At 52.2% G+C, this 142,976-nt stretch overlaps 1 protein-coding gene across 2 annotated transcripts; it reads right to left on the reverse strand.

Annotated features, from left to right (window-relative positions):
• Nucleotides 1-24,863: 24,863 nt before the first annotated feature.
• Nucleotides 24,864-110,470, reverse strand: EPHB2 (EPH receptor B2). Of its 2 annotated transcripts, none has more exons than XM_041399113.1 (15): nt 110,384-110,470; nt 105,486-106,170; nt 67,634-67,789; nt 66,955-67,290; nt 47,499-47,623; nt 40,623-40,785; nt 39,937-40,045; nt 39,725-39,792; nt 37,522-37,644; nt 36,912-37,159; nt 36,105-36,320; nt 33,250-33,399; nt 29,084-29,277; nt 28,132-28,287; nt 24,864-25,174 (listed from the first exon to the last, which is right to left on the reverse strand). In XM_041399113.1, exons 1-15 carry the CDS (start codon nt 110,438-110,440, stop codon nt 25,066-25,068), a joined length of 2,895 nt encoding a protein of 964 aa, XP_041255047.1. In that variant the 5' UTR covers nt 110,441-110,470; the 3' UTR covers nt 24,864-25,065. The 2 variants fall into 2 exon arrangements, with proteins under 2 accessions (XP_041255047.1, XP_041255046.1); XM_041399112.1 differs by having other exon boundaries at nt 39,725-39,789; nt 110,384-110,444.
• Between the last annotated feature and the right edge of the window lie 32,506 nt (nt 110,471-142,976).

Consider the following 142,976-nt stretch of genomic DNA (forward strand, 5'->3'; position numbering starts at 1 on the left):
TGTGCCATGATCATGAGCCCAGGCAGGGGTGCACCACGTCCTCACCAGAGATTTAGTGCAGCAAGCCTCAGATCCTCCTAAGCAAAACCCAAAATGGAAATATTTACAGCTTAGTAGAGGATTTTTTGCTAACGAGACTTCATTTAATTAGCAAATCTGTGAGCAGGGCTGATCAGCTATGAGAAAATCCTGTTTGGCTCTCACTGTGCTGATGTTTGCTGTCGGGTAGGAACACCAGGGAAGTGAAGCAAGCCCACAGCCAAGCTGCAGTAATCACTGAAAACTGTCTGAAAAACTGTCTTTGCCTGAGAAAAAGATGGGGAAATGAAATTCAGCTGTCTCCCACGCCAGTTTTCAAGTGAGGGCTGAGAAACGTTTCACTGTTTGATCTTCCACAAACCAGCACCTTCAACATTTCTTTCACTGCGCAGCTAAAGGCGACCTTGCTGCATCAGATTGCACCAAACAATTGTGGAACAGAGAGGAGCAGACAGATGCTAAAATGAAAATAATTCAGCAACAGCAAAGCCATTCCCATTGCCATGAGCTCGTCGTGAACCACTGGGAGTTTGTGCCAGCAGCTCAGGTCTGCACAGTCCCAACCACAGCAGAGTGAGTCTCTAAAGCCATTCAAGGAGAAATACTTTATGCTGATAAAGGGCAGATTAAGATGGGATATTGGGAAGGAATTCTTCCCTGGGAGGGTGGGCAGGGTGCCCAGAGCAGCTGTGGCTGCCCCTGGATCCCTGGGAGTGGCCAGTGCTAGGCTGGACAGGGCTTGGAGGAGCCTGGAATAGTGGAAGATGTCCCTGTCCATGGCAGGGGGTTGGAAGGAGATGAGCTTTAAGGTCCCCTCCAACCCAAATCATTCTGTGATTCTGTGATTCTAAGAGATGTTAGTGCTACACCATGCTCACAAATGGCATCATGGAACAGGGTAAGAGATTAATCACTGCTGTGTCTCACAGATCAACTCCCACTGATTTGTCCTGGTTTGTTTTTTTGTTTTTTTTTTTTTTTTTTTCTGAGTGAGCTTTGCATTCTCCAGAAAGATCCATGCAGATATTTTATGACCAAATCCACTGTCTCTTGTTTCAGCTGTTGTTTGAAAGAGGCAAATTGGCTTTAACAGGCTCATTATCACAGCTGAGGAGAGGAAAGAAAGTCCAGCTGCTGATGGTGGAGCAAGACAACATATCTCCTCTTGACCTTCAGCCCCCTTCACCCCTCCACCCTCTGTCCCTAGAAAAATCCCCACCCCATCATGCCATGGTGTGAATCAGCACCTTTCGCTGGAGCTCTCCAATTAAGATTCAGCAACGCTGGGAGAGCAGCAGTCGGCCCACACTGGACTAATTAATTTTTCCTGCCTGAGTAATTACAGTCCAGAGGTGACCATGAAAGCCAAGCAAATCAATTTGTGTTTTACTGAGATCCTCATCAGTCATGGAGCACTAACCAAGAAGAAAAAAATAACCAGGGACAGAGCTGGCCCCTGAACAACAACCAAAAAAGGTTGTTCTGAACCTGCTAAACTTCAGTGCTGGCAAATGCAGTCTTCAAAATATTTTTGTTTTGTTTTGGTTTGGTTTTGTTTGGTTTTGTTTTGTTTTGTTTTGTTTTGTTTTGTTTTGTTTTGATTTGATTTGGGTTTTTTTGGCCCAATCACTCTGCTGCTCAAAATTTTAAACTCCATCTCCCTCACTGGCACTGACATTCCCTGCAACTGGCTCATTCCAGCCAAAAATCCTTCAAAGCTCAGTTTATGAAGATGAGCACAATCGTTTTGCAAATGTCTCAGCAAGTGCTGGGAGTGAGTTTCCCACTTTCCAAACAGAGGCAATCTGCTGCTCTGCTGAGCCAGTGCGGTACCGCCAGCAGCTGAACCTATCTCCCAGGAAAAGCTTTCCCAAATGTGCCAGGGATGCAAACAGACAGCTGTCTCCACACACCACTTGTTGATACCCTGTGAAATGTCTTGCTCAGCCACAACAGAGAACTTCCCAGAGAAATTTTGTCTTCTGAAGCCAAAGATTCCCATCTAAATTTTTCTGCGGAGTTCACGCAGTCCTAGATGAGTGGTTTGACTGGTGGTATGGTGGAGAAGAACAAGTTTTTCCTACACTGCAAAGAACTGGGACACAGAGCTCTCCCAGGGGGTGTGAGGATTTGTGGATAGGAGCTGTTTCACCTGGAATGGTGCAGGTGGAGTGGAAGTGCCAGCTAAGAATGAACTTTAAGGTCCCTTCCAACTCAAACCATTTCATGATTCTGTGATAGGATTGTGGGATTCTTCTGCCCAAGCCAAAGCAGGTGGAGGAGTCCAATGGGGTGCACGTGTCCCAGAGTCACTCCTGAACATCCACTCAATCTGTGTTTTCGTGGCCAGATGTGGCAAGGACAGTCCTGCTAACAGGGTGTGTTTGGGCTGTCCTGAAGGCTGTGCAGGATGCCTCATTCCTGGAAGGAGTCAAGGAAGGAGTCACACCAGCTTATGTAGGCAGAGCCACTGTGGAAGTCAATGTTCCAGCTCTTCTCCAAGAGAATCAGCACCAGCAAACACAGAAGCAGCAACCAGTGTCCTTTTTCCTGAAACACTCGGATACCAGCAGATACCTGCAGACCCTCCAGTGAACATTGTTGCAAAAAGATTCATATCAAGGGAGATGTGAAGGCCCCTGAGGAGCCACACGATCCTGTGCTGGAGCCTCTGACCTGTGCCAGATCCAAGTGCAACCCACTGAGCTCAGAGAGGGCTGGGAGGGCTCTCTGAGACACATGGCAAAGAGAACAAACACAGAGAAGGGAGCAGGAGCTACCCTTTGTCCTGGGGAAGATTTGGGTCTGCCTGGCTGCAGAGATGTTCTTGGTGATCTGACAGGAGCTGAGGTGTTGCCCAAACAACATCTCTTTTACTGTTGGTGTCCCTGTTGCTGCCACTGAAGGAGGGTTTATTTGCAGGTATTATGACCTGGAAGTAGAACTTTAGGACTTTAGGAATGTGTTATCCCTAAGGAGCAGCACAGTCTCTTCCTGCGCAGTCAAGAGCACTCACATGGAAAATGATTTAGATGAACACAGGGAAGCTGCTGAGCTCCCAGTCAGAACTCTGTGACGTGGATGATACTGCAAAAAGCCCAGCAGAAATCCCTGTTCCAATACAGTGGTCAGGACACATCCACCTGGGTCCAGAGGATACTGCTGGTGTGCTAAAGAAGATCTGATTGAAGAATAGGCCACAGACTGCAGAGATAGCCAAGTCAGAGATACGAGGTCTGGGTAATTGCATAGGATTGCACTGGGGACATCAAAAAGAGAAGTACAAAACAGAAGATTGGATGAAATGGTAAATTTGGCACAAATGTGGCATTCTGGAGTTTTCAGGGAGAAAGAGGGGATCAGAATGGGAGTCAAAGTGTTGGAAGGTAGTGGTAAGAAAAAGCTTTGTCACACCAGATCTAGGAGTAGCCAAAGGAAGATTTTGATGACCAAAGTCTTCTCCTGTCATGGGGGCGAGCACTGCAGTGCAGTGGAGTGGGCTGCTACTGGTGTCCAAACAGAACTACCTCACCGGCAATGTTTGGCCACTGCCCCTTTCTGTGTTGTTTAAATCACTGAGAATTGGGCTCCATCCTCTTTGCAATGGCCTTGGGGTTGCTGCAGCTGCTCCTTGGAGTCCCCCTGGTTAACCCAACCCAACTCTGTGTCTGCCTGCAGGCCTGGAAGCTGGGTCTGACCCTTTTCATCACCCTCTGGCCTCTCTTTTTTCTCCATGTCCCTCTGGAAGCTTGGGACAGTTCCTAAAACTGGCCACAGTAAGTCCTATTTGTCTTCCCCAGCACTGATCAGAGAGGAAGTTACTTTCCCTTAGTCATCTGGGCACAACCCTCTAATGTTGCCCAGGCCATGGTTTGCCTCATCTTCAATGGGATCAAGCTCCTGGCAGGCATCCCACACGAAGTGCACAGCTCCCTGATCAGGACCTGTGATCTTCCAGCAAGGCTGAGAGAATCCAGCGCTGTCAGAACAGGGAGCTGGCCTGATTCACCTCTGCCATGCTACAGTGCATGGACAGACCTGAGCAAGTGCACAAGGCTGCTCAAGGGCACCTGGCTTACACTCCCCTTTAAAATAAATGTGTGTGCCTGCAAACACGTCTGTGTGGTGTGAGATGAGCCTCACTCCCAGCCCCTCATGCAAGGGCAGATGGTTGTCTCTGCCAGTTACTTCAAGGTTTTGAGAGTGCTCAGATGTGGCATCAGCTGCATGTTTTATTTGGGCTGGAAGCAGAACGTCTTTGGAGCTGTTGTGCACACAGGACAATTGCTGCCAAAGGCTTTCCAGGATGCTCCTGTCTCAAACAATCCAGCTTCAGCCATTTCCATCAGGACTCATCAAAGGTCAGTGGCAGGGGTCTCAAAGCCAGGGCCAGTCAGGAAGAGAATGGGATGGAGTGGGAAGAACACTTCTGCCCCAATACTGATCTCCACATTCCCTTGTCCAACAGGTATTGGGCAGTGGGGCAATATTGCCCTGACAGATATCACTGGTCAAAACCACCCTGCTACACCTTGAACATGAACTGGTTCATGGAGAAAATGTCATTGGCCGGGGAGGAGCTGGGGTTTGTTGCTGAGGTCCCATAATGGGGCTAGATGATTATCAATTGACCATCAAGGGTTCTCTGCCCAGATTTGCACAGTGAGATGGGGATTGCTTCATCCCTGGAAGTGTCTAAGACCAGGCTGGACAGAGCTTGGAGGAACCTGGGATAGTGACAGGTGTCCCTGCCCATGACAGGGAGCGGAACAAGATGGGCTTTAAAATCCCTTTCTAACTTAAACTGATCTGTGATTCTGCGATTCTCTTTAAGTCCATGGCCCACCATCCAGATAAGCCACCTTCTATAAAAAGCTGATCCTATTAACTACACTGTAATTGGCATTTGGGTTTTTTGTTGGTTTTTTTTTTTCTCCCCATGCACAGAAGCTCCTTGGCGTTTTATTTGGCCACCCAAAATGATGGCTTTTTTCCAGAATGGACTTTTCCTGCCAACACATTTATTTTTAGACATAATTGCTCTTCAGTTCCTTCTGATGAGTGTGCTCTGAGGAAACGCTGCCTTCGGAAAGGCCCAAGCCCCGAGTTCAGCAAGAATTTGCAGAGAGGGACGGAATTGTTGGGATTTTTCGCTATGCTCCTTCTCCATGCTTCCTTCCCATCATGCCCGCTGCTGTCAAGGCAAAGACCTTGTTGTTTTGAGTCTCCCAACCTCAGCAGAGCGCAGACTGAGGGACCCCGAGGCGCTCTTACCGCAATGAATGGCGCACCAAGAGCTCTTTGTCCTTCAACGCGAGCGACTCTGAGCATGGCAAACCCAGCCCGTGGGTCATGGAGGATGATAAAAAAATGACAAATAATTCATCAACATAGTCATGTGAAAGCCAATTGGTGGTGACAATTACCAAACTTGCACCCCAGAATAATTATCTCTCACTGTAAGACAAAAATCTCCCCAAAATTCGCCCGCCCCTCACGCAATGGCGCCAAGAAGATGATTTCTCTTGACGCGCTGAACTTTTGAACCCGATGAAAAAATCTTTTTTTTTTTACAAGAGAGTCATCGAAAGTTCATTGCCCTTTCTCACATTTGCACCACCAAAGGGACATAAGGAAAAACATCAAGTGTAATATCCGTCAATGTTAGCGAGGCATTCAGAATATATCACCGATGCATAAATAACCCCCATGAAACTCCAGTGGCAGGGGGAGGTTCTGGAAGAACGGAGATACACAACAATATTTAATTATAAACTGCATCAAAACGATTGTCTTTACTCATCAAAGGGCATCTCACAAGCATTCCTTTGGTTCGAATGTGAGCCTGAAATCCTAGATGCCCCCATGAAAAAGCTAGGGATTTTTCTTGGTTGACTGGCTACTTTTTCCTGCCAAAGCTCATAAAAATCCAGACACCAATTTACTTAACACGAGGGGTGTGAAATCCCCACTTAGGGAAGGTGAATTTAATTGGAAAAGAAAAAAAAATCATAAATCCAGGCCACTGAGCAGTTTGAATTGGCGAACTCTCTTGTGACCTCGATTTGTTGTAGTTTTATTTTCCTGAAATGTTTTTCCCAACACATGTTGGGTGGAAAAACCCACTGGAATCACCAAACATTGGATTTTCCTACATTTTATACAGAGCAGCGGGTGTGTACTCTTTGTCCAAGGCAAAGGCTGATGGAAAAAGCTTCCTGGTAGGAGCAGCAAGAGGAAGTGGGTGGAAGGAATCCCAACCCTCTCTAGAGATTAAAGAGTTGGAAGCCTTTTGTTCTCTTCAAAGTAACATCTCCCACTGTCTTTTCTTGACTTGAGGCTGTCAGGGTCATCTGATCCTTAGTGCAAGATCAGTCCATGGTCAACATCCTCCTGTGCTCCCTTCAGCCTCCCCGGAGCTGTCTGTGTCTGGAATTTCTGCCCCACTGGGGTCTCTGCGGTGTGGAATCACAGAGTGGTTTGGGGGACCTTAGGGATCATCATTCCCATTCCGTCCATGGCTCTGTGGGCCACATCCCTTCAGCAGTTTTGTCTGAGAGTCTCCAAAGTCTCCCACCACAGACCATGTTGGCACCCAGGGTGTTGAGCAGCTGCTGCCAATACCTGTGCAAAGAAAATTCTCTGGAGCACTTCCACTGCTGCCCCAGGAGTTCCATCAGGGATGACCCACAACACGTGCAAGGAAGAAATTCAAGCTCTCAGGCTCAGTGCTGTCTGTGGTGAGAGACTCTAGAGACTCTCAGACAAAACTGCTGCCCACAAGGCTGTGGATGGAATGGGAAGGATGATCTTTAAGGTCCTTTCCAACTCAAACCCCTCTAATCCTACACCACAGACACCCCAGCAGGGCAGAGATTCCAGTCACAGACAGCTCTAGGGAGGCTGAAGGAAGCCCTGGAGGATGTTGACCATGGTCTTGCACTAAGGATGAGATCACTCTGACAGCCTCAAGTCTGAAACAGAATGTGGAAGATTTGTTAATTTGAGGAAAGCTAAAGGCTTCCTAGTCTTCAATCCCTAGAGAGACTCTTCTATTCCTTTCAAACACACACACGTTAAACAATGTGGGTAAAGCACCCACGCGGAACTTGGAGGAAGCTGAAATTACTGCACCCCCCCATTTTCTGCTTGGACTGTTTGGGGAGAGACCCCTTCACTTCTTCCATGTCCTCACTGTCAGCAGCAGCTCCTACTCTTGCTGCTGAAAGTGCACATTTGCTCTTTGCACAACAACTTCCCTCCCCTGAACCGTGTGGGAATACAGGGGGAGAGGGAAAGGAGGAAAGAAACTGTCCCAGCTGGAGAGAGCCCCACCTTGCTGCCTTGTTGCCAGACCCAGCTCCCAAGTCTTGCCAAAATATACCTGGATGGGGAAGATAAAAGTCAACGGAAATCTTACCCACAAGGTGTCAATATTCCACTCTCTGGGATTCAGCCACCACCTCCATGGCTTTCAGAGGGAGAGTGTCTGTAAAGGGGCAGGAACAGCTCCAGGCAATGTTTGCTGTGGGAGTATCCATGTGCTGGCCTGAGGCTGTGCTCAGAAATCGTGTGGGGTCATTAAAACCCCCCTTATCCCGAGCTTTGTGTCAGCCCAGACCAGGCAGCTCTGACAAGGAGCTGCGGGGCCACGGGCACATGGACAGCATCAGCCTGGGACACCCAGCTGGCATTCCCAGCCCCACAGCGGAGACAGGCAGGGGGAAAAAGGGAAATAGGACACAAATGCAGCAGAAAGAAAGCTGAGGCACAGTGTGGAACACTAAATTATTAGAGAATTATCTGGCAGATATGCAACAAGCAAAGTACTGAAATGGAGATGCTGTGCTTGGATAGGGATTTACAGCAGAAGGCACAGGAAATGTAACACAGAGCTTTGAATAAACTTAATATTTTGATATAAAGAGCAAGATACCTTAAGTTATTATATCTGTTTGAGAGTGGCAAAACAACTGAGCAGATTTCCAAGAGGGAAAACCAGCTTCTTTCTAAGTGATACAGAATGTAACACCTTTTTTTGTGTTTTGAAAAGTTGCAGAATTTAAGTTAGGGAGGAAATAAAGTCAGAGCAGCATCTCCAGACATGAAAGCAGTAGGAAAAAAAACCCAGAAATGTACACAAGTAATTATTTCCTATCTCCAGGTATTTTAGACATATTTTGTTTACTAAAAATCAAGTGCAAATTCAAACTTTCTTTCCATGTACCAGTGAAAAAATGAATTAGGTTTACATCTTTCCAGTGAAAGAAATTAGTTATTATTTAATCTTCCTCTTCTTTGCCCCATCCCCAATATATAGCTATAAAAAGGACATTTTAATCTGAACAAAAGGGTTTCCCATATTTAGTCCCTCCTGCCATTTTCACTCCACCAGGCTGTGCTGTCCGTGTGGATTTATTGTCACGCCACAGCTCACTGAGACTCGCTGGCTGTTACCAGGGTTCGGAGCATGTTCTCTTTGTAATAATCCACTGCCATTTTCTACACCATCCCTGGATTTATGACATTATTTATCCTCTATAAATTCCCATTGCTTTTTTTTCTAATGGCAATTTCACCCTTTGTTTCTCCCCAGCAGTCGCCCAGAACCGCAGGCTGGGGGTGGAGGACTGGGGGCTTGTTGCGCTCAGTAAATGAAATTATTGACATGCCCCCAGCACACACACATCCATATGTGTCCAGATTTGCTGCTAAAAATGCATATGCAAAGGAAAAAGGAAAAGCTCAGGAAGGATGGAGATCAGTAAAAAATTGCATTGTGTGGTGAATCCTTTCAACCAGAAAAAACAGAATTTTTTTGAAGTCCAACCAATCCTCCTCTAACCATTGCACAGAGAATCATCTGCCTGACCAGCCAGACCAGTGACCAGTGATATTTTCACATGAAATGATCTTATCTTTGACTCAGAAAAACATCTGTAAGATATTTACATTTGGAAAACAAGAAGAAGAAATCAGATTTGGAATTTTTATTTTATTCTACTCTTTCTCGTGGGATACATGAATTTGTGGAACCAAAAAGGGTCCTTTTCAGCCTCAATAAATTCCTCAGGAATGGTGTGCATTTTTTTTTTATTTTATTTAAAAAACCAACAAAACCCAGCTAAAAAAAAAAGATTTCATTTTGATTTGAGCATCCTGCCCTCTCCCCTTGGTTTGGAAAATGAACAATTGATTATTCCCTTTCTGCTGCACGACCACTGACACGGCATTTATTTCCCTCTCTGCAAATCTTCCCATTGAGAGCATTCCCAGCTCCATAAATTCTCATGAATAATGTACTAACCAGCATAAATGTGACACTTTCATATATGTGGCCTGATCTGATTAATTGAGAACCACAACATCCTATTATCTATGTTATCTCATCCTGGCAGTTTATATATATTAGATTGACCTGAAATACACTTTTAATTGATTTTTATCAACAAATCCAAAGAGCTGTGGTTTGATTTTACTGTGCTTGTAGTGAGCCTGGATCTTCACTTAAGTTGAGCTGCATTTCATACTTTGATGGATTTTCCATTAAGATCACAAGAAAGAATCTTATTTAGACATTAAAATGTTAAACAAAACATGGCATAAAGGCCTAAGAGAGAAGAATGCAAACCGATACAGTCAAAATTCTTACAAAAATAAATATATGATGACTAAAAGAAGATGGTGTAAGAGAAAATAAAATTAATAATAATCAGAACTGTGAAACAGCTTGGCTAGGGATTTTAAAAAATCCAAGGAAAAAAAGTTGAAATTCAGTGCTGATATTCAGTGAAAGTGTGGAAGGAAGAGGTTTGATAGAACGCTACAATTCTTTGAGTCCCTCTGAAGAAAAATATGTATCTCTATTTATGTGAAGGCTGGTGGCCAAGAAATGAAGCCTCAGAATCTCTGGTTGGAGATGGGAAAGGGTCATTTCTGAGAGGGGGATGTCCCCATTTGGGCTGCCAGACTCACTGCACAAAGCCATGACTGCCCCAGTCCCACAGCCCTGGGATGCCTGGGAACTTGTGGGAATTCATATTCACCATAAGGAAGTTGCAGATTCCCTTGCAAATGTGCCTGGGAAGACCTGAGGAGTCAAAGCCTTCATCATGTTTTGCCACCAGAAGTGCATTGGAAAGTAGTTACAGCTCCTAAGGCTGCTGGGGGCTGTAGGAAATTCACGTGCTCTTGGTCTGTCTCTGAGCAAAAACTCCACGGACAGGGTGAGCTCGTGGTAGAAACGGCCCAGCAATGAGCCAAGATGCTCCTGGTATTTAGTTTGGCTACTGAGTGCCCTGAAACCAAAGACTGAAGGACAGAAAAGCCTTGATGAGAATAACCAAGGCCCCGATGAGAAGAACCGAGGCTCTCAGTGACTTCTCCTGGTGGCAGGGGGATGATGGAGGCTGGTGAGCACAAGATAAAGGGGGGCAGACCCAGAGGGAGCTGAAGAAAACATGTAGATATTGGATGTTAGGAATTCCTATTCCTGTGGGGGTGCTGAGGCCCTGGCACAGGGTGCCCAGAGCAGCTGTGGCTGCCCCTGGATCCCTGGCAGTGCCCATGGTCAGGCTGGATGGGGCTGGGAGCAGCCTGGGACAGTGGAAGGTGTCCCTGCCATGGTGGGGGTGGCACTGGATAGCAAAAAAAGTGTCAAAACTGTGAGAAGAAAATAAGAAAATATACAAGAGGGGAGATAAATATGCAAAGAAGGAGCACTGCAGACAATGGATAAACTGCCTTAAGAAAAATGCCTTGTATCTAATAATCGTTGGAAAATCAACTATTACACAGGAGTCTGCAGACCAGAAAAAGCCAAGGAAAGAAAGCACAATAGAAGCAGTGCCTCAAAATATCAGATTTTATACATTTATGACACCAGCACATTCCAAAAAGGCAGGCATTTTTTTTTACAGCTCTGACTAGCACCAGATAAGGAAAAACCCTGGCAGAGGAGCACAAACAAGCAGGAAATTGCATGGGAAGTCAACATCAATGCTCTGTGAACGAGCAGAGCTACAAAGGCTTCACTGCATTGTGCTGAGGGAGAAAGCAAACCCAGAGCTAAGCAAAGAGAAATTAAAATTTTATGCAGGGTCTAAGGCAGTGTAAGACACAAACACACCAGAAAGGATATTTATCGGCCAAACAACACAGGAATCGTTACTTTCAGCAGTAAATTAAAGGAATGCTGACATGAAATCAGAGAGAAATGTTCCATACAAACCCACAGGAGTGAAATGGGTAAGCAAACATAAAATATTCAGTCAGGATGATGCATCTGCAGCAAGAGAGAAATCGTTTCTGCTACCCAGAACTGCAGATACTGGTGTAACTTCAGAGGCAGGGATTCCAAAAGGGAACTGATCTCCCACACTTCCTTTGGCACTGAGAGGACCCTGACTGAGGCTGTGAAAATCTTGACCTGGCAGGAATTGATGTCACAGAGCATCAGCCACAGCAGCTGGGGCACAGGGGGCCTGGGAAACCCACAAGGAGCATGGGTGGGATCTTTTCAGGGAACTATGGAGCTGGGAAAGCACTGAGAGAGGTGCCCAGAGCAGCTGTGGCTGCCCCAATCCTGGAAGTGTCCAAGGCCAGGTTGGACAGGGCTTGGAGCAACCTGGGAGAGTGGAAGGTGTCCCTGCCCATGGCAGGGGGTGGAACTGGATGGGCTTTAAGGTCTCTTCCAACCCAAACCATTCTGGCACTCTCTGATCCCATGGTTATTGCTGATTCCACGTCTCAGCACAAATAGCAGCACTCGAGGGTTCACTGCTGGAGTGGCAGGTGAGAGCAAACTCATCCCAGTGAAGGGAGAGTACAGTCAGGAGTACAGGAAAACCACTCCAAGCTGCAGGCTGACCCTCAGGGTGGGCTTGGTTATGAAAGGTGAAACTGACCCCAGCAGTGGCTTTGTACTGGCTGGAGCTGAAGTCTGGCAAGTCAAGGCTCTCCTGGGGCAGAAATCCAGCTGCTTAAACTGCACCATTTTGGGGATCATGACTTAACCCCTTGGGGCCTGAGCTCACAGGTGGGTCTCAAGCAGGGATTGCTGAGACCTAAAGCTTGATCCCATTCAAAGTCACTCTTTAGGTCTCTATAACTTCTGGAAATTGCAGCCCTACACTCCCAGGATAGATTCTGATTACACAGCAGTTTCCTCTCAGTGTTTTTCCACCGATTCCCACTGAGTTCTGCCTGACTTGCATGAGTGTGATGGGAGGGAATTCTCAACTACTCAGCACTCACTGCTGTGTGTTCCTGGGGTGTAGCAGAGAAGCTCGGGGTGGGGGGGGGGGATTTGGGGCTGCTGTTGGCACTCTTTTCAAAGCAGATCAGTTACTGGGGAATGGATGGTAGGGGCCAGAACAGCCCTGTGCTGTCACCTTCCCTTCCTGGAACAGGAAAGGAAAAGCTTACAGCCTGGGAAGTTTGAGTTTTTACACCAGACCCATCCAGCCGAGATTCCTTTCTTAATGGTTTGCTCTGAGAGCAAGGAAGCAGTCTGGAAACAACCCAGGCAAGACCAGTTTCACATTTGGACAGCAGCAAATCCCTTCCCCAGTGTCACAGAACCACAGAATCATGGAATCTCCAGAGCTGGGATGGACCCACAAGGACCAGGGAGCCCAGCTCCCGATCCTGCACGAGACAACCCAATGATCCCACCCTGTGCCCAAGAGCTTTGCCCAAACGCTCCTTGATCTCTGTGCCAGATATTTTGCCTGTAGCTACATGAAGGATCCATTGCTCTGCTTTTATTACCAGCTTCGAGTACAAGTGTTCCACCTCCCAGAATATCCTGCCAAGTGTCAGCTCTCTCAGGCCTGCCCAGGTTCTGGGCTCGGGAGCCTCCCTGAGTTGTTTGCAGGTTCTTTCCCCACTCGCTGCAGCTGGAGGCAGGCGTGCAGGGCCTCGAGCACTGGCATCACAAGGGCACCCGGGAGAAGGAGCGACTGGGTGCTCGTGTAGGGCTGGGAGGAGAAATGGAGCTGAGAGGGCTCCTGGTCCAACAGGAGAGCCAGGAGGAACTGCCTGCCCCAGGCCAGGCTGGCACCACTATTGCTGGATGTTTGGCTTCCTTGGGAAGCGTTTCAGGTGTGTCCAGAGAAGTCCTTGGGAGCTGATCCTGACCCCATCATCTGTTCAATAGGTTTCCAACAGAGATCAGTCTTACTCCAGATGAAGACAACACTGTTCCCTCATAAACTGAAGTGGCCAGCAGGGTGGGAGGTGAGCTTTAATTTAATTTCAGGCAATGGATGCCTTTACTGCCTTCCTAGACCCTCCTCTGTGCTTGTTCTGCCTGCAGGCCCGGGGTCAGTGCCAGGGTGGGTGAACACCAGATGCACCCACTTCCCTCCAGGTCAGAACAACCCGGTCCCCAGGGATCCCTTTTCCCCAGCCCTCCTGCTCCTGTCACTTGTACCCCTTGCTGCTCACCAAGGGCTCGCTCTTGGGAAGAGCTGTCCCTGCAGGAAATAAGGCTCCCTCCCTCCCCAGACACCTTTAGGGCCTTTCCAGGACCCCATAAAAAAGGAAAAACATATGTCCTGCTCAGCTGCACGCAGGACTGGGGCTGGTTCACAACCAAATAAAAGCCTTGCTGGGCTCACTGGTTTCAGTCCAAGGCTTCCCATCCTGCTGCCATTTCAGGGCTGTGTAGGCTGATCTGGGCAGAGATCAGAGCTGGCAGGTCCAGGCCCTGACCCAAAGATCCAGGAGGACCCCCAGCTCCAGCTGTACAGAAGTGCCTTAGGACTGCAGAAATATTTGCCTCAATTGCAAAATCAAACCCAAGCTTCTCCTGACAAATCCATGCATAAATTTCTTTTTTCCTTTGGAAAATAAGTAGGAGGGTGACAGAACCAGACACACGGATCTGTGACAATAAACTAAATTATTGATGTTCTCTTCTTATGAGTCAAATTCTTTATTGCAGCTGAATGTTGGATTATGACAGCCAATGGTCTGTGCAGACTGTTCACTGCATTATTTATATCAATCATCTGAGCTACACCTTGTTCTCTTGATGGGGGCTCTTTCAGGGTTGAAAGATCACTGCAGAGAAGAATTTGTGGATAGTAATTAAAATAAAATAAAATTAATTTCCACAGGACTTGTCCTTTCACTGATTTACAATAATCCCTTATATATGTGATTTTCCTTTAAATTTTTTTTGTTTTCGTTTTTACACACAGAATTGTCAAGGGATCAAGACTCCCATGAAAACAGCTGTGATTTACTCCCAACACAGAGTTCAAGCTGGGAGTTGTTTGCTTAGACACTGAAATTGCTTGAATTTCCTTCTCCTCTTTACAATTGCTTGTCAATCCATTGGGCAATGATACCTCCATGAATAATGAAGAAAAAGAAAATTACCACTGAAGTTCTAAGCTAAAATACTCAAACACGTGCACATATAAATTTTCAGCATATTTTAACTAAAGAACAAGTTAGTGACAGAGTGGATAATTTATTGCTACACTTGAGGGTTAATTATTCAGATTAAATGGTTTAAGCAAGGTAACAATGGTATCTGTTTATCTTGCAGCCATTTACCAGGCACTAAACAAGTTCTGGGCATGTTTTCTCCCTTTTAAGTAATCACTATCTCTCTTGTTTCTTTACCTTCATATTTACACTCAAGCAGGATTATTGGGAAGGGGAAAAGTTGGATAAAGCATCTAGAAAGGAAAGCCACAAGCAAATGCTTCAAACTTTACAATTCACATTTATTTTGAAAAAATGTTTTGTTAAAAATACTCCTACAAAGGCATTGGAGCAGCAGGTTTCTGTTTCCTTTATAAATACATCTGATTTATTTATTTATTTATTTTTTCTCAGTAACATCGAAAGACATCTGACAAAGCCAGGGAAGCCCTGGGCTGAATGGAAGACACATCCCTGTGTAACAAGGACCTGCACATGATCTCCCCATTCACAATTTAAAAAAATACAAATACTGTCATGAAAAGTATCTGTTGTCCTCAGGGTCACGGCCAACACACAGCAAGAGAAGGAAGCCAGGGCTGGGGACACCCTGGAGCCCAGCTGATGGATCCTGGGGCTGGTGGCAGGGGAGGACAGGACACAGTGTTGACACCCTTGTCTTTGGGTGGCTGAAGGACTCACCCCATTTCCCCATCCCACTCTGCAATTCCTTCCAGAGCCACGACCACAAGGTCAGGGCCTGGCAAAGCCTCCTCTCCCTGCAAACCTTCCCTGTGCCACTGGCAGCTCCTCCACAAATCTTCCAGGGAAGGACATTTTCCAACATCATGTCCTGTGGGAGGACCCCATGAGCAGATCACAGGAGCCAATGCCCTGATGGACAAGAGAATTCCCTGCCACATCTCCCCCCTTCCCTCACTGCCACCCGCCACCTCACTGTCACCCCTCCCTTCCCTCTGGGACCTTCTTGGGATTGGTATCTCAGCTAGGAAAAGATCTTCCCTGCAAGGAGTTTTTTGGAACAGGAGCACAGACAGCTACCTTGGCTCTTCAGTTCCTCAGAAGCCCATGGGTAGATGTCAGCACAGGAAGGAGGTTTGGATACCTGTGCCCAGCTCATCCTGAGAGAAGATCTCTGAGCTCCCAAACTCCTGTTTCCTGCTCCCCAGTGCTCTCAGACCACGGCTTGGGGAAGTGAGAAGGGTCATGCCTTTATTTGGAAGCACCAGGCTCATTTATCCAGCAAGGACTGGGACACCTCAGCTCTGGCTTCAGGGGCTGGAACACCCCCAGGCTCCCCAGTCTTAAACCAGGGTCAGCAAAGCCCTTCCAAAGCAAACCTGGACGTACAAATCATGCTCTGACACTGAAGGATGTGCTCCTTCCCCTGTGGCAAAAGGCAGGGTTGGAGCCTTTTCCACGAACTGTCCCAGGGAACACTGGCCAGGGATCCTGACACACCAGACCTGCTTTCATACAACTTTCTACTGCTTTACCCAGGAAGATCTGTGATGTGAGGTGGATGTTTCCAGAAAGAAAGGGATGCAAAGGGGGGATTTTTTAATGGGAAGAGATGTAGCTAAGCAGAGATTCTCTGCAGAGATGTGCTGAGCAAGCTCCAAGGAAGAGAATCCCTGGACTTGGCCAAACCTGAACAAACCATCCAGCCCTTCCATACTGGGGAGGGGACAGAGGGCAAAGAAGCAGCAGAGAGAAAGAGAGCTGTAGGTGGAGGACAGGCAATGACAAAGAAAAGGGTGCAAGAGTCACAGGATGAAAAGTGAATGGAAAAGTCCCTGGAGGAGGGCACCCAACAGAAATCTCCAATGCAGGGGCTGCAGATCCACAAAAGAAGCAGATGCAAGCCCCCATCTCTGATCCTTGATTTCTCCCCCTCCATCTCCAGCAGGACGGCAGGGGATGTGCTGTGATGTGGGGTCTTGGAGGACCATCCTGAAGAGGGGAGAAGCAAAGGCAGGACCCAGGCAGGAGAAGCTGGGTGATCCAGGAGGACACCCACAGCCTGGCACCAGGGATTGCCCTCCTTGCCAGGGCAGCCACAGACTGTAGCTCTTGCTTAGAGTCTCCAACTCTTGCACCCTCCAAGGAGGCTTTCCTTCCTCCCCTGCTCAAAGCAGGCTTTTCACTGCTCAGATCCCACTGTTGGATGGGACAGGAATGACCACACTTGTCTGTCTCCCTGCCCATGGCTGGTCCCGGGCAGGGGGAACTGGGCTGTTTCACTTGCCTCCACTGTTGAACAGCTTGAAAGAAAACTCTGGAGCTTGAGGGACGGATTGCCAGTGGTTCTACAGACCTGAGGGACCCAGCCACACCTGACAGCCTCACTCTGAGCAAGTTCTCACTCCAGAACCCTGGAGGATTTTGGGAACTCCTGCAATATGAACTTTATTTCTCTGTTCTTCAGAGAATGGCCAACATGAAACCCACAGCTCTGAACCTTGGCCACCTCACATGAGGGCTGGACTGTTCTTCACTAAAATCTGGGATTTTCCTAGGATCCCGATACTCCTGGGATCCTAGACACAGAAGCTGGGATTTTTAGAGGAAAAAAGAACCATCAGAGAGCTCATAAACCCATCTGTTCCTCCTGGAGACCAGACCCCCGGTCAGGCCAAGCAAGAAGCACTGATGCACCAAACCTGTCCCTTTCCTGCTCCCCTACAGCTCACAAGGGTCTGCAAGAGCCAGGAATGAGTCAGGGACCCTTCAGCTCCAGCCTGGGCCTTCTCCCACATTCCTGGGCTGCTCTGCAGAGGGACAAAAATCCCTGCTTGTGCCAAAGACTTTTCACTTGTGCCATCAAGGCAGACCAAGCAATGAAGGGTTCTAATGTCTGGATCTAAGCTGTCCACAGGACATAAAGAACAAATTCATCTTCAGAGCTGGGCCAGCACTCAAAACCAAACATTTCTCTTAATCCCTGCCTGGGTCTTGTCCTGGAGCCCTCAACACTCAGTGCCTGCTCTGGGGCCCCTCTGGAATTTCCCTGCACTCCTCCAGCCCAGCCCTGAGTTGCTCCATTGCACCAAGAGCTTTTTGCCCATTTTAGAAGCTTGTCCCAGTCTCCTTTCTTGCATTTTAACCCTTGAGGAAGATCTAACACGTCCATTTGGACTCCTGGTCAGATTCCCAAACAACCAGCAGCTCACAAGGCTGGGTCAGCCAATGCAGAGAGACAAATGTCACTGTCAGAAACCTCTCTAGAGCAGAGGAAGGGAAGGATGGGGATCTCCCATACCCAGCACTCCTAAGGTTCTCTGGGTCATGAAAGAAGGTTTGAGGTAAGAATGTTTCCACAGAGAGCTTCCACATCCAACACATGATGGAACACCCAGTCAGTCTCTCTTTTTGTGCTTTTCCAGTTGTTTGAGGCACTGATGTTCCACTGCACCTCTGAGCCCCAGGGATGCCTTGGGATACACAAGAAATTGGGAGGAGGAAGTAAGTGGTTTCCTCTGATATGGGAAACCCTCTGGCTCCACACAGAAATCCTTCCCCAGAAAGAGTGAAAATGGAAAATCAATGACGCTTGATGGAGTGTTTGGGCTTTTAAGAGATGTAGAATGTGTCAATCCCAAGAATACGATCAAATAAAAGAATTTCTGCAGGAATCCTGCTATACACCCTGTGCCCCCAGGCATCCGTGATACAGAGAACCTGGAAGAGGCATTTTTTTGTCAAGATTAGTCTTTTGAAAGTTTGTCCAGTCACCTATTGAATCCCAGAATGTTTTGGGTTGGAAAGGACATTAAAGCTCATCCAGTCCCACGGGCAGGGAACTTTCACTGCTCCAAGCCCCACCCAACCCGGCCTTGGACATGCCAGGGATCCAGGGGCAGCCACAGCTTCTCAGGGCAATCTCTGCCAGGGCCTCACCTCTCTCACAGGGAAGAATTTCTTCCTAAAATCCAATCTAAACTTATCTTCCTTTAGCTTAAAGTCATCTGTCCTTTTCCTGTTAATCCATCTAGTGCTGGCTATCCAGGTTCCAGCCATGAGTTCCACTCTCCAACCACTGTGCTCTGTGCCAAGGAATATTCTGCTTCCCCTGCCTTCGAGCTGTTACTGTCAGAAACAGTGACAGCTGCTTTCTCACCTTTCTCACATCTTTCCTGATTTAAGGACATGAAATTTTCATCATTGTGGTTTATCTCTGCCAGAACCAAAAATCAAAATCTATTTATCTTTTATACCTCCCACAGACTTCTGGCTGTTACAGAAGCCCTGATCTGGCTGCACCTATCTGTGTATTTATTTCTTCATTTCTGTGTATCCCTTTTGAGTGGAGGAGAACAAAAGCATCTCCAGCATTTGCAGAGCCAGCACATCAAAAATTCACTGGCTCGTGACCTTGTGTGAAGGCTCCTGAATGCCAATATTTGATAGCAATCAGAGATTTCACATTTATTCTCCACCAGCAAAGGCCAAGCCAGACTGTGGGTTTGCCACACCATCTGTCCCAGACTGGTGATTTTATCAGCCTCCATCTCCCAAGCCAGCCCACTCAGCCTGGGGTCAGTGAGCTGGAAGTGCAGACCAAAGGCAATTTGGGGAAAAGGGGGGTCTGACTGCCAGCTGCATCCTCAGGTAAAGCAACACACTTCCCCCAGTACTCATGGAGTCCTGGGATGCTTTGGGTTGGAAAGGACCTTAAAGATCATCTTGTTCCAACTCCTGCCATGGGCAGGACTCCTCCTTGAACCCCTTCCATTAGTTTTTCATAACACAGCTGTTTGGCTCTTAAAGACAAAATTTATTCCTTCCCTCCCAGACTTAGTTGGAATAACCAAAGGATATGGCACAACACCTGTGCCAGAGCTCCAGCCCGACCCCAGAGGTAGAAGCTGAAGTTACAGTTGAGGCAAGTGAAAAATTCCTGAAGTTTACTGGAACAAAAGAGCTGGAAATGGATGAACCAAGTGTTTGTTGTTCTTTTTTTCATGAAGGCAAAATGGAGTTCCTGATAAAAAATGAGGCACGCAAGGCTGAGTTGTGGTTTGTTTGCAGGGGTGGCAATGGGGCACTGGGATGTCCCCTGGAATCAGACAGGGAGACAGAGTGGCACTGCTGCTGCATTCCTGCAGAGCTCACAGAGGAACTTCTTGCAGAATTTAAAAAGGAGAAAAAAAGGGAGAGATATGCTGAATAAGTTTTAAGACAGCAGGAATGCAGATTCAGGAAGAGATTTGTGGGGAGAGAGGACTTCTTGCTTCCAGTCCCAAACTTCTGCAAATAACATTTGTCAGTGGAGTTGGCAGGAGTTTACACAGGGACAGCAAGGAGGTAAATTCCAGGAAATATTTGGAGAGTGCAGGGAGTTTTCTAGGAGAGCAGTGGAAGATTGGAACACATATGGAAGCAAACACAGGCCAGGTTGTGTCCTGGGAAGGGCAAAGAATTACAAGAAGCAAAGACGTCCTGAACAAGTTTAAATAAAAAAGGCCAAAACGTGACTGTAGATAAAAAAAAGTTGAATCCTGTATGTGAAGAACTTGCAAATATGGAACATTTTTGAGGATGGAAAAAGACCTACATTAAATTAGCCTCGAGTTAGACATGCAGGAAAGAAGATGATTTACATTAAAACAATAAACTCCACTAAACCAAACCAGACAGCAGTGACACTTCCAGCACTCTGTTGTACATCCAAGGCAGTCCCAGATTTATTGCATCATCAGAGGATACAACTGTTAACGATGCAGCAGAGTTCAAGCCCTGACTCCAGGATTCATATAAATCAGCCTGGCAAATATAACAAGAAGTTTCCTCAGCTGCTCAAACCCTCCAAGAGGTTCTCTCTACAGGCCACTGCTAATCCACAGCCTGGGTGAGGATTCCTGGGAAAGAACCTTTCCTTTAACCCAAATTCCAAGAACAGCTTCAGGGAGTGTGGGAAAAGCCCTGTAGTCCAGCCAGCAGCTGATGTTGATGAAGGTCCCTCAGCTCAGCTCAGCTCAGCTCAGCTCAGCTCAGCTCAGGCCAGGAGGGAGATGCTCTGGGTAGTGCTCATTAGCCAGTGGAGAGAGCAGGATCCTGCTTTGGGGAAAGGGCTATCAGGAGCCAGCAGTCCCTGTGTGGCTGCTCTTGCAAGGCAGAGCTCACAAGGATGAAGTTCTGCCATGGCCCCAGGTCCTCCAGGCCCTGCCCTGCGCGTGGCTCTCCCTCACCATGAGCTGACCCTGCTGTACAACTGCAGTGAAGCCATGGGGTGGATCCCAGTCCACCCTGGCATTACAGCACTAAAGGAGCCCTGCAGCAGTGGAAACCCTGGGACAGCCACGTTTATCTGGGCCACATGGAAGCCCCAACACGGACTGCTGCCTTTGGGAGCTGCTGCTCGGCACTGAGGCTGTTATGGAGAGGAGAAGCTCCTCAGCTGAAAAGCACAAATCCCCACTAATTCATGAAAAGCAGTTCTGAGGGCTTACTGGGGAGGAGAGCAGATCCTTTAGGGAGGGGATGTGCAGCTCACAGTGCCCTGTTTTGAGAACCCACAGCCACTAGGACAAGTGATTCCTTATGGCAGTGCTGTGTCTTACAGGGCTGTTTTTCCTTTCTCTTTCACACCCTTGGGCTGTAATTCCACAAAACATATTTTAACTTTTTACTGTCCACATATACTTTGCTTCCTCTGCTCTGCCCTGTGATGCTCTGCAAGATTTGAACTTATCACTGAGAACTTCCAACCTGCTCAGCATTCCCACTGAATGCCCTCCACAGGCTGATCCTCAGCAGGAGATGGGAAGGAGAGAAGGGAAGGGCTGGGAGGTAGATTGCAAGGTAGAGGGGAAATGTGAAAATTGCAACAAAATTGCAACTGCCTGAAAATCTCCATGTGATGATTTTTGTTACGTACCCACACATGCACACATGCACATGCACAACAGCATTTCACAGTGTCAATGTTAGCAAGGGCCTTTTCCCCTTGGAACACGCTGAGTTTTCCATTAGACTCCCATTTCATAGCAATACATTGGAGACCCATGAAATAAATGTGTTATTGTCACTCCAGTGCCTCTGCCCTCTCCCTGCAGCACGTGCCAGAGGCGTTTACTACCTAAGCACTTGACAGGAACTCGGTTCCTTGTGCTCCCAGGAGAGCTGAAGGATGCAGAAAACTGCAGTGTTTTCTGGACCATGCCTATTTTAGTCCAGCTCTCCATTAGTCCTACACAGCAAAACACAGATGTCATAGCCATGTCTGGGGTAAACAGATGGGAAGGTGTTACTTTCAGTACCACCACCACCATGTGATTTTTGGTCAGAAGAAGAGACAAGGATGTGCTTTCTCTGTCCTGCAGATGGCTGCCACAGCTCTGGGGGCTGTGGCACTGGGACCTGTCCTTCACAGTGAGCTGGGTCTGGCAGGTAGATGTGTCTGAAGCAGCCAGCGAGGAGATTCAGTGCATTGAGACAAAATGTCTCCAAATGAAGAAGACCTCCAGTGCCCTTCTAAGGCCTGGGTGCCTCTGTAGGATGCTGCCTGGACATTGCTCCTCCTTAGTGTCTGCAGCAATGTAGGGGGTGGCAGAGAACAGTCAGGAATTGTCTGGGGAGGACAAGTGAGGGGCATCACGTGCTCCTTCCACATGACTGCCCCACAGGAATCTGCTGGTGAGTTTTGTAGGCAGAGCTCTCCTGGCAGAGCTCTGGGGCACGAGGTCATTCCTGGCTGTGGCTGGGCATTGGCACAGCACCATCCTGTCCTCACCCTGCACTGCCATCAGAGAGCTTCACACGCCTTTGGGGCACAGTGACAACTGCTCCTTGTCAAAGCACAGCAGCGACAATGTGGGACAGACCCCCCAGGGGAGGCTCCCACACCACACTGGGACTGGGCACACCTGGGAGCTCCTGCTTTCCCCGTGTGCCCTCTGCAAACACTTCCTGTGGTTTAGTCAACTTCAGTGATTTTTTATGTCCTTTCAAAGCTGAGCCCATCACCTGACCAGGAGCAAGTGCTTTTTGGATGCAAAGGCATTCCAAGTATCCCTTTGGATACAAAGGCTAAACCAGGCTGGATTTAGGGCAGAGCTGCCCATCCAGGTCCCACCTGCACACCCCATGCCTACAGCCCACTGCCCCTTGCTCCACGCCACTCTGGGGCTGTCCCTGTGGGCACTGAGCTCAGGACAGGACCCTGGCACCCAGCACACACCTCCTGCCGGGTTCCCATCACTACAGACAAGCCCAGAGCTGCAAACCCAGGGCTGGGCTGGATGCAAACATAAACACAACACTGCACTAGAGATTTTGGATTAACAGGGGCTGGAGGGACAATTGAAAAGCCCCTGCTGCTGGAGCACCAAACCTGGGACAGGACAAGGGCTCAGGAGAGAAGTCTCACTTGTAGGGACTGCTCTGGTGCCACTCGCAAGGGCTTTGTTGTTGGATCTGGTCTGGCAGTAGGAAATGCTAGAAATATTTAATAAAGGGCCTCATATTTTACAAGCAGTCTGGGGAGATGATGTCTGGCCACAGAGGTCTAGACAGCTTGGGATTTTCATTCACAGCAGACACACTTCCTCTTGGATTCAGTTCCTGGAAAATACAGCCAGGCAGCTCCCAGTGAACTTCAACTCCTCGATGCCAAAAACAAGAGGAGGAGCCCAGGAATGACATGGCAGTGGCAGACAAGGGCTTGTAAACACCAGTCCTGAGGCCGTGACCAGGAGATGGGTGGGAAAATGCCACGTGTGGAATGCTTCAAAGGATGCAAGGCGGTGTTGGGCACGGAGAACAACCTGATTCTCATCTGCATCTCCCTGCGCTCAGCTGGTGGCATTCACACGTCCCAAAGACCTGGTCAGTAACTAAAGAATTTTTTTTTTTTCAGTTATTTGCAAACCCATTGATTGATCATTCAGCTTCACCCACAGCACTTTGCCTCTGGAGAGCTGGGATTGGAGTTTTTGCTGTCCCAGGCTCTCTTTGATGTGAGGGGCTGAGCCTGAAGCTGCATCACCCAACGAAGGGACAGGGTCCCCAAGGCACAGAGCCCACCTGCACAGCCTGGCACCTGCAGGGACCCATCCTCACCTGGAGATAACACAATCCCCACTCCAAAATGCTGTGCCATGAGCTCCTCTGAGAGGACTGGGCTTGCCCTGCCTTTCCCATGCACCAATCCAGCACCTTCCTCAGCAGCCAGACACTTCCAAAGGGCTCTGAAGCCAGCTGTGGAGTCATCATTCCCTCACAACCCCTCCATCCTCCCACATTTCCTTCCCAACCCCCCTGTGATGCTGCTCACCCGAGTTGAGCTGGTGGCCATTTCGCTTTGGCAAACACCTGGAACCCCAACAGCCACAAACATCTGTTGTGCCACGACCAATTGGAAAGAACAAATAAGCAAACAGGAGGAAATGTGCATATAAAAAAACCTTTTTCTCCTGGCATATGGTCAATAAGCTGCAATTTTTTCTTCCACAGGGAAGGGATTTAAATTCTTGGATGATATGATGCTTGGAGATGTCATTTCTTTTTCATTAAAAAAAAAACCAAACCCCCAACCAACCGAAAATTTCCAACCCCAAACTCACAAACTGATGTTAACAAAACAATGTAAAAGGACAAATCTCCCAACAATGACAACCAAAAAATAAAGGTACACGTCAGCATTTGTAATCAAAAACTACTACATACTGTACTTGGGAAGTCTTCTGGGAAAAGATCATTGGCATCTAGAAAGGATATCACTAAAAGTCTTGAGCAATGATATGTATGAGACACGATGCCATTGGAGGGTGGATGGACGGACCCTTAGGAAACTGTCACTCACAAAACTGTTCCATGACAAGAGAAAATAAGAGATGTAAAAAGGATTGGTTTTCCCCATCCCCACCCCCCCAGGCGTTACAGATTCCTTCTCATTTGTCGGAAACAGCCTCCTCTAGTCTTAGTTTATTTGTTGTGTTTTTGTTTTGTTTTTTTTTTAAAAAAAAAAAGTCTTCAGCTTTTGAAGGAGTCCATCAGTTTCTGAGATGCACTTGGTTTCACAGCACCAAAGAGCTTCAGCTCTCCCTGTCTGATCTGCTCGCAGGGGCTCTGGGGAAGGGCCTGGCTCTTGGCATTCCCAGAGCCCACGGGAGGAAGAGATGTGCTTCTCGTGGCCTTTCCTTGCATTCCTCTTCCTGGAGAAGTCCCACTGCTCCAGAGGTGCCTGGGTCCAGCTGCAGCAGCCTTGTGCAAGAGGAAACATGAAGCTGCTCTTTTCTCTTCCTTTGGAGACTCCCATTGGTCTTGGAGCCCTTTTCAAGAATGCAATTGCTTTTTTATTATTTAAAAATATTTTGTAGTTTGTTATTTTTTTTTTCAAAATAGTTGTCTTTTTTTTTTTGTTCCCTTTTTCCATTGCTTAAATTCTAGAAGGTCTTGGCAACTTCTCATTGTTGAGGACAGGGTGTTCCCTCCTGCTGCCGTGATCCTCAGAGCAGCTGCCTGTCTCTGGTCCATGCAGAACACTCAGGAACTGGAGCTAGGACATACAGGGGCAAAGGGGAGCAGGGCCTCGAGGAGGAGGAGTGGGAGGACAGGCAGCTATCAAACCTCCACAGACTGGATTTGGTTCATCTGTGCTCTCATCACCTGGATACTGTTCAGAATTTTCTTCTGGTGTCCTGCTAAAGTGACCCCGACTCGCAGAATGTCCCTTTGGGAGGAAAGGAAACAAACACAAATATCAGGAGGTATTTTCTCACAGCAGAACAAGATCATAGATGGTATTTAAAATTATCTTTAAGGTCCCTTTCAACCCAAACCATTCCGTGATTCTGTGATTCTATGATTCCTTGATTCTATGAGTCCATAGAACAGTATTTAGAGGGCTGAAGTATCCACAGATTTCTTCATGAATGCAACAAACAAGATGCAAACCTTGTGAAACCTCTCCTCTTTCACTTTTTCCTGCTTACTGTCCATTCTTTGCGCTTTCTACTTACCTGCAGCACCCTCAGAGTCCTGAACCTCAACAGAGAGTGTGAAACAAAATGCCACAGGCTCTGCTCTCTGCTTGTGAGTCAATTTGTCTTATATTTTTTACCCATGTACTCTTTTGGATTTTCTTTCATTTTGTGACACACTAACCCATTTTTTCTACCCCTGGAGACATAGGACAGGGATGTGCTGCCCCTCCTAACTGCAGATCTGACCCTCATATGCAGATGATGCTGTTTTTTATGCTTTTCCTTTGAGCTGATAAGACCATGAAGTGATCAATTTTTGCACTTATCCTTTTGTTAAATCATGGCAATCTCATTTTTGGACAGCTTCTATTTTTTATAGATTTAGACATCTGAGAGAAATCAAAGTCCTGCCGAGAGCATGAGTGTGGCTCTAAATTGGTCCTATCTGTGTTTCCAGCTGAGTTTCTCTCATCTCCCCCTTGGCGAATAAACCTCAGTCATGAAATCTTCAGATCTTCGTCTTCTTCTTCTTCTTCCCATCAGGAGATGGGAGGCCACATGACCCAAACCTGACTTGGAGGAATTTCAGGTGCTTTTTGTCCTTGAGTGTTAAGAACAGACACTTAAGGGGAAGAGTGGCAAAATCTTTGACATGTTTAGAGTGGAGGTTATTGGGCACAGAAGGGTAAAGAGGAGCTCCAAAGGGTGCAAAAAATTCTTCACTTGTGTCTGTAAACCAGAATAAGACTGTGGCTCTGCACAACCCTGTGATTCCAAGCCTTCTGCCCTGGACATTAAATATTTCATTGGATATTGGGAAGGAAGTCTTTGCTCAGAGGGTGGTGAGGCCCTGGCTCAGGCTGCCCAGAGAAGCTGTGGCTGGCCCTTCCCTGGAAGTGTCCAAGACCAGGCTGGATGGGGCTTGGAGCAAGCTGGGACAGTGGAAAGAGTCTTAAAGCCCACGGCTTTAAGATGAGCTTTAAGGTCCCTTCCAACTCAAATGGTTCCGTGACTCTTGAAAGATAATTCGGTGTCCCAAGTGTCCAGACAAACCAGTGAAAATCTTTTCCAGTAGGTCAGTGTTGAGACCATGTGAATTTGGGGAAGTGAGTCAGTTTTCAGGAAACATTCACACTTTGCTGGCTTTCCAAATCTGGATGAATCAGCACCTCCACTGACATTCCTATCAGCTTCTGCAAAGGCTAGTGAACATCAGCAGGTGGTGTCAAGTCCTGTTACACCACAATTTTCCAAGGAAAAAGGACTTGGACTGTCATCTCTATTGTACATTCAGCCAAGCAGGTGAGGAATGTGGAAGTTTGCCAAAACTAGTGGGACATGAGCTGAGGATGCCCTTGGAATTGTGGTGAAGGCTCTTGGAGAGGACTTGAGGGACACGGTAAGGAACTGGGAGAATTGGCATTTAAGGGACACAGGATGTCTGTGAAAGAACAGCCAGCATTAGCTGGATTGTCTGCATCCTGCCTGCTGCCAGATATTGCAAACAGCAGAACCCAGGTGGGGGTGGGTTGTGGTCTGATACCTCCCTTTGGTCAAAGTTCCTCCCTACCCTTCAGAAGATCTCCTTCAGTGGACTCTCTCTCTTTCTGTTGTATAAACCCAGACATTACTGTGCCAAAATTGTCCCCAGGGCCTTGGAATTGCACTACAGATGTCCCAAAATAGCCAGAACTGCCATGGGAAAGCGAAAGAAAGTCACAGTGGCTGTTTGAGAGAATGGATTCTGACTCACTGATAGATTTCAGATCTGTATTTAAGCACAAATCCAACAACCTCCCTGGCCACCAGGCTCAGAGACACTGCAGCCCTTACAGATGGCTCTAATGCTTGGCCCTTTCTGAAGGTTTCTACAGACACCTGCAGCCAGCCACAAATCTTTCAGCAGAGACATCAAAGTCCCAGCCAGCCCCAAAGGATTTCAAAACCCTCCAGAAGTGGGATTTCAGCTGCCTGATTTCTCTAAAGAACTTGCTAAGAATCAGATGCTGATTGTCACTTGTCAATTGACACTGCAGGATAATTTTTGTAGATGCAGGACATTTTTAGTGGATGCAGCACAAACTTGAAACCACCCCTCAGAAGGGGATCTTATCGAGGTGTGTGAGGGGACATGGCAGAGGCTGGAGCCAGGCTCTGCTACGTGTGGCAGAGCAACAGGATGAGAGGCAATGGGAAGAAATCAATGCCCTGAAAGGGTGTGAAATCTCTTTCCACAGACATAATCCTGAGTGAGGAGCTCTAGAAGCTGAGCAGGAAGGTTGGACTGGATGACCTCCAGTGGTCCCTTTCAACTGTAACCACTCTGTTATTCCACCTTTCTTAGGCAGATCTTTGCACCATGCTTGTGTCCGTCAACACATCAGCCATCCAAGAGGACTGCAGAGTTCAGAAGTGCTCTGGAGAATTGTCTGATTCCAGCCTGAAATCTCAGTTTGTCCTGTGGAGAGTTTGGACACCCTTGGCAGGGGTGTTCATTTTCACAGAGTGGTAATGGGGAGAGGAATTCTGCAGAGTGAGAGACACATGGTCTAGAGAATGACTAGATTAGAAGTGGCTCCATAAAGCAACAATTCTATAAAAGTAAAACTACATCACATGAAAATAAAATTTAATTCAATACCAATTGTTGCAAAACTGCTGGGACTTTTCCTTGTGCTTTGGGACTCAAAGCTTGGGCACTTACTCTACAGTCATCTGAGATACTACATCAAAGGTGGTGAAACCAGCACTGGCAAAGCTCTCCTTGTACTGGCTCATCTTGATGGCATCCAGCCATTCATCCACAGTGTTGAAGCTGGTGTAATCCGGGATTGTGCGGTCAAGGAGGGGGAGGTTCATCCTGAAACACAGAAATGGGCAGTGACAGACCAAGAGCTGCAAGGATGACTGTTCCTGCACCCTCCAGCAGCTGGAGGCACATCATTCACAGTGCATATAGTGCCATGTAGTGTGGAATTCCACCCACAAATCACTGTTCTGCCAAGGGAAGGACTGTGCAGAGTATCAGGGAAGCCCTTCTGGATCAGTTCCTGCAGGAGAGGCAGGAGCCATCAGAGATGATGGGATGCTGCTTTAAATCCTGGCTGCCCATGGGGAGAAAGCTCATTCTCATATAGGAGCAGTGCTTCCCACAAGCTAGTGCAACCCACCCAGACCAGGAAAACTCCACACTGCCTCACGAGGCTTTATCTGCTTCCAGTGCAGTGGGACTGGATTACCAGAACAATCCCACCACCCCAGCATCCCCATGCACATGAAACCAAGGTGATCCTCTATGTGCAGAGTGCACTGTCCAAGAGCTGCCTGTGCTCACTAGAGCTGCCCAATAAGAGGGACCTTGACACCTGTATCCCTGCTCTGTGGATGCCCCAAGCCTGGAAGTGTCCAAGGCCAGGCTGGATGGGGCTTGCAGCAACCTGGGATAGTGGAAGCTGTCCCTGCCCATGGCAAGGGTTGAACGAGATGGGCTTTAAGGTCTCTTCCACCCCGAGTTGTAATTCTGTGATCTTTTAATGCTCTCCCTATAAAGGATCAAACACAGGCCAAGCTCTAAAGTAGTTCTGAGAGGTGCAGGGATGGTCCAGCAGGACTCAGACGATACCAGACATGTTCAGAGGAGCCAAAGAGACACATACCCAGAGGACAGAGGTGCCATGGCTTTCAGGCTGTTTGGATTTCGGATCATTTTATCCAAGGTGTTGACAATTTGCCCAAACTTGGGCCTGTGGTTCCGATCTTTCTGCCAACAGTCAAGCATCAGCTGGTGAAGGGCATTTGGGCAGTCCATGGGTGGTGGCAGCCGATAGTCCTGCTCAATGGCATTTATCACCTGCAGAAACAGAAAGAGGCATCAGTGCAGCTGTGATAAAACCTATTTCATTCATAATGTGCCTTTTCTGGGATCCTGAGGGTGACTGACATGACTGATCCTGCAACCTGTACTCACTGCTGTCTTCCCATCTTGTCCCCACCTCACACTGCAATGTCCAGACCCCAGCAGGTCAGGTGAGCTGTGAGGTGTCCTGGGAGGTGCCACCAGCTTTGCTCAGCCATCCGGCCTGGGTGGCTGATTGTCAGGAGCAGCCTCCTGATCTGGGGAAAGGAGCACCCCTATTGCCCTGACAGGATGTGTGATCCCACAGCTGCAGGCAGGGGAGTCAGAGAGAAGGGATCATGCTTCCCTTGCACACAGCACAACAGCTTGCTGAGAAAACATCACCATCCAGAGAAGGGGAGTGAGCTACAGACAGGGAGCCTGTCCCTGTGTTTGCATCCCGCAGTGGTGCTTTGTGCTCCTGACACAAACCAGCTCGTCCAGGTGACAGGGTCGTGCCATGGCGTGGGTGGCTCAGTCAGCAGAAACAAATGGATCTTTCTGCAGGCCTGTGCAAATGCAAAACACCATGGGGAGGACTCAGACCCCAGTCAGCAGAGCCCAGGAAAACCTGGTTGCAGTGTGCACAGAAGAGCTGCAGCACACCTTGCCAAAGTCACATTGCACCTCCAGGCTCATCCAAAAAGGCTTTGGTCTCTCCTTATTGCTCCACACACTCTGGGAAAATGTCTGGTCTTGCAATGTCCACAAGGGCTGGAGCAAGGACTGGAGGATCTTCTGGAATGTAACAAGGGCTGGAGGATCTTCTGGAATGGAACAAGGGCTGGAGGATCTTCTTCAAGGGAAACTCCACCTCCCTGCCACTCTGCACCTGCAGCCCTCAATCCTCTCTTGGGTGACAAATGAGGGTGAAGCGGCTCCACTTCTTCCAGGAACATCTGTTCCTCTGACAGAGGCATGTACAGGCAGGATTCTCTTGCCTCCTTGACCATGCACAGCAAAGGCACTGAAGGATGAGCAGAAGGAGCCTTGAACACCAGAGATGAGCTCGTGCGTAGCAACAAAAACCCAGAAGTAAGGACAAAAACCAGAACTGAGGATACTGCAGAAATCAGGAGCAGATCTCGAAATGTTGAATTCTCCATAGGAATGATGGACAAGGGAAGGAAGAGTGCCACAACCTCCCTCAGGGATCCTGAAGAAGAACCTCCATGTCTCTGGCTATTCTCACCATGGGATCAAGGCTGCCATGGCTTTGTCCAGCCATGTCTTGCACAATTCCAAAGACAGAGATCTTCCTGGTGGGATTCCCTACAGCTGTGTCCCCATCCTGCGGAAGTCCAGACATACTTATGGTGGTAGACATATTGTTGAGTAGGGAGACTACACAGAGAAAATTAAAGACACTGGAATGGGAATGGGAGTGCGAATGGGAATGGGTATGGGAATGGGAGAGAAGCAGGGAAGAGCTGGTGGCTGATCCATGCCAAACAATTCAGAGTGTGAGATGGGGCATCTGGCAGGGTTTGAGATGGTCTGTGGCTCTAGGCAGAGAATGGATTAGGAGTGCTGGAGGCACTGTTGTGTGTGGCCAAGGTGCTGGGAAGGCTGACCTGAGACATGGGGCTGGCACTGCTGCCGCCAAAATTTGCCAGATGGAAGAACCCAGTTCTGCTGCCCTGGCTGGACATGGTGGTGACCGCATTGGGCCTGTGAAGGTCTGACCTGAGGTAACTCCTCTACAAATCACTGACAGGAGAGTGGAGCCGGGGAGTGTTGGTCTCTTCTCCCAGGTAACAAGTGCCAGGACTAGAGTAAATGGCCTCAAGTTGTACCAGGGAACGTTTGGATTGGATGGTAGGGAAAGAATTGTCAAGCACTGAAACAAGGTGTGCAGGGAAGAGGTGGAGTCACCATCCTTTAAGGCTTCAAAAGGTGTGTGGATGTGGCATTTGGGGACATGTTTAGGGTGAACACAGCAGTGCTACGCTGATGGCTGGACTCAACGATCTCAGAGCCTTTTCCAGCCTCAAGGATTCCATAGCTACTGATGTGCTTTATGCAGCTCAGGTAACCTCCCAAGGGGTGCTGAGCCCCAGCCCAGCTCCCTGGGTTCAGGTCTGCCCAGGCCAGTGCCAGGGGAGGCACAGGGTGGCACCAGCTCCACGCAAGCAGCAAGCACTCCTCTCTGTTCCCAGGGAGTCCCGCTGCCATCATCCACATCCCAGAGGCAGCCCCAGCTCTCTCCATGTCCTCTCCCAGCCGCCGCCCCAGGCGCTCACACCCCAGGGTCAGGAGGGTAATCTGCCCTCAATATCCGCCACGCTCCTCCACAGCAGGACCAGCTGTGCTTAAGTGGTGACAGCTTCTGGAGCACCGTGTCCTGCGGCATGGAAGGGGAGCCGGGGCTGGGGACAGCGACGCGCAGCGGGAGGTGCCAGGGACCGGCACAGCTCTGCCATCCCCAGCACAGCGATCGGTGCTGCCGCAGCCGCGCAGCCATGGCAGGAGAAACCATCTAGGGAAGAGCTCCAGGAGAAGGACAAGGCACAGGGAAGGCACAGGAATATATGGTGCAGGACATGCTTGAAACTGAGGTGACAACAATGGCTTAGCAGGAAGGGAATTGTCCTTGCTGAGAAAGGCAGACCCCAAAGTCCCATCCCTCTGCTTCCAAGATCTGATGGAAACATTTTCCTGGTGTAGCAGAGGCTGTGAACAGCCAAAGGGTCTAAGGCATCATCCCCCTGCTTCTGGCTTAAGAATTCATATTAATAAATTTCCCACCAGGCATTAGGGAGGAAACAGTCCCACTCTGGAGAAACCTGATGTGGCACAGATGGAGATCTATTGAGATGGAAAAGGTCTGATCTGCCATAGGGACAGGAGGAGGGACAGGAGGGACAGGGAGCTTGGCCCTCACTCTCTGCTTGTAAGGCAAGGCCTTTGGAGCCCACAGAATGGTGGAGATGAAGTGCATGTCTGCAGGCTTCCAAGGGACTCCCCACAGATTGCTCTGAGACACACTGGAAGCCAGCAGATACTGCAAGAGCCAGGACGAGCTTTCTGCATCCTCTAGGTCCACCCAGGACCTTGGTGTTACATCCTGAGCATTCATGATGTGAGGAAGGGCAGCTGTTCTGAGAGACAGAGTTAAAAGAGGCCTTCTGACACACACATGCAGATGAAGCATCCTCACAGCACTCACTGCCACTGGCCAGATGGGCTTTCAGCCCCAGGTACCACACCAAGAGGACCGGGGAGAATGGAAATGGCATTGCTGTGCTGAGGGCAGGGAGTGCAGCCAGGGGCCATCCTTGCAGGAAACACACCCAGAGCAAGGAGTGCATGTAACTGTTTGACCTGAATTAGAGCAGAGGAATGAAATATGTAAAATTGAGCAAGGTAGGAAGTACCTTGTGGTTTTGTTTTCTAGCTGTGTCTAAGTTACTTGGCTTCTTACAGACCACAGCCCAAGCTTCCCACAGGAGATTTAATGACCTTCTAGCAGATGTCCTTGACCATGGCAGGGGGTTGGAAGGAGATGATCTTTAAAGGTCTCTTCTGACCCAAGCCATTGTGTGGCTTTGTAACAGACCTTCCTGGAGTATCTGTGATCCCAGCAGATGAAGCTCTGCTCCAGAGGCTCTCAACTCAGGGACATCTCCTTTTCTACCCACCTGCTCCTTCCCTTTCTCGGCACCTGCCAACACCCCTGGGGTGCTCCCGTTAACCCTGTGCAGTGGGTGCTGTGCCATCCCCAATCTGTGCCACAGCAGCACCATGGGGCCAGAATAAATGCCCAGATTATTCCCATTACTGCTTCCAAATGTGTTGACCTTGGACACATCTGCCATAACAGAGAAGGCTCTGGACATGCCAGAGGCTGGGACAGGCTGTGGACATGCTTTGTCCTTGCAATGCTCCCCGTTGCAGTGTTTCTGCCCCTGGTTTCCCAGAACTCACATCCTGGTTGGTCATGTCCCAGTAGGGCCGCTCCCCGTAGGACATCACCTCCCACATGACTATTCCATAGCTCCACACGTCGCTGGCCGAGGTGAACTTTCGGTACTGAATGGCCTCAGGTGCCGTCCATCGGATCGGGATCTTCCCACCCTGCAGGAAAAAAATGGGATGGTAACAGAGAGAGCAGGAGCAACTGAAAAACAGAAGTGTCCACAATATTTGCCTGTGATATTCTACTAAAATCCCAGAAAGAAGGAAGCACAGGACTGTCTGTCCCTCAGGGTGGATGCGAATTGTCCAGTTCTGCTGGAAGCCTTCAATGATGATGATGGTTCTTCTCATTTTGTGACCTGTCCCAACACCCTCCTGAGGAAAGAGCTTTTTCTGTTGCTCACCTTGAACCTCCCCAGCCACGTTTTTGTCTACGACCCCTTTATTTTATCATCTGGTGCCACTGCAAAGAGTTTGACTCTGTCTCTTCATTACTGCCCTGAAGGTCACCCAGAGGTGTCCCCTCAGTCTCCTTGTCACCATCTTAACCAAGGCCAGCTCCTTCCCCCTACCTCCTGCTCCTGGCATGGCAAAATGCCCAGGGTGCTAACAGGGTCTTTGGTAGAAAGTGAATGCCCAGGAATGTAACAAACCCAAACTGATCTCCCTCCATCCTTTTGCTATCACCTGGCTACCTGCAGAGCAGAATGAAGGGAATTAGATCACCTTCCTCTTCAGCCTTCTACAGCTTCCTTTCTTTGAAGTCAGCAGTAGACCATTTCTGGCCTGAGTCCTGGTGTCCCAGTCTGTCTGTGGATCTACAGCTGATCCACCATGTTCTGATCCTTCAGTATGGGATGGGGGGGTCACTGGTGGGAAATGGGACAAGACTGGGTGGGCACTGCTGTCTCTGTCATCCAGAGATGATGACTATCCACAGGGATGACGACTACCCACAGGAATGACAGGACCTTGCAAGGGAAGCTCTGGAGCAATCAGGGTTCTCCACTCCCACTGAGGAGTTAAGCACAGGAGTGGCACACACAAATGGGGACACAGGGATTGAAGGCTCTGCTTAAGCCCTTCCTGCCTCCTGATTTTCTACCAGGGGTTTTGGACTTGAGCCAGTCACCCAAGGGATCTTCTGAAGGGAAAATCTTCCCCTGTGCTGAAAAAATAAGCAGAAGTGTCTGTGTTTTGTGGCTGTGAGAAGATTAAAAAACATTATACTTTGTCAATGAACAACTGCCATGTCTTATTAAGGGTCTCCCAGGATTTCCTAGTACTCAGCCTCAGTACATGCCAGAATAATGAAAAAAGATAATGTTTCTTAATCTTTTTGCAGCCACAAACCTCAGACAAAATATTGTTTTCCACAAAAGGGGAAGACGAAGCAATCCATACCAAATAGGATGTCCTCTCCATCAGGCAGACTCCTGACAGAACTCCTGGCAAGCAGTGGATTTTAAAAATGGCTAAAAAGAAGTCCTAAAGAAGAATTTAGACTTTGGAGGATTCTGAGTGGGAACTCACTTCAGTGAGACCTCCTATCTCTGTGGGGTCTGACCTGGAGCTTCACCACTCCAAAGACTTTCCAAAGGTCCAGCACGAACCTCCCAGACCAGAACTTGTGGCTCTGCTCACCCATGGACACAAGGTCACTGGGAGAATGATGATAAAAACTATTTGCAGAGGAAGGTACTTATTATACAGTAGGTGCATATAATCTGTCATTATGGATAATAAATATCCTGCTACAGTGCCCACAGTTCAAGGAGAATAAATTAGGGATGACGAATTTATTACTAGAGAGAAAAGCTACAGGCATAAAACCAGGGACAGAGAACAGCAGTAAACACCATGTATTTAGTTAACAAAGGGAAATTTAATTGGCTATAAGGGATATATGAAAAATAAATGTTATTAGTGTTTGTTAAAACCATTGATGGCTGTGTGAGATGGATGAGCTGATGTTTGAAGCTACACAGATGTGAATAAACCCACACATTTTTAGGTGTTTGTTAGGTATTTAGCTACTGATAAAATTTACTAAGAGCTGTGCCAGGCAACTCATCACTGCCAGCTCCAAAAGACCCAGGAGAGGTGGTTTCCTACAGGTCATGCCCCAGCTCTATCAACACTGATTTCCAAGGATTCCTGATGTGGACATTGATCCTGATGCACTGTGCAGAGCATTTCTGTGTGGTGTTAATGAGAACTCCTGGCTGAGCTCTCACTGAGCAAAACCAAATAATCCTCTGGTCCTGGGGCACCTCCTGAAGCCTGACATGAGCCACAAGTTCTTGGTGGCACTTGCATCTATGACACCAAGGTTTTCCTGGGAAGTTGTTACATGAAGTCATTTTTAGGAGTGTTTTTCTGTTTAAATTGGATATGCTCTGAAAGATCAGTATCTAGTATCTGGCGCCCACCCACACTTCCTACACTTTCAGTCTGTCCTTCTTGGGGCTGAGCCAGTGAGATGACATGAGGAAGGACAGCAGGGCAGCACGACTGGACAGTGATGGTAAGAAACCCAGACTTGCTGCCCTGGGAACAAGTCTGTCAGGGCAGCGTCACATCTCAAAGGATCCCAGGTGAATCATACGGGGAGGGTGCAGAGCATGATCCCAACCAAGGGCTTTTCAGGGACATGTGTGTGTTTGCAGACATGTATGGAGGAAGGCTCAGCTATCCACAGGGAAAATGTTCTTCAGTTTATTTCATTGCCCTTTCTCATCTGGGATCTTTCCACTGCTGCCACCCTGAAAAAGTGCTCCCTGATGTCAAGGAGGAGGTCCCTCCTTCCCTCTCCCACTCCTTCCTTCAGCCCTGCCCCTCCCTTGGCTGAAGAGCAGCATTACCAGAGCACTGGTGTAGGTGGGGTCGGAGGTGTCGTCCTCCAGGAAGCGGGAGAGGCCGAAGTCGGACACCTTGCACACCAGGTTGCTGTTGACCAGGATGTTGCGGGCGGCCAGGTCCCGGTGCACGTAGTTCATGTCTGCCAGGTACTTCATGCCCGCGGCGATGCCCCGCAGCATTCCCACCAGCTGGATCACCGTGAACTGCCCGTCGTTTTGCTGAGGGACACAGGGACACAGGTGACAGGAGCAGATTCACAGTCCAGGCAAAAGCCAGGACCTTCTTTCCACACCCATGGCAGGATATTCCCTCCCAGGAAGGGAGGGGAGTGCACAGCTCACAGGGGTTGGGAGTCACCTCACACAGCCCAAGGGCACCACTACGGCAGCTGCTGTCACCCCAAAATGCACCCACCCTGCACAGGAGAGCTCAAAAGGGACAATTTATTCCCATTGACCAGGTTACTTCCTTTCAAACCCAGAACCAGAAATATTTAGAAGAGCAGCTGGAGGTGGGGTCCTGCTGGGTTAAAGCTGTGTCAGACTGTCCCTCCAGGGATGTCCATGGATGTGTACCTGTGGGCAGGCAGGCTCAGCCTCTTGCTGGGATGAGTGGACAGACACAATAGAAATGACAGCCCTGGTGCTGTCACCTCCAGCTCTGTTCCCAAAACACAGACCTCTGGCTATGCAGTGGCTGCCCCAGTGACAGGGAATGCCAGGCAGGGAAGGCCTGGAAAGGCAACCTTCCCCCCAAATCCCCTCTGTGCTAGCACAGCCTCTAAAGCTGTGCACTCCCAGATTTCATACCCGCAGGAAGGAGTCCAGTGAGCCATTCTCCATGAACTCAGTGATGATCATGACTGGAGAGCTCTTGGTGACCACCCCCTCCAGGTGGATGACGTTGGGGTGGTCGAACTGCCCCATGATGCTGGCCTCGCTCAGGAAGTCCCGCCTCTGCTTCTCCGTGTAGCCAGACTTGAGGGTCTTGATGGCCACAAAGATCTCTCTTTTGCCTGGAAGCTTGAGATGCCCACTGCACACCTCACCAAACTCCCCTGTGAACACAAGGTATGGCCTATGAGCCTTCCCCACCTCTGCTGTGCCCCCCAGGGGACCCGTGGCCCCAGCTGTGCCCGCCCTGCCTGTCCCTGAGCTGAGCACCCACACCCTGACCCGTGTTCCCTCCCACTCCAACCCCCCAGCTGAGGAGCACTGCAAGTGGGATTATATGCACATAGGAACTGATGGTCTTGCTTCTCCTGCATTGGACTCCCCCGCTCCTTCTAGTCCAGCCTGGGGATAATTAAGATCTTAGAGGCATCAGTCCTAGTGGCATCAGGCTAAATCCTCCCAAATCCTGGCACTGTGAAGGAGCCTGTGCTGCTGAGGGCTAGTCAGCCACTCCCAGGTCACCTACCTGCCCCAATCACCTGCTCAATTTTGACACAAGAGATATCGATTTCTTTCGCAAATTCCCTGACAGCCTCATTGGGATCTTCGTAGGTGAAAGGATCGATATAAATCTTCATCCCTGGAGTCACTGTGCAAAGGTGAGGGAGAGAGTCAGACAGATGGATGCAACTGGAATGGTTGGCATCAAGCAAAAGAGAAAACGTTTTGAGTGATGGTCTTTTTACCTCAGCAAGTTGCATAATCAGTGCTCAAAGCAGACAGAGAGAAACAGTTTGAGAAAGAACATGCAGAGCCATGTTCCACAAGACTGTTAAAACTGATTTTAATGAACACTGGCCCACAGGTCATTGTTAGGGCAGTAGGGAGCTACATTGTGAGCCTGGACTAGAAACTGCAGACTCCTCCATGGGGGATCTCTGACCCTTCCAGGAGCTGTGCAAGCAAGAATGACAGTCCAGTCTGCCCTGCTCTCCTGACTGGCACTCCTGCCCAAGGCTGGGTTCCCTCTTGGGACCCCAAGAGAAGTAGTGGGCACATTAGGAAAAATCACAAAAGACAGGTTCCTCTTGCTAGGCCGAGCAGGGGACAGTGACATGTCATGGGAAAGGCAGTGGCCAAGGGACCTGGTGAGCCTGGACTGCTGATGCCACATCCCAGCGACCTGCACTGTGGGACAACCCTCACCTGTGCTTCTCCCACTTCTGTACTTTTCTGGCCCCTGGCTCACTCCAAAATGGGCTATTTGGAGAGCAGAGCTCACAGCTCTGTACATAAGGAGCCCCACACAACACCAGACTGACTCCCAGCTCCAGGATGCTGGTTGTATTCAGGGGGGTCTGCAGGGCTCACAGGCTCCCTGGGCCTTGGCAATTTGCTGCAGTGTCTGCACAGCAACCACTGCTGGGGACTGAGCAGGGACTGAGCCCTGGCCAGGTGTGTTGGGTGAGGAAGGGGCTAAAAGGCACCCAGGCTGTATCAGCTCAGCTGCATCCTGTGGCACCAGGCCTGTTCCAAGTGGTGCAAGCACAGTGATTAAACCCATCCCAGCCTGGAGCTGTCACATCCCACACCAGGCCCCGGGAGAACGTGTGAATGTGTGTTTGCAGCCCAGACTGACAAACAACTGAGAGCTGCATTTACATAATGTCTCCTGAAAAGTGTCATTTTTCCTGGTAAGTGATAGCAAGGCAGCCAGCACAGGCTGCTGGGGCACAGGGCTGCAGCTCTGCCTTTTCGGACATTTTTCCCAGGTAAAGCAGGAGCAACAGTGAGTCCTGAGTGGAAACACTACTGGTGTTTTCCATGCTCTGAGCAAGGCCTGGATTTGTACAGGAATAAGGTATTAAAAGGGCAGAAATCCTGAAGCTGCAAGTAGAACATGAGGAAAATCACAACTGAGACTGGAATAAAGCAAGATTAGAACAACAGGTCTCTAGTGAAGGGGGAGAAAGGAATTTGAGGGATATGAAGAAGGTTAATCAAAGAATCATGGTATGACTTGGGTTGAAAAGAATCTTAAATGACCTCATCTCATTCCATCCCCTGCCATGGGCAGAGACACCTGCCATTATCCCAGGTTGCTCCAAGCCCTTTGCAACCTGGCCCTGGACATTTTCAGGAATGGGGGAAGAATGATGCACTGGGGTGAGGCAGGGCATGCAGTGAGGCTGAGCAGGAATGCTGGATGTAGGAGTGCCTTGCACAGGGATGTTGAAAGAGGGAGGCTACAAGAGAGGGTGTGCTAGGTATTGTATTATATACCTATATATAGATATATCTCATATCTGCTGGGAATCTGGGAGCACTGGGATGGGCTCTGGCAAAGGTCTGTGGGTGCCTGCAGGGGACAACACTCTGCAGGACAGGGACAGGTCAGGGAAGGAGTCTCACTGCTGTCCAGCAGATGGGCAAAGCTCAGGAGCTGGAGGAGCAAGACATGGTGTGGTGGCAGACGCTGCAGCACAGAAGATGGTGATGCTTCAGGGGGTGTTGGTTGTCACAGAAGTCTGGAGGACATGCTCAGGCACCTGACAGCACGCAGGGCTGAGAGCAGGGCAGGGATCAAGGGCAGGAGGGATCTGGAACTGCCCTGCCCACACACACATGCACACCCTGCCCAGAGCCCTCCCTGCAAGCCCCGAGTGAACAGGAGCACGAACCGAGCAGCGAGCGGCCCCCCAGGGCTGGGGGGGGCCCCCGGTACGTACTGTGGCCACTGGTGTAGTGCTGCAGCTTGTCCGTGTACTCCGAGTCAGCCCGCTCGAAGCCCCGTCTTCTGGAAGGGAAGGGAGACCTGAGCACAGCATGGGCCCCTCAGGGCCGGGGCTGCGCCGTGAGGGCACCTGTGTCCCCTCCGTGCCATCCCCTGTCCCCAGTGCCCGCGCCCTGCCCAGCCCTGGGCCGTCTAAGCCTGCCCTACCTGTTGCACACGATGCCGATGACCACCACGGCGATGAGGAACACCAGCCCTGCCGCCGAGGAGCCGATGATGAGCGGCAGCTTCTCCTGCACGCTGGTCTGGTACTCGGCTGGGACACGGGGAAAAGGGAACAGGTTACTGTGGCAGGGGCTGCACCGTCCCTCACGAGGTCATTGAAGTCAGAGGACAGCCCTGAGCATGGGCCATGTTTGATCCCTGGCATGGCTTTGGTCTTGGACAGTCAGGACTTCCCTCTGGCTGGGGGATGTGTCCCAGAAGGAAGGTTGGATAGAGCTATTCCTTTTGGGAGGAAGATTTAGTTTTGTGGATGTGTGCTGTGCCTTGTCCTTGGCCACAGGGCCAGAAAACTGGTCTGTTTTATTTAGCAGCACAAATTTAGAAAAGTAAGACATGGCTCTGTGCTTGTCATCATCAACTGTGCAGGTAGCAAACACAAATTTTGCGTCTTTTACATCCAGCTGAGCAGACACATCCCCACAACAGAAAAGCTGGGCAGAAACTGGGGTCTTCCCTGCATGGAACAAGCACCCAGGCCTCTCTCCGGGTCTTGAATGTGATTTCTCAACACACCCTTGAAGGGACTGATAGCAAGGGGACCAGCTGCTTGTTTTTCTCCACATCTCTCAAGACCCTGAGTCACCCTTACAGAGCAGCTGCAGACTCACCTTCAGTCATGGTCTGGAAATACATCTTCCCACTGTAGCGGCCGTAGCCGGCCACGGTGCGTGCCCGCACCTGGAACACGTAGATGGTGCCAGCCTTGAGGTTCTGCACTGCCACAGTGTTGGTGGGGCTCTTCACTGTGGTCGAGTTCAACTCACTCAGATCCTGCCAAGAAAAAACAAATCTGCCATCAGAAAAAAACAGTCCAGAATCAGGCACTGTACTTCTGGAAGGAGGAAGGGCAGGAGACCAGGGTGGACATACCACCGAGGTCTGAACAAAGAGTCTGAACAAAGTCTCCTGGCAGGGAGACACAGACTCAGGGATGTGAGTATGGATATCCCTGGGCTATTCACCACCTCTCAGGAAAGGCTCTAAAGAAGGCAGTAGCTACAAAACTCATGTTGCTTCTCTAAGCCGTGAGGTCAATGGAGATGGGAATTTCTTCCCTCTTCTGTGCCTTTTTCTTAGCACTTTCCTCCTCCCCCATCCCCTCCAGCTGTGCCTTAGCCAGCCTCAGCACAGTCCATTTGCTCTTCCCCAACTCCCATCTCCCTTTTCCAGGAGGTAAAGCCCACCTGAACACTGGGTTTTGGACCTCAGAAATTCTGCTTCCACCCCATTGCCCAGAGCCTGCTTCTCCAGGGGCCAAGGCCAAGTTTCTAAGGCTGGGGACCCCAAGAGCATATTTCAAAGTGACAGTGAGACTATTTCCAGACTTTTGTTCTGCCCCTTGTCTGCAGTTTTGTAGCTGAGGACTGGAGCATTCACACAGTGGTGCAGATGGCTTTACAATTGTGTAGGTGATGGTTCCATCTATGCCCTTAGGAACTGTGCCCTTCATCCAGAAGCACTGGTGGATGGGCAGGATTTCCATATACAAAAGAACAGGTAGTCCCTGTCTCCCAGGGACATGGAGTCAACAGAGGACAATGACAGAGGGTCCTGAATGTCACCAGAGAAAGGTGGCCAGGAGCCTGGCTGCCATGAAGTCCCAAAAGTTAGAGCAAAATAGCAATGCCAAGAGCACAATGTTTCTGGAAAACAAAGAGCTGTTAGGAAAGCCCAGCTGTGAGCAAGCACCTGAAAAAAGGAGGTGCAGGCACAGATTTTGGAATCAGTGACACTGAAGATGCTCATCCATCCTGGCTGTACCTTGGGTCTGCCAGGTCAGGCTGCCCTGGCAGATCACCAGATGGAAGAGAGGAGCAGTTGCTCAAAATCTGAGCTGGCAAGTCCCCAGTGAGTCCCTGACTTCAAGTCACTGCACAGGATGGCCCCTGCACCCTCAGTGAGGAGGGATCACCTCATGACACTCTGGCAGGGACCAGTAGAAAATGAGACATGAGGTTTGGGGAACTCTGTAAGCGTGCCTGAGGATGTGACCAAGGGACTGACCTCTGCCCCAGCTCTAAAATGACATGGAGATGGATGCATGGAGACATTTCTGCTTTTCCCATGGGAACAAGAGGTCAGAGTGAAACTCCCAGGAAAAAGAAAGCACCTCTTTACCAACTTCTACAGTAGAATGCTGATGGACAATTAAGGTCAGAAAATTCCTTCAAAATCATCAAGTCCAACCTTTGACTGATCCCCACCTGTCACCAGCCCAGAGCACTGAGTGCCATGTCCAGTATTTCCTGAACACCTCTGGGGTGGGGACTCCACCACCTCTTTGGGCAGCCCCTTCTAATGTCTGAGCACCCTTTCCATGAAGAAATTCTTCCAGCTGTCCAACCTGAACCTGCCCTGGCACAGCTTGAGACTATGCCCTCTTGTCCTATTGCTTTTTCCCTGGAAGAAGAGACTGACTGACACCCCCACCCACCTGGCTGTACCTTCCTGTCAGGGATCTCGTGGTCATAGAATCATGGAACAGTTTCAGTTGGAAGGGGACCTTAAAGCTCATCCAGTTCCACCCCCTGCCACAGGCAGGACCACCTTCCACTAGACCAAGTGTTCAGTCTGGCCTTGGACGCTTCCAGGGATGAGGCAGCCGCAGCTTCTCTGTGCAGCCTGTGCCAGGGCCTCTGCACACCATCCAACCTGGCCTTGAATGGAGTTAATTTTGTGTCTCAAGCTCTGGTGTGGTTGGTGGTAAGAGAGGGGCCTGGCAGGAATGTGTTTCTTCAAGTACGTGGCCAAACCCAAGGAGTGGAGACACTGATGGCACATCCCTCTGCAGGGAGTGCAGGGGAGCTCTGTGTTACATGTAGGAGCATGGAGGAATATGACAAGGGAGAATGGCTTTAGACTGAAAGAGAGCAGGGCTAGATGAGATATAGGGGAGAAATTTCTCTGTGATGAGGCCCTGGCACAGGGTGCCCAGAGAAGCTGTGGCTGCCCCTGGGTCCCTGTCAGTGTCCAAGGCCAGGCTGGATGGGGTTTGGAGCACCCTGGGCTATGGAAGGTGTCCCTGCCCATGGCAGGGGATGGAATGGGATGAGCTTTAAGGTCACTTCCAACCCAAACCATCCTATGATTCTGTGGAAGACCTGGGAGACCTCCACTATTAACACTGTTCAGGAACACTTTTCCCTTCTAAAAACTACAATATCTGTTTTATGCATCTGGACTTGGTGCTGAAGGTTCCTGATTGTCACTGGGGTCTCCGGTAATTAGACTGATGACAGTGAAAAGCTCCAGTACAGATACACACACACCACGGAAAGATGAGCACACAGAAAACTCATGGCCTCATTTGTCTGATCAGGCCTCAGCATTCCCTTGGACCTTTCCCAGGCAGGCAAGGAGAGAAATAGGTCAGAAAATGTTTACAGTTTTAGAGCTCAAGGGCTTGGATGAATCCTCCCAGGCCCTTGGAGGGCACTAACAACACAGCTGTCTTAAAATAATTTGTCCAACTCTTTTGGAGAACCTCATCCCTGCTCCTGGAGGACTTTAAATGGAATGTAATGGCCAAGCCTGCAAGGTGGTTGATAGCCTGGGAAACTGATGTCTGCCTGGCTGAGGAAGGTGTGCTTGTGATGTGCTCTTCTCTAAACCCAAACCACAAGGTAAACCATTTACACCTCTCCACCCTCCCTTATCAAACCTATTCCTTCTCCTTGGCATCACCTCTCCAGAACCTGCACGTTCACCTCAAACACTTCTCCCCTTGCACCTCTGGGCTTCTCCAGCAGGCCAAGTGCATCCCAGGTGGTTTAAAGCCCAAGTCCAAGTAGAGGTTTGTGGTATTTGGGTTATTTTTCCCTGATGATTTTCTTTTGAGTTTGGAAATCCTAATTCAAAATAACACACTGGTTAGATTTTGAGTCCTCGTCTGGTTCCCCCTCCCAAGAGTAAAACTGAAGCTGAAACCAAAGTCTGATCAACAAAGAAAGAGTCTCTTGAAACATGGGTAGGCTGCGAGACACCCAAAGGATTTACAAAAATTGCTTCTAAAAAGTCGCATTCAAAAAAAAGAAAATTGAAAGTGAAAAATAAAAAAAAAAAAAAAGTCAAGTGACTACATTTGGCAGAGTTCCTATGAGCCTGCACAGTGACATCTGCCATGGCCCTGGGGGCAAACACAGCAGGACACAGCCACGCCAGGGCCGGGCGCCAAACCATCACACAGCTGCATTTCGGGATGCCCATGTGTGGGAGCAGGGTCCTGCCAGCCACACTGGGGCTGCATCCGTGGCATCCACAGCACCTGGACTCTCATAGGGATCCACCACTTGTGGGGACAGACCAAGAAGATTTGTGCCTCAGCCAGGTATCCCATCAAGTGGGACAAGGAGAAATGGCTTCAAATTGATCTTGGAGGACTTCTCCAACTTTAACCATTCTCTGAGTGTTTGAATGCCTCTCCCAAACCCACTGAGTCCTGGACAGTGCCCAGTCCCAGTGTGGCCCTGGGCAGGGACTGGGACTGCAGGTAGGCTATCCCAGGGCTCTCTGGCAGGGTTTCCTCTCCAGGTCCTTGAACTGCCAGTTTTCTTGGGACAGAGACCCCTCCAAGGATTTGGGCAGCACTGGGTGAAGGGGCAGCCCCACCTCACGACAGATGAGAAACACCAGGCAGCAGCTTTGGCTCCAGGCTCAGGGATTCTGAGGACACTGCAGGAGAGACTCCAAAAAGTCAGAGAATCATGGAACCCCACAATGGTTTTGGTTGGGAGAGACCTTTAAGACCATCTCTTTCCAACCCCCTGACATGGGCAGGGATGTCCCCTGAGTTAGCCTGGGAGCAGCACCTCCAGTGTCCTTGGTCCAAGCCCTGGGGATGCCCTGGGCTCTGGCCAGAAGCTCCTGGGCACCAGGAGAGCTCTCCTTCTACCTCCACTTCCATATCCACCTTCACAGGTCCTCTCCCCGAGCCTTCATCCCCCAGCCAGCCCATGTCCCTACTCCAGCAATGGCTGGAGACATCAAAGGGCTCTTTTGCCTCCTAAAATCTTGCACTGGTAACCAAACTGGGCTGACTGTCTTCAAACAATTACAAAATGGGTGACTTTGAGCATCATCAAACCCAATCATTTTGCATAATGAGGAGGGCTAATTACTCTGCTGTGTCTGACACTGCAGTGGATCTCCATTTCCCACACTCCAGGAGGAGTTTGGCAACTTTAGATAAAAACTGCTACGCCCTTTCTAAATTAAGACAACACAGACTTTTTTAATAAGACAAACACTGGCAGGTACCTCTTGGAAGTGGAAAAAAAGAAAACACATTAAGGCGAGGGCCAGAGAGAGCAGCCACATCAGGCAGTGTTTGTGCAACAATCTGCGTGGATTTGCTCCAACTCCACGTGAAAGAAACTCATAATGTTGCCTTTGTACAGGCATTTTTAATGGCATCTAAGAATAGCAGTGTTATAAATAATCTGTGAAAGGGAAACAAAAATACACCTTGGTTTCAGGTATTGTGAACAGTGCTTTTCTGTCAACACTAAAGTAAATTCTTCTATTTTTTTATTTAATGTCTGTATATAGAAGAGAATCTATTAAAAATGAAGAGTCAAGGTGCTTTTTATACACAATGTGTATGGTGCTATTCTTCATTTGAGCTGTTTTTGTGAAAATAAAATATAATTTTCTACTGAGGGGAAAAAAATTCCACCAGAAAAAAACTTAACCACGTGACCAAATCCAGAGATCTTTGCTGAGCACTCACAAGCACATGGGACAGTTTGTAATGAAGTATTTGGAAGGAAATCACCTCTGCACAGACTGGCAGTGGAGTGAGAACACACCTGGGATGTGTCACACACCATGTCCAACTGCTGGATTGATGGGAAGCAGGGGAAGAGCATGGCAGAGCCAAAGCCCTGGCACAGGGTGCCCAGAGAAGCTGTGGCTGCCCCTGGATCCCTGTCAGTGTCCAAGGCCAGGCTGGAGGGGCTTTTAGCAACCTGGACTAGCGGAAGGTGTCCCTGCCCATCGCAAAGGGTGGCACTGGATGATCTTTAATGTCCCTTCCAATTCAAACCATTTTGGGATGCTTCCATGGTTCTCTGAAATACCAGGACAGGGACAATCTCAGCCCAGCTCTGCCCTCTGTGCCGGGCTTAGTGTGCCCCATGAACAGCACTGCCTGAGAGTGGGGCCACCTGTCCCCATCATCAGGAACATGCTGTGCCCTAACTCAGACAATGGGACAGGCGAAGGCTGGCCGCCCACAGGAGCACCGTATTTTAGACAAAAATTCCCTTTATTTACAGCCTCCCTCAGAAAACAGAAGAGAGGGAAGAAAGAAAGAGGGTGAGAGACTAAGATAAAGTAAGAGGAGGAGAATATACTCCCTGAGATCTTCTGCCTCTACATTGAGGGTCCCCAGGGAAAGGACCCCTCTTGCTTCCCAGATCTGTCTTGTTATCTACTCAGCCATCTTGCCATCCATTCTGGGATAATTTCCAAGGGTCAAAATAAATGGCTGTGATTTATGCAATATAGGTCAGGACCTATTTAACAGCTTACAAAGGAGCCCCCCCTCCTCCCCATTCTCCCTCTGGCTCTTGGTGATGAGAAAATAGGTCACAGGCAGGCAGTGGGGGGGGATTAATCATTTCTTCCGGCAACTGCTGGGAAAAATATTTTCAGTTCCATTTAATCATAAAGCTTTTTAATTAGTTAGTTTGCAATTTATAATGTATAGTTTATAAGCTCTTGTGCAAGGGAGCAGATTCCTGGAAGGAGAAGTCTCCTGCTCCCCATCTCCCCTCGGCTGCACAGATGAAGTTCAGCCTGGCAGGTCCTGGGACCAACCTCCACGTGGTCCTCAACTCTGTGAGCAGACACTGGTGGGATGGACACCCTGGCACAGTCCAGATGAAATCTCTCTGTCTGTCTGGACAGGGAGGTTATGGAAGGAGCAGGTTCTTCAGGGATGAAAGAGCCAGAGATGAAGGACCCCTTCACACTGACTCCATAGTGCAGCATGGACTCTCCATGGGAGCATGAGACATCTCCCTGTACAACATCTGGGTGTTGGATGGGATGCTGAAGAGATGCCAAACTCACCTTTGGTGTAGATGCACACATGGGAAGCACTCCAGAAAATCTCCAGGACTGGACATGCACTGAGTGTGCTCCAGCTGGGGACTGGATGTTCCCTGTCATTCCACTTCCTGCTGATGCCACAGTACACAAAAAGGAAAAATAGACCCTGGACCTTGGCTACACTGCTCTCCCTGCAATGGGTCCACCAGTTCTGTGGAGGTGACAGGAGAAGCTTCTGAATGACCAGTGGATTTTCTACACTTAGGCCACTGGAACCATCACTGGACCCCAAGGATTGATGGCCACTGTCATCCACATGACCAAATGCAGCAAGTCTCCTACTGAACAATCACTGTACACCCTTAAGTGAAGCTCTGCACCCCTCCTGTCCCCAGAAGCTGTGGGTGACCCCCGTGAAGGTCCCTCAGTACCTTCTCGTAGTACTGCAGCTCATAGTCCAGGATGACTCCATTGGGCTGGTCGGGCTGGGACCAGGAGAGGGTGATGCTGTCCACGGTGCGGCTCACCTGGTGCATGATGGACACGGCAGAAGGGGCTGGAAGAGAGAGGGGGGGGGACAGACAGTCAGACACCTGCACAGGCAGGACCCTCACCCTGGCAGGAGGTGGGCAGGAGGGTTATTGTTGTTCGGAGCTTTGGAATTCACCTCCTGCACTGGGAGAGCTGTGCAGAGGTCAGGAGATCCTGATTTTTGCTGTTTGTATAGAGCAGTGAGGGGAGAAAAAAAATGGTTCTGCTGAATAGGTAGTTAGAAAACATGTAGGACAATGCCTCAAGCAGGAAACTGGCAAAAGGAGCCCACAGTTGGAACAAGGACAGCACTGTTCCACCACAAAAAGCCCCACCAGCCCCACACCATGCACTCCTCCCTGCCCACCATGGGGAAATGGGTGGTTTTTACTTTTCCATTTGCATAGAGCAGCTTCCCGAGGCTCAGGCAGGCTGGGGCTGCAAGCTGCACATGCCAATCACGGGAGGCGCATCCAGCAGCCTGAGCAGGCAACACAAAGCTGACCTGACACGCTGACAATGGAGAGCCGCCCGCGCCGGCCCCCGCTCCTCGCAGCGAGCACAGACAGCCGGGCCACTGCCACGGCCACGGCCACGGCCACGGCCACGGTCAGAGCCACGGCCACGGCTTCAGCTACGGCCACGGCCACGGTCAGAGCCACGGCCACGGCCACGGCCACGGCCGGACTCCTGGCCAGGCGGGCACCGCGCGGGCCCGGCCGGGCCGCGCCCCGGGAAGGCTGCCCAGGGAGCTGTGCTGACAAGCCCACGGGGCAGGGACCAGAGCTGGAGCTGCCGCCTCGCCGGGAAACCCTGAGCGGCTCTGGCCCGGCGTGCTGGGGAGTGGGGCAGGGGAGCCAAGAGCCCGGGCCGCTCCCAGTCCTGCGCGTCAGGGAACTCATCGGAGCCTGCGGCTTCTCCTGAGGGGAGCTCCCGTCTCTGCTCTGTAAGCAGGGACAGCACCCACGGAACGGCTGGAGCTCTGTCAGGGAGGGTTAGGCTGGATATCAGGGAATGGTTCTTCCCCCAGAGGGTGCATTCCCCAGGGAATGGTCCTAACCCCGACGCTGCCAGAGCTCCAGGAGCGTTTGGACACCACTCCCAGGGATGCCCAGGGTGGGATTGTTGGGGTGTCTGTGCAGGGCCAGGAGTGGGACACGATGATCCCTGTGGGTCCATTCCAAGTAGGGATATTCTCTGATTCTAGGTGCTGACAGCAGAGCAGATGACACCTCCACCCGTCCTGCAGGGCGGACACCCACGGCTGCCTGCGCTGCCTAATCTCCTGCATCCCAGAGTGGTGAGATGAGCTCTCCCCGTGCCCAGCCTGCTGCTGGTACTGCCAGCACATCCACCTCAGTGCAGGGCTGCCCCAGACCGCCCCTAGTGCCAGCCCAGCCCTCGAGAGCTCGAGCTGCAGCGAGCGTTCGTCCTGGCACAGCTGCCAGCACAGGCTCACCACTGCAGCAGCTTCAGGGCACAGGGGAAGCCTCAGGGGTGGGAGAGGACTGCAGAGTGGTAGCATGAAAGCTTTCCCATCACTTGCATGCCAGGCCAAATGGATGCAGAGAGGTTTGCACTCAGATGGGCTTTTCCCAAGTCCAACCCTTAAAATATTTCATGGAAGAACTCATTTGGCAACTCTGAGAAACAGCCTGGAGAAGCAGCACCCGGAGGGAAGGCACCTCTCACCCAGCTCCAGCCTGGCTCCCCTTGGCATCAGGGGCAGTGACAGGAGCTGTGCCAGCTGGGGCTGCAGTGGCAGGACCACGGTGCTTGGACAAGCATGGCCCCAGCATGTTCCTGCGCATCACAATAAATTACCACTGAGCAACTCCTCTCCAACACACCAACAAAAGACATTTTTCTGGTCCACCGTCTACCTCTTCACTGCTGCTTTTCTGACTCAGAGCACCGCAGTTCCCAGGATGCTCAATGTCTGGGTGCCAAGGGGCTCGGTTTGGGTAACACAAGACCTGCCACCACACTGCTGCACCATTTTCCTTCCCCTGCCTGGGTTTCCCCACTCCTGAAGGAAGGTGTGATGTGGATTAGCCTCAGCAGTGTGTTGAGCTCCAGTTTTGTCCAGGAGAACAAAACTAGAAGGACAGCCGAGACCTTCCATCCCTGAAGTGTCCCAGGCAAGGATGGATGGGGCTTGGAGCAACCTGGTCTGGTGGAAGGTGTCCCTGCTCATGGCAGGGATGGGACGAGATAATCTTTAAAGGCCCTTCCAAGCCAAACCATGCCATGATTCCAAAAGATCCTGAGGCCAATCCTTCCACCCATTTCTGCTTAAGGAAAGCCACATTACCCAACAGTCTGAAACCCTCTGTGTCACCTCAGCCCTCCCCTCACTCCATGGCACGGGTCCCCTCCCACTCTGACATCCCCATCTCACTCCTTCAGGCCACATCTTTCCAATCTCCTGGGCAGAGTTTCTCACGCTAGCGTGAAGATAAAACACAGGTAATGTTTCTGGAGCCTGTCAGCTCTTGCCAGAGCTCACTGCTTCCTTGTTGAAACAGATTCTGTAGGACATCTGCAATTTTCAAGACAAACATCTCTGTCTCTGGAGACCAGGCTTAGAAGGAAGATGTGGCCGTGCTGCGGATGCCCTGTGGCAGGGATGGCACTGGACTGAGGGAAGCACGCAGCCCGTGGTGTCTCTGCCACCTGCTCTGGGAACTGATCCCACATTTACACGCTGGGCTTTTCCAGGACAGGGGCCACGTACAGCCAGAGCTGTCCCACCACAACACCGGGATGTGGCAGCATCCCATGACTCAGGCACAGGTTCAGTGGCCTTGCAGATGGAGAAGCTCCTCAGCTCCAGGTTCCTCCTGGTAGGAGTGAGGTCTCTGGGATGTTCTTCCAGTTCCATGCACTGCAGCTCAGCCTGGGAGTACAGGACTTCTCCAAGGCATCTCCTGCCTCTCCTGAGGGACATGTACAAGACAACAGGTACAGCAGGACATGTGTGACTCATGTGCTGCTGGCACCTGGTGAACCTGCTCTTGTTTGGCTCAGCAGAAGACTCAAATGGACAAGGTGGGGCTCATCTAAGGAGCTTAATGAGGCAAATGTGCTGCATGGTGGGAGGAGGCAGGTGAGATGAATGACTACAGCAACCTCAGCGCCTTTCCTGTACCTGGGGCAAGGGAGTGGCTCCAGAGGAGCAGGAACCTCCCCACTGCATGTCCTCAGTAACTGCTGCTCTTATCACAGACACCAGGGGAGTGCACAGCAATGAAATCACAGGAAGGCCTGGGTCAGAAGTGACCTCTGGATGTTTCTGGTCCCACGGGCTGGCAGAGTAATTTCAAAATCAGATCATTTTGCTCAGGCCTATGTCCAGATGAGACCTAGTGAATCTGATCCCCATGGATGGGGCTCCCACAGGCTCTCTGAGCAGCAGCCCCCAGCTGCCTTGCTCTTTGGGGCAGAAACTTTCCCTCACACTCCACTGGGATTTTGCTGGTTGTACCTTGTGGATGTTGCCACCCTTCTCCCCCTTGATGCCCCTCAACCCTCCTCCTCTCTGGGCTGACCAGACCCAGCTCTCAGCTGCCCTCATCTCTCATGCTCTAGCCCCAGCCTCAGGCTAACCTCACTGTCCTGCTGGACCTGCTCCAGTTTGTCCATGAGGGGGATACTGGGAGCCCCAGAGGATGCAGGAGCCCAGGTGTGGCCCTGAGACTGCTGAGCAGATGGAAACAATTCCTCTCCTGGACTTTTGGCTAACAGAGCACAGCACTCTGCAGTGCCACAAAACACAGTCCTTTGTCACACCATTTATGCCAGGTGAGGGCCTGGAGTGCACAGAGAGGCTTCCAGTCCTGTGAATCAGGGATGGGCTGGCACTGGATGTATGAGCTTGAAACCACTTTAGAGGAGCCAGCCAGACTCAGAGTGACTTTCCCAGGTTCAGTCAGCATGAACAGCTTCAGCTGGATTCTGACACGATGCCCAGGCAGCTGACTGTGCCCTGTGACACACAGAGGAGATCAGATATGGAGAGTCCCCACTCTCACCCTGTGATGTCACCATGAAGGTGTGAACAGAGGTGGATTTATCCCGATGGGGTCTCCAGGGGTAGGTGTGTCCCGAAAGTGCAAAAAACAAACAGACCTTCCTTCATTCCACAGCTGATGGAAACACTGCTCCTGACTGAATCCCTTAAGCCTCAATGTCATTTGATTGCACAGATTTCACAGAAAATTCTGAGTTGGAAAGGATCCACAAAGATCACTGAATCCATCTCTGAAGTGAACAGTCCATATGAGGATTGAACCCACACCCTTGGCATTAACAGCACAGGGCACTGAGGCAACCACTGCAGTCCTTGAAAGGCACTTTCTGCATCCTTTTGATCAGAGATGGCCTCAGATTCCTCAGATTCCTCAGAGTAGAGCCCTGTGGCTTCCCCGAATTCCTGGAGAAATAAACCACACCAAAACCACCACTGGAGTGTAAAACAAGCTTAATGAAAATCCACTAATGTACAAAGCCAACATGTCCCACACAGTGACCCCTCTGGGGCAGGGGCACAGGAGGGATGCCAGTGACACTTCCGTGGTCACCACGCCGAGCCCCCGCATGGCCACACAGCATTGGTCACAGCCAGACCCCTGCCCAGGCTGGGCTGGTGTTTTGGCAGTTTATCTTAATCCAGGGAGCTGAGCAGACTTCTGTGGCTGTGGCAGCTCTGCAGGATCAGTGTCAGGGTGCTGACAGCTCTGCAGCACACACAGGGCGTTGCCTGAGCTCAGGAACTAGAAACACTTGGGAAGGATGGGGTTCAGGAGATCCCCTCATCCTCAGATCTTGCCAGCAGAGCTGCATGGCCATCACCTCCCTGAAGGGATCACCCCTGAGCTTTGCCAGGGCTGGAATGGCAGAAAAGCATCTGTGTCCTGGGCTGATCCCACAGTGTGGGCAGCAGGTCCAGGGAGGGGATTCTGCTCCTCTGCTTGGCTCTGGAGAGACTCCCTTGCAATTCTTCCTCCAGCCCTGGGGTCCCAGCACAGAAAGGACATGAAGGAGCAAGTCCAGAGGAGGCTATGGAGATGCTCCAAGGGCTGGAGCCCCTCTACTCTGCAGCCAAGGCTGGGAGAGCTGGGGTGTTTTTAGCCTGGAGAAGAAAAGGCTCCAGGAAGACCACAGAGCCCCAACCAGTGCCTAAAGGGGCTCCAGGAGAGCTGGAGAGCGACTTGGGACAAGGGATGGAGGGAGAGGACACAGGGAATGGCTTCCACTGCCAGAGGGCAGGGATGGATGGGATATTGGGAAGGGATTCTTGGCTGTGAGGGTGGGGAAGCCCTGGCACAGGTGCCCAGAGCAGCTGTGGCTGCCCCTGGATCCCTGGAAGTGTCCAAGGCCAGGTTGGACAGGGCTTGGAGCACCCTGGGCTATGGAAGGTGTCCCTGCCTGTGGCAGGGGATGCAATGGGATAGGCTTTAAGGTCCCTTCCAACTCAAATCATTCTGGGATTCGAAGACACCTCAAGACATTGTCCTTTCAAGCTAGGCTGGCTCAATATCACAAGGTGGACATAGGTAGGCAGGTCTGAAATCCTCAAATTAAGGCATCCTTATGGAAAAACTGGGACCTTAAGTCAGTGCTTGACTGACTGTCTCCCAGGAAGGCTCAAATACCCATTGGGGAGGAAATGTGTGGTCCCAGTAGGGTTTGGCAAGGGAAGCACCAAAGCCACCAGGCTAGGTTTGACCTCCCCAAAATTAGTGTAGCAGCTTCAGCCTCACAGAGGCCAATGTTTCTGGTACCACGAGGTGGGTCTAGCCCTGTCAGGTGGGGCTGACATATCCTCATGCTCTAATCTAATGAAAGGGTAACAGCCAAGGAAATGCATCCTGTGCTCTTGGCTTGGTCCCAGAGCTGTGGTGTGGAGTCAGTACCAGCAGGACAGACACAGCCCAGGCTGTGCTGCTCTGGCCTCTCCCACGTTCATTATCCATGTCTAGGTGAAGCAGCTGGACTAGATGATCATTGTAGGTCTTTCCAACTGAAATATTCTATATGTCATTCCTTTCCACAAACTATGCTGAGGAAAGGGATGACCCAAGAGGCCTAGGTGCCTCCACACAGAACAGAGAAGAGTTGTGAAAGCTGACAGGACTGAGCCCTCCTCTCCCACTGCCCCCTTCAGGTCCCTAGAGCACCAAATCCCAGGAATGCTGCTGGGATGGGACTCCCAGAGCTTCTGGTCCAACACCACATCAAAGAAGGGAAGCTGTATTAGGTGGCTTTAAACCTCCAAGGATGGGGCTTCCCTCAGTAGCCCCTCTGTATCAGCACCTCTTAGCCTTTCCGATTAGCTCTAGACACAATCCCAATTTCTGGTCATAAAACACATTCCTTCTCTGCCACATCCCTGTAAACGAGCCCCACCACGTCCTGCCTCCCAGGCACTGCAGCTGAGGCACATCCAGAATTTAAAATATGTCTTCTAAAGGGGAAAAAAAAAAAAAGAAAACACAAGTGATGGTCTGGGCCCTGATTATGAAGCTGAAGCCACTTTTATGAAAGAACTTTTTATATTTTTTGAAGGAGCTTTTGCTAAAGATCCTGTCCAGGCACATCTCTCTTTACCTCTTTACATCTTTGACTGAAAGCATGTCCAGGCTTCCCTGTGACAGAGCTGCTCCCTGAGGATGCTGTGACATGAGGATAATACCTCCCTGGGCACAGAACCAGGGAGCTCATGGCTCCAGAGTAGTACCTCAAGGCTACTTCAGCAGCCTGTGCTAAGGGAAATCAAACCCCAGGTGGCACAGATCCATCACACAAATGCAGCTTAACCTGCACTGATCCTCCGCAAGAGGCTTTGGGTTCTGTAAGTAAGGATTTGCCTGATCTCCTGCAGGGACAAAGGGGGGTGTTGGTTGCAACACAAAGCCTCAGGCTTGGCATAGCCAGAATTTGACTTTCATACAAATAGTTGCCTCTTTGGGACTTGCTGGAAATGATGAAAAGTATGAAGGGAAAGAAGGAAATGGAAGAAAACAGGAAGGAACAAAATGTGAGTTTTCCAGGAGAAACAATCACTTTTTAATCATAGGAAAACCTGAAGAAGGTCACACCAAACCGCGGGCAGTGCAATGAGACAGCACAAGAGCACAGCAATTTAGCAGAGAATTGGGAAAAGCTCCATAACACCCAGGTCTGAACATCTGCACAAACCCAGGCAGAGCTAAAAATAGGTGAAACACTTGTGTTTGACCCCCTGAGTATGCTGCAGACACACCCCCTGCTTCATTTGAGGACTTCAGATGATGCTGAACCCACCATGCCTCCGGGGAGCTTTCCCTCAAACTCTCTTTGAAAATGCACCGTTTATTTTCAGGTTAAAGTTTATGGACTTCAGTTTCCAACTGCAGGAACTTTTCTGGCTTTTGCAACTAAATGGAGGAGGAGTCTAGAAAAAGAATATTGTCATCATGGATGAGCGAGCTGAAAGTGAAAATATTTCCTTTTTGTCCATGCAGTGTTGGAACTGGAAGATCTTTAAGGTCCCTTGCAACACAAACCAGCCAATGATTCTCTGATTCCTTGCTGTTTTCCAAGTAGTTTCCTGAGCACTTCACACGTTTATCAGCCTGATGACTTCCTCCTCTACCTTTTCTAATTTTTTGTTAATCTCCTTTTCAAACATAAACCTCAAAACTGACTTCAGTACCCAGGATCCATGTCTCCAGAGATAGCACCCACCTCCTTGCTGAGGTTTGATATTCCTCTGTGTGTGTCCAAGGTGACATTTCCCTGCTTCAGCTCAGCCCTGCAGAGCTGCTCTTCCCTCTCCCCTGGGCACTTCCACTGGGTATTTTTGGCTGTGCCCCCCAGCTCAGGGAAGGGAGGAGGCTGTTCTGCATTTCCTATCATCCCAGTTCTGCTGGGAGTGGGGTGAGAGATCCTCAATTCATCCAAAGTTCATGTAATTGGTAAAACTCTCTCTAAAGCTCAGGGAAATTCATTAGGAGAAAGCTGACAAAAAGCAGCAGGAGGGCATCACACAATGAAGAATTGTTTTGGGGCAATGAGAAAGAAACAGGTCCATTTTCCTCCTTGCTTCTGTGTCTCTGAGTTGATTTGAGGGTTCTTAGGCAGCTCACGTGTTTGTCTCTCTAACCCATCCCCACAACACCACAACTCTGAGCAGTTCCAGGAGCCCCAGGACATCTCCTAGGACATCTTCCTCTTTTATTCCACAAGAGCTTCCATTTGGGAGCGGTTCCTTTCTCCCAGGCCTGCTTTTTCAACATCCTGAGCTCACCTCCCTCCTATCCCACCTCTGTCTGCTTCATCCCTGGAAGAGTCTAAGGCCAGGTTGGACAGGGCTTGTATCAGCCTGGGATAGTGGAAGATGTCCCTGGCCAGGGGAGGGGGTGGAATAAAATGATCTTCAAGGCCCCTTTCAACCCAACCCAGTCTGGGATTCTGTGATTTTATGATTCAGTGTATTCTGGTTCATCCCATCCCAAAGGACCCATCAGGGCATCCTTGTCTAATAGGCTTTGGTAGCAGAGGCCAATTTTCTGTGTCAGGTCCTGACTCTTGGGCCACCACCACTGCCAGTGATTTTTAGCAAGTCTGGCTCCTAATAAACCACACATCCAGCTACACACTGGACAAATGTCCATGGCACTCAAGGGCCACTTTGCAGCCTCGGTGCCGCTGTGACCTGTGGAAGGTCACAGTGTGCAGGCTGGGAAGCTGTATCACTGCTGTAAAGGGAATAAAATGGGAAAAGACACTGCCACCAGCCAGGGCAGCTCTGCAGGGAGCAGCCCAGAGACTCAGACTCTGCTGGCAGCATCTTCTGGGAGTATCTGGTGGGACTGCGTGGCTCCAGCCTGCAGAGGGGACACGAAGATCTTTCCACATCTTCTCTTTCATCATCTTTAGGCCCATTTGAAAGGCTGCCATGCAATCTTCCTCCCAGTCTGCCGCCAGTCCCCCCTCACCTGCCAGTCCCAAGGCTGAGCCCCTACTCCTTACTAGTGGGGCAACGCTGTCGAGATCCTGGTAAAATCAAAGCATACGTTCCTCTGCTGGCTTAGCTGGGAGAATCAGGTTACAGGCAGCAAACCCCCTATCTCTGATCACTTTAATTCCACTAACCCATGTCATGTCAGACAGAGTCAACATTTGCTCTGGAAAACACTCACGACTCAGAGAGAGCAAAGCCGGCCCAGCCCGTGGCCTCTCCCTGGCAACACTTTGAAATCACCCAGGGGAAAAAGCGAGGTGAACAGCTGGGAGCTTTCCAGCATCTCCTCAGAGCCCTCCTGACAGATCTCGGTCCCTGGAGTGTCAGGTTACTGGACGGGGGGGAACTGCTTTTATTATAGGAAGGTCAGCAGGGAATTCTGGCATTTTCAATTACCCCGTGCAGCAGCGGCTGTGATCGGGGTCAGGATTAACTGCCTGACCCGCGGCTGAAGACAGAGTGGCAGGGAAATGCACCATGATGCTGCAAGGCACCAGCCAGTCCAGAGGCCACGGGACAGGGCAAGGAACGGGGAGATGTGGGGGAGAAGGTTCTGTCAGAGCAGAATTTCTGTCAGAGCATCTGGCAGAGGATGCCTGTGACTGTCCTGCCACTGTGGCGAAGGGGGAGACTTGGAAAACCTTGGGGGAAGGGGCCAAGCTTCCCTCTCACTGCCTTCACTCACTGATGGGTAACCCAGGTAGCTCCAACATGTGGGGAGCAGGATTCCCTGTGGGTCCAGAGCAGGGCATTCCCCAGGACAGCGTTCCCACACCCAATGCAGTGAGGCTGGAGGTGATGCTGTGCAGCAGCCAGGATGGTGCTGCGATCAGTCACAGAGCAAGGGCCGTCCTGACCTTCAGTCCACAGGGCTTGGAGACTCTAGGCTGGGGATCTGTTACTACAGGGATCCAGGCTCCAGCAGTCTGGAAGACTGTGTTTGAAGTGGCAGGAGCACACGGGCCTCTGTGCAAGGCTTCAGGCAGGTGGAGGAGGCACAGGGCTGGGGGTGAGCTCTGTTTCTCCAGCATGGGCAGAGGGGACAGACAGGACAACTGACCCCTACATTCCCAGAGACCGGGATGTCTCTCACCAGTCTCACTCACAGGACACCTAATCCAAACCAGCCCTCCCTTCTTGCCCCATGGCACCCCAATCCCACACAGTCCCCAGCAGGTGGGACAGTACACACTGTCACTGTACAATGGTCCAACTGTCCCCACTCCAGGTGCCACCACTGCCCCCAAGGCCCCTGTTTTTTGTGCTCCTGCTCAGCTCAGAGTCCAAATGCATCTAGGTATTGAACTGAAAATCAGTTTCTCTGGTTAAAACCTCCCTCATTTTTTGCTTTTCTGGGTAAAACTCCCTCTAGCCATTTAAGCATCCCAGGCTTTCACACCATGGGCCCTCCTGGAGAATGCATTTGAACTCAGATGCCTTCCTCCAACACGAGCACTGAATGCACCACAGTGAGGAATACCTGGATGAGGAAGGAAAGAAGGGAGGATTCTCCCAACCTGCCCTCCATGGTGACCCTGGTGACCCTGCTTTGCATGGGAGGTTAGGCTGGAGGCCTCCAGAAGCCCCTCCTCCAGCATTTGTGTGTCTGTGACATTCGTGCTAAAAGGGTTCACTATTCCTTGGACTATTACATTTGTCCCCCCAGTTCCTTTCCCAGTTCTGCCCCAGTGATGCCACGTTCAGGAGCCACACACTTTTGGAACCAATTCTCTCCAGCAGAAGCTGAGGAAAGCACGGAATGGCAGCACTAGGGCTCTTTAATAAGCAACATTTGCCCTTAAAGGAGTAAAAATTCTCAGGTCTGGGATATTCCTGGACTTGCTGGAGCTCTGGAAAATTGGTGTTTCACAGTGTGTGAGGTTTTTGTTCTGAGGTTCTTGGCGAGGTGGCCCCATCAGACTGGTACCCACACTGTGTCAAGTGTCTGGAAAACTTCCCAGTGGGCCCAGCCTGCAGCTCCTTGAGTCTGCAACTACAAACGCTGGAAAATCTTAAAAACATGGCAAAGCAGCCCAAAGCTGGTCCTGGCTGCATCCCCACTTAAATCAAGGCAGGCTTTGGTGTAGATTACAACCTTTAAAGCAGTTGCTAATGCCACAAGCCCAGCGACTTGGCCCAGGCAGCCGAGGGTTTGGCTGTGTTTGAACTCTTTGTTCAGTGGGGTTTGCAGTCCCATTTGCATGTGTCACCCGGCCTGCAGGGCTTTGTTCCCACACAGAGGAGCTGCTCCAGAGGGTCCTGGCACCCCCCACACCGCTGCAAGAGCAGCTTTGGGGTCACAAGACGCCAAGGGTGTCCCCACCTCCTGGACCCCTCTGCACATGTAAAACTCATCTGCTCCAGATCATGGCATGTGCCCAGCAGAAGGCTGTTGGGAAGCAGGAACACCGAGGGAGCCAGACCCCCCCACCTCCAACCTGCCCCCCAGATTTTCCATAAAACAATACTTCCCCAAAAAATGTCAATTAATTGCTGTCATTAATTGCAATGATAACTGTCCTTAGGAACAACCTGAATTCAAAATTTCAAACATAGAAAGCTTGGAGCTATAGTCCTTGAAAGAGTGATGTCTGCTGCAGAGCATCCATGGAATCACAGAATGGTTCAGTTTGGAAGGAACCTTTCCACCCCCTGTCATGAACAGGGACAGCTCCCACTGTCCCAGGCTGCTCCAAGCCCTGTCCAACCTGGCCTTGGACACTTCCAGGGATCCAGGGACAGCCACAGCTGCTCTGGGCACCCAGTGCCAGGGCTTCCCCACCCTCACAGCCAAGAATCCCTTCCCAATATCCCATCCATTCCTGCCCTCTGGCAGTGGAAGCCATTCCCTGTGTCCTCTCCCTCCATCCCTTGTCCCCCAGTCCCTCTCCAGCTCTCCTGGAGCCCCTTTAGGCACTGGAAGGGTCTCTGAGGTCTCCCTGGAGCCTTTTCTTCTCCAGGCTAAACACACCCCAGCTCTCCCAGCCTGGCTCTGGAGGAGTGCTCCAGCCCTTGAAGCATCTCCATAGCCTCGCTAATTTGTGACTGAACCTTTTCCCTTGCCCTCTTGCATGGCAAACTCCACCAGGTTCCCTGTGTGTAGGGGAGTTTTGGAAATACCAGTTTCTCATTTCCTGCCCAGCCCCAGTGATGCAGCTGCCTCCTGCACCCCTGCCAGAGCAGGGATGGCCAGAGACCAGCCTGTGGAGAGCCAGGCACTGTGAGCATCTTCCTGCTTGCACAGGGGCACACAGAGACTCATCCCTTCCCACAGGGACCCCACTAACCTCCAGGGACACCAAGAAGGGCTGAAGGACACCCAGCCAGGAGGCTGCAGTAACCCCTTTGCTACAACAGCCTCCTCACCTGCCCCAGGGCTGTGTTTGTCAAGGGCAGCAGGAGACATAAATCTGCCATCTGGAACACAGGAGGAAAAGGAGAGCCCTGGAGTCTTCTCATCAGCTCCCAGCAGAGCACAGAGCAGGGATGGTGGCACAATGGGGAGCCCCTGGTTCAGCAGAAGGGACTTTCCACCCCATCCATCATGGACAGATTGTTGTTTTCTGACCAAAGTCAGCTCCAGATGCACTGGAACAGGTTTCTGAAGCCCCAGGCAGGTGTGGGAAAAATGATCCTCAAACTCATGGTGTAATTTATGCAACAGAGAAGCCTGGGAGTCAGCAGGAGGAGAAGCCCACAGAGATGGTGGTGGGCAGGGAAGGGCATCTGCTCGGGAAGCTCCAGCAGTGCAGCCCATCCCCTGCTCTGCCAACATCCCCCCAACTGCCCATCACAGGAGCGGGAAGAGGCTCCTGAAGAGCCAGCAGCTGACAAAGCTCCTGCCATCTGCTGCAGGACGGTCTCCAGCGGCAGAGAAGGGATTTGGGCATAGCAGGATCCCTCCTGGGCACTTGCTGCCAGCTGCTGCAGGCTTGGGGGATGCAGTGAAGGCAACAGGTTGGGGCAACAAGAGAGGGGAGGAGGGCAGCAAAAGCAAAGCCACATCATGTTGTGGTGGCCATCAGGGTGAAGATGGGAGCTGTGGGTGAATGGAAGAGGGAGAGAAAATAGATGATGGAACCAGGATGGTGACACGGGTCCATGGAAGGCAAGGTCTGGATCTTAGCTGGGGTAAGAGAAGCAGCCATGAGGATGTCAAGGTTTCAGAAGGTTTGGAGCATGGGAGCAGGCTGAATTGTCACAGAAACACATCCAGGGAAATCTCCAAAAGATGAAACCTGGAATTTAAGTGACCTCAGGACAGCAGCCCAGCAGACCCTCCAGCTTGCTCTGTCACACAGAGAAACAGGCTTTGTCCTAGCTCCTCCATGTGTGCAATGGCTCCAAAGCTCAGAAAATTTCTGCTTTTCCCCCTTTTCTGACAGTTTTCTGCACAAGAAGTACCCTACCAGGTCTTGAAACATCAAGAAGTATGAAAGTACTTCTCATGGACCTCAGTCACCTCAGCTCAGCTGAGGCTTCCCCACTTGGGTCATTGTGGTCTCCCATTTATGCAATTCCTGGACAGACTTCACACAACCACTTCCAGCTTGCAGTTTCCCAAATCAAATGTTTTACTGGTGTCCTGACAGACAGAGTCTCCTGTATTTCCTTTGAAAGTCAGTGATTTCAGTGGGAAAAAGGCAGCGATCTACACAGGCTCATGTGCAAGGACCTGGTGGGCTGCCTGTCTCTTGATGGCTCAAGACTAATTATCTTCCTGAAGGGTGTTTTAGCTAAAGCCAGGACTCAATTGGAGGAAAATTCCCATCCCTAGAAGTGTCCCAGGCCAGGATGGACAGGGCTTGGAGCAGCCTGGTCTAGTGGAAGATGTCCCTGCCCATGACAGGGGGTAGAATGAGCTGAGCTTTAAGGTCCCTCCAGCACAAACCAGATTCTGGGATTCTGGGATTTGAACTGGTATTCAGGCTGATCTAAAACATCTCTGGGCTAGAACCATTGAAACTTAATTGAATGAAGAGCAATGGCCATAAGTCATAGCTTGGGAGGGTCAGGTTGGCCATCAGAAGAAGTTCCCTCCCCAAGAGGGTGGTGCAGATCTGGGACAAGTCAGGAGGACATGGGGAGAGTTCTGCCTTTGGAGATAACCAACAACTGTCTACCCAAAGCCATGACTTTGCTTATGTACTGCTGGCAGCAGCCCTACTGCAAGTGGGAAGTTGGATGAGGATTCTGAGATACTCAAATGTTACAACCTCCTGCCTTTTATTCTGGAAGAAACAGGAAAGTAGAGTGTCAAAATCTTGTTAAAGTTCAAGGCCAGGTTGGATGGGGCTTGGAGCAACCTGTGCTAGGGGAAGGGGGCCCTGCCCATGGCAGGGGGTGGAACTGGGTAATCTTTAAAGTCCCTTCCAACACAAACCATTCTGGGATTCTATTATAAACAAATACTCAGAGCTTTGAAGCTCTGGAAAGCTCATTCCAGCCCTTTGAGGTAATTTCTGCACTTTCCTAGGTTCTGGTTTCACTCAATAACTCTCGGCTGCAGCAGGGCCCAGCTGAGCAGCATGAAAGAGAACAGGAGGAGCCACCACTCCTGCTCGTGTCCAGAGCAGCACGGGCTCTCCTGTGCCTCCCTCACAAGAAGGGAGCCAGACACTTCCTCTGACGCACAGTGAAAGTGAGAAGATAAAAGCAAGACTCCCTGTGCCCCAGGCAGTACAACTCTCCTGTCCCTGTCTAGCCAGCAGCATCACTAATGTGACAAGCAAACAGCAGGCTGGGATGGCTGGTGAAAGGTCTGGTCCTACCCACCTCATCCCTTCACCTCGCCTGCTCCCCGACCTCTCCGTGCCCCCTGCTGCCCTTGCCAGCAGAGCTCCGGGACCGTGGCTGCAAGGGATTGTTTTGATTGAAGGTGAGGGGATAAAATGCTCCTTTCTGGTGCTCTGCACAACCTGGGATCTGTCTCATCTGTGCTCATGGATGAATTCCTCAAGGTCTGTAACAGGATCAGGCTGGGCTCAGTCCAGTGCTAGGAGATCCCCAGCAGAGCAGGGCCATGGCCCATGTCCTCGCTTTGGACCGTGGTCACCTGTCCTTGAGCTCATGGGCTCCCCCAAGTCCTGTCAGGACAGCCCTCCCCAAAAGACCCTTCATGGCTGGGTCACAACCTGGGCTGTGCCAGCCACTGAAATTCAAACCCTACTGATGCCTGGCATGCACCTGGGACAGAGCTAGGAGCTACACATTTTCCTGGCCAAGAGACCTAGAGAATCATGGAAGGTTGGAAAAGACCTCCAAGATCATCAAATCCAGCCTTTGACTGAATGCCACTTTGTCCACTAACCCGTATCACCATGCTGTGACATACTGCTGTAAAACACCACTCAGAATAATGATGCAAATAATATAACAACTTTTCTGGATCTATAGAGGGGGAGAAATCATCCTGGTTTATTGGGACAGTGGATCAGTTTCCTTCACCACACACTCCTGGCATTCCCTCTGTAAGGGCCCTTCATGTCTCTGTGTGGCTCTGTTTGCAGCCAAGAGCCTCTGACATCAGCACTAATCCTCCCTCCTTATCCCCTGTGACAAGAGTTGCTCACAAAAGGGACACATTCCCAAGAGCCTGGATGCTTTCTTACCCCCACCACTGGGAGGTCCTGAATTTGTCTCTGGATACTCCAGAGCCCAAGGATTCTTCCTCCTTCCTCAGGTCACAGAAGACAGTTAGCAAGAAGTGCCCTTCCCACTGCTATTAACTCATCCCTGACCATGGAGCCCTTTCCTTCAGCTTTCCAGGGCACTTAGCCTGCCCACGGTGGACGGAGGCTGCAAATCCTCACAGCACCAAGACTCTCCCCACTCCCCACCCCTCCCCAAAGAAAGGCCACAAATTAGTAGTCAGGGGCTGCCAGCAAGCGCTGGTGCCTGGCAAGGCTCTCAATTAGTCAAGTGTTGTTATCCAGAGCCCTGGGCCAGGCTCAGCTCCTTGACCCCTTGGGATGCTGGCACAGCTCTCAGCCACCCTCTTGGCACAGATCATTTGTTGAGGAATGGCTGGGAAAAGACTTTTGGTGGCACCCAGACTCTGTTACAGTCCCTGCAGACAAGACTGTGGCACATGTAGAGTGCTGAATTTTACCCCTGAAGGGATGCTGAGCTTTGGGGGATGAGGTACTGCTCAGCTGCAGGGTGTGAGAAGCAGCAGTGCAGGTGAGCTGGAGATGCACAGTGTGGAGCTGGAGGTCAAGGAGAGCCTGCTGAGAAGAGCAGAGAGAAAACTCAGCCTGGGCTCAGAGGTGACAGAAGGTATTGCCCAGGAAGGCAGGTGGGTCATGTTTATGGGGACTCAGTTTGCTGGGAGGGGTCAAGGCCATGGGATGATGGTCACCAAACCATGTGCCACTCACCTGGCCACACTCAGGACCTTCCTTCCCTCTGGCTGCTCTAGAGGGGTTGTTCTCTTACTCTCATAGGAGACAGAAGGGGTCAAGGCCTTTGGTGACCATCAATGGGATGATGGTCACCAAACCATGTGCCACTCACCTGGCCACACTCAGGACCTTCTTTCCCTCTGGCTGCTCTAGAGGGGTTGTTCTCTTACTCTCATAGGAGATTTTTCCTGGGATCCCAGAACGGTTTGGATTGCAAGGGATATAAAACCTCATCATGCCTTGCCATGGACTGGGAAAGCTTCTACTATCCCAGGGTGCTCCAAGCCACATCCAACCTGGTTTTGGGCACTTCCAGGGATGGGGTAGCCACAGCTTCTCTGGGTAACCTGTGCCAGGGCCTCCTCATCCTCCCAGGGAAGAATTCCCACCCAGTATTCCATCTAACCCTGCCCTCTGGCAATGGAGAGCCATCCCCCCTTGTCCTGGCACTCCACGCCCTTATAAAATGTGGGTGCTGAAGAACTGGTGACACCTGAAGGTTTTGGATGCTGCTGGTGATGGCTCATCTCTCAGTCCTGCAGCACAGAGGGTCCACAGCACTCACCCTGTGCTCCTTGGGGAACCAGGAGGATTTTCCCTGCTTCCTGCAGGGCTGCAGGACCCCGAAGGGTGGTGGGCACTTTGCTTTGTCCAGCTGTGGCAGGAGCACAACCCCTTCACACATTCAACAGTGGAGCCCCAGCTGGCTCCTCCATCCAGAGCCAAGGCAGAGGAAGGCTCTTCCTCCCTCTGCTCCCTCTCCTCTCCCCCAACACCCCCCATTCTCCTGTCCCAGCTCTGCCTTTGTGTCTGCAGCTTCTGTTACCAACTGCTAATGATCTACATCAAGGCTGCCAGGCGGTGCTGGTGCGAGTGCAAGCAGAAGAATCCAGAGCCTCTAATTACAGAGGAATTAGCAAGCAGACAGTTAGTGTTTAGTGCTAATGAATAGATACATTAAGAGAGACATCACACAGGCTGAGAAGTGTGATCCCCGATAATAAAGGAGTGTCAAACCAGGAAAACACAAGGAGGAGGATGCAGGGGACTGAAAAGGATTTGCCTTCGACTCAGCTCGCTGGTTTTGCTCAGGTGGGAGCAGCCATGGGTGATATATGAAGGTTCAAGCACAGCAGAGAAATGCAAGTATGAAATATGAGCATCAAATGATTAATCCATAGTACAGAACCATGGTGGGAGGGTGCAGAGCCCCGTCCCAGCTCCAGGCAGCATTACAGCCACCCCATCTCCATCAGGTAAAGGAAGCTGGTCATTCAGATCCATTCCTCTCTCCTCCTTGGGGCAGACCTGTCCCTGCTTGGAGCCAAACCATGGCTCAGCCTGTGTCAGACCTGTCTTCAGGGCTCCAAAAACACCCTGGCCCCTCTCCCTAGCTAACTCCAGATCAAAGGGCGCCATAATAATTCCCCCAGGCATTTCTGCAGGTTCCCTCTGTCCTCATGCTCTGGAAGTGATGTCCAAGTGATGCCCACCTGCCCTACTGCTCTTTTACCACACCCACCATCCCTGGCAGCTAGGACACACCATGGCCACCAGGTGATTCACCCACAGCTGCCAAATTTAGCCCTGGGGGTCAGGTAGTGACCAGGGCAGCTTCAGAGGGACCAGAATCTCTCCTGCTCCCAAGCAGAGCTGTTCTTCACTGGCATCCTTCCACCTCAATCCCATTAAGCCAAGGCCCAGCCCCGGCCTGTGCCCAGCTCCAGATGGCTTCCAGGTGGGCTGGGAAGGCAGCCCCTGCCAGCAGCTCAGTGGGGCTCCTGCCACCAGCACAGCTGCCAAGGGGCTGCTGGGGACCCTCCTGGGAGCAGCACTACCAACCACTCTGACCATCCCTCCCCCCAGCAAAGCCACCCTGCACAGAGCTGGAGACCCCGACTGAAACCCTTCCAGCTCTGTGCTTCAGCTGCTTCACCAAGTGACTCTGCAATGGCACAGCAACGGGAGCAGATTCCCAGACCGTTAGCCCAAATACTCATCTCCCAGCCCCTCTCCTGTGCAGCTCTCCTTTCCTTTCTCAGTCTGTCCTGGCTCTCTCTACAATCCAAGCAGGTACTGCAGCTCCCATCAAAATGCTGGAGCCACCTCACCTTCCCTCCCCAGGAACCAGGAGTGTGCCTGCAAAACTCTGACGGTGCCTGCAATGATGCTTCGAGGCAACAGCCTCAGGCCCACCACACCCAGTGCAGGAGAGTGATGCTGTGACACGGGGGACAGTGCCACCAGCTGTTCTGCTGCCATGATGGGGAGGCAGCTCTGCCTTGGGGCACGCTCCAGCTTTTCAGGGATATTTTGACACTCAGGTTTTGGTATTCACTCAGAAATTGCCAGGCACTCCTCACAACCAACATTACGGAATAAGCAACACCTCACCCCACCTCTTGTCCCCTTCCAGCCCACAGGGGCTCAGCACTGCCCGGAGATGCTGCCCACCCCTGATAAGCCTCAGGTTTAGCTTTTCTATTTTTCAGATTCTATTCTGCTTTAGTGTGTAAGTCTAGGCTTCATATCAGGGGATGGTGAGCTCTCTTCACAGAATAGGTAGATAAAACAATTCCTTGTCTAGCTGGGGGCCCAAGGACAGCTGATCCAGATCCCAGGTCCAAAAGCATAATCAACATGGACTAATAAGAGAAAACAAGAAGGATGGGACTTCATGGGCTAAAGCTGTAATTGGACAATTAACTCCAATATACAAATGGACCAAAACTTATAAAAGCATGAGAACTCGTGACCTGTCATCCATTTTTGTGGCCATTTTGGATTGTGCTGCCCAAGGTGGATCTAACTGAGGCCTCTTAATAAATCCCTACTTTATTCTTTAGCTCTGTCTAGTCTCTGCTCTAGGTCAGCCCTCACCGGGCACCACCGCACCCACGGCAGCCCGGTGTGGGGGCTCTGAGGGAGGGTGTTGGGCCTTACCGGCCTGGTTGGTGGTGATGTTCACGGAGGCGAACTGCGGGGAGAAGGGGCTCTGGTCGGTGACGCCGTTGACAGCCTGGATCTCGAAGGTGTACTGGGTGTGTGCCAGCAGGTCGCTGATGTAGATGCGGGGCTCGGTGAGGCCCAGCTGGCGCGGGGCGAACTGCACGTTGTCCCCGCAGCGCGTGCAGGCCCCGCGGCCCGCCCCGCAGCTCTTGCAGATGATGTTGTACACCAGGTCCTCGCGGCCCCCCGAGTCCCGCGGAGGGCTCCATTCCAGCATCAGCGACGTCTCGTTCACGCTGGAGATCACGGCCTGGGGGGCGGATGGAATGGCTGGAAAGGGAACAGACAGGAAGGTGTGAGACAGCTGCACCCCTCCTCCTCCCCATCCCCAGGCAGGACTCTGCATGAGCCGAGCTGGGTGCTTCTCTTGCTGTCAGGATGTGTGCAGCAACCTGGACATCCAAAGCAAAGAGTGGGAATGAAACCAGTCCTCTTACCCCAGGTTAATTTGACTGTGTGACAGTCCTGGCAAAATTTACCAATTAGTTTGTGTAGTGTCCCCCAAAACCCCACTGGGACAGACTCCTTTGTCAAGCATCCCTGGGTGCTTTGACTGAGGATCATCTCCTTTCCCCACCACGTGGTCCCCTCCCAGCTGCCCAGACCCACGTACTGGTGCATGGCATGTCCACGGGGTCGGCGTCTGCCCGGTAATATCCATTTCGGCACACACAATTTGTGGCCCCTTCCGAGGTTGTCCGGCTGTTGATGGGGCAGTGGACACACCCTTCATCCCCTTGGCTGGCCTTGAATGTTCCTGAGGGACAGCCTGGAAGAGAAGAGAGCAGTGGTGAGCAGTGAGAAGGAGGCTGGGGGGATGCCTGGAGCCCAGCACTGCTGCCCAAACCATCCTTGGGCTCTGCAGTGTCCAAAGGAAATCCTGAAAACTGAACGTGAACACCATAGAAAAGGAGCAGCTGGTTGGAAGGCCCTGAGGAGGCACCTGCAGAGATGGGTCCCTGTGTAGACACCTCTGTCCCTGTTCCCCAACCACGAGTGCAGAACAGGGACTGTAGGAGTGCAGAGAGAATTTTTAGCCACTGCCACATAAGATGTCAGTGGCTGTACCTGGTCAGACCATGGACACAACAATCTTTCCCCCAGCAGCTACTGTCATGGGGGCTTTAGGCTGGATATCAGGGAAAGGTTCTTCCCCCAGAGGGTTCTGGCACTGCCCAGGCTCCCCAGGGAATAGGCACAGCCCTGAGGCTGCCAGAGCTCCAGGAGCATTTAGACACCACTCCAAGGACACACAGGGGGGGATTGTTGCAGGGTCAAGGGTTGGATTTGATCCCTATGGGCCTCTTCCAAGTCAGGATATTCCATGATTCCACGACCACTCAAGTAGCAGGGTGTGAACCAGGTGCACGTGTTGCCCACAACACTTCCCCACGCTCTTCTGAGATGCAGCTCCTTGCACTCAATGCCCCACGTGGGTGTTTCTCCCACTCTGTTGCCCACTCAGTTTGTTATTCCCTGCAAATGTCCTGCACCTGTTTTACCCATAAAGAGCCCTGTGCTGTAACCACACACTGCAGAAGAAACTGCTGCTCTCTGCTTCGAAGCCAAGCTGACATTCTTGATGCCACCCCACATTTCCATTGCCAGTGGACACTCAACCACCATCTGCCTTGTCCATGACCTCTAGAGTTGTCCAAATCTGTCATGCTCCACACTGCATCACAATATTCACTTTTTCATTCTCTTCTTTTTTCAGCAATGCCCACATGATTTTTTAACCACTGACTGTGAAAGCCTCAAGATCTGAGTTGTGAGGGACATCAGTCCAGCTCCTAGCTCATCTCTGTGCAGGTCTGTGTGATCTACTGGAAGATGCCCTTGCCCATGGCAGACGGTCTTTAAGGCACCTCCAAACCCAAACCATTCTGTGATTCCACCATTCCATGAACCTGGGGTGGTTTTCTCCCATTTGTATCACCTCAAGTCTTGTGAATTCCAATTGCCTTCTCATTCCCTGGTCACACTGTCTCATAGGGTGCTTTTGCAACTCTCCACAGAGTTTTGTCTTCATGACTTTGTAGATGTGGCACCTGGGGACATGGCAGTGCTGGGTTGATGATTCTAGGGGACATTCCCAACCTTAATGATTTTATGACTCAATATCACAAATCAATTGTTGGTTCTGCTGAGCAGTAACAGTGGGCTGGGCTCTTCCTCCAGGCTCTGAGCCCCTCACAGGTGAAGAAGATGCTCCGTAAGCAGCAGCCACTCAACCCCACGTGTGTCCAGCCCCACAGGGCGGGTGAGGGGCACACAGGGGAGTGTGGTGCCTACAGCAGACAGTGGTGAAGACTGGACCACACTGTAATGCAGCACTAACAGGTTTAGCACTCACGGATAAAAACTTTCAACACCAGAAAGTCCCTTCCAAGCCCAGGGATCACCAGTGCCCAAGGAAAAGCTCAGCTCACACCGTTCCTCTGTGGTTACTCCTGTTGTGACTTTCTGTTGCTGTTAATTCTTACACAGCCTGAAGAGCCTGGGGGGAGGCAGGTGGTTCCTGTGCTGAAACAAGTTTAACAGACTTCTCCTTCAGTCGCCTGCCAAGGCTCCCAGGAATGAGGCAGATCAGAAAATAGCCTGGGAAAAACATTCACTGGGGTTGCTGTGAGCAATTGCTAAGAAGTAGCTATTTCTTATTTGGGAAAAAAGGGAAAAAATAAGGTTGTTTTTTTTTTCTTCAGTTTTCATCTCCTTTCCTCCAGAATTAGCCTGAGTTTCTAATGAAAAAAGCTCTACAGGGAAATCCCATCAGTCTTCCTGCTTGCACCATCCCTCCTTCCTCTTATGGTCAAAGGAGCTGTTGAAAACCAGGATCCTCCTCATGTCCCTGGATCTTTCCATCGATCCCTCACCTGTTTGATTCTGTTCCTGACCCACTTCCCTCAGGACCAGCCCATCTCAGAGGGTGTTAAGCTGTTGGGAGAGGTGATGGCTGGGCAGTTCTGCATTCCCCAGAAGCAATGGGGACATGATAACAGGCTTCCTGCACTAATACCAATATTTGAGACACACAAAAGACCAAGAGATAAAATTGCTCTCATCTGACAGCCCAGGCAAAATGCAGAGTCATTCCAGCAAGGATGGTTTCAGACAGGGGCCTCTTTCACCTTCCTGAGGTTTATTTTAAAAATAGATACTTTCCTGTAATGCTTCTGCATCAAGAGAGCGAGACATCCAAAAAGTGCCCAGGCTGTGGAGTGTATTGACTACTCCAAGGGATAAAAACATTCCCCACATTGGCCCTGGCACAGGTTAATGGCTGGAGAGGGATAAAAACTGAGGCTCAGTGGTTGTTCCTCAAAAATACCAAGCTGGGACAGTGAAACTCTTTGCATGAGCCACCAAAACACAGCCAGGAGTTTTGGCAAGTCCCTTCCTCCCCAGCAGGTTCTGCATGGGATAAAATAATCCTGGAAAAATCAGAACTTCTCCAAAGTTAAATGTTCTGAAATCATGTGGAAAGACAGGAAAGTCACTGAAATTTGATGCAAAGTCCTTTTTTCTATTGATTTATTTTTCTCCAGTAATGACAACCTCCAGAAGTAAAATTGTCTACAAAACTGTTTACATTGTCTTCAAAACTGTTCTGCTCCCTCCAGGTCTTCCCCTGGGTGAGAAAACAGATTTTCTTTAGGAATTCGCCCAATTTCTTCTTTCCAGAATAAACAGTAAATCAAAAGTGAAATCTTCAGGGGCTAAAACCCCTCCTGCCTGAACAATGGGAATGTTCTCACCATGTGCTGGAAGCATCACAAAATCGTGGAATATCCTGAGCTGGAAGGGATCCAGAAGGATAATGCACAGACACCCCAACAATCTCACCCTGGGCATCCCTGGAGCACTGTCCAAATGCTCCTGGAGCTCTGGCAGCCTCAGGGCTGTGCCCATTCATTGGGGAGCCTGGGCAGTGCCCAGCACCCTCTGGGGGAAGAACCTTTCCCTGATATCCAGCCTGACACAGACATGAGGACACCCAGTTTTCTGCCCTGGGAGGTGACAGCAGCTTTGGGGCATTGCTGTTTTTCCTAAGGCTTGCAGGAATGACATCCCTAGAAATTCCTGCTTGCAAAGATGGAAGTTAAACAGTGAAAGCACAGAAATGTCTACTTTATCCAAGCATTCCTCATCCCTGGAGGGCGATTTCGGTGCCAGTGGCTCTGGCCCCATCACTGCAGCAGTTTCCCCCACACCCAGCACCGACGGGATGCTCACAGGGGCTCACAGGGACAGAGGGACCTTTAACTGCCTGGCTGCTGCACAGAGCCATGGATGGCTGCCTCACTGGGGTACAGCTCTGAAGGCAGCCTGCAGCTCTGGCTGTGGCTCTCTCCAGCACGGCTGAGAATGCTGAGCAGCACAGGGGGTCCTTGTTTCCCACTCACTCACTCACTCACTCCTGGGACATGGAAAGGTGCTCGTGCCTGGGAAGGCATGTGTTCTGGGAATGACAGAATAAACTGAGCTGGAGGAGACCCACAAGGATCATGGTGTCCACATCCTGAAAGGAATGGAATGCCATGGACCCATGGAGCACCCTGCCCTCCCTGCAGAGTATCACACCAGGATGTGGGAGGCAAGGCCACCTCTGCTGCTGGCACCAAGCTTCCAGCCCTCCTGTCCCAGGGCAGCTCAGCAGGGAAAGGCATCCCATGGCTCAGGGAAAGCCTTTGGCCAAATGTGCAGGAGGGGCCGCTCAGGGGCTCCCTGTTCTTTTGTGTCTCACTGCCTCTCTCTAACCAAATGTTTAATTAATCCAGTGCGAGCTGGGCAGGCTCCAACCAGGCTCCCCTGCATCCCAAACTGCCCTGGCCTTCAGAGTCCGCCCCAGGCTCCTCCTGGAAACAGCTCTGAGCAAGCAGCTCCCTCCTACAATAAAAGTTCCTAAAATGGCACCTTCAGCCCATGCTGAGGGCTCTGAGGAAGGAAGGATTCTTCTCACCCCCTCTGCCTGGCCCTGTTTCTGCTGGCAGCAAGGATCCCTGAACTCCAGTGAGGCATTTTTAAAGGCTGATGGAAGCCAGGCAGCCCTGGCTGTCAGGATCTGCCAGGAGCCTTAAATCCCCAGCCTTATCTCCCACTGGCTCCTTTCTCCCTGCGGGGCCAGGGCTGGGGGCTGGCTCTGCAGCTTCCCTGCTGCTGCAGCACCCAGGGCTGGCCCCCTTGTCCACATCCTGCCTCCTGCCCCCCTCTGTGGGTTTGGGGGTCCCTCTCCATGCTTTTGGGATTCCTCCTCCATGCTCTTGGGGTCCCAGCCCCACAGCCCTCCCTGCTCCCACTGGCACCCTCATCACCCCACACCACAGTGCTGCTCCCACTCTGACCCCACATAAAGATGAGTCCTACAGACATGTTCTTATGAAGAATAAGGAAAACAATGTCGTGGGCCAAGCCAGGAGGAGCATGGCCAGGACACTGGAGGAGGTGCTTTCCTTTCCCTTGCCAGGCACTGGGGATGCTGCCATGGTTAGGCTAGGGTTGCCCAATTCAGGGGTGTTATGGAGAAGCAGAAGAGTCCAGTGGAGAGTCACTAAGATGGTCATGCCTGGGGCACAGGACACAGGAGAGGTGGGGAGAGCTGGATGGGGTAACTGGGGATACTGGGGAAGGCAGGATCTAACTGCACCTGCTGAAGATAGGCTCAAACACTTCTCAGGGTGCCAGACTGCCACACAGGACAAGGAACACAAGTTCAGACAGGACATTATGAAAAGCTACTTCTCCAAAAGATGGTGCTGACCTGGGAGAGGGGTGGTAGGTTCCATCTTTAGGGTAGATCAAGCAGAATTCCATGGCTGGCTGCCTTGAGCTCATGCTGGTGGCACCCCCAGTGCAAATGGACACTGGACATGAGACATCAGACCCTCCCTGACCAGCACTTCTGGCTCTCTGCTGTCCGTGGTGTGTGAGGTATTTCATGGAATCATGGAATGGCAGGAGGGTTTTGGTTCTAAGGGACCTCAAAACTCACCTCAGGTTCAGTTATCTTCCACTATCCCAGGCTGCTCCAAGCCCTGTCTTGGCCTTGGACACTGACAGGGATGAGGCAGCCACAGCTCCTATGGGCACCCTGTACCAGAGCCTCCCCACCCTCACAGGGAAGAATTCCTTCCCAATATCCCATCTAAATCTACTCTGTCCCAGTTTAAAGCCATTTATGATGTTCTGTGCAGAACTATTATGTCTAACCAGCTCTGAATTTCCCCCCTTTTCCTTTCATCAACCATACCCTGCTTGGAAGATGAGGCAGGTGCTGAAATGACATTGTCACTTTTCCCATATTCTGCTCCATTCTGTCCCTTGCACCTTGACCCTTGTTTTCAATTCTGCATCCAAACAGGTATCACTTTGTCTCACTTGCAAATTTGTCCCTCCTCTGCTTGTTCCTGTCCCTGTCCCTCACCCAGTGGGGTTTGTCCTCTTAGTGAAAGGGTGGCCTTTGGACAACCCAAAGCAGCAACACTGCCTTTGGATCCACTTCCAACTCCCCGCTGGTGTCCCCAGCTGGAGAGGGCTGCAGGGAAGAGGAGTCAGTCGGGTTTCGAGGAGGCAGGTGGTAACACCCGAGCCCTTTGGCTCCTGGAGCTGGCTGCTAGCTGGGAAAGTGAGGAGCTGGGACCTGTGGGTGCAGCTCTCTGCCCTCTCCCTTCCCGGGGCCACATAGGTCTCCTGTTTCCTTAGGGATAAATTTAATTAGCAGCCTGCACTGTTACCTCATCCTCAGATAAGCAATTAATGCCATTGCCAGGTGCTGTCACTGCCAACAGCTCTGACAGCATTTGGAGAGCAGGGGAGGGAAACACAGGAGGGAAAACAGGGTTAAATGAGATTAACTGGAGGGGAACCTCCATGATGTGGATTACAGAATTACCAATAAAGGGAATGGTCCCAATGCAAATGTTCCTGTTTAACCTCATCATTCTCCATGGGATGGGAATGGAAGCAAGACAGCACAGGCTGCAAAAGCATCCTCCTGGCTTATAGACACGTCCCCACTGATTGGGCCAACACCCTTTACCTCACCAGCAGCCCCAGGAGATCACCTGTCCCATCACCTGCCCACAGGCACTGCTGCTCTGGCCTCACAGCTGGAGGTGCCAGTACTCCAAACCCCACACTCCTGCAATGGTGCTCCCCACCAGCCACCTCGGCTGCTCCCAGCTCCATCCCAGGCTCCCTCAGACACAACTCCCTCAAAAGTGCCCTGCCAAGGACTTCCACGTGTGCCCTGCCTGTCCAAAGCTCACGGTGGTTTAGGAGCTCACATCTTGTTCTCAGCATCATCTCCTGTGTGCCTTGGTCCCTAGGTAGAGGGGCAGTGCTGGGGCAGCGTGGGGCTGTGACAGGACCTTAGTGCTGGGGTGTCACAGACCTTTGGAGAGGACAGGGCAGGGCAGAATGATGCCCTGCTCTGGGAGCTCCCCAAAACTGGCCACATTGGAAGGTCTTGCAAGGGGCAAATACACCCCGACCTCTGGCCAGGCCGTCCTCGGCCCAAAGCTCCACAGACCCATGATCAAAGATCCAGCCTTTGGACACCACAGGACAAACCAATAGTGCTCATGACACACCAAATCCAGGCAGGTACAGTTCCCTGCTCTCCTGAGAGCATCCCCAGCCTTGGGCAGGACCAGCCTCATCCCAGCTCTCTCCCAGTGCTGTGCTCCAGCAGCAGAGCTGAGCTCTCACGTGGGAGAGGCTTTGTACCAGGGGCTTCCCAGCAAATTTCCCCTGCAGGTTCCCAGGGTTCACAAGGTCACCTCCCTTCCAGCATTGCTCCCAAGTTCAGGCATCTGGTGAGCCCAGCACACCTGTGGGCAGCACACCTGCGAGTCCCCCGTCCTGCTGGGAGGGCACATCCATCAGAGCTGATGGGATTCGCTGTCAGAGAGAAACGCCTGGAATTTCTTACCTGCCTCCCCAGCCTGTCACAGTTCTTAAAGAGAAATGTAATGTAAATTTTTCTGTCCCTGCCTGAGCATGTGGGACTGGGATGTCGCCAGCATCCTCAGAGTACAGACGGAGAAGACCATAATCCAGCATTTATCCTGTCAGGGCCATCCACACACAAGGGGAGAGGACTTCCAGGTCTCTGTTTGGGGTCAGTCTCCTCTCCCAGGAAACAAGCAAAAGAACAAGAGGAAACAGCTTCAAATTGTGCCAGAGGATGTTTAGATTGAATATTAAAGAAAATTTTGTCATGGAAAGTATGGTCAGGTATTGGCACAGGCTGCCCAACGCAGTGGTGGAGTCACCATCCTTGGAAGTGCTCAAACAACACATGAGTGTGGCAGCTGGGGACACGGGTTAGTGGTGGGTTAACGGCTGGATTCAATCCTAGACAGCTTTTCCAGCCTTAATGATTTCCTGATTCTCTGGTTCTATCCCAAGGAGGCATGGATCTGTGTGTCCATCATGCTGCTGTAGACCAGGGGTGGCTGCAGCCCAGAAGCTCAGCTCACTGCACACTTCCAGAAGCCTCTGTGGGAAGCTGAAACCAGGGAGTGAGTTCAGAGCCCAGGAGCATGGTGCTGGTGGCAGCAGATGCCTTCAAACTCCTGGCTTGTGCAGACACCTGAAGAGCAGCCCAGGATGCAGCTGCTCTGAGGCCAAGCTCAGCAGCTCAGTGCTCTCCTGAAGCAGGACATTCCCCACCCCAGGTGATGCTGGCCCAGGAGCAGTCCCAGTGCCAGGCATGGGGGGAGCAGGACACTGCCAGGGCCTGCACAGTGTCAGCCTCCAAACCTTGTCTGGGTAGCTTGGCACACACAGAAGGAACCAGAGCTCCAGGGGCTGGACAGCAGCATGGCCTGGGAGCCCTGGGGTGACTTGCATGGAGCAGGGGAGCTCTGGAGCACTGCTTTCACCTCTGGGGTCCCAGCACAGGAAGGACATGCAGCTGCTGGGGTGAGTCCAGAGAAAGCCAAAGAGAAGCTCTGAGAGCTGGAGCCCCTGCAGAGGCAGGCTGGGAGAGCTGGGGGTTCACCTGGAAAACAGAAGGCTCCAGGGAGAGCTCAGAGCCCCTTCCTAAAGGGGCTAAAGTGCCTAAAGGGGCTCCAGGGGAGCTGGAGAGGGACTTGGGACAAGGGATGGAGGAACAGTACACAGGGAATGGCTTCCACTGCCAGATAGCAGGGTTAGATGGGATACTGGGGAGGAATTGTTCCCTGTGAGGGTCCTGAGGCTCTGGCACAGGGTGCCCAGAGCAGCTGTGGCTGCTCCTGGATCCCTGGAAGCATCCAAGGCCAGGTTGGATGGGGCTCTGAGCAGCCTGGGACAGTGGAAAGTGTCCCTGCCCATGGTAGAGGTGGAATGGGATGGGCTTTAAGGTCCCTTCCAACCCAAACCATTCTGGGAGTCTACAATTTTATATTCTTATTTTAAACATGCTGCTCAGGCCAGCAGCACATCCCTTTTCTCTTGATGTAAACACTGAAGCACTGCAGACTCACACAGTGACTATTCTGAGCCAGCTTTCTCCAAGAGGTCCCCTGAAGAATTTAGGACCTTCATATTTTTTTACTTTGTTTGGTCTTGTTTAATTGTTTCCCAAAGCTTCTGCCTGGGAGAGCTGTGCCTCGGGAGGGAGGCGATGTTAACCAAGGAACAATTCCCAAGGACTGAAAGCAGGGAAAGGAACAAACCAAGCAGGCAAGTGGTGACATCAAAGTTGCACTGATGGAAAACCCCTAATCCTATAAACCCTTCCTGCTTTAATTGGTGTTAAAACAAAGATAATCTTATCTCAGCCCTATAAAAGAAGGGAGAGGATGTTCTTTCTAAAAGCCTCTCTAAAAGCCCTCATAAACTTGACAAACATTCCATGGTTCCAGCCCAAGGAGAACAACTTTAATCCTAAAGGAAACAGGAAAGCAAAAAGGGAGCTTTTCCTGGACAAGAGCCCTTCAAGTGTCCCCAGGCCTCTTGGTCCTGGTGCCAATCTGGAGTCACACCCCCAGCACTGTGGGGCTGCTGGGGACAGGCACAGAGCCCCAGGACCAGAGCCAGAGTGGGGGCACCAGGGCAGGCACGGAGCAGGCAGTGTCTGCACTCTCCCACATGTGAGCAGAGCCAGGGTCAGACCTGGCACAGATTTGTGCCCCCCCTGTCTCATCTCCACTCCCTTGTCTCAGATGTTGGAGGAGCAGTTTCAGAGCCTGAGATGGGGTTTCTGAAGGAATCCCCACCTGACCCAGCAGCCCCAGTCCAGGGTGCAGCCAAGGGCACTATTCCCAAACTGCTCTGCCTTGGCTTCCCCCAGAATCAGCAGCCCTCACACCCCACACTCCCCATCTGCAGCAGTGCCCTGCAGACCCCCTCTAGGTGCCCTTCCCAGGGCACAATAGCTTTTCCAGGTGGAGCTGGGGATGGCCAGGAACCCTTGGAATGGAAGTGGGTATGTTTAATCATCACATTTTAATGCTCCTTAGCACCCAGTTGGGACAAGTTCAAAGTGCCAGTTGGTTTGATGCCAGCAGCCACTTTCCAGATGACAACACTGCTCTGTGTCAGCCCTCAGTGCTGAGTGGAACTGGCAGAAGAGTGATTAAAAATGGGCATTATGGTGGGTTAAGACAGTGGGGGAGCTCACAGAACCTTTCCTTCCTGGCCTGCAGTGAGTAAAAAAGCTGTGGGGACGAGGCACGGCCTGGGAAGGGCACACACTGTCCACCTGTGCTTCCCAAAAGGCCCCAAAGGAGACCTTTGAAAGGCAAAATCCAAAGAGAACCAACCTTCCTCCAAAAAAAGCTCCCAAGTGCACTGGCAATGAACAGCTGTTCCAGTTTGGGCTCCCCAGAACAAGAAAGGACTCCAGGGAAGGCCACCAGGCTGCTGGAGCACATGGTGGGCAAGGAGAGGCTAAGGACAGATGTGAGCCTGGAAAAGAGAAGGCAAAGGACAGACCTTGCTGCTGCCTGCAGGGTGTAAGGAAGGTGGGCAGGACTCTAGCTGGCACGTGGAAAATTCCAGCTTAACACAAGAATGTTTTTCACCAGGAGGGAGGTCAAGTACTGGAAGGAGGCACCAGAAGCACAGGGATCTGCATCCTCAGAGATGGTCACAGCCACTCCTTGGGAACTGAGCTGCTTTTCTGGCACTCCAGCTGCCTACAACCAACTGAGCTTCCACTTCTCAAGGTCCAGGAATTGTTTGTAGGAGAAGACTGGGAAAAAATTCACTTTTCCCTTTGCTAAAGCAATCCCAGTTGAAGAGAGGTCCCTTCCCCACAGCAGAGCCCCCCGGTGCTGTCACCACCATGGCTCAGGGACTGCAGTGCCAGCCTGCAACTCCAGCTCTGCTCCACAACTCCATCTGGCCCTGCCACCTCGGATTCCCTCACGTCCCAACAGCCACACTTGTGGTGCTCAGACGTTTTCAGGGCTTCCCCAGCAAACCTGAGCTGCAGCAGCTCCACCCGGCAGTGAGCTGAAATTGGAACACTGTGTTTGTTCTTGCAAAGCAAACTGCAATGATTACCCAAAATCGCTGTGTCTGCAGGCACCTGATCTACCAAAAAAGCTGGAGCTCCACTGAAGCAGGCCCCTCATGGCTGGGATCATTAAGGCTGGAAAAGCCTTCCGAGATCCTCGAGTCCAAGTGTCAACCCAGCCCTGCCAGGGCCACCACCAAGTGCCACATCCACAGATTCACTGAACAATTCCAGGGATTGGTGATTCCACCACTACCCTGGGTAGCCTGTGCCAATGTCTGATCACCCCTTCTGACAAGAAATTTTCCCTAATATCCAATGTCAACCTCCCCTGGCACAGCTTGGTGCCATTTCCCCTTGTTCTGTCCCTTGTTCCTGGGAGCAGAGCCTGACCCCCACCTGGCTGTCCCCTCCTGTCAGGAGCTGTGCAGAGTGACAAGGTCCCCCCTGAGCCTCCTCTTCTCCAGGTCGAGCCATGCCAGCTCCCTCAGCCTCTCCTCATGAGACTTGTGCTCCAACCCCTTGACCAAGGAAGTCCATGGAGGGAAGACAAATTGCTGTAATCAGCACATGAATTTTTGGCAGAAAACAGGAAATCCGATGTGGGGCTGTGCAATGAAGTCTGAGAAAACCACTGTCACCTGCAACTCTTCCCAAAGAGCAGCTTGAGCCTCCTGCACACGAGAACCACCACGTCAAGATCACCCTGTGCCAGGGACATGCATGTAAGGAAAGCCAAAGCAGGGATTTTAGACATTATTTCCTAGGAAATCTTTTATAAAGCCTCCCTGTGTTGCATGAGTGTAATGACTGCCACAATTCATGGCTGAACAAACACCCAGGAGCAATTCCCACTGTCTACATTCCCTGTGCACTCCATGTGTCATTGGGCTGGAGTGCTCGTGCAGCATTGAGGGCTGTGAGGGATCAACATCAGAAGGAGGAGGCTGAGCCCTCGGTCCCCAGGCCCCCATTCCACTGATAACTTTCTCTAAAAGGATGCTCTGATGAGGGAAAAACATCAGCAAATAATTATCTCTCTAAATCCATCAGGAGCAGTGCTTAATGGAGGGATCTGAGAGCCAAGCATGCCAGAAAACAGATGGGAAGAGGCAATTTTCAACAGCTCATAATTCCCATTATTTGGGTGGGTTTTGCCTGCATCCATCAAAATGCACCTTCCACATCTGAAAGCTTTCTTCCACCAGATCTTATACTTCCAAACTCCCAGACTTTCCTACTCCCATTGAAAGGCAGTGCAAGGAACTTGAGCTGGAGAAGATGTGAGGTCACTCAAAGAAAGGCTGGGAAATGTGGCTGGTGTCAGCCATGTGAAGGTTGAACCCAGCCCCTGCCTCTGTGCATTTAGAAGTAACTCTGTAAATCAGGGTCTTCCCTGCTTCCCAGATTTCCAGAGCTCTCCCACTGCACTCGAGGGCTGGCTGCCAGCCCCAGCACGAGCACGGAACAGGTTCCCAGAGATGCCAACAAGGCCATCAAGGACAGAGAGTACAAATGAACCACTGTGAATAATAACCAAAATAGCCTCAAATAAAGTTGCTGCTGCCCCCAGGTAAAAGGCAATTCATATTTTTACAATAAAAATGAATTCTGAACCAAAAATGACAGTGAAGGAATAAAAATGCATCTTAAAAAGTCATGAACTGGTAGCAGTGGCTTTAAGTTAGTCAGCAGAAAATACAGCAGCTGGTAAAAGCAGTGGAAAGAACAGGGCCCTTAAGATTAACAGCAACAAGATGGAAATCAAGAACACAAGAAAAATGAAATGAATTTTGGGCCTGTCCCCAAAATAAGGGAAAATCATCCACTGTGTCACAGAAGAAAAAGGGATATTAAATCACATGGTGTGTGCATAGAGAGGGATTCTTTCATAACCAACACTTCCCTAAAATTTTCCATTCCTCCTGAAGTAGGAGGAAAATCAGCTATGGGCTCCCAGAGCAGGATTAGATAACTGGGACCCAAGAGCTTTAAGGCTCAACCAAGGAAACTCTGTGATGCAGCCGCTGCTGTGGATGAAATCCGGCGCTGTGAGGCCACCTGGGGAAGCAGACACAGGGATCACACCATGCCAAAGGATCTCCCAGGCAGGAGGTGTCAGCTCTCCTGGCCAAGGTGACGGCACCGCTGCCAGGGGTGAAAAGTAGAACAAGTGACTTGAAGTAAAGTCCCCTGATACATTTTCTTGGTGTTGTTTGGCTCTGCAGAGTGGACTCAGACACTCAGAGCACCCTCCCAGTCACGTTCTACACAACGTGGTGTTGGCATTGTGTGCCACAGAGAAAGCAGCATGGGAAACAGGGAGGGGGCTGCAGAGACCAGGCTGAGTGTGAGAGCCCAGCATGGAGCTGCAGCAATGGATCTCAGAGAGGAGAGGACCCTCTACTCTGACCTGGTGAGACCCCCACTAAATGCTGCCTCTGGCCTGGAGTCCTCAGCACAGGAAGGATGTGGAGCTTCTGGAGTAAGTCCAAAGACTGGAGCTCCTCTGCTCTGGAGCCAGGCTGGGAGAGCTGGGGGGTTCACCTGGAGAAGAGAAGGCTCCAGGGAGACCTCAGAGACCCTTTCAGGGCCTAAAAGAGCTCCAGGAGAGCTGGAGAGGGACTGGGGACAAGGGATGGAGGAACAGTACACAGGGAATGGCTTCCCACTGCCAGAGGGCAGGGATGGATGGGATATTGGGAAGGGATTCTTGGCTGTGAGGGTGGGCAGGCCCTGGCACAGGTGCCCAGAGCAGCTGTGGCTGCCCCTGGATCCCTGAAGTGTCCAAGGCCAGGTTGGACGGGGCTTTGAGCAGCCTGGGACAGCAGAAGGTGTCCCTGCCCATGGCAGGGGATGGAATGAGATAAGCGTTAAGGTCCTTTCCTACCCAAACCATTTTGGGATCCTTTGAAGGCAGAGAGTGCCCACCACCTTGGGTCAGGCCTGGATGTGATGTGAGAACTTGAACAGGCAGCGTGGCACAACCAACAATTTCCCTCTGCAGCCATGTGGAAACACAGAGACATTTGGGCTTCTTAATCCTCAGACTGCCCAAGCATCAAGCTCACTTGGCTGAGAGGGGTCCCAGCAGTCGTTCTCCAGGGACCTTCACTGCCTTTGCCAAGGTTAGCCACTCCCAGAGCCCATGGCACGTCTGGGGCTCACACCAGGATTTCCTCTGTCTGCAGAGGAGCAGGGGAAGGCAGCCACGCTGCCTCGGTGGGAAGCAGCTGGGATATTTGGAAGAGGGGCTGTGGTCGAAGAAGGGTTTTCTTCAAAGCACGAGGCTCCTGGAGCAGCTCCAGGCAGAGCTGGGAGCAGGACAGATGGCAGAGCCCCACTAATCCAGATGGGCAAGCCCAGCCCAGCCCTGCGCAGCTTCCTGGGACGCTGCCAAACGCCAGCTCCCGTTTGCAAGGCCCCACTTGCTCGTACAGATTAACCCAGCCCCGAGAAGGTCCCGTGGGGAGACACTCCTGTTTGGGAAGATTTGAGCTCTGATTGATGAATGATGTGGGACTGGAGCAGAGAGAGGAGAGCAGAGCCAGGCTGGAGCATGGGATGCATATCCCAGCCCTCTCCTGCTGTAATCCTCAACAGCAGAGTGCAAACCCCTGAAACTCACCAACCTGACACATCCTCATCCTTCATCCCAGCAGGAGCGTGCTGCAGTGCAGGGATGTTAACAAGGAATTGCCTTATTAGTAGGGGAGGACCTCGCTGTTCTCGACAACTACTTGTAAGGAGGTGGCTGTAAGGCAGGGGTTGGACTCTTCTCCCTGTAACAAGTGATGGGACAAGAGGAAATGGCATCAAGTCATGCCAAGGAAGGTTTAGATTGGAGATTGGGAAAAATTTCTCCATGGAAAGGGTACTGGACAAGGCTGCTCTGGGCAGTGGTGGATTCACCTTTCCTGAATGCGTTCAAACGAGGTTTAGATCAGGAAGATGTCCCTGCCCATGGCAGGAGATGGAATGAGGTGGGCTTTAAGGTCCCTTCCAACCCAAACCACTCTGTGATTCTCTGACTGGTCCCTCGAGGCAATGAGAAGCAAATCCAAGCAGGCACAGCTGTCCCAGGGAGCCCTGCCTCTCCCTCTGCCCCAGAGCAGGGATCACTACACCACAGAACAGGCTGCACGCACAAAGCAGCAGCAGGAGAGGGCTGCAGGCAGCTCCTGGTGTGTCCCTCAGCCTGGCCACAGCCCCTGTCCAGCCCACACAGCCGGGCTGGGGGGCACAGGCTGGGCTGGGGCTGTGCCCTGGGGACTGTTCATCCCTGGGAAGCAGGGCACACAGAGCACAGCAGGGCCCTGTGCTGGCACCACTGCCCCCCAGTCCATCCCAGCACAAGCAGTGCCATGGTGCTGGAACCCAGATGCTCCCAGGACTGCTCTAGCTGGTCTAGAGCTGAAAATTAAATTAAAACCACGACAGGGACAGTTAATTAAAGCAGATTAGTGCGAGACTAATTAGGGACGCTGACACTGCAACCATCAAGCCCTGTGATGTTAATTAGCTGTTCATTAATGTCAGCTCCCTGTTCAGAACAGAAATATGAACTGCTGATCTCCTGGGCTTCACGTGCAGCAGAGAACATGGGATCACCCAGTCACCTCCTCCAGGGGCACGTCCTGCCTTGTCACCGCCCCGCAGAGACACTGTCACCAACAACAGTGTCACCCCACCACCACTGAGACCCTCACCACCAACAGCAGGACCCCCAACACCATCAAGAGAGAGACCCTCACCACTAGCCAGCACAGAGACACAGCCATCAGTGTGCTGTCCCCACGCTGTGCCCCACAGCCAGGAGGTCCCCCCCACTCACCACGCACAGCAGGACACCCCAGCACCCCCTGTGAGCACTGGCCATGTCCCTCATGGACACCATCCCCGTGCCACTGCCAGAAAGCTGAGTGGTGCCCAGCACCTACCCACAGCAGTCCCTAAAACTGGCACCCACTGAATTCCACAAGATGGACTGACCTTGTTTCTCCTCACCCTAAACCTTGAAAAGGAGATAGAACTGTGGAATTGTTCAGGCTGGAAAAGCCCTCTAAGACCATTGAGTTCAACTGTCAACCTAGATCACTGCGTTCACCACTAACCCATGTCCCCAGGTGCCACATACACATGGTTTTTGAACACTTCTAGGGGTGGTGACTCCATCACTGCCCTGTGTAGCCTGTGCCAATGCATGATCACCCTTATCATGAAGGAATTTTTCCAATATCCAGCCTGAATTTCCCCCAGAGCAGTCTGAGGCCATTTCCTCTCCTCCTGGGAAGAGGAAATGTTCCCTGGGAGCAGAGCCTGACCCCCATGGCTGTCCCCTCCTGTCAGGGAGGTCCCCCCTGAGCCTCCTTTTCTCCAGGATGAGCCCCCTTTCTCAGCTGTCTCAGCTGCTCCTGGTGCTCCAGCCCCTTCCTCATTCCATTTCCTTCTCTGGACATGCTCCGATCCCACCACTGTGGCCAGAGCTGAGACACAAACAGAAAGGCTGAAGGAGATTGCAACACTGAGATCCTTGGCAGGGATAACACTCAGGACTGAAGGGAGCACAGCTGGTGCTCCAGGGAGTGCAGCCTGGGTACAGGAACATGCACAGCAACTGCTGGGAGAGCACACGGGATGTGCAGAGCACACGAGGGCTGGAGGAACCAAAACACCGGAGCTGGAGGCAGGCAGAGGGTTCCAGAGGACACAAAAGGTTACAGGGAGCTGCAGAGAGCACACACTGCAGGAACTCCACACGTGCTTGTAGGAACTCCACACATGGCTGTAGGAACTCCACACAGAGCTGTAAGAACTCTACATATGGTTGTAGGAACTCCACACACAGTTGTAAGAACTCTACAAGTGGCTGTAGGAATGCCATATGTGTTTGTAGAGAGCCCCCACGGTGACTGTATGGAGCACAGTAGGGCTGTATGGGGCACACACAGGGGTAGCAGGAAGGACAGACAGGTCATGGGAAGCACACACAGAGCGTAGAGAGCACAGACAGGCTGTAGGGATTTCCAACAGCCCATAGGGATGCCCATAGCAATTCACACACAGACTGTAAGGAGCATACACAGGGGTAAAGAGAGCACACACGGTGTAGGGAGCAGAAGTTGTAGGGATACACACACAGGTTGCAGGAATAACACACACAGGGACTACTGTAGGGATAACACACAGATTGTAGGGATCACACACACAGGTTATAGGTATATCACACACAGGGGTGTAGGGATAACACACACAGGGGTGTAGGGATAACACACATATTGTAGGGATCACACACACAGGTTATAGGTATAACACACACAGGGACTGTAGGGATGACACACAGATTGTAGGGATCACACAGGTTATAGGTATATCACACACAGGGGTGTATGGATAGCACACACAGATTGCAGGGATATCACACAGGCTGCAGGGATAACACACACAGGTTGTAAGGGATAATGATAATGCCAGGTTGTAGAGATAACACACACACAGGTATAGGGATAACACACACAGGGATGTAGGGATAACAGAGGCTGATGGGAGCTCACACAGGGAGCACAGAGGGGGCTGAGGGAGCCCACCAGTAGCCCTCAGCCTGCTCCCACTCACAGTGCAGCATGAGCCATGGGTGCCATGCACCCCACTGCACCCCCAGCCTGCTGACTTTAGCCCCCTCTGAGCTCTTTGGCTGCCTGGTATCATCCCAGCCACAGGGCCTGCCTGCCCCACACAGCCCCTAGCAGGGTGATGGGGACACAAGAATGCTCCTGTGCCTGGTGACAGTCACAGTGTTGAGTGCTGAGCTGTCACCCAGAGGAAATGCAGCTGCAATGGAGCATCTCCCAAAGATATTCCAGCTGCTGGGCTGTACCAGCCCCCAAACCTTGCACATCCCTCAAATACAGCTACATTCCCCACCACACACCCAGAACCAAGCTACACCTTCACATCTCAACGTGGAAAACACAGGAGGGTGCTCACACCTTCTCTAACCTGTATCCTGCTCCACCACCATGAGAAACTCTTTGGATGATGCATCCAACATCAGCACCCCAGGCTACTGGAGGGCGTCCCTGTCATGGCAGTGAGGGGAACAAGATGAGATTTAAGGTCCCTTCCAAGCCAAACCATGCTGTGATTCTGTGTTTTAGCCAGCTCTGGAGGAAAAAGGTGTCTCCTGTGGCTGTGCAAACTGGCGATGGGTGGGAGCCAAGAGGGGACGTCCTAATGGGAAACAATCAGCCTCCACTGCTCCTCCTCCCCCAGAGCGTATTTAGAGCTTTCAGAAAGAAACAAAACTTGTTTATCTTAACGCTAATCAATTTATAGCAATCAAAATAAAACCCATTAGGAGCCATTCTCCATTTGAATTTCAAAGAGGCTTCTGACCCCAGGAGGCTCCCAGCTGATTGATTAGAAATTTCTGACACTAATGTGTGTCTTCGAAGGGTCCAGTGTGGCTTTAATTCCTCTCTCCTGAGACAGTGATTGTGTGTTAACATCTGTCAGCCCCTTCCTGCACTTAGGGGAGGGGAAATTCATGAGCACATGGAGTTGCCTGGCACAGCTGGGGAGAAGGCTGCATTTGCTGGCTTAAACAGCTTCCAGGAATCCCTTGGGACAAATCATTTGCATGATCCTTTTCTCCTTGGGCAAAAAAAGAGCTGGAGTGCACAAGAAATGAAAAGTAGTGATGCAGAGAGGGGGCAGAGAGTGGAGGGTTAGAGCTCAGGACTGGGATTTGGCTTTTGCATCCCAGCTTTGCCCCTAACTCCTTGTGTCCCTTAAAGCAATAGGAAATAGGATGGGTTAGGTTGGAAGGAACCTTAAAGATCATCTCATTCCAACTCCCCTGCCATGGGCAGGAACACCTTCCATTCATCCCTGTCTTCCTCCAAAAAAACCACAGATGGCACAAGGGAAAAAAAAATCTCAAACCCAAGACATACTCACATTGTTCCCAGGCTTTTCTTTTTAACCATATTCCCAGTTTGGAAACTGTAACCTTCACTTTTGGTGGGCAGGAATTCATATCCTTCAAGGGTATTCCATGACCCAAAGTGGACTGGGGTCAGTCCTGGGCGATCCTGCTCCCCCTCTTTGGAGGGGAAACAGGGGAACAGCAATGAAACACAGGAGAGGTGATTTTTATCTGGAGAGGTGATTTCTGTCTGGAGATAGACGTAGAGAGCAGCCTTCATCCTCCAGGATGGAGCACACTTGGTCCACAGTGGTTTGTGAAGTGGTGATGAGCACACCTGTCCCCGCTTGGGGACAGACTTAAAGCACAGAGCTCCTGGTCCTGGCATGGAGTCCTGCCCAGATGGGGAACATTTCCTGCATGTGCAGGCACCTCTGCTGTCCTGCCAGACCTCCTGCCTTGAGGCCACCACCCTGCTGACTGCAGACCTGGCTGGGCAAGAAAGGGCATTTTTTTGGTGGGAAGATTGAAGTAATTGACCCAACAAGGGAGGGATTTGACCCATTACCCCACACCTCTTTGTCTGATGCAGAAAAGCTGAGGGTGGTCGAACACTCAGGCTCGGGATCTATCCATGGAGGGAATCCATGGGGGCACAGCACTGGAACAGCACAATCCCTCGAGTGCTTTTCATCTGCACAAAGGAAAGGATCCATCCATCCATCCATCCCCTGCTCGGCGCTCCCAGGCGGGACTGAGCAACTCTCACTTTCAGCAGATTAAAGCAGCTAATCTGGTTAATGAAGGCAAATCAGCCCAGGGCCGCTGCTCTTCCCTGCAGCAGGGCGGGGTCACGGGGCAGAGCTCAGCCCTGCCCGTGGGAAGCCCGGGGCCGCAGCATCCCGAGGGGCCGGCGGGGCCGCAGCATCCCCAGGGGCCGGCGGGGCTGCCACCGCCCGGAGGGACGGCAAGGACAGCACGTGTGACAGGAGACACCTGGAGCACTGCCCCATCTCACCCTGCCAGGCGCTGGGTGCCCGTCGGGACACGGAGAATTGTGGTGGGGTTGGCTGGATCGAGGGCGGGGATGCAGCAGAAAGCAAGGGCTGTCCTGGGATGCTGCTCTGGGTCTGCATTACAGATGGCACCAGAGCGAGGAACAAGATGAGCTTTAAGGTCCTTTCCAAGCCAAACCAGTCCATGTTCCAAAGGATGCTGCTGTCCTCGGGCCCTCCTGCAGCCCAGGAGGCAGTGCAGGGGGGCCTCTCCACCCTGACACCAGAGACAGGAACCACTGCTGCCGAGGCTGTCACACCTGTTTATGGACGCCTCCCTCCTTCTCCACCAGTATCACCAGCTGGGCAGCCCAGTGCCTGTGATGCCAACAGGGGGTGGGGAGGCATGGGAAGGGCTGGTGGCTGCACAAAGGTCCCCTCAGTGGGTGCTGCCATCAGGACCAGGACAGAGAGGACGCTGCTGTCACAGACGCTGCTGGGTCTTCTCAGCACCTCTGGGGCTGGGCCCTCCCCAGCCCTGCACAGATTTGGGGTTCAGGGTCCTGCCTCTCATCCAGGTGCTCTTTGATACCCTGCTGGCTGGTCCTCAGCTAAAGCCCAACACCCAGCAATGAACCATCTTGTCTGACATGCTCCAAAACATGGAGAAGTCCCTCATCTCATTAGCTTGCTCTAGTGGTTAATCACTTAGAAACACATGCCTAATTTTTTAATTTGTTTAACTTCAGTTTAACCCTAACAGTTCTTGTTATCCCTTCCTTTGGCAGATCAAAAGCCCTTTAGAGGCTGGGCTTTCCTCTTGGTAATCATCTCACCTAATCTTCATTATGAGAAGTCACTGAGCTACCAAGCTTTTCAGTCCCCATGGAAGGGCATTTTCCACGGCTCTTGGAACCACATTTGTCTTTCCCTGCAGCATCCTCCAAGTTTATTTTTCATACCCCACTTGAACCTTGCAGAGCAGGGTGCTCTGCTCACCTGGAGGCATTTCTGCTCACCTGGAGGCATTTTTCTGACCTCAGGCTACAGGACAGGCAAATTTTGCATTTAAATTCTTCATCTGAAATGTGGCTTGGCATGACCCCCCAAACTTCCTCCCTTGCTGCTCACTGTTTTATGAGCAGAGATTTTCCACTCTCTGCCAGTTGCAGCAGGTCTGGGTGCTGCTGACCCATGCTGGGCTACTTTGTCCCCTCACGCACCTAAATATCATACCTAGAATCACAGAATAGTTCAGGCTGGAAAAGTCCTCTGAGGTCATTGAGTCCAAGGCAGTACTGCCATATCCACCGGTTAAACCATGGCCCCAGGTGCCACACCAGCAGTGACTCCACCACTGCCCTGGGAAGCCTTTTTCTGTTTGGCAACCCCTTTCCTAATATCCAGTGTGAACCTCTGCTGGCACAATTTGAGTTTTTTCCCCTCATTTCACCACCTGTTTGACAACCCCTTCAGTGATGAAATCTTTCCTAATATCCAGTGTGAACCTCTGCTGGCACAATTTGAGTTTTTTCCCCTCATTTCACCACTTTTTACTTGACATGCAATCCCAGGAGCTCAGCGAGGCCCCAGCACCTAGCAGGGTGCTCTATCTCCAGAGCAGAGGTGGTGCTCAGGTCAAGCTGGCATCATGGTCCTGGCACAGAAGCATCCATGGCAGCCCAGCAGGGATGGCTCCTCTGAGGTCTCCAGACCACTCTCCAGCTCACAGAAAGGCTCACTCCTAAGGGCTCAGGGCAGCTGCAGCCAAGCCTTGGAAATTCCTGAGGATGGTGATGTTCAACATCTCTGGAAGTTCTCTGCTTTTCCAAAAGCCCATCGTCAGCCTCTCAAGCTACATCTTGTGGCTGTTATTTCTTCCTACAGGAGCTGGCACCACCAGTGCCAGTGGCTCCTTCCTTTTTTAACAGCCCCACACAGAGCTGCGGCTGTGCTGAGATCCCTTCTTGGGTTTCCTTCTCCAGGTTCCCTCCACTGCACTGAAATCAGCTTGGGCCAAGCTCCAGACAAAGCAGCAGCAGTTCAAGCCACATCCCTCCACAATTCCACACAGCACGTGATGCAACCCTGCTGCTCAGGAGTTGGGAAAGAGCCTCCTGAGACACGAGATAAAGGCATCTGGCAGCCCAAGAGCACTGAGATCTGGAACAGAGGTCAACCCGTCCAAAAATCCCCATCCAGCCTGAAAATCACAGAATATGCTGAGCTGGAATGGACCCACAAGGATCATCAGTCCCACTCCTGGCCCTGCACAGATATCCCAGCAATCCCTCCCTGTGCCTGAGAGTTTTTTCCAAATGCTCCTGGAGCTCTGGCAGCCTTGGGGCTGTGCCCATTCCCTGGGCAGTGCCAGCACCCTCTGGGGGAAGAACCTTTCCTTGATATCCAGCCTAAACCTCCCATGACGCAGCTTCAGGCTCAGGTCCTGTCAGTGCCTGCCTCTCCTCTGCCCTCCTGAGGAAGCTGTAACTGTGACCAGTGTCCTCTCAGTCCCCTCCTCTCCCAGTGGCATCCATCGGGCCCACCTAGGGTGCACAAAGCACAGATGGCATCCCCAGACAGGCACAGACTGAGGTGGGGATGCCAGCATCACCAAAGATGCCAGTCCTGATGATGCTGAACAAGGAGCTGCCCTGAGCACCCCAGGGGCTGGGGCAAGGGGTGACGAGTGACACGGGACAGCCTCCTGGTGCCCCCAGGTCAGCCGGTTTGCCAGGGCTGCAGTCACTGGCACTGAGTGACAGGAAGATCTCCAGGTGCTGAATGACTGGGCAAGAACACGGCAAATGAAATTCAGCAGTGACAAAAGGAAACGAATGCACTTGGGGGAAAAGAGCCCTAATTATACAAACACAATGATGGGCACTAAATTAGCTATTAACATGCAGGGAGGGGATCTCGGCAGCACTAGAGATAACGCTCTGAAAACATCAGTTCAAAGCTCATCCATCATCAAAAAAAATGAGAAAATGTAAGGAATGATGAAGAAAGGAGCCCAGTGCAGAGCAGGAATGTCATTAAGCCATGCGTGGAGCCACGGCTCGAACGTGCTGGCAGTGGTCACCCCGAGACAAGGGCGTGAGGGAGCTGATAAAAGTGATTAGGGACACAGAGCAGCCTCCATATGGAGAGTCAATCAACTCAGAGCTTCCACGTGAAAAGAGGCCACTCAGGGAGGGATATAAAGCCATCAGGAATATGGGGGACATGAATGGGAATAGATTGCTTGCAATTTCATACAGTGTGCAAGGACATATTTTTTAACATGGTGCATAATTAAATTGTGTAACTTACTGCCACAGGCACCCTGGGCACTGGAAATATGAACAGCACGGCAGGGGACAGGAGGAATCATTACTCATCCACCTCTTATTTCTCTACTCTCTGGCCAGTACAGAGCTCTGCACACCAACCAACACCACGGTGCTCCTGGAAAAGTCATGTTTATCCCTCACACATCGTCCTGCCCAGCACATGGGGATCTCTCCCTTGGACACCTCCTGGATCTTTCTGGGTCTGCCCAGACCAACTGCTTGGCACCCCTGGGTCCTCCAGCTACCAAGAGCTACAGCCAACAGCTTTCCAGGACACACAAGCTGGTGGATGTCCACACTTCAGCCCCACATACAGCTCCTGGTGAACCACGTCAACAATGCCAGCACCTGGAACTGAATGTGAAGGGGCTCCCAAACAGAGAGACTGTGGGGCAAGGAAGAGATGCCATCTCCCCAGAAAAGCAGCAGGACCCTCAGCACTATGGAGACTGCAGTGAGGAACCTGGACTCTGTCCCTGGAACCCCAGTATCCCATGATGTCACACTATGGAGCATTGTGGCCCTCAGCATCCTGTGATGTCTCACTATGGAGCGTGGGCTGTGTCCCTGTCAGCTCAGCATCTCACACACATGACCACAGGAGCAGGATCTTGGAGTCCTGGTTCTTGCCCCTGCACTGTGTGCCTGACCCTGCCCATCCACCCCCTGTGCTAAACACATTGAACCTGCACAAATATTTAAACCTGTCCTAGGAGGCTCCAATCCTCTGCTGGCCTCCCAGAGTCTTCTGTGGAATAAGAAACCACCCCTAAACAGATCAAAGATGTCCACAGAGAGGCTGTTTAAAGGCAAAGAGCTTCTGGGCTTCCCATTTGAGGGGTATGTTTCCCTTCATGCTCAGCCCAGTGATTAGTGCTCTCCAGGGACTCCGAGCTGCAGAATGAATTTGAGAAGACAGAGCAGTGTCAGGCTGTTAGAGGCTCAAAAAGGATCTTGGCTCCCCTGAGCCCCAAGGCTGAGCACTTACCATTCACATTTAACAACCACACGCTTCCAAGGCAGGCAGAGGCCTCCCTGCTCGCCTCTCCCTCCCCGAGGACACCATTAGCACCTGGAAAGGGAGAAGGCACGGCCTTGGCAGCGCTCGGGGCTGGCCCCGGTGCGAGGCAGGGGCTCCGAGACGGCCTCACGCGCCGGGCTCGTATTTTTGGAAACAGCATCCCAGAGGGCTGCAGTGGATGCTGCTTGTTCTCCTGCCAGCCCTGACTGTTTTGGAAAGTTTGGTTGAGCTCCGTTTGGCTGCCTCTGAGCTATTCAAGCACAGAAAGGGGGTTATTGCTTACGGGGGGGGTTCAGATTTTTTTTCCCGAGCGCGTTTCGGGTGAGGAAGCCCAGACTGGGGCTCCCGGTGCAGCTCCTGCAGGAAGCGATGCAGAGTCATGGTCAGCCCAGCAGAGCTGCTGGAAAGTGTGTGTTCAGAGCTGCAGGTCTGCTCTGCACCTTCTCTGCAGCCCAAACACGTCCACTCCCTCTCCCCCCGCGCTGCCTCCACGCCTCTGGCAGCAGCCGCTGTCCCGGCAGACCGAAGGTTTGGCAGGAAAAGCTGGACAGGAGCAGGCAGGGCTGCTCCAGGCTGCACCACGAACCGCCCCAGGAGCCCTGGACACCCCCTCCTCTCCCTCAGCTGCTCGCCAGCCTAACGCCGATCATAAAGAAACCTCTGTGCGTCTCCAGGGAAGCGGGACTCCGAGAGGGGCACAAAGCCTCCCGCAGCTGTGTGTTTGCAAACAACCCAGCTGAGCTGTGAAGAGGGGCTGAAAGCAGTAATTGTCTTTAATTAAAGGAGGTTGGAGGCATCTCAAGCTTTGACAAAAGACATTTCCAGTCTGCTAGCAGCTCCAGCACTCAGCGCCGCTGCAGCCACAACCCGGCCAGGGGTTCAAAGGCGGCGGGTGACACTGGGGACATGGGGACGTCAGCCCTGGGGTGCAGATGCAGCAGTGCCAGGGCAATGCCACACACCCGCAGGGCACGAGAGAAGGGCACACCTGCACTCCAAGGAGGATGCAGGCATGCAGCAGGATTTCATACCTGGGACCCCTACAAACCTCGTGCTTGGCACCAGATGTGCGCCACATGTGCCTGTGTGGGGACCCAGCAGCTGCCTGAGGCATCCCACCCTCCTGCTGGACCTGGCTGCACGTGTCTGTGTCCAGGGTGTCACCTCAGCCCTGCTGGGGTCTCAGCTCTGTCCTGGTGTGCCCTGGTCACCCCCACTGCACACAGCCAGGCCACAGACCAGACACCAAGGGCGCTGCTGCTGCTCCTCCTCCTGGGCTAATTAATGAATCCTGCTTATTAATGAGCTTCCTGGGCTGGCACAGAGCTCTGTCATGGTGCTGCATCCTTGCAAGCTCACGTTGGGCTCCACAGCCTGGCTGACAGCCTGAGCTGACACACACCAGACCCCCACCCACACAGATGCTGCCCCCACAAAGCCCTTTCCAGGGCTAGCCTTTGGTCCCAGCCATGCTCTGAGCACCAGGGAGATCACAATGTCTCCCTGAAGCTCAAGGTACCACAGCTCAAGGTAGCAAAATGTCCTCCTTCCCTCCTCTCCTCCATCCTCTAGGGCTGAGGCTCCCCAGGCAGGGCCTGCTGCCCACCATCCCCTGATTTCTCCCTCCCACCTTTGCTTTTGGCCTTCCAGCACATCAGCATGCAGGAAATCACTACTCTGGTTTCCATGGAAACCCTATCATGGGGAGGCACCCCCAAAACGTATGACACAGTCAGTCTGGTGCAGCTTTGGTGTTACCACATGTCCTGCTACCCCAGCCCTGGCTTGGCAACCCCCTCCTTAGCTCCCCCACAGCCCTAGGGAGCCCTGGGGTCAGGAAAGTTGGGGTGGAGGGAGGAATTCTGCTGCCAGAGAAACGTCACTGCTCTCCTTGTTTTCCCAGAGAAGCTGCAGCTACCCCATCCCTGGAAGTGTCCAAGGCCAGGCTGGACAGGGCTCGGAGCAAGCTGGGACAGGGGAAGGTGTGTTGGAGATTACCAAGACAAGGTGTCCCTTCTCTCCCCATGGCAGGGAGGGGGAGCACTGGATGAGGTCGTTTCAGGTCCCTTCAACCCGAACCACTCCAGGATTCTTTAGGCAGGACTGAGCAGCAAACCTGCACCTGGGTTTGAACCAGAGGTCTGAACCCTCTGCTCAGCTCTGCACGCTCTGCTCCAGCTCTTTGCCCATGTGTTCCCTTCATGCCATGCCCTCACCCACTGCATGTCTGCCTTGCACCTGGAGGTGCTGGAAAACCAGCCCTGGGACAAGGATAAGTCCCTACCATGGCCCCTGCAAAGGTGCAGAGCCAAGTACACCCAAAATCACATCCCAGAGGACCCACCCTGCCTGCTGGGCAGGTCCCCATGAGAATATATTTGCCTGGGAAATCCTGGAAAGAGCAGCCACGCTCTAATTCAAGAGACAAAAACAAACTGGGATCACTTCCATCTGTGCCAGACAGCAAAACTTTCAAGAAGAAGAAAAAAAAAAAAAAAAAAGAAAAAAAAAAGACCAGTTCTAATTATAGGGTATCATGAAGATACACACACGCTCAGATTTGTCACTCTGTTTCCAGATTAGCCCTACACATGGTGACAACGTGAGTGAGCACCAGGCAGAGTGACATTCCTCTCCTGCTTCATAATCCCCTTTGGAAAGCAGGAACACCAACCAGAGTAAGCACTCACTGAGGGTGAACCACAGCCTCCTGCCATTTCCTTTTATAGAATCCCTGTGGCTGGAAAAGCCCTCCAAGATCACTGAGTCCAATCATTAACCCAGCACTGTCAGATCCACCACTGAACATGTCCCCAAGTGCCACATCAAGCTGTTGTTTAAACACCTCTAGGGATGGGAACGCCACAGCTGCCCTGGGCAGCCTGTGCCAATGCCTGACCACCCTTCCCATAAAGAAATTTCCTTAATATTCAACTAAATCTGCCATGGCACAGCTTGAGTCTATTTCCTCTTGTCCTGTCCTTCATTCCCTGGGAGCAGAGCCTGACCCCCCCTGGCTGTCCCCACCTTTCAGGGAGTTCTGCAGAGCCACAAGGTCCCTCCTGAGCCTCCTTTTCTCCAGGCTGAGCCCCTTTTCCAGCTCCCTCAGCCACTCCTAATCAGACTCATGCTCCAGACCTTTCCCCAGCTCTATTCCTGTCTCTGGACATGCTCCAGGAAGGTCCTCAGGCTGGGATTTGACTGGATGGAAAAGCAAACTGGAGAAAACCTGGAGATTACTTTTCCTACAACACCTCCCTCATCTCTTATTCTTCAGTTGGTGCCACAGGTTCACTCCCAGGGTGTAAACTGAGAGTAAACCACCACCATTCCTGCCTGGATCCAGTGGGAGCTGAGGCAGGTGATGATACCTGTACAGGTGACAGGATGGCAGTGCTCACTGCCCCCATACCAGGACAAAGAGCCCTGCAAGGGCAAAGGAAGGCAGGCTTTAATCCATCATTGGGGTGCACTGTAGGGAAAGGGGAATGAGAAGCTTGTCTGTGAATGAGTCATTGCCCAAATTCTTCTATTCCTGTTTTCCACACTTTTCCTCATTCTGTTTTATTAATGAGGCTGCACAGATGAACTGAAAGGCTCAGAATTCATTTTGCTCACCGTGCTGCAGGGAAAGGTCTGCAGCAGGAGTACTTCCACTGGGATAAACCTTCCTGTGCTTCCTGCCTTCAGCTCTGGGAATCCTCTGGGTGGTGGCTGGCATGAGGGAGCAGCTCCAGCAGCCACTGCCTGGGCAGCCTGAGGAATCACCTTCTCCTCTTCCTCCTCCTCCTCCTCCTCCTCCCTCCGAGAGATCTCTGAGAGCCAAAGGTGGTTTTGTATGGTCCCAAGTATCCCAAACCATCTAGGTGGGAGTGAACAGGGAATGTGCCAAAATAATCCTCAGGGATCCTCTGTGGTGACAGCAATATGGACAGACACTGCAGAACTGACACCAGGACATGAGGTGAGGGATAAGGTGAAAGGAAGGGGAGGGAAAGGGGCAGAGAAAGCCTCAGGAAAAACAGTTGTTTTCCACCGAAATGTCTCAGGAGAGAGACCAGCTGCTCAGAAATTCCAGATTAAGGGTCTGATGCCCAGCAATGTCCTGCATCCTGCCTGTTCCACACCCATGGGCACTTGGGGCCACTGCCTGCAGTACCTGCCCCCATCCACCCATTCTGCATGTCCCAGGGGATGCAGACACCCTGCCCAGGAAGGGCTGTCCTGAGGGCCAGGCACAAAGAAGATCAGTGATGGGAACCACTCCCTGCTGCCCAAGAACCAACACGGCCCTGATGCTGCACAGCCTCTCCCTGCCTCCCCCTGGAGCCTCCTGGAGAGCCTGGGCCATAAAAAGGCAGATCTGGGGCATCCCATGGAATGTGCTGTCTGCTGCTCCTGCAGCCACTTCAGAAGTCACTACAATCTTTTCCAAAGCCATCCAGCAAAGCAAGAGTGTTAGAAGTGTTAGTCTGCTCCACTTCAGGCTGCACTGTAACTCTGACTAACCTGGAGGGTTTCGATAGTTTCAATGATGACCTCTTTCTCACATGATCATTTATTGTTCACTCTGCTCCTGTTCCTGTCCAGCTGTGGGTGTAACAAGCACAGGACTATTGGAATCATAATGTTTTGGAAGGAAATTGCTGGCTGAGGTTTCAGCCTTAACAATGGTTTGAACACAGGGTCTCTGTGAGCTCCAGAAGTGCCAATAGCCTGAAAGTGCCAACAGACTCTAAAAGTAGGAGGCTGTCATTGTTAAAAACTGTCAGTGCCCAAACCCTGAAGATATTCCTTCAAATATCAGAAGGATATTGGCAGCTTGAATTTGCTCCTGGTCATAGGAGTTATTTCCAGCCTGTGGATCTCCAAGGGGGCCCTCACTTCAGGGGGCAGGGATGCCCATCCCTGGCTGCTGCTGCAGCATCACTGTCGTACCCACAGCCCTCACGGAGCTGGGGACCAGTCCAAGTGCCTGGGGAGCAGAACCATACACTCATCAAGACTCACACTGGCCAAGTGAAAACATCAGTTTCTGCTAAGGTGTCTGTGGTTTCTGACACAAGGAGCAAAGCAAAAATCTCTGGGTTACCTCTAAGGACTCCGTGAAGGTGCCAGCTCCTTGGCAGGTTTCATTTCAACATGCTAAGGAGAAGAGATCTCAGATTTTGAAAATCTTGCTGCAAAAACCTGGTATGGCTTCACAGGTTGTCAAAATGTGTTCACACAGGTCCTGTTTTGGGTGCCAGACCACAACCTTTTCCTGCCTCCCCCTCTCAGGCTGCTTTCCAGACCCAATGACTCCTACTTTCCTGCTCATGCTATTCTCTGCTCCCCATTTTCCAGTCTCCATGACCTGCCATCCTGCAAACTACCAGTTTCTCTGGTCCTTCAGCCAGTTTCCCCACTACCTGGACTCCAGCAAAAGCATTCAAGCCAGGTGGGCAGGGGGATGCTGCCCTATAAGAGGAAAACTCCTGCAGGAGCTCACAGCAGGGAGAAGCCAAGGATGTGGTTCAGAGCCTCTTCTGTTTAAGCTCTTGGGAAGCATCCAAAGAAGGTCCTCAAGGATGGGGAAAGGTCTGGAGGGGGAGGCAGGAAGTGTTTAAGTTCTAACCACCCAAACAAGGACTGGGCATCACAGAGCAGCATCACCAAACTTAAGGTCTCCTTCAAAACATGACAGTAAAAGTGTATTTTCCTTGGTCAAACCTAATTAAACCTCATTTGAAGTTAGGTCTGTGTTAACGGAGCCATTGTATGAGCTATGAACGCTTTGATTCAATTTCCCAACCTTTATGGGGACTTTTCTGTGCATTTCCCAGTGATAGATTATTTTTCTAAGGCATAAGGGGAACAATAACAAGTTTCCTTGGAGCTAATTAAGCTAATCATGGTTTATAGATTAGAATCTCTGTAAGGTTTTTACCTAGTGTGGCTAAAATCAAAGAGCTGTGCTCTAACTGAGCACATCTGACTCATATGACATCAGAAAAACTTTAAATCAGAGCAGAGAATGTCGGAGGGTATTTCCCAAAATTAAACGTACAACACAATCTCTTGGCTTTGGTCCAACTTGCTGAAAAATTTCAAATCAAAAAGAAAAAAAACCTCAAAAGCAGCATTTTCTCCAATTTTCCTAAAGTTACATATGATGAAGAATATTCTCCTCCCACCCCATAAAAATCTAGCACTGTGAGAAATTCAAGGGAAAATCCTCCTTCCCCCCCAAGATCTGTGAGAGCTTTCAATCAAAGGAAAAAACTAATGGCAAAAAAATACATTCCCTTCATTTGATGGCAATAATGAGTTAAAATCCTGGAATCCTGGGCCTGAATCCCAGCTATTCATTCCAGCTCCTATTAATGTTTACCACTTTTCTCAGAATAAAAATTAAAGAAAAAAAAGGGGGGGGGAGGGGGAAAAGGGAGGCCAACGAAGGAGAGAGAGGAATAAATGCTGCTCTCCCACCAGCGTCAGCACACGATGCTGCCAGAGCTGCTATTCCCTGCTCACATGGGTGTAGCAGCACCAGGAATGTGGTGTTTGATCCAAAATGCTGTTTCATCTGTAGAAATCAGTCAGGGGGAGATTTTCTCCTGGGTACGTATCAGCTCCAGGAAAGCACCCGTGTTGCTGAGTGTTCCTGTGCCCCAGAGGGGACCCCAGCCCCAGGTCTGCTCTCACTGCCCTCCCCACATCTCCTCGCTGATCCCAGCACAATGGGATGGAGGGAGCAGCCCATCCCAGAATGGGAAGGGGGACAGAGACTATCCCTGCAATTCTGTGCGATCTTCAAGGTCCCTTCCAACCCAAATCATTGTGAGACCTTGAGCAGAGGGATGAAGGGGCTGGGGAAAGGGTCTGGGAAGCAGCAGCTGTGGCAGATAGTGGCAATGCAAAACTCCACCATGTTTCTCTGAGGAATGGCCATCATTTCCATCAGGAAACTGGGCTTTGCTGGACCTGAGATCTTCATCCCCTCCAACCCAAGGGATTCCTGACCTGCCCACAGTGATCAATGAGAAGATGCTGTTCCCTTCTGGGCTCCCATGGGCTGCTCCCATGTCACCTCATGCATCCTGCTGAGGTCTTTGCTACACCATCACAGCAGGGCTGGGAGAGCTCCTGCTGCTCAAAATCCACTCTCACGTCCTGGAAAACCTCATCTCCTTCCTTTCTACAGAAAATGTTTCTGTAGAAGGTCTCAGTCCATTCCTTGTCTTGAATGCAAAATGAGAAAGGAACTCTCATTTCCTTTGTTTCCCAAGAAGGTGTAGTTCCTCAGAAGCTGCATTTTCTTTCAAGGTGAGTGGTCCATCTCCTTCCTCTGGTAGCACATCTTTTGCCTCACTCCTGGACCATGTGTGACCCTCCCTGTGAGATCAGCATCGCTTGGGGCTTCACACCACCAGCAAATCAATGCCTCAACCCCCCTCTCTGACACCCCCTTGCTCTGCCAAGCTCCCCTGGGTCCTGTTCCAACCTCCCAAAGCCCAAACTCCAACAGGAATGTGCAGAGGACAAGCACCAGGCAGGTGTGGAGTGGCTCCCAGTGAGCAGCTGCAGTCTCCACCACAGCCCTAATTGGACTCAGAACATGGAGAGGTCAGCAAGAAGAATCAAAGCCATGGAAAGAAAGACGCTGTATTCTTGCTTCCCAGACAGAGAGGGAGGAGAGGGAGAAGCCCCAAAAGCAGTATCCAACAATGCCACCGAGCCCCAGCCGGCTGGGAGCATTCAAATTGTCAACAAGCCTGTAGAAAAGGCAGACAAATTCCTGTTTTGTACTTGGGAAGGAGCCAGGTGATGTAATCATCTTTAAGGATGATGGTGGAATACTTTCCATTCCAGCAGTAACTCAAGATGTTAAATAGCAGCCACTAAAGTTAAACATTGCTAAATCAGCCTGTCAGGGCAGCACCTACCTAAGGGGGTGTAGGTGATGGACTGGGGCACACTCAGCGCTCACTTTCCACACGCCGTGAGGCAACAGGGTGTTTCAGAGACGGAGGAAAAACCTATTTGCTAAATGAGGCAGTTGGGCTGTTTTAGGGTTGCAACATCAGTACTAGTCAAATATGGCTGTGACAGCTCCAGGACTGGGTCAGTGAGGGATTAAAGGAAGGTAGGGACAGTAGTGCCAACCTATGTGCACTTAGGGAAAACAGATTAAGGCAAATTAGCCTAGTATGGGTTTTTGATGTAATACAAGATTGACAAGATTTACTGGGGGGGTAATGGCATTAATGTCACACCCCCAAACCTCTGCAGAGCCTTTCCCTGGCTAACACACGGGATATTTTGATTCTGAAATCAGTGGCTCCACCGACACCATGGGACATCCTTGATGAATTAAAACTTGGCAGGCAAACACGGCGCGGCCGGAGATCCGAGCGGGGCTGTTTCTGCTGCAGCCAACAAATGTGGTTTGTGCCTCTGGGCTGTTTAGCATTTTTATCAATGACCCAGGAGAAAGCCCAAAGTGTTCCCTATAAAGTTAGCTGTTGACATGGAAGCTGTGGTGTGGTAAATACTGAGAATGATGAGTTCCCGATACAGCAATCCCGATGCCCTGGGCACAAGCAAGGAATGTGCATTTCAGTACAAACGTGTCAAATCACACCTACAGGGACAAGGATGCAGTCCCAGCTCTCCCAGTCGCACAAGAAAGGACAAGGATCCTCCAAAAGCACCCAGAGAAATGCCATTGCCAAAGTGGTTTAAACAAAGGGGGGATGCAGGCAGAGGGAATCTCAGCATCCCCTCTGGCATGCAGCTGATCACCATGAGCAGCCTGTATGTGGGGAACTGGATCTGCCAAGGGAAAGGCTAGAGCAGTGCCAAGGGCTGGGGAGAGCCAAAAAAGTTGGCTGAAAACCTTACCAGAGGAGCAGGGGCCAAAGATTACCCTTCAACAGGCACACGGAACACAGAGGTGTGGCGATGGATGAAGCTCTCTGAGGTGGGAGTGCCAGGCCCAGCAGAGTAAGAAAGCAGGGACAGCCTCTGGAAGCATTTAACGGGCAGTTCTTTGTCTCTGGAAACATTTCCAGAACAATTGGCTGTATCTGCTCCAGTTCAACCAGGAATGCTTCCTGGAAGAACTCGATTACCCCTAGAGCCTTACAATTTATTGGCTGGGTCCAGCACTATCAGAGGAGGCCCAGACCCGAAACAGGCACAGAGCCATAAATAGCCTTTTATCATGAAAACATCACGTCCTCATGGGCCGTGACTGTGAGACAGCTCGGACAGGCCCTGCTCCAGCACATCAGAAGCTGCTCTCAGCCCTCAGCACTACTCGGTCCCTTCCAAATCCCAAGTACAGCTTAGGTGTTTCCCACCCTCTGTTCTGGAGGGATGGCTTGGGGTCCTTGTCACACGTGCCTGAGCCCACATCACCCACACATGGTGGGGTGGTGGCAGGTCCACCACCCTGAACATCAAAATCACAGCAGGGAAGGGGACCCTGCTGAGGCCTGGGGCTCCCCTCAGGGGAGGCCCAGCTCCACCTTAAGCTGCAAAATCAGACAATCCCAGAATGGTTTCAGTTGAAGGGAACTTAAAGCTCATCCAGTCCTACCCCCTGCCATGGGCAGGGACACCTTCCACTATCCCAGGCTGCTCCAAGGCCCGTCCAACCTGGCCTTGGACACTTCCAAGGATGGGGCAGCCACAGCTTTCCTGGGCAACCTGTGCCAGGGCCTCATCAGCCTCACAGCCAGGAACGCCTTCCAAATATCCCATCTGTCCCTGCCCTCTGTCCATCTGAAGCCATTCCCTCATGTCCTGTCCCTCCATTCCTTGTCCGAAGTCCCTTTCCAGCTCTCCTGGAACTCCTTTAGGCAGTGGAAGGGGCTTTGAGCTCTTCCTGGAGTCTTCTCCAGGCGAACGCCCCCAGCTCTCCCAGCCTTGGCTGCAGAGCAGAGGGGCTCTAGTCCTCACAACATCTCTGTGGCCTCCTCTGGACTCACTCCAGCAGCTCCACATGCTTCTGATGTTGGGGACCCCAAAGCTGGAGGCAGCATTGCAGGAGGGTCTCACAAAAGCAGAGCAGAGAGGCAGAAAACAGAGCCAAGGAGAAGACAGCTGCCAGCCTGAATCTGACTTGTTTTCTCCTCTTTCCATCAGCTCACCAGCTCCTCTCCTCCTCAGAAAGGCCTGTGACCCCAAGGGATGACACCAGATGTCTCTTGACAGCCAGAGAGTGTCACCACTAGCTTCTGCAGGGTAAAACCATCCCTTGTCACCCCAGCAAGACCAGGACTCTTGGTGCTCAGTGCCGTAGGAGCACAACAAAGACAACACAGAGACCAGAGATCCCCTGCTGTGATGGAGAGGAGCTGCAGAAGGGATGAAGGGCTGAGCTGCTGGGAGCAGCGGCCATCAGCTGCTGTCCCTGAGCAGGCACAGGCCGTGCAGGCAGCGTCCATCCGCTGTCCAGCCAGCCCGGCAGCACAATGGCTCTGCCTCCGCTGTGGCTGAGCGGAGCCAATGGGTACGGGAGAGGGAGAAACTGCTCAATGTGCTGCATGGGAGGGACGGGGAGGGGAGGGAAGGGGGGAGGCGCAGACAAAGAACAGGGAGATGGAGAGAGAAAAGCAGGCAGGGAGCAGAAGGTGAAGCGCGGAGGACGGGGCTGGGGGAGATGTGTGTGTGCAGCCCCTCGCAGCGAGGAGCTGGGGAGCGAGCGGAGAGCAGCGCAGAGGAGCGGGCAGCCACCCCTCGCAGGGCCCTGCAGGAGCGGCAAGCCAGGCCCAGCGAAATGAAAATCTCTTAACCACACGGAATTGTTAACTGCCCCCAAATCCTTTTGTGCTGGGGCTGCGAGCTTAGAAGAGCTTAAGCTGTTAGATGCATGAACTTCCTCCATAAATATCCCTTGTGCACACTGCCGCGAGCAGGCTGGCGTGCTATTAGCCAGATGAAAAACCCAGCGGAGAAAATGAGCAACTCCTTCCAGCTGCACAGAGGGGCTGTCCATTCCTTGGGATGTCCTTCTCCACCTAGACCCTTTGGTGGGGCAGGACCGTGGCCCCCCATGCTCCCTGCTACGTCCTGTTTAGGCGCCTGAGTGTGTGAAAGAACTTCACCCCCAAAGCCAGCTCAGATTTGCTATTGTTTTGCTTCTGGAAAAGGGCCCAGATTCCCTCCCACCTCTGGAAACACGAGCAAACCTGCCAGCCACATGTAGGAGTGAGTCCTCCAAGCCAGGCGGCTCCGCTGCTGCCTCCACAGGGACCGGGGCAGGGACCCGGCGGGAGGAGGGCGGGGATGCAGGGACACATCCCGCAGGTCCTTCCCGAGCAGGGAGGGGATGCAGGGATACATCCCGCAGGTCCTTCCCGAGCAGGGAGGGGATGCAGGGATACATCCCGCAGGTCCTTCTCGAGCAGGGAGGGGATGCAGGGATACATCCCGCAGGTCCTTCCCGAGCAGAGCTGGGCCGAGCAGCCCCTTCCCAGCCCTTTGTGCGGCTCACTGGGAGGGCTGGGAGAGGACGGGGATTCCATGGCTCTCCTGCCAACTCTGTGTCTGGCTCTCCTCCCAGTCCACACTCCTCTTCTGGGGGCTGCCAGGGAAAAATGGAGGGGCACAATACTGGGGTGCCATCCAGCCCTGATTCCACCCCACATGAGAAGAGGAAGGGAAAGAAGGAACGGAGAAGACAAAGGCAAAGATCAAAGGGAAAGAAAAGAAGAGGGGGATAAGGGAATAGGAAGGGGAAGGAAAGGAAAAGAGGAAGGTTAAGAGGGAGGAGAAGGGGAAACAGAAGGGAAAAGCGAAGGGGAAGGAGAAGGGGAAAGGTAAGGAGAACGGAAAGGAAAGGAGAAAGGGGAAGGAGAAAGGGGAAGGGGAAGGGAAAAGAAAAAGAAAAAGGGAAAGGGAACGAGAAGGGGAAGGGGAGGCAGCCCCCAGCCAGCTGCCCCATGGAGACGATGGGCTGCCGGCCACCGCGTGATTAATGAGGGCGGGGAGCGCGGCCAGCACCGGCTGCAGAAACAGCTGCCGAGGTACCGGACCTCCCAAAATCCTGCTGCTGCTGCTGCTGCCCAGACAAAGCGGGGACCGGCCTCTCCCTCCTTCTCGCTCCTCCGCCTCGGCCCCCGCTCCTGCCTGCTCTGCTCCCCCAGCCCTGCGGGGACAGGGCTCTACAGGAGGGGTCCTGGGAGCCCCGGGGTATGCGAGGGGACTGTCCCTTGGCTGGGCCCGCAGTGGCACCGCGGAGCTCCCCAAGAAACCCCGGCTGCATCAGAGCGGGGCTGGGTCTGCTCCGGGAACAAACAGGCTGAGACGGAAAAGCTGCCATGAATCACTGGGGTTTCTGGCGCTGCTACGGATGCTTCACTTGGGAGCTGTAAAAGCCCTGTCTGCCCTTCGAGGCAGGGATTAGCCAGGCTCAGTTTCCAGCAGGACTTCCTTGCTGTCCCCATCCCCATCCCTGCTAAGGCTGTAAGACACTTGATCTGCCCGAGCTCGGTGGGAAGAAGCATTCAGCGGCTAAGCGTGGAGTAGCTGAAATAATGGATATTAAATGATCCCCACAGCACACCAGGACCTGAATTTTGGTGCATGAGCAGCCCAGCTACTAGCAGCACACAAGGAACCCTCTCCAAGGGACCATACAGCCTGCAGTTCCTACTGAACACAATCAGATTGTCCATTGCCTTCTTCAGTGTGTCTGTTTCCCACTACCAGCACCTTCCCCATGCTTGGTTCTACCTGGCCAACGCTTCGCAGCCGGAAGAGAGGAGACACAGCTCCTCCCTTGGCTCTGCAGCGACAAACAACGTGTCTATAAAGGATGTCAGAAGCCCTGGCTCTGCTTGGAGTGTGCCGATGCTATCGGAACCGCAGAGGGATTTGGACATTCAGCCAGGTCAGGGGAAAAAAGTCCTGTTTGCCAAACTCTGTGGTTTGCTCTGTGCCTGGCACAGCTGCAGGTGCCCATCACACAGCTCTGGGGTCCCCACCTCCCTCCCAGCAATCCCAAGAGCTCCTTTCTCAACCTTCCCGAGCCCATGTATGACTGGACAGGGGCACAGATATCAGCTCAGGGAGGGGGGTGCTGAGCCTCTGGCTGGCCTGGGACCAGGCTGGCTCCATGGTGCTCAGCGGAACTCAGCAGGCACTCACAGAGTCTGCTTTGAACATCTACAGGGGGAGGAGAACATCTATAGAGGCAGAACATTTATAGGGCAGGAAACCTCTAGCTGTTGAGGAGCACAGGGGCCAGGTAGCTCTGAACAGGCCATGACCATGTCCTGCCCTGGGCCATTTGCACCTTACCAAGAAAACACTGTAGACAACTTGTTCCCTCCCACTGCACCCTTTTGGGACCCTGCATTCCCACTCCCCTCATCCAACAAGAGATTCAGCCCATGCCAAAGCACACAGCAAAACCAACAGCATAACAGCCCCAGTACTTTGGGAGGCAACTACAGATTGGTGACATGCACCACACGTGTGTGCCTCCAAACCCTGGAGAGCATGGATGGCACCAGCAACATGTGCCAGCCCTGAACCCAGTGGTTCTGGGGACCTGGAGGTCATGTACAACCTCTATAATGGACGGATGAGCCTAGGGCAGGAAGTGAGGAGCTGGGGAAGGAGTCAGCCTCCACACATGCCCCTCTGCCACCCCTGCCCAAGGAGATCCCTCCCAGACAGTTCATGCAGATCCCAGATGCAAACCCCGAGTGCCCCCCAGCAGAGGTGAGCCCGTGCTTACCTCTGCAGACGGTCCCGTTCTCCACCGACTCGTAGCCGGCCCGGCACATGCAGCGGCCGATGGGCACCAGCCACTCGCCATCACCATTGCAGTACAGCTTGATGGGCACGTCCACCTCCTCGGCGTTGGCAATGCATGTGCCCCTGGCTGCCACCAGCGAGGTGCTCTCTGCTCCCGACAGGGTTTCTTGGAAGACGGCCCCGTTCTGGATCACACGGGGACATTTGCGGTAGAAGACACGGACGGCAATCAGGGACATGCAGCCCCCGTAGTCCTGGAAGGCCAGGTAGAAACCATTCTTGGAGACAGGCCCAAAACTGCGCACCTCGGTGTTGATCTTCATCACCCGTCCACCTAAGTCCACCTGTGAGAAGCTCTCGTCAGCAGCAATTGTGTCCACCTTCATCCAAGGATTCTCCATCCAGTTAGGAAAAGTCTTGGTGGCCGAGTCAAAGTCTGACTCGAAATAGTACAGGTTAAAAGTCTCCTTACAGGAGCCTGGGACATTTGGGATGCTGCTGCAGTCCCGGACAGAAAATTTCATCTCCACGTGGATGCGGTGTGCTCCTCGCCTGCGGATGTACTTGGTCCGGAGCCAGTTGTTCTGGCTGGATTCAAAGACGTTGCACACCTGGTAGGTGCGGATCGTGTTCATGTTCTCATCGTACCCACTCACCTCTTCCCACTGTGGGCAGGACACACACAGTCAAGGGGCTGCTCTGAACGGGCACTCCCCACCCTCCTCACCTCTTCCCATCCCCACTCTGTGCCACGTAGGCTCTGCCAGCCCCAGCTGCCCTTCTCTGTGCCCACCCCATCCCACAAGCTGTCCCAGAGTGCCCAGCACCTCCTCCCAGCACCCCCTGCAGGTGCCCTGTACCTGCCTGGGCAGGGTTTGACCCACACCATGTCCCCTGTACAGACAAAGGGGCCCCTTGGAGCCACCTTGCTGCCACGAGCACCATGCTCCATGTGTGGATTCATGGTCAAGCCTCTCTGCTGCTGGAGGGACAGCAAGGCCACTGCTCTGCAGAAATGGTTTTAACAGGGACTCTGTCTATGGCTGCATTGCTGTGCCTCTGGCCAAAGAACACAGTGCCTTTAGCACAAGGATTCCCACCAGCGCCACTATAGTTACAGACATGGCAAACAGGACCTGCTTCCTCATAAGCCACAAAACCTCATGCCTGGCTGCAGCCAGTGCCTCTTCCCAGGGGCAGGATGGGACCACAGCTAATCCTGCTGTGCTCCCAAAAAGGAGGTGCTGGGTAAGTCTCACTGGAGCCCTCATCCCTGCCCTTCGATGGTAAAATGCTTTGGGACTCCTCCAGCAGGTGTGCTCAGGTTCCAGCCCCAGCTGTCCTGAACTGATCTATGGGATGCAGACATGCCTGCAAGCTGTGCCATGACAGCAACATCCTTCTCAGCAAGACAGCTCAGAGCTGACAGGTTTCCCCATGGGAAGCTCTGCCCAGCTCTCCCCAGCTGACTGACTCTGCCAGCTCTGGAGGAAGCTCTGTAGAGTTACAGAGAACATCCTGAGCTGGAAGGAGTCACAAGGATCATCAAGTCATCCTTGTGGCCCTGTACAGTCACCCCAACAATCCCATGCTGTGCTTGAGAGTAGTATCCAAACACTCCTGGAGTTCTGGCAGCCTTGGGGATGTGCCCATTCCCTGGGGAGCCTGGGCAGTGCCCAGCACCCTCTGGGGGAGAACCTCTTCCTAACATCCAGTCTAAACCCCCTTGATACAGTTCCAGCTGTCCCCTTGGGTCCCCACAGAGCTCAAGACTGCTGTGACATCATCTGGCCTTCTCCAGCTCTCTGCCCTTTCCCAGGCTGTTTGTTCTCAAATCCTCCAGTGCTGGTTGTCTCCATTCTGTGTAGGATGGAGACATTTCAGAGAGGGGGATGCAGGGCATGAGCTGCAGCCTGTAACTGGCCACTGCTCCTCTGCAGGGAGCACCAACAGGGAAGGGTCTTTGTGGGAGGAGAACCCTCAGCTCACAGAGCATCTCCTCCTGCCCAGCCCCTGCCGGAGTGCAAAGCACCTTCCCGCAGTCCCATCCCCACCCAGGGCACCTGTGTGATGCTGGCACCAGGGACCAGAATCCTGCTGGCGTGTGACGCGGTCGCAGCCAGCTGGAACTGCTCCTTCTGAATTTGTTCATAAAACTGCTGAAGTGGAAGCCAAGCTGTTCCCCATGGATGTTACACCCCAAGCACAACCCTGCCCTGGATGTAGGATCACAACACCCAGGGCAGGGCAGCAGCACAGCCCAGATCCAGCACCAGTGCCAGGACCAAATCCAGAGAAAATCCTGCAGCACAGCACCAGCCCCTCAGGTTGTAAAGGGCCTCACAAGGACACCCAGGACTGGGGGGAGAGGCTCAGGATATGGGAGACAGATTGCTCCTCGCACATCAAGGCTCACAGCCCAACAGAAGGCTGTCAGGGAAGATCCCCAGCAGCTCCAACCACTTCAGATTGGCAGTAGCTGTAAATCTGCTGCCAGGGCTGGGGGACAAGAAGTGCATCCTCGCAAAACACAGCCGGAGCATTTGCTTTGTTTCCCAGAAATAAATTTGGTGTGTTAGTGGAAAATTGCAGGATCTCCCTGCTCTTCAGGGCACTGGTTGGGAGGGGAGCGAGGGAATCAAGGGCAAGGCATGCAGAAGCAATTCCCTCCCTTGCCCTGCCTCTGGTGTGGCTCTCCCTCACCTGGACCATTCCAGACACCTACCTTGGCAGCTACCAAAACCAAGGGACCCCCCCCCACCACACCTGCCCAGCCCCCAGGGAGGGTAAGGACATGAGCCCAGAGAGCTCAGCCTTGGTCAGGCAGGAGCAGCACATGGTGGAATGAGGGTCTTCAGGACTTGGGATGAACAGGAGATGCTGGAGGCAGGGCTTGGGTACATATATGAATGGCACAAGAGCTTCAGAGCCAGACATAAAGCAACTGTTTGGGCTTTGGGGTCTCTAAAAATCCCCAAAAAGGAGAACATGGCAGCTTCTGTCTTCCAGGTGATGCTGGCTGTTTCCAACCTGGCCAGCCACCTCTGAGTGGGATGCACTGCCTTGTCCTGCCCATAGACATGAGGCCATGAAGGCACCACAGAATAGTCACCCATGATGAGCACAGAGCAGGACATGATGTGCCTATATCCCCCCTGAGGGCCCTGCCCAGAGGAGACCGGAGACAATCCCACCAACCGCTGGGACTGCATTGCACTGTCCAGATGGGGCATCTCCACCCTGATGGGGGACCTGGGAGCACCCTGGGGGCCAGGCTTGGGACCCCCAGCATCCTCCCACATCCCTGCCGCAGCGAGCGGCTGGCTCCAGACTTCCCTTTTCCCAGATGGGAGAGAAAGTCACCCCTGTGCACCAGCCCCTGTGCTTCCTCGACGCTTAATTAGAAGCCTCTCCCTTTCTCTTGGCTCTCTAATTAACATGCCGGGAGCTCAAAAGAAGGCAGCAGCACAATAACCCGGGGAGACGGCTTCCAGCAGGCCCCGGCCTCATTACGGCCGGGCTGGGGAGCGGGAGCAGGGCGTGCTTCACATATGGAAACACCGCAAACAAGAAAGGCTGGGCCAGGAGAGAAAAAGACTTGACCTCTTCTCCCCTGCATTGTGTGCCCGTCATCCCCCTCGGCGGGCACTGGCGGGGCTGGGGCAGCTCTGCCCTTTATCATGGTGATGGGCCCGGCCGGCAGCGCCTGTGCCTGGCGCGGCACCGCGGCCTCGCTGCTCCGGCTCCGTTTAATCTCCCCAGACAAGGCTTTTCTCGCCTCTTTCTTTTCTTCTGCCAAGTCGGCTCAGATCGGGGGCATGCTGTCAGCCTGGGGGTGAGGTCCACAGAAACGTCTTCATCCAGCCCCCACAGAGGGTGGATGGAAGGCAGGACGGAGCCCGAGCCACCACTGCCATGCACGGGCTTGGGAAGCATCTCCAGGCTTTGGCCAGGCTGGATTGGGCCACCCAAGTGTAAGGGAGGAGGTCTGGGGGGGGTGGACACTGTGGCTGCCCCTGGTGACCACCAGAGGTGGGCAGGATGCTCTGAAGCACCTTGATGCCCCACATGGACACAGAGGTGGCTCCACTCTGGGTTTCTCCCAAGAGAGGAAGGGTGCAGAAATCACAGAGTCACAGAATGTTCTGAGTTGGAAAGGACCCACAGGGATCATTGAGTGCAACTCCTGACCCTGCCCAGGACCCCAGCAATCCCACCCTGAGCATGCCTGGGAGCATTGTCCAAATGCTCCTGGAGCTCTGGAAGGCTTGGGGCTGGGACCATTCCCTGGGGAGCCTGGGCAGTGCCCAGCACCCTCTGGGGGAAGAACCTGATGCACTGCCTTGCCCAAGCTCTTCTTTAAAGGAGTTTCTTCAGCGTGGTTCTTTGAAGTGTTTCAGGGTACACCTGGCCCTGGTAAAGAAGACAGATAGTTCTGCTGAACCAGCAAACATTTCTCCATGGGATGCCAGTCCCTTCAGGACCTGAGCCTAATGCCCTCATCCTGCTACAAGTGACAGACAATGGAATAACAAGTGAGACACTGGGGACAAATGATGGTGGCCTTGGCATATTGTTTCTTCCTCTCCTCATTTTTAGGCGGCTGTATGCCAGCTCTATGAAGACTGTGATTCCTCTAGCTCCACACTGCATGACTCTGTGGGGTGGGAACTACATCCCACCAACACTGGGGTATTTTCTGGAGTACCACCTCCTAGAAAACTACTGGAAACCTCAACTGTCACCTCCTTTTGTGCTCTTCCCATATGGCCAAGGCACTTTGCATCAGTGCCTGACTTTTCCTGGGCCAAGCCTGCCACATTCACATGCAGAAGAGACCCCAGAGCAGCTCCAGGTCCCTGTTAGGTGATGCCTTACCCCTGATGGAGGATGAACCGTCCAGCCCAGCTCTGCTGTCGCCGTGGTGGAGTCCATCAGTGTCTCTGTGGAAGGAAGGGGAAACAAGGAGTCACTGGATGCTGATGAAAGGACTGAAGATGGAGACAGGGAAAAAGGTGGACAGGAGCTAGCCCAGGGCTGCAGGGCTGGAGCCCATCCCACACTGAGCCTTTTGGCCACATCTCAGCCAGAGGACCCAGGTACTGCTCCCTCCACCCAACTGCTCCCCACCCACTGCCCACAGCTCCCTGGCCCCCATGCAGAATCATGGAATCAAAGAATGTCAAGGTTGGAACTGACCTCCAAGATCACCAAGTGCAACCATCAGCCCAGCACCAAAACCATGTTCATCATTAAACCATGTTCACAAGGGCCACATCCACACATTTTTTTAACGTCTCCAGGGATGGTGATTTCCCCACTGCCCTGGGCCAGTGACTGACCATCCTTCCCACGAAGGGATTTTCGCTAATATTGAACCTAAACCTCCCCTGGCACAGCTTGAGGCTGTTTCCTCTTGTTCTGTCTCTTGCTCCTTGGAAGCAAAGCCCAACCCGCACCTGGCTGTCCCCGCCTGTCAGGGAGTTCTGCAGAGCCAGAAGGTCACCCCTGATCCTCTTTTTCTCCAGGTTGAGCCCCCCCTCCCAGCTCCCTCAGCCTCTCCTGGTGCTCCAGCCCCTTCCCCAGCTCCATCCCATTCTGTGGAAATGCTCCAGCCCCTCAAGGTCTTAATTTTCATTAGGGGCCCAAAACTGACCCCAGGATTTGAGGTGGGACCTCAAGGAGCCCAGCACAGGCAATGTCTCCTGCTATGAATGGGGACTCTTCCATCCATCAGCCAAGCTGGATTTTCCTCCTCTCAATCCTAAATCCAGGTACCCCCAGCCTAGTTCCACCCCTGGAGTTGAGGAGCAGCCTGAGCAGGGAACCTCCATCACCTTCTAGTTTCCTTTGCCAAAAGCAGGATATTTTTTTTCTCAGCACTTTGCACAGTAGGGAGAATCCTCTGAGATGCAGTAGGATGTGGGGAGGAACAGCACTTTTGGGACTTAAAAGTTGTAAAAAATTAAACCACTGTTAAAGCTGGTTTTCCAGGTGATTTGGGCTGAAACAGGTCAGGTGATGCTACCACCAACCAGCACAGGCAAGTCCTCCTAAGCCATGCAACAGCAAAGCCTCCTCACCCTTACTGCAGCTCATGGTACTTCCAACACCAGCATTCTTTTCGTCCCAAATAGCTGTAGGCTGGTTTAACTCCACTGATGGCACAAGGAGGGGTGCTCAGGTTATGGTACCCCAATTTCTGGGCCAACATGAGCAGGTGAACATGCCAGCCAGCCTCATCAGAAATAAATGAGAAATACATTCCACACACTTGGAATCATGGTTTGAAAAGCCATCTAACATCAAGTCCAACCATTACTGCAGCACTGCCATGCTCTGCACTAAACCATGTCTCTAAGCACCACATCTACACACTTCTTTAACACTTCCCAGGGAGTGTTCAAAAGTCTTTTCTGGACACTTCCATGAGTGGCTTCCAGAGTCTGGGTAACTCTCTGTTCCTCCAGGTCTGCAGCCACATGCTCATGGCAATACAGGGATTTTTCTGCACCACACCCAAAGCTGACAGTTTAAGGAAATAGGACAATATTCCTCAGTTTAGGAAGCGCAGTTTAGAAATTCTGCCCAAAGGCCTCAAAACACCGAGGATGGACATGAGGGGAGTGTGGTGGGACAGACTGCACAGGGCAGCATATGGCCAGTGATTCTGTGCTGAGACCATGGTCATGCCCAGAGGGGAAATTCTCTCCCTCTGATATGCAGGGACAATGTGAATCTGCCCCTGATTTCAGCACGTGCCCTGGTGATGCCAACTGCGCTTGCAGGGATGCTGGGAAGTGTGCATCCCATACACACTTAGAGTCCCACTTACAATGACTGGGGTTGGGAGGGACCTTCAAGACCATCCAGTCCCACCCTCCTGCCATGAGCAACCTTCCACTATCCCAGGTTGCTACAAGCCCCATCCAATATGGCTCTGGACACTGCCAAAGGTAGTCCCAGAATGGGAATGGAGAGTTACTGGATGTAACCATGTCCTTCTCCCACCAGAAAAACAAGCATGCTCCCACAGACCCCCCAAGAGCATCTCCACCTTCTCCACTTTCACTCCACTGAACAAAAACAAAGGAAGAAAAGCTAAGCCTTGAGCAGATCCATCACTGAAGAGCCAGGCCTGGATGCAGAGGTGACAGCTGCTCCATGCATGTGACCTCCCATTCCCCACTGACACCCCAAAAAGTGCCTCGGCAGCACTGTGCTCCCTGCACCTACTCCTGGCAGCACATCCTCCTCAGACTGTGGCTTGTTCATTACTCCTGGTTCCAGCCAGCGGTTTCCAGTTCACAGGAAACCAGGATTTCGAAATTTGGTTTTATTCCAAGAGTAAAAAGCAAAAAATAGTTCTTTTCAATTTTTCCCACTAGGAAGAGTTCTGGAAAACAGCTAATCCCAAAAAGTTGTGGGTCAGGTTTACAAAATTTCTTTTTAAACTGAGTATTTGTTTACATAGGCAATAATAGTGTTTACTTTATCAGAGGATCTTGCTTTTTCATTAAAACACCAGTGGTGTTTGATCTGAAAGGAAAACAACATTTTTCACACAGTGCTAGCAAGAAGCTTTAAAAACCCCCTGAATTTGTTACTTTATCTTAACTATCAGTGACAGTGGTGTATAGTAAGTACATTAATAGCAGTGACTAAAATGGAAAACAAGATATATTCTAAGTCATTACAAATAATTCCCCAAATAAAGTTCATATTTTGAAGCATTTTGCATTTTTAAAAGCCTTTTATTTAATGAAAACTCGGTGCAGTGGAAGTGTTGTGCTCAATACACCACTGCTCCCACCCCCTTATCCTCATCTGAAGGATCCCCTTGGAACTCTGCATCCACTCTGGCGGCTCAGAGAGAAGGAGGAGAAAAAATTTGCAGGTTTTAAGCAAGTTTTTCCAATGGCAAATTATCTTCCCATAAAAAACACCAGATATTCCATTAATTTTAGTCTGGATTTACACCATTTAGCTGCCAGCTATTGGATTTCCTTTTCCTTCTGCAAAGACTCTGCAGTCCAAAACCTTTCTCTCTTGTGGTGCTCACGGGTGGCAAATGATCCATCTCCAAGACAGCTAAATTACTCAGCTTCCTTCTTCTTCCTCCCTAAACCAGGTTCCTGTTTGAGGCTCCTGTTCATCACCCTTCATAGTGCAGGGGGTCCCAGGGCTGTGGTCCCCATCACACACATCTGTAACACTCCAATGTGCTCCTTCTGGGGCAGTTTTTGCACCAAGCTGCTGCTCAGGCTGAAATCCTTTTGGAGATGGAGTTACACTGAGCAGAGAGTGCCTGAATTATAGAAAATTGGGAATAACTTGTCCCTGTGAAGCACGGTGACCCTGCAGGGTCAGCACAAGTGGATGTGAATCAGAACTGTAAAACCACAATGGTTTGGTTTGGGAGGGACCTTAAAGCTCACCCAGCTCCATGGGCAGGGGCACCTTCCACTGTCCCAGGTTGCTCCCAGCCCTGTCCAACCTAGAATTATAGAATCATAGAATAGGCTGAGCTGGAAGGGACCCACAAGGATCACGGAGTCCAACTCCTGGCCTTGTACAGGGAACCCCAACAACCCCAGCCTGTGCCTCAGAGTGCCGTCGAAACACTCCTTGAACTCAGACAGGCTTGTGACCACTGCTCCGGGGGCCCTGTTCAGTGCTCAACCAACCTCTGGCTGAAAAACTTTCTTCTAATATGCAGCCGAGCCCCAGCCACATCCTCAAGTCCTATCACTGCTCACCAGAGTGAAGAGATCGGTACCTGCTCCTCTGCTGCCCTTCAGGAGGATGCTGAAGAGCACAATGAGGTCTCTACCAGTCTCCTCCAGGCTGAACAGACCAAGTGACCTCAGCATTTCCTCATATGGCTTTCTCTCCAGACCCTTCCCCATCCTCATGGCCTCCTTTGGATTGGATGCTCTCTAATTGCTTAATGTCTTTTTAATATTGCGGTGCCCAGATCTGCTGCAGGACTCGAGGTGAGGCTGCCCCACTGCAGAACACAGCGGGACAATCCCCTCCCTTGCCTGGCTGGCGATGCTGTCCCTGATGTCCCCCAGGACACGGGTAGCTGTCCTGGCTGCCAGGGCACTGCTGACTCAGATCCAGCTGGCCAGGACCCCAGGTCCCTTCCTGCAGCTGCTCTCCAGCCTCTTGTTGCCTAGTCCACCCACATATCCAGGGTTGCCCCATCCTCGGTGAAGAATCCGGCACTTTCTCTTGTTGAACTTCACATGGTTGGTGATGAGTCCTCTGTTTAGTCAAGGTCTCCCTGCAGGGCCTCCCTGCCTTTGAGGGAGACAACAGCTCCTCCCAGTTTTGTATCTTCTGTGAACTTGCTTCGTATTCCTTTCAGTCCTGTGTCCAAGTCACTGGATGCTGAAGAGCTCAGGGCAATGACAAAGCCCTGCAGTGACAGGTCACCAGTCTGATGTCATCCCAGTCACTGTCACCTGTTGTGCCTGACCTGTGAGCCAGTTTCTCACCCATCACCTGATGTGTTTATCCAGCTGGGGGCTGGACAGGTTGTCCAGAAGGATTCTGTGAGAAACAGTATCAAAAGCTTTCCTGAAATCAAAAAAGATTCCATCTCCTGGCTTCCCTTGATCAACCAGATGGGTTTACCCTGTCATAGAAGGAAATCAGGTTTGATAAGTAGGACTTCCCCTCATGAAGCCATGCTGGCTGCAACCAATGACTACGCTGTTCTCCAGGTGTTTTTTAATACTTCTCAAAATAATGTTCTCCATTGATTTTACCAGGCAATGAAGTGAAACTGACAGGCCTGTAATTTCTAGGGTTCTCCTTCTTGCCCTTCTTGAAAATTAGGACAATGTTCACTGACTTCCAGTCAGCTGGGAACTCTTTGAAATCCCAAGACTGCTCAAAAATCACCAAGAGAGGCTTTGCAATGACATCAGCAGCACTTTGAGGATCTTGGATGAATCATAGAATCCCACAGGAATTTGGTTTCAATGGGACCTTAAAGCTCATCTCATTCCACCTCCTGTCATGGGCAGGGACATCTGCCACTACCCCAGGTTGCTCCAAGCCCTGTCCAACCTGGCCTTGGACACTTCCAGGGATGGGGAGTCTGGGCAACCTGTTCCAGATGCTCAAGGACACTTCTGAGTGACAGGTGACTCAAGGTCCAGGGACATCATTTGGACAAAATTCTGCCACAGGCGTGAGCTCCACACAAAGTGTGATAAGCCCCAAGGCATGGGAACGCATCAGCTCCTCCACCTGCATTTCCACTGGGCTGCCCTCTGCCCCTGCCACTTCTGTGCCCATGGTGACCCATGGTGGGCTGTCATGGCCATATCTCCCCCAGCAGCTTCCCTGGTCCTACCTGGGGCTGCCCCCTGCTCATACAAGCACATGGGCACATAACAGGACCAGGTCCTGTGCTGGGGACAAAAAACAGACCAACTGCAGGATGGACAACCCCACATCCAACTGTTAATGCTTTGACCACCACCTTGGCAACTTCACTCATTGGCACAGCCACTTTCATGGTGCCATCCTGATGGCTTGGCAGCACCAGACAACAGGGTGAGAGGCTGATGCCTTGGCAGCCCCACAAAGACCCCCGTGGCACCCAGGACACGGAGCAAAGCCATGTGGGAGTGGCAGGGGGGGGGAGCTTGGCCCCTGGCCCACCTCTGGTGGCTGCGATAGCTGCAGCTCAGGGCAGCACTCCCTCCACAGCAGCGTCTCCTCAATGTTGTTGCTTCTGTTCTCCCCTCCCGTGTGTTTATCTGCAGCTTCACATGCTGCCCACAGCATTATAAATAAATCTGCAGCTCCTCCACACCAGCAGACGCAGCTCTGGCCCGCTTCCCACTGGGAACCGCGCTGCTCCCCACGGGACACTCAGAGACCGGGGCCCCTGCTTTGCACTTGAAGATGTTTTCCCTGAGCAGCTTCCCCTAGCACTGGGGGCTGCTCCGAGGGCACACCGTGGCTCTGGAGGGACACTTGGCATCTCCAGTCACTTCATCACCCCCACTCCACCACTTCCAGATGCTCAAAGCCACGCTGGGACAGCGTCGTGCAGAGGACCTGCTGTGACAATACCGGGTGGGGGTTTCTGTGCTTCCACGTGGTCTTCTTGCTGCTCAGCCACAAGTGAGATGAGTGTGGGTTCTCAGCTGCACCAGCTTTCCCCATCCGGCCAGATCAGGAATGAGACTGGTGGACAGAACTGGAAGGGAGGGACAAGTCTGGGATCATGCTGGGTCCTGCTGGTAGCAGGACGGGCTGGCCAGGAGTGGGGATGAAGGGTGACAGGACCAAGGGACAGTAGCAGAGGCTGGAGGAGAAAGGGATTAACAGAGGAGCTGTGCATGTTACAGACACACTTCTCTCCATCCGGAAAAATAACTTGCATGGAGTTTTGCCAATTCAGACCAATTTGGAGTATCCGGACCTGAGTTTCTGAGAAGTCCTGGCAAATGCTTCACATTCACAGGCTCCAAGCTCATCCAGATAAAGAAACAGCTGGACAAATAAATAGCCCCACAGATAGCTGGAGCCTCCACCCTCATTTTTCCACCCACAACTTTTTCCCTTCCCCTTTCACTCCTCACGAAAGGTCCTCTCTCAGGGTAGGACACTTGCCAGGATTGTAACCCTGGTCCAATATTATCAACACAGGGAGCAAGCTTCTTGCGAACCCATGACCACACCAGCTGTGGCCAGTGCTGCATGTGCAAAGCAGGCAAGAAGCTTCCAGCCTGCTCTGATGGGTTGGGAGCAAAGCCATCCTAAGGGAGAGACAGTGGGAGATCATTCCTTGTCACCATGTCCCTTACATCACCTGGAAGCCCACCTAAAACACCTCATCAGCTCCAGGCTGGAGGGACACAGAGTGTTAGAGCCCAGCCAAGTGGAGCAAGACCAGGATCTGCATTGGAGACACCACAGGTCAGGATGAACTCCTCCATGCAGGAGCATGTGCTTCTGGAACCATGTACCCATCCTGGCCTCAGGCACAGCCACCACATCCCGGGGCAGGGGGTGGCTAATGAGAAACCCATCTGTCCCTGCCCGAGGAGCCCTCACCACAGATCTCTACCCTTCCCCAAGTTGAAAGGCCCCTCTCTGCCTCCTGTGCTTTACTGGAGCCTGATTATGATATTTTTGCCAGCGTGAGCTGAGAGGGGCCGAGCAAACCCAGTGGCCCTTCCCTGCAGCCCTGAGCTTTGCTTTGCCTGGCCGGGGGCCAGCGGAACAAGCTGAAACCCAATCCCCCCCCGGCCGAGCCCTGGCGCGGGAACAGCTCCCTGCATTGTGAGCGGCGGCTACGGGATACTTGGGATACTTCACTCAGGGATCCACTCACACTCCAGGAGGGACAGTGATTGATGGGGAGCGAAAAGAGGAGGCTGACTGAGCTGGGATGGGGACCCCGACACGCCCTGCTCCCGGAGCCCCAAAGGGCACCCCGAGGTCAGCTACAGCAGGTCATGCTGGTAGTCCCAGTGCTGGGAACCCAGCACTGAGGTACCTGGTCATTCAATGCCTGTCCCTGAAAAACTAGGTCTAGCCAGACTCAGAGACCTAAGAACTAGGATGATGTCCGTCATCTCCATTGCACAGAGTGCCTCTGACCTGCCAAGCAGGATCCAGGCAGATAGTCCACGGAGCAGGGAGAGCTGAGCCCAAAGATACCACACAGCACTGGCAGGGGAAAGATATCCTCACTTTGGGGGAGTCATGGAGCCTTCCTGGCTCCTCAGCTCCCTAGGACATCAGTCACAGGTCCTGCAAGTCCTGTGAGACAGGAGCCAGCCCCAGAGCCAGCAGGGGAGCAGGGGATGGAAGCTGGTGGGGCTCAACAGAACCTGCTGGGTCACTCTCACCCAGTTACTGGGTGGTGCTCAGCTGCTTGTGACACTAGGGGTCAGGAATGGTGTCAAACAAGGGGATGGCCCCAATTCCCTGCCCTTGGCACAGCATTTCAGCAATCCCAGGTGAAACTCCCCCTGCATTTCCATGAGGGAAATGCCATGAGCTGGGCTATGCTTTCCCATTCCCACCAAAATCCCTCCCTCACTCTGATTGCCCACACCTTGTCTGGACCATTCTCAGGGAACCAAACCCAGGGCTGATATTGCTGTGCTGAAAGAAACCGCTGGTTTTTAGCTCCCAGCCTTGCTGGACCAGAAAATATGGAAAGCTGGGCTTGGAGCAGAGCTGCACCTGGCCACAGGGACCATGGCAATGCCACGGGGTGAGCCAGGAGCCAGGGCTGAGCACGGCCACGGCCCAAATCCAGCAGCTTCCAGACCCTCTTCCCAGCTCCTCCTCTCCCTGTGAAGGCTGGCTGTGCAAGCACTGCCCTGCAGGGTGCTCCACTGCTGGAAAGCTCAAAGCAAGGAGAAGCCAAACTCAACAGCCCATGGGGTCCTGCAGGTCACCCCAGCACGTGTCCTGCTTTCCAAGCACTCAACTGACCAATCCAGGATTGTCCCTCTCACCTGCCTGGCTGGGAGGAGAATGAGAGCTCCAGGTCTCAGAAAGGAATTCTGATTTTGTGACCTCTCAGTCCCTGCTGAAGAAGCAGGTGAGGCTGGATGTGAGGCAGGACCACTCTCCATCCAGCTTCCACATTATCCCACTCACGGCTGCAGATGCATCCTGTCTGTCCCAATTTCCCCACACCAGCTGCTTCACAGGTCAGCAGCAACAGGAAAAGCCCACCAGAGCTCTCTGGGAAGCTGCTCCAGCAGCACCAGCAACTCACTGGCAGCATCTGTCCCAAAAGGAGCTGGGACTTGTAGGTGGCCTGAGTTCAGGCGAGGGCAGGCTGCTGGGAGGAGACAATGCAGATGCCAAATGCCAGCAAGCAGAGGCCCTCCTGCTGCTGCTGGGAATGCAGGAGCCACACACAGGAGACACAGATTAAGGCGTTTAACAGCCACTGCTACTGTCACTGCTGATGGCTCTCCGTGGTGGCACTGATCCCACTGGCTGTGAGATACCCTGAGGGAGGGAGTACCAGGGCAAACTGTTGCATCCAGTCTGATCCAGGCCCAGCAGAGACTGAATTCCCCAGTAAGCCTTTTTCCAAGAGGATGGAACAGGGTCATGCTCCCTCTGAGACCCTCCAGGTCTCTCTTCCTCTCTTGGGGATGGACACAGGGGTGCTCTGGGAGGTTGGAGTCCCATGCCCAGAAGCTCCTAGAGGTGCCCCAAAGAAACCACCAGGCAGTGCCCTGGTCCAGCTGAGTGGGGCACAGCCACCCCATGGGGGATGGACACTCATGTCACCACAAGTGCCCAAACACGTAGCCACTGTCACCGGTGTGCAGGAGCAGGTGCCATGTGCAGCTCCTGGCTGCAGCATCCTGGCAGAGAGCTGCTGTATAACATAATCTGCTCCCACCACCGTGCCCTGCAGCCACTGGTACAGGGTGTAATGCCCAGGGTGCAGGGCAGCACTGCCCAGTCCCCTCTGATACCCACAGCCACTCTCCTGTATCCTAGACACAGCATTCTGTATTCCCAAACCCACTGTCCTGTGTCCCCAGGCACAGGGGCAAGGTGACCTCAGGAGATCTGGGATGCAGCAGGAAGCCTGGAGGCTGCAGAGCATCACTGGGTAAGGAGCACAAGCTTGGCTCTTGGACAACATCATCCCTTTCCTCACTAACCCCTGCCCATCATCTGATGTGATGAGCATGGAGGGGACCAGGAGGGGTGACACAAACCCAGGGCATGGCTTTGTGGCCAGCTCTGTCCCTCTTTTCCTTGGGGCCACCCCCACCCACAGTGGGGACAGTGAGCACAGCCAGTGCCACCTCCCAGCACTGCTGATACTAAATGAGGTTTTGTCACCCTGCTTGGTGGCACGGGCTGCAAGCAACTCACTCCCAGCAGGCTCCAGAGTCCTGCTCAGAATCCCAACTGAGTTATCCTTAATGGGCTTCAATTTTAATTTGCTTTTATTGGAAAACACAGATGGTGACCCCCCTCTCCCCCTGGCCCAAACATATACAGGATAATAACATTTACAGGGAAAGATGTTATCTCCAAGCAGCCAAAGCTGCAGCAAAAGCCCCACTGTCCTGCAGTGACACACAGCTGTGCCCCACAGCCCTGCCTGGGCCACCCAGAGCCACCAGTGGGGGGAAGCAGGAAGCAGGGCCAGGGAAGAAGAATTAAAGAGCAGGATGAGTCTCTGGTGCAGCCAAGCTTCTCAGACTGACCTGGCCAACTTCCTCTGTGACCGTGTCTCTGCAGAGGCATCCCAGAGCAGAGGGATGCCCACAGCTCTGCCAGCACTGCTGTCTCCCCACCTGGAGCCAGTCCCTGCCTGCAGCCCATCCAGCTGCTCCAAATATCCCTGACTCCAGCCACCCCCTGCAAGAAGTGCATGTCAGAGCCCAGGATGGCTGTGGGGAGGGGATGGCAGTGCAGGGACAGATAGGGACAGGCACGGACAGGCAGTGCTACAGGCACCAGGCTACACCTGCACCCAGCAGGAGGGTTCCCCAGCAAACAGCAAGCATCAAATGCCTCTGGGCTTGTGCCACATGAACCAGGGCACCCAAACACCAGAGCCTGTGGATGCTCCTGCCCCTCTGGCACTGCTAGTGTCATGCAGAGCCAAGCTCCCTCGTGCACCCCCCCCAAACCCAAGCATGGGGTGAGCAAGGATGCCCTCTGTAACACATTTGCTCTGTGGATCGACCTGACATTGCTACTTTTGCCTGTTGTTACTGACAAGCTGGGAACATGCTTCTGGTTGGCAGTTCCAAGCAGGAATGGCTTGGGAGGAGCTGCTGCTTTTTGTCAAGCATGGAAGGGACCCTCTGGGCAGCAGGGGGCTTCAGCTCAGGCTCCTGGCTAGAGTAAGCTTCTCCCCAGGACAGATGCAGGAAAGCCCAAAACTCCTTCAAGGAGTTTGGCTTTCCTCCAGTCCCTCCCAAGACCAAAGCATCTCCCCACTGCCATCCTTTTCTATCTCCACCTTTTCTGCATCTCCTCCAACCCCACCATGGCAGATAAAGTGCCAGAGGAGCCAGCAGCTGCAGATGGTGGGAATTTTTAGTGAGAGGCCAATGTTTCCTTCCTTGGGAAAACCTCATCTTCAACACCTCACCATGGAGAGGGCTTCCCTTCTCTCCTCTTACACACTCATTCACCCTCAAAAGCAGTGGGGGAACTGAGGGATGCTTTAGTGGTGGGTGCCACTGTGCTAGTGGTCCTGCTTGCGCAAGGGATGTGCTCCCTCCCTCCCTCCCTCCCTCCCTCCCTCCTTCCCATCCATCCATCCATCCATCCATCCATCCATCCATCCATGCATCATCTGCCTTCCTGGAAAAAGCAGCTCTGGAGCAGGCAGGAGATGGGCTGTGGGCCCACAAAGAGAGAGAAGCCCCTCTGCCATCACTCACAGGTGCTGCAGCAAGGAGCTGGAGGACCAGGGACAGGAGTGGGGAATGTCCACTCTGGGATGCACCTGCAGCTCTGCAGGCCAGCCTGGACAAGGTGGCAGCAGCTTGTGAACCAGCTGTGCAGCTCTTGGAGCTGGAGGAGAAAACATGCCAAGGTCCAGGCTGCCACTGGGACGGAGTCCTGGAGACCCCAGAGCTTGTGGAGCCTTGTTTCCTTCAGAGAACAATGGATGTGAGCAGAGCTCACCCATGAGCAGAGGACGAGCACTCGGCAGGTACAGACAGCCCTAATCCAGTTCCACGGCTGTGGGAAGGGATTTTTGCATGCATCAAAAGAAACACACCCGGAGGTGAAAAAAGGGCAATTTCCACAAGTTGAAAGGGATTATTAGCAAAAATTGATCAGGGGGGAAATGTAAACAAAAACAATGAAGAGTAATTACAGCTTATGGCGGCTTTGCCAAAATCTCATAAATCTGCGATCATAAAAGAAGGCGTCTTGAGTTCAAAATTATCTTGGCTTGGAATAAAAGGAAAAAATTGCAGTAAAAATAAACATATTGTATAAATTAAACCCAGGGGAAGTTGGCAGCAGCGAATTAGCAGCTCTAAGATGCAGACAGTTGCAAAAGGATGTATCAATGAAAAAACTGACTGCCAGGAGACAGAAAGGAGGGAAAAAACTGAAACTTTAAATACACCAAAATCAAATACAATCAGAGCTGTGGAAAGGCAAGTCCATGGGGATGCTCAGGTGTGAAGGCAGCAAACACAGACACCCCAACCAAAACAAGGGCACAGCCAGGATGAGCAGCCGTGGCAGCTCCGGGGACCTGCAGCACCCAGGAGATGCCAGAGACAGGCACACCTGAGACCCCTGGCCAGCAGCATCCCACTGCCCTGGGCAGGTGCCCACCCTGCCCCATCCAAGAGCAAGGGCTGTGAGGTAGTGGGTCAGGACAACAATTCTGGAGTTGTTTCCTGATGGCCACATCAGCCCCAGAACAACCATTTGTCTCCAGCAGCAACGTGGTGTGGTCAGCAGAGCCCTACAGACCTGTGGGCAAGGACAGCTCAGGACCAACAGCTGCCCTCTCCCCTTCCAACACCTTGTGCCAGGCACCAAGCAGGGACAGGGCACTCCTAGGATGGAGAATGATTTTGTAGCATCCCATAGGGCTGGTGGAAAGGATCTTGGGGGTCTGGGTTCAACCCCATCTCCACCACAAAACTGGGGCAGCTGGGGCTCTGGGATGAAGTCACAGTGCCTCAAGGACTTGCTGCCAAGTGATGTAGACACATCCAGCTGCTCAGCAAACCCCTCCTGGACCAGGAGGATCCTAAAGCACCAAGTGCTGCCTGCAGAGAGGCCATGGTGGCTCTACAAGCACTGCTGCAGAATCCATCCTGGTCCCCCAGGAATGATCACCAAATCCTGGGAGGATTGATCCTTGATCATTCAAGGATCACCAGATCCTTGGGAGGAGAAACAGCCCAACAACTCTGTGAAAGCCACAGTCACCCAGACAACTCAGCCAACACACTAGCAGGAAAACCAGAGACATGACCAGGGATTTAGCCCGGATAGAGGACAGCAGAATGAGCATCAGGGAGGGCAGATCCAGTGCTGAGAGCTCTGCAGGCCAAACTCCAGGTGGTCCACACCCTCCAGGCTGCACTGGAACCTCCTTGCTCTGCATCTCAAGTGCTTTGTGGACATGCAGCAATGGACCCCCCGCCCCAAACAAGCTTTGAGGATAAGGCAGCAGAGGTATCAGATGTAGCCAGGAACCTGTGGCCCCTCTGCATGGCTGGGGCCACCCCCAGTTGCACAGACACAGGAGAGCAAGGACAGACCATCGGGAGTGTCCTACGGGCAGGAGCTGAGGTGGGGAAGGACACTGCAAGGTCTGTCTTTCACTGCTTTTTCTCACTGTGGGTAAATGCCACACCTGTGCCAGGAGGAGAGGAGGCTGCCAGTGGAATGAGGCACAGATACCCCTGGCAGTGCCAGGCTGGAACAGGCTGTGGATCAGTGAGCCTGGAGCACCCTGTCCCCTTGCCACCATCAGCACCACTGGGGCCTGCCAGCACAGGACACTGAAGTGACACTGCAGGAGCTGACACTGCCTGTGCCCAGAGACACAGCCAGCACCTGCAGCTCCTGCTGGCCAGGCTGTGTCTGCAACCTCTCCCTGGCACCCCAAACCTCCAGGACTCTCTGCATGGATGCATCCTGGTGACCCTGGAAGGATCCCCCAGTTGCATCGCTGCTCCCGCCCCACTCTGCCAAGAGAGAGCATCCCTGCATCTTCTGAGGATGCAAAGGATTCCCAGACAACCTCTAACAGCTTTGCAGAATTTAGAGTTTGCTGCCTGAGCCTCATAAAAGTACCACACTTCCAAAATTTAGTTTACAGGGTGACCGAGGCATTACCTCTCATCAGCCTTGACATGGGAAATCAGGTGAAAAGTGCTGTGCAGTGAATGCCCCATCCCCCAAATTCCCTACTCAGCATGAAACAGCCTTTATAAATCAATGTCTGCAGGAAGAAAACACGTGAGGGAGCAGCAAGTTTATCCTCCCCTTGCTGCTGCACTCCCGGTGATCCCTGAACCCCACAAGTGTGATGGAAAGGATCTCTCCAGGGCTGATGCCCCATCCACTGCTCAGGGAGAGACTGTGACCTGTGGGATGTGCTTGAGTACCCAGGGATGCACCCAAATCTCAGGGAGCAATAAAAAAAAGAGGACACTCCTCCCATTTCCTAGCACCACACTCAGTTCTCTGGCACCTCAGCACCCCCATCCTCTCCCCTGCTTCTAGGACATGGAGCCCCTGGGAGCATCCTGCACGTCCTGCTGCTGCTGTCCAATGGCCTGAGCCAGCCATGGTGGCCAAGCCATGGGAACCCCTATCACTGTCAGTGATGCTGGAGCACGGGGATGCACAGGGAATTTGTGGGAGGAACATGTGCAGCTTTGGCTGAGTGGCCACACTGATGTACTCAGGACCAGGCAGAGCAGGAGGCTGCACTCAGCTCCCTGTGTGGGCATCACTGGCACCACAGCATGTCCCAAAAACACTGATGAGCTGAGGAGAACCCAGAAGCTGCAGTGTCACCACAGCCCAGATGTCACCCTCTGGTCACCTTGCCCATGGCAGGGTGCTGACAAGGTGAGCCCAGCCTGGGGCTGCCAGTGCTGCCAGGCCTACAGGAGGTGCCTCTTGCTATAACACAGCCCCAAAGGCACAGGACAAGGCTCCCCAAACCCCATGTGCTTGGTAGGCAGAGAAGGGGGTACAGCCAGTCCCAGCCCCGCCAGCAGGATTGATTTAATTAGATATTGAGAAGAAATTCTTCCCTGTGAGGGTGGGGAGGCCTTGACACAGGGTGCCCAGAGAAGCTGTGGCTGCCCCTGGATCCCTGAAGTGTCCACGCCACTGGAGGACAGGAGTGGACAGGGCTTGGAGCACCCTCGGACAGTAAAGGTGTCTCTGCCCACAGCAGGGGGTGGGACTGAATGAGCTTTAAGGTCCCTTCCAACCCAAACCATTCTGGGACTCTATGTCTGCACCCCATGGCACTGCAGCAGCCTAGGCAGTGCAAAACATGTCCATGGGATGAGAAACACCTCCTTTATCCATGAGCAGCACCCCTCCCTCCTGCAGGGGATGCAGCACTCCTCTGTGTCTCCTGATTTATCCTGCCTGGAGAACAGAGGCGCTAGGACCAGTGGGATGCTCTGGGCTGCTGGCCCCCTCCACCCTCTCACACTGCCCAGGATTTATAGATGGATAAAAATCCCTTGGCTGAGCCTTTGTTTACTTTGCTCGGAGAAAATAATTAACTCTTAATGTAGTTCTGGTGTCCCTTCCCATGGCAAGGGAATGGAATGAGATGTGCTTTAACATTCCATCCAATCCAAACCATCCTGAGATTCTCTGAATCAAGGAACTTAGTGAAACCTTTAAGCTGTCTCACTCCAAGCACGGCACACATTATAATACTCCCTGCATCACAACATGGTAGTGCCAAGCCTCAGCTGCACACAGTCACTGTCCCCATGCCATGATGTCCCCAGGCTGGGAGTGATCCCAGGGGCAGCAAAGCCCTGCACCCGGGAGCCTGGGAAAGAAGCCATGGAGCGATGGGAGAGGTGGGGGTCGGGGGAGCATCCCTGCAGGAGTCAGCTGCGATGGCTCTGCAGGGCCAGCTGGCTTCCAGCACAGAGCAGCTGGGAGGGTGTGAAGCAAGACCATCAGACCTCTGGTGCCTTTCATCCCTGGTAACTTTTTTGCCTGCAGATATCATGGATTTGCTCAAGGTCACTCTTGTGACAAAGCTCCCAAAGCAAAACGTTGCACTACAGAAACACAGGTGACAGGAGGGGACACCCAAAGAGTTCTGCCACCACCAGCGAGGTGGGTACTGCGAGGTAGCACCTGGGATGGAGCTGAGCAGGTGGTGCTCAGACCCCAGCATTCCCTACAGGAATGGCACAAGGCTGGCAAATTCCCACTCAATGCTGAGGGAAGCACTTGCTTTGGCCAGCCCCCCCAAAAACAAGATGTTTCTGCTCCCTGCAGAGCAGAGAAACATCAGACCCTGAAAAACACCACCCTGAGCACCCCCAAACACACATGAACAAAACAGCTTTACCCCTCCGGGCTACAGGGCAGGGAAGCAGCAGGCACTGACCCACCCTGGAGGGCAGCAGGTCCCAAAGCCCCTGGCCAGGAGCTGCTGGCAGCAGGTCTGGCTGTCCTGGCCAGCAGCAGCCACGAGGACAGGGGAACAAAGGCCAGTTCCCAGCTCTATTGATCCCGAGGTCACACGGGTGAGGGGGGAACATCTGTTCCAGCCCTGCCCAGCCCTGGTGCAAGGATTTCCCTGCAGTTATTCACACAAGGGTGAATTTCCAGAAGGAAGCAGCCAGTACTGCTGTTAAAAATCCCAGCATGGAAAGCCCCAGCCCCAGTTTGTGCCCATGGGAGGGACCAGGAGCAGCACAGGGTAAGTGCCAGTGATTCCGTAGTGGCCAAGATCCATGTGGTTGGAAGATGACAGAAGGATAACCCAGATCAGCAACTTGTGTCCAGGCTATCTCCAGCCTTCCACTTGAAGTATTCAAGGCCAGGGTGGACAGGGCTTGGAGCAACCTGGGCTAGTGGAAGGTGTCCCTGCCCATGGCAGAGGGTGCCTGGCCAGAACGTGCCTGGGATGGCTGGAGATGGAGGAGCATTAGCCAGAGGGAAGAGCCCTGGGGGTCAAAACCAGTTTATGAGAAATCAGGCACCTTTGATCTACAGATTTGAGCAATAGTGAATCAACTCCACCCCTGGGTGATCTGCTGTACAGTTAATTAGACACGTTATTAAAAATATGCTCCTCTACCAGGCTGAATTAGTCCAGCTTCCAAGCCACAGAGTCCTGCCCTGTCTAATTAAACAGACCTTCCCGATTAACAATCCTTCCTCCAGGCCGCTACCAGCAGACAAGGCAGCAGACACTCCTCAGTCTCCTGAATAAGGCCAACAATGGGCAGGATTCCACACCTTGAGTCATGACCATTAAAATGGTTTACTTTTATTTTGATTCTCCTTTGGCTGTGGACACCAGAAGCAGATCCAGAGGCCCCCAGCGCTGGCCTCAGTATCACAAGGACAGAACGTGCAGGTATGTCCTGGCTCACCAGTCAAGGACCTGATCAGCTCTTTCACTCCACGAGTATCCCATTTCCAAGGTGTTTTCAGAACCAGAGATTTCCTGGTTGCCCTGGTTATGCCCCATAGCTGAGGACCACACTGTGCTCCCAGATACAGTGCGGCCACACTCAGACCCACTTCTGTTCCCTGACGTGCAATTCCCTCAGGTGTAACTAATCCATCTCCTCCAGCCTTTACTGCTCTCCCGACACTGGCACTTGCTGCAGATGGGAATCTCCCACTTGGAGTATTTTCCTCTGACCAGCCAATTTTAAGCCCCTCCAGGACACACCTGTAAATCCATCTCTTGCTGGAGCACGGTGGGAGCCCCTCCTTACTCCTAATGCTGCAGAACTGCACATTAAAGGTGTGAATCCCCTGCTTACCTCTGCAACAGCTCCTGGGGTGGTGACTCATCTGTTCCCTGATTTGAAAGCACCAGGTGCTGCCCACATGCTCTTCTCCAGGCTGAAGCCCTGTGCATCCCCCATCTCCATGGAATCCCCTTCCTTAGACGAGCCTGAGCTGCAGCCGTATCCTCAGGGCAGCTTTGTGTCCCACCACGATGCAGAACACATCCTGCTGCTGTCCTGTTCCCCTAAACCCCACATCTGAACCCGAGGGAATGGCTGAGGCAGTGTCAGGGAGGTGTAGGTTGGGTATCAGGAAAAGATTCTTTCCCCAGAGAGTTCTGGGGCACTGACCAGGCTCCCCAGAGAACAGGCACAGCCCCAAGGCTGCCAGAGCTCCAGGCACAGGGTGGGAATTGCTGGGCTAGGAGTTGTACTCAATCTTCTATGGGTCCCTTCCAGCTCAGGAAATTCCACAATTCTGTGAACCCCACATCTCCACTGGCAGCGCAAAGTACAGTCCCCCTAGGAGAGCCTTTCCGTGAATTTATTTTTCCCCTTGGTTCCCAGTCCTGTGGGTTTCCAGAGCTGACTGTTCCCAAGCCAGCAGCTCCACCTCACAGGAGACAGCCCAGATGCCCAAGAGCCTGGTGGGGACCACGCAGGCTGGGCCCACCCTGCCCCCTGCCAGCTGGGAGCCCCTGCTTCACTCCTTTTATTAGAGGCTTTTATTAGAAACACACAGTCACCAAAGGCTGCGAGTGGAATCCATTACACAGCATTTAGTACGAATCATTTGTATTTCACAGCCCGCAATCCTTCTGATTTCACAAGGAAATGGTTGTTAAAGACCATGCTGCAGCCAACAGGGAGGGACCAGGTGGGAGCAGGGATGGGGGAGCATTCCCAGATCAGGGATGGAACTGCTCCCACACCTGGTCATCATTCACAGCCGCATCCTCCACGTGTGAGATGCTTTGGAATGTGGGAGGAGGCAGCTCTGCTACCTGCAAATAATCACCCCCATCCGAGTCAGGAGATTTTGGAAGCAGGGATAGGATTTCCTTGCACTGCTCCAAGGAAAAAGAATCATAAAATCCCAGAATCATTTGGGTTGGGAGGAACCTTAAAGCTCATCCTGTTCCACCCCTTGCCATGGGCAGGGACACCTTCCACTATTCCAGGCTGCTCCAAGCCCTGTCCAACCTGGCCTTGAACACTTCCAGGAATCCAGGGGCAGCCACAGCTGCTCTGGGCACCTGTGCCAGGGCCTCACCACATTCACACTGAAAAATTTCTTCCCAATATTCAACCTAATCCTTCCTTCTGGCAATGGGAAGCCATTCCCCCTTGTCCTGTTACTCCATGCCCTTGAGAACAGAACCTCTGATGCTTCCAGTGTTTAGAGTAGCATTCCGGTGAGGAATTCAGGATGTGTGCAGACATTTCCAGTCAGTGCACACAGAAAGGCTGTGAGCCATGCCTTACAGACAAGTAAACTTATGCATTAGCTCCTTTCCCACTTCCTCCCAAGTGCTTCTTTCCCCAGCCTTTGTGGACAGGGTCCCTGGGGCAATGGGGATCCATGGTCAAATGGGATCGGCACCATCAGGCCAAGTTATTTGTGTACCACTAACACCTGGGGTAGAATGAAAACCAAAAACACGGTTTAAACCCTGAACATGGCCATTCCCAGAGAGATGCCATTTTGTAAAGGAAAGAGCTGGAAGTAATGAAGGGAAAATACAGCCCTCACCCACACTCAGCTACGTAGAAGGGATCTCATCCCATAAAACAAGAACAGTGACTCATCCCATAAAATGAGAACAGCAAGTCACCCAGGGTGCACATCTTGACCCACAAGAGACCGTTTTAAAATATAAATCGTGACTTGGGATGTTCAAGTTGGATATTAGCAGATCATTTAGGACAGTGCTTCTCCAGAAAGGCTGTCCAGCCCTGAGTCCGGCCGCCAGGACCTGGGGGATCTCCAGCACTGGAGGTTTCCAGGAACTGGCTTCCCAAATCCACATCACCTTCATCACTGCTACAGGTGGGGCAGGGCAACCTTGAGGACAGGGAACCAGAGACATCTCCTCTGATCACAGATGCAGCTGATAAATCTTGCTTTCCTAGAAGGTGAGACACAGCAGGATTCCAAATCACTGCTATATAATGATCCCAGCCACTATCTCATTCAAACACCCAGTGCTCCCTTTTACTGGCTAATGGAACTACAACTGCAGCTCTATATTTTGTCCCCAGGAAGGATGTCTGGGAGCATCATTCCTACACATCTCCACATGAGCCACCTGAGGATGCAGGAGCCCACACAACCCACCAACAACACCTCTCCTCAGCCTAATCCAGGATGTTTATCTGTTCAGTATCAGAACTTTGGTGGAGGAAAAAACAGCATTGCTTCCTCTTTATTGTGTTTTGGAGGAAAAACCCAGCAGATGCATTAAGCCAACAAAGCAGGAGGGAGGCAGGGGCTCCCTGGACTAACACCAGGCTCAGGGACACAAGCAAGTCTGTGCCTTGGCATTCCAATCTCAAAATCCAGAGGCTCAGCCACCCTTCAGTGGTGCCAAAAGGACTCTCCCTCCTTAAACAGCAGCAATGCATTGAGACAGCAGAGCTTGCACAGGCCAAAACCAAGAGACACTGCCAAATGTCTGGCAGGTGCCACCTTCACAGGTGAAGGCTGGTTTTGCCAGGGCAGTGGGTCTTTCTCCAGCAGCTAAGCAGGACAAGATTCCTGCTGACAAAGGTCATTGCAAGTTCTCTCAAGTCCACCATCAGTGGTCTTTCTTCAGTCCTAAAACATCCTGTTAGCTCACCTGATACTGTGCCTCACCCAAGGCTGAGAAAGTCCTGGACTCCCCTCTCCATTTCAGCAGAAAATCTGGGCAGGGCTCCTGAGGAGGAGGATACTGAGAGCCAGGAGAGGTGAGTGCAGGGTGAGCAGCATGCCAGGCCCGAGCTGCCACAGACAGCACTGTCATCTCCCACACCATGTGTCCTCCAGCTCCCTGCAAAGGATGGGATCCACCCACGCCATCACTGGCACATCAATCCATAGCTGGGACTGCTCTACACCACAGGCCTGGAGCAGCTGAGGGAGCTGGAAAGGGGCTCAGCCTGGAGAAAAGGAGGCTCAGGGGGGACCTTCTGGCCCTGCACAGCTCCTGACAGGAGGGGACAGCCAGGGGGGTCGGGCTGTGCTCCAGGGAACAGCAACAGGAGGAGAGGGAACGGCCTCAGGCTGGGCCAGGGGAGGTTCAGGGTGGGTATTGGGAAAATTTCTTTATGGAAAGGGTGATCACACATTGGCAGAGGCTGCCCAGGGCAGTGGTGGAGTCACCAGCCCAGAAGTGTTCAAAAACCACATGGATGTGGCACTAAGGGACATGGGTTACTGGTGAACACGGCAGAGCTGGGTTAACGATTGAGTCTGGTGATCTAGAGGGATTTTCCAACCTCAGTGATCCTGTGATTCCATGAATTGGGCAGTTCAGCAGTAGAGGATGCTGGAGAAAACCCCTCAGTTCACACAGGCTCAGCTGAGCCCCCACTGCACCAATATAAATCACAAACATGCTCAGGACATGCCTGTCACGACATGCAATGACACACGTGATGGAAAGTCACACAGTGCCCGTGACCCAGCTCTCACCACCACATTTCTGCCTCTCCCCTGCCTGGAGACACTGGTACCTGTCAATATCTGTCACTGCTCCACTGCATCACACCCTGTCAGTGGTGAGGACAGGCTCGTTACATAATTTTAATGCACAGAGTGCATTAAAGACCCCGAGGTCTCCAATTTTGGATCTCATAATGACACAGAACGAGGGCTGAATCACTGGACTGGAAGCATGGAGTTGCCTCAGCACTGATGACCACAGTGTGCGTGGGCCAAAGGGAGAACAGGCCAAACCTGAAATGGCTTTGCCTGTTCATCCAAATGTATCAATTTCCAAAATCTCATCAAATTTATAATCAGAGTCAACCAGGAAACAGGAGCAAAAGTACAAATGGAATCCAGAGGGGTTTGGGACTAGATCTTTAAAGTCCCTTCCAAGCCAAACCATTCTACGATTCTGCAACAAAAGTTTAAACTATTTATATATATATATATATATATAGGCAATCTAGGAAAACAACAACCTCAACCAAAACCAGCCTCAGAGGAAAAAAGTGTTTGTGACAACCACACACACGAAAGGCAATGCATTTGAAAAGAGAATAAGCACAATCCATATTTTATTGTGAGTGGCAGAAAGTGAATAAAAGAAACCTCTGGAAAACCCACGTCTGAAGACAAGAAAAAGTTTTGATGATGTTCTTTTCAGCACATAGAAAAAATGCTAAGTAAAAATGTTAAAATTCATAGAAACATCGAGAAAAGCATTGAGACAGCCCAAGGCTGGAGGTGCTGTCACTGACTCGTGCCCTGCTCCACTCCCAGTGTGATTAACAGGGTTTTTTACTCCAGGCACAGTCAGAGCTTCCCTCACTGCAGTTCCTGGTGTGTGAAGGGTGGCCATGGTCAGCCAGTTTGTGTCTTTATTAGGAAAGCGGGATGTTATTCCACAGCCCTCCAGAGGACAGGGCTGCTTCCTCCCCTGAGCAACCAGGATTCCTTAGCTCATACATAACTAACGAGCCAGGGAACGTCTGGCTGTAATTCCTTAAAAATCACACACGTTTGCAAGCATTTAGCAAATAACTGAGACTTTGGAACAGATGCAACGGGGCCACATGGTGCCCAAACAACTCAGCTGTTTCCTCCAAAGACAGTGGCCTTGTGGAGGTGGGAGAAGCCCCAGCCATCATTTATCTTCATTTCTGGCCATTTCATTGATGACACGTCCATAAACAAGCCCAAGAAATCATGACCACATCAAATTCCTGTGTGACACTTCCATAACAGACACGAAAAATCAAATTCTGGGACAAGCCACTATCAAACTGGGAGAAAACCACAAGAAAACTTCACAGCCTGGTTCCTGTACTGGTCAAAGTTTGCAGGAGTAACTGGGCAGTGGAATAAACCTGGGTAGCTCTTTCCAGCACTGTTTCCAGAGAGTATCAGCATTCCCTCTGTTACCTCTCCTGTCTGAGTGACCACCAAAATAGACAGAGCTCAAAGTCAGAGACCTCACAAACTCAATGGACATTTTCTGGACAATTGTGGACATTTCATGGACACTTTACAGGGATGGCTCATAGACTAAGGGATCAGAGAATCACCAGGGTTGGAAAAGCCCTCCAAGATCATTGACTCCAACCACTAATCCAGAACTGCCAAGTTCCCCATTAACCCATGTCCCCAAGTGCCACACATGCCTTTGAGCACTTCCAGGCATGGTGACTACACCACTGCCCCAGGCAGCCTGTGCCAGGGAATGCTGTCTGTGTACTATATCTGTGTGGGGATGAGCTGCCAGCTGGGGTTAAAGCATGACAAAAGAGAGAGAACTAAGAAAATCCAACACATTTCACAGTGACAGACCCAAGAGACTCCAAAGATTAAGAAGCAAGAGCCCATGAGAGGATGCCTGGAGAAGAAGAAAGCTGGGAAGTCCTTGAAGACACTAATGCAGAGCATCTCAGAGCAGAAGGATCACATCTAGTGGATGCACCAGGATTACAACGTGAGGAAATGGCAGGCACTCAAGGTCTCGCTCGGTTTGAAATCACTTCTGGGGAAATAATGAAAAAGCTGATGTAATTCCAATCATAAAGAATTAAAGAACAGGAGTATAATTAGCACCAGTCAACATACTTCTACAAGAAACAGGTCTTGTCAAACAAATCTGATTTCATTCTTCACTGAGATTACAAGTCTGATTGGTGAGAGGAGCTATGCACGAGGCAGGGGAGTGTCTGAGTGCTGGAATCAGGAGATGTGAGGGCAGCCTGGAAAACTGTGCCAGCCACTGCCTGCACTCCCGATCAAAAAACACGCTACAAAAGGTGTTAAGAACTGATTGGGTGGCATGTTCCAAGCAATAGTTCCCAGTGCTGGACCTGGGTGGGCTCCACAGGAACCATCCCTGGATTCATTTCTGCCTTAGACAGCACGATGGAGAGGGATGAAGGAAACCACTGCTCAGGTGAGTAATGCCCTTGCAGCCTTGCAGAGCATTCTTAAGTGAAGGATATGGGATTCACCTTCTTTGGCATTCACCATATGAAAAAATAATGCTCACACTTTAATGCAGTTGTTAATTTTCTCCAGACAGTAACAGAGAGAAAAGGGCCTCTGAGGACAGGCTGATGATCGAGACCAGCCAGGCAGGCAGGTGAGCTGAACTGCCCTCAGCAAGATACTGGGGGGGTGCTTCCAGCTTACATTAGAAATCCCGTTTTTGTGATAATGATTAAATTGTTCAAATCATCTTCAAAGAAAATTTAGGGGGGTAAAAACCTTAAAATAAATTAAACTCAGCAGTGAAAAGCACTGGAAAGCCTGATCTCCTCCAGCAACTGCCCTGGAGCTGGTGTGGCTCAACAGATGTAAGCACCAGGCAGGCAGGAAAAGCTCCAGATGGTGCCAGTGACATGGTGGCACTGATCAGGGACAGCCCCCCGTGCCCAGCTCTGGCATCACAGCACGGATGCAGTTCCCACCCAACGGACGTTCGCTGTGCATGGAACAACCGGATGGCTTCAGTCCCGTTCCAAGCAGGCATGTGCCACCCACAGGACTGCCACCACAGCTGGGACCTCGTGGCAGCAAGGAGGGTTCCCTACTTTGCAGGGAGAGCAGGAGCATAACTATGGCTTTAAGGTTTCCAGGAGGGAGATGACTGTCCCAGGCAGGAGCATCTATGTACATTATCCCATGCATCTCCAGCCCCAAGGAATGACCAAGGTGTGCACACCTGCCTCAACAATGCAGCAACCAGGATAAGGAACACCCTCAGCACCACCTAAGTCTCCCACTCAGGTATCCATCTATTCCCTGCCCCTTTGGCTCCCCAAAGGATGAACAAAACTCAAGAAAGTCCCATGGATGGTGTTAAACTAGGAGTCCTTCCATGGCTGGCATCACACGTGGTGAAGAAGGTGAAGGTGGGAGCACACCTGAAGCTAGAAAAACACCACTTGGTCCCCAGACCAAGCTTTAGGTTTTTTAAAAGGTTTGGGGAGCTTTAACTCTGGAGCATTACTCAGCTCCAGCAGAGACAAGACAGGTCTGAAATGTGCTGGGAGATGGGAGAGGGAGTTCCAGGTCCTTGCCTGCCCCAAGATAAGGGAAAATTCTCAGCCACCCCAGCAAAGAGCAAATCCCTGCAGAGAAAGCCCTCAGTGATGGGAAGGGAGGAGCTGCTGTTGTCACTGCCTTCTGGGCTGCCTCTCCCCTGCTGCCTCCCCAGCCAGATCCTCTGACATCCAACACTGCCTCTGCCAAGCCAGCCCAGTTGGGTTCCCCCACTAAAGCAAGCAAAAACCCATTCTTTGGGGGCTGCTTTATATCACTGCCTCCCCCAAAAAAGGTTTAGTCAAAGCAAATGTCAGACCCATTAAGTGTGAAGGACCTCACAGCCAACACAGGAATGCTGGGGCTTGATGGACTGTTTATAGAGTCTTTTATAGGAAGGATGGGTAACCTAATCCCAACTACAACATTTTTTATGCTGCTCTGTGAGGGTTCAGCTGTGATTAAACTGCTGGCGCAGTCCCATGCCACATAAAACCATGGAGACCAGCCATGTCTCATCCCCACCAGAGCCTTGCAAATGCAGGCAGCAGAAGTACTCCAAGTATTACAGGCTGGCGAGCCCCGCTTTGGGGTCCCCGCTCACACCTCCACCGGCCTCGTGAGCCTGAGACACCAAAACAAAACATCTCTAGTGAATATTTACTCTGACTGCAGCCCAGAGCAGGGCAAAGGGTAACCACCCCTGCAGGACTTGGTGTGGGTGCAGGAGATGCAACAAAACCACGCTCTCAGCAGCAGGCTTCAATGTCTTCCTCTCCCAGAAGCAACCCCAGGATGAGCACAGCGCCCTCCACAACCCTCCTAAAACACTGGAGAAATCCCACAGCAACATTTCCTGCTTTGTTAAAACACTGGATTTTGAGCCAGCCTCACTAAACTGAGATGTTCCAAGTTGTGGATCACCTGCTGTCTCTACCAGGCTGATGCTCCATGGCTGTAGCTAAGATTGCAGTCCCCAGCATGGGCAAAGTCCTCCCTGGGAGAGGACATCCAAAAGTTCCAGCAGACATTGACCCAGGAAACCAAGCCCACTCGGGCTCAACCACCCGAACGGTGTGCAATTTAACTGTCTGAAAGGGAAACAAAGATTTGCAGGTGGAGAGATTGGAAGGGTGGGAAATCCCAGCCCAGGCTTGGCACAGGGTCACACCAACTCCGTGCTGGAAGACAGGCATGTGTAGCAAAGCCAGGCCCTGCTCCAGACCCTCTTAGCTGGAAAGGGAAGAGCCTGGGAGGCCAGAGCAAGGGCAGAGCTGTAACACATTGATGAGGATGGCACAGGGGATGTGCATCATCAGAGTGTCATCACTTGATGTTGGACCAGCAGGGTCTCCCCGGCACTGCTGGTGGGTGGGATTTCTTCAGGCAATGTGAGCATGAAGTTTGTTCCATTTCATTTTTATAGAATTGGAAGAGAAGCCAGGTTTGCCTTTTTCTTATTTCTATATTTTGGGTCTGTTGACTCATCCATCAGTTTGTCTGTTCACCCTCATGACACTTCTCTGATATGATGCATCATCTCCCTCATGGCCACCACACACTCACCCTAGGTGGGCTCTCACCACCCACCCTAGGTGGGTTCTCACCACCCACCTTAGCCCACAGCCCCCCAAGAGTTACAGCTCTGGAGCATGCCAAACACAACAGCTAACCAGTGACTCCTGCACTGAACAAAAACCACCAGCACCTCAGAACCCCTCACTGAGCATCCCCACCACAGCAGCCAGGGGAGGAATATGTTCTCCCCAGGCTTCTTCTCTCAGATGGGACTTGGGCAGCAGTTTTATTTTAGTCCTGGGTGAGTGTATGGCACATTCCTGCCACCAAAGGGAAGGAGACTCCAGAGCATGTTCAGGTGCAGCACCTGAGCCTGTGCACTCACAGGGCTCCTCTTCCAGCACAGCCCCCGACATGCCACCAGGGAAATGTGCACCTTGATGGTGACACATGGGGTGGGCATGGCACCACAGCTCCACAACTTGCTGGCATCCCCAGGAGACCCATGGAGGGCTGAGCCCTTCTCCACCCCTCTGGCCACTGAGCAGTTCAGGACTGGTGGATGACACACCCAGGGCTGACCTCACAAATCCCATTTTTTTCCCTTTTCCCTAAGTAGCCCACACACTGAGGACCTCCCAAACACAGCAAAACACCAGGTCAGCTTTCCAAGGGCTCAGCACCCACAAGCAGGAGCTCAGGTCATATTTAGGCCACCCAAATTACAGGGCAAGGTTTCTGCTGGAGGGTGACCTGCTTGGTCTCCCCCAGCACAAAACCCCATGGGCAGCCCCTGCCATCCCATCCAAGACGCCACAGGGACGTCTGGGCTCCACTGGTCTCTCCTGTTGGTCCCAAATGTGCTACTCCCAAACCTCCCACAGCCCCTGGCAGCGTCCCCTTACACATCCCTTACTTCCCAGTCCAAAATTCAGCTCCCCTCCCTGCAGCCCCACCTTTTCTTATGCAAGGACCAACAGAAACTGGGAGAAGCAAAGCAGCACTGTGGGACCCAGCCTGGAAAGATTGAACTTCACCCCCAACCCCCCAGATAAGGAAGGATGGGCTCCCGGAACAGCCAGGGATGAAAGGGAACGCCGCAACGGTCGAGTTGGCTGGCTCAGCTTTTGGCTTGTGCCCATTTTCTTGCCATGTGCACTCCCATGTGCCATGTCCCACTGCATGGGGACAGCCACTTGCCCAGCAGCCCAGACGGACCAGCCTGGCAACACCTCATCTGCATGTGCCTGCACCTGCTGCCTGTCCCACAAACCATAAACCAGTGCAGCTCAAGAGACCTACCCAGCCACTGATCAATGCAACCTCCTGAGTGATGCCAGGTTCAGCCAAAGCTGGGAACAGGGACCAGGCAAGACATGGGAGCAGCTGACAGTAAACTCAGCACTTCCAGAGGATTTGTTTGTATCAAAAGCTGCTGCTCTGAAGCCAGAACAGGTGTCAGTCACACCAAAATCTCATGGCAGCTATTCAACGTGATGGCATAAGTTTGACATCAGATAAAAAAAGCCCCAAAAGCAATGTGAGCAGCTCCTCTACTCTCTAATTCACCTACAGCCATGGAAAAAGAAAGATGAGTAGCCAAAAGGAGCAGAAAAGCAGGTGTATCAGGGCTGTCTCTGTGCAGCAGCAGCTCAGCCACAGGAAGGAAGCAGCTCCCCATCACTGGCGATGCTCCCAGCAGACCCAGGACAGAGCCACATCAGACTCTCACCCAGCTGCCCGAGGTGGGCTCAAAGCAGCACCCACCTACCCCTGGGTGGCTCCATCAGCCCCGAGCTGGTCTTGTCCTCCCTGCAGACTTGTGAGCAGCCTGCTGCCCTGAGCTCTGTACCGAGCGTGACACGGAGCAGAGCCCATGCTGCCTCTTCAACACCTCCCACCAGCCAGACACCAACCCCTACTAATGCTGCCAACATCCTAATTAGCACCTTCCCTGTGCCCGCCCTGCTCCCGACTGCTCTGCAGCTGTCCAGACTCTCAGAGGTTTGCCAAAGGTGACAGGGGATGGGGACAAGTCCTGGAGGGGCTGGACACTCTGTCCCTCCAGCCCATGGCAGCCCTACTGCCCTGCTGTGAGTCTGTGTCAAGGGATTTCCACACAGCATCATGCCCACGCCCGAGTTTACCCTCCCAGAGCCTCTGGGACTATCCATCCCCCTGCAAGGCAGGCAGGAGTGGGGCTTTCTCCAAGCTTCATCAAATCACAGGAGGGCTTGGGTTGGAAAGGACTTTAAAGACCGTCTCCATTCAACCCATGCCATGGGCAGGTACACCTTCCACCAGACCAGATTGCTCCAAGCCCTGTCCAGCTTGGCCTTAAACACTTCCAGGGAGTGGACAGGGCATGGACAGGGCAGCTCCAGGCTCTGCCTGGGGAATTCATTTGCCCATCCATGCATTTTCCCATCCATGCATTTTCCCATCCATGCATTTGCAGCTATTTCCATGGCTGGAAACTATCCCTGGTTGTATCCCTGGGACTGCTCTGCTCTGCCTGATCCAACCCCTCAGTGCCCCATGCCAGCCTGGGGGAGCTGACACCTCCATCCTACCTCTCAGCATGCTCCAGCACTGGCTGATCAATACCCTGCCACCAGCCATTCCCCACGTCCAGGCAACGAAAATACTGGAATTGCTCCCCAGGGAATGAAAATGTAACATCCTCAGCTCACTTTCCCTCCCAGAAAATGGCCAGGGAGCCACCGGCCTGCTCCCATTCACCACGAAGGTGTCACAATGGGCATGCAAGGGCTGGAGACATGGAACCAGTGCTCAGACACCTGCAAAGGCACTCTGCAAGCAGCCTTGGAGGTTCTGGGATCCTGCAGGAGAGATCCCACAGAAGAGATCCACAGGAAATGCTTTCCCAAGGCTGGCACGCCGCAGTTTAGTCCCTGCAGCCTGGCCAGCCCCCATCCCTGCAGGCTCTATCAAGCCCGGACATCTTGTTTCACTCCATCCATGCTGCCCCCAGGTCACGCATTTCTCCTGCTCGCTTTATCCTCTGATACCAGACAGGCTTAAAAGTAAAACAAGGCCAAGATTTATGAAGTGAGGCTCACCGTAAAGGTTTCGCAGCCGCAGTTGTGGAGCCTGGAAACAGGATTACAAGCAAAGCAAATCATGAAACGCGATCGTAACCTCAGCACGGTGAGATGTGACCCTCACATGCTCCAGCCCAGCTCACTCCCAGCATGTGGTGTGCACTGCCTGGGGGCTGCCTGGCCAGCACAAACCTCCTTGTGATGGCCCAGGGCTTCTTTGACCTCCTTTCCACAACACCCAGCTCATTTGGGTGGCCCAGTCCTGGTCCTCAGCAGGCTTTCTGCCACACCTCGCCTCAAACCAGCTGCACGGGCATTTGTCAGAGCAGAGCACTCCCAGCTCTTCAAGACCACAAACAGGTGCTTTGGACACATCTCATCATTCCACGGTGATTTATTGCAGCCTTCCAGTGCCCAAAGTGGCTCCAAGAGAGCTGGAGAAGGACTTTGGTCAAGGGATGGAGGGACAGGACAATGAGGAATGGCTTCCCACTGACAGAGGGCAGGGACAGACTGAATATCAGGAAGACATTCCCTTCTGGGAGGATGTTGGGGCGCTGGCAGAGGCTGTCCAGAGAAGCTGTAGCTGGCCCATCCCTGGCAGTGTCCAAGACCAGGTTGGACAAGGCTTGAAGCAACCTGGTCTAGAGGAAGGGGTCCCTACCATGGCAAGAGTGGAACTGGATGAGCTTTAAGGTCCCTTCCAACCCAAACCAGCCAATGATTCTATGATTCCAGGACCAAGCCCCCCTCCTGGGGCATCACTCCCACCCAAAAGTCTACTGCCAAGGCAAAGCTTTCAAGAAAGATGGATCTCAAGAGAAAAGCTTGAAGCCAAACTCACAGAGGCATCACTGGGGACAATGACCAGCGAGTGATGGGAGCCAATAGCAGGGAACGATGATGCCAGCTCCATCCAGGAGTACCTGCCATGGCCACCAGCATCTGCCTGGGAGTGGAGAGCAGCAGAAGCAGGCAGATATGGGTCCTGGTAGGACACACACACCCACACCTGTTTTGAGTGAAACCAACCACGCACCTGGAGGCACCTCAGCAGCCCACTCCTGCCCGGTTTGTCCTCAGACACATCCTGCCCCACCCTCCAGCCTTAAGTTCAGTGGAGACTTTGAGGGAACTAGGAGCCTCCTGGGAGGCTCAAAGAGCAGGATCTCCTCTGGAGACCAAGGACCATCCAGACTCCCTGTCCCCTGCTCCAAGGAAGAGTGCTCCAATCAGTGCTCCCCTGCCCTGAAAGACTCTGGCACAGGCAGAACCTGCACTGTCTCATCACAGTGCTTCTAACCCACAGCCTGTGCATGAGGACTACACAGGATGGAGACGCCTCTCTCTCTTGTATCCCTCTGCTGAAGTTGTTCAGGCTCACAGAGGGTCCTGACAGGAGATCTGGAGGATCCAGCCCCCTCTCTGACCCTTCTGACCCTCCCTGGTTCTCCTCTCTGCTTCCCAGCAGAGCAGTGCTGCAGAAGCCTCCAACACAGGTCCCTCCAAGCCATGACATGGACATGCAACCAGAGCTCACCAGGCTCCAGCAGGGCTCCACACACTTTGGGGACATATTTAGGGAGCTGGGATGACACCTCACATGGAGCAGGACTCAGGCTGCTGCTGGACAGACAAAGCCCAGCTGGGCATGGCAGCAAGCTGCCCAGCCTGTGCATAACCAGGGGCACAGCTCGTCCTTCAGCCTGCTGCAGCTGGGTGTCCCTGTGTCCCCAAAGCCTGGGTGGGAGCAGAGCAGATTCCAGACCTTTTGCCTGCCCCTCCTCTTGTGGGCTGGGGGCTTGGGGCCAGCTGCAGGCTACCCAGGAGCCCAGCAGCCCAGCCCATTGTTCCCTTTGTCTGGCCCTGGGAGCACCAGCCTGCAGCGCATCAAGGTGTCCCCTCTGCCCAGGGACAGTCACACGGCTCTGCCCAGGGACAGTCACAAGGCTCGAGGTGTCCCCTCTGCCCAGGGAGGTTCACACACTCAGCCACATTTACCACCCCCAACCCCTCAGCTGCCGGGTAAGGGCCCAAGCATGTCCCCTAACCCAGCCAACAGCCCCCCAAGGTGAACCCAGGGCTCAGGGAAGCTCCTCTCCTCCCCAGTTCCAACCAGATGCTCTCGGCCTCTGAAACTCCAAGGAGGGCAAAGGCAGGCTCCAACAGCCATTTTCCAAGAGACCTTCCTTGGCCATCTGGCCAAAATCAAGAGCCTGTGGAAGGTTAAAGGTGTCCCCAGACACAGAGGGCTCAAGGCAATGAGCTCCCAGAGTGATGTGGACCTCCCCAGCACTTTGCCTTGGAAGCTGCAGATGATCTTGAAAGCCAAGCTGGGAGCTGGGGGCCAGCAGGACCCCACTGAGCCTGGACATTCAGTGTGGGAGCCCAGAGAAGACACCTTTCCCTGTTTCCTTTCAAATACCACATCTGTCTGCCACAGGAGGCTGAGCCATGGTGGTTTCCATCCCACCTCTTGCAGTGCACCAGGATGCTCAGGGAGCACACCAGAATCAAGGGTACCTGATGCCCCTGGTACCCCAGGACGGGGGAGGGCTGAACTTCACCCTGCCCTGCCTCCACCCTCCATTGCTCCTGGTGTGAAACCCTCTGCTTGAGAACTCCAGAGAAAGGGAAAAAATATAAAACAAAGAATCATTACCTTTTCATCACCCTCTTCTTTACACCTCCCACAGTCCAATGCACCTCTGTGCCCCCTCCCTCCCCAAGCTACATCTCTCCCAGAGCCCCTCTCCCCTGCACTTCTCCTGTACAAGCATCTTCACTCCCTTTCCCAGTCTTTCCCAGTTTGGAGCTGATGCTTTCAAAGAGCCATCCACAATGACTTTAAGATCTCTTTCTCAAAATGCTAATAAGTAATTTAAAGACTGCCACTGTGCATGCATGGGTTTAGGGTAATTTTTTCCATGTGAATCCCTTTTCATTCATCCCTGACTACATTTAATCTGCCACTTTATAGCCCAGCTATCCAGTGTCATGAGAGCCTTTTGCAATATTTTCAAGACAACTGTTGTTTTTATCATCCTGAATAATTTTGTATAATCTGCAAACACTTCGCCTTCCCATTCCCACCCCTCTCTACTTTATGAATACATCACCAGCGCAAGCCTCACGCTGACCCCGTCCAGTGGGAAAACTGACTCTTTGTTTCCCCTTCTTTAAGCAGA

Source organism: Onychostruthus taczanowskii, unplaced genomic scaffold (assembly GCF_017590055.1).
Source record: "Onychostruthus taczanowskii isolate IOZ18803 unplaced genomic scaffold, ASM1759005v1 scaffold155, whole genome shotgun sequence".
Lineage (NCBI taxonomy): Eukaryota > Metazoa > Chordata > Aves > Passeriformes > Passeridae > Onychostruthus > Onychostruthus taczanowskii.

Bases quoted from the DNA above. Each gene is read 5' to 3' on its own strand.
- EPHB2 (XM_041399113.1), bottom strand. From the start codon at position 110,440: ATGGACTCCACCACGGCGACAGCAGAGCTGGGCTGGACGGTTCATCCT. The intron at 67,291-67,633 runs GTACGTGGGTCT...TTCCCTTTCCAG, and splicing joins CGTGGACATGCCATGCACCA to CCATTCCATCCGCCCCCCAG. The intron at 36,321-36,911 runs GTATGAAATCTG...TGTGTCCCTCAG, and splicing joins CACTGGACTCCTTCCTGCGG to CAAAACGACGGGCAGTTCAC.